At 30.7% G+C, this 121,896-nt stretch overlaps 4 protein-coding genes across 17 annotated transcripts; 2 read left to right on the top strand and 2 right to left on the bottom strand.

The window, feature by feature from the left end:
- Nucleotides 1-7,810: 7,810 nt before the first annotated feature.
- On the bottom strand, nt 7,811-50,114 carry LOC143076819 (leucine-rich repeat-containing protein 43-like). 11 transcript variants are annotated; one of them, XM_076252705.1, is made up of 20 exons: nt 50,082-50,114; nt 39,971-40,117; nt 38,883-38,961; nt 38,341-38,534; nt 37,840-37,950; nt 36,901-37,031; nt 35,895-36,015; nt 33,047-33,164; nt 31,686-31,762; nt 28,814-28,999; nt 27,954-28,001; nt 26,024-26,138; nt 23,359-23,627; nt 22,264-22,278; nt 20,855-20,959; nt 18,862-19,080; nt 18,517-18,580; nt 18,208-18,219; nt 12,773-12,817; nt 7,811-8,520 (listed from the first exon to the last, which is right to left on the bottom strand). In XM_076252705.1, the coding sequence occupies exons 2-20, from the start codon at nt 40,064-40,066 to the stop codon at nt 8,294-8,296; spliced, it is 2,232 nt and encodes a 743-aa protein (XP_076108820.1). In that variant the 5' UTR covers nt 40,067-40,117; nt 50,082-50,114; the 3' UTR covers nt 7,811-8,293. The 11 variants fall into 11 exon arrangements, with proteins under 11 accessions (XP_076108820.1, XP_076108818.1, XP_076108812.1 ...); XM_076252703.1 differs by lacking the exon at nt 18,208-18,219 and adding an exon at nt 14,832-14,870; XM_076252697.1 differs by lacking the exons at nt 12,773-12,817; nt 18,208-18,219 and adding exons at nt 11,634-11,744; nt 14,832-14,870.
- A 3,395-nt stretch (nt 50,115-53,509) lies between these two features.
- LOC143074872 (uncharacterized) lies at nt 53,510-60,606 on the top strand. The gene is made up of 5 exons (XM_076250097.1): nt 53,510-53,853; nt 55,021-55,199; nt 56,437-56,530; nt 59,620-59,689; nt 60,271-60,606. The coding sequence occupies exons 1-5, from the start codon at nt 53,615-53,617 to the stop codon at nt 60,328-60,330; spliced, it is 642 nt and encodes a 213-aa protein (XP_076106212.1). The 5' UTR covers nt 53,510-53,614; the 3' UTR covers nt 60,331-60,606.
- Nucleotides 60,607-67,756: 7,150 nt separating this feature from the next.
- Nucleotides 67,757-83,203, bottom strand: LOC143076817 (uncharacterized). Of its 3 annotated transcripts, none has more exons than XM_076252693.1 (8): nt 82,956-83,203; nt 82,579-82,708; nt 80,905-80,946; nt 78,974-79,085; nt 77,100-77,286; nt 76,593-76,667; nt 75,783-76,064; nt 67,757-73,438 (listed from the first exon to the last, which is right to left on the bottom strand). In XM_076252693.1, exons 1-8 carry the CDS (start codon nt 83,020-83,022, stop codon nt 72,591-72,593), a joined length of 1,743 nt encoding a protein of 580 aa, XP_076108808.1. In that variant the 5' UTR covers nt 83,023-83,203; the 3' UTR covers nt 67,757-72,590. The 3 variants fall into 3 exon arrangements, with proteins under 3 accessions (XP_076108808.1, XP_076108807.1, XP_076108809.1); XM_076252692.1 differs by having other exon boundaries at nt 75,783-76,067; nt 82,956-83,202; XM_076252694.1 differs by having other exon boundaries at nt 75,783-76,067; nt 82,591-82,708; nt 82,956-83,202.
- Nucleotides 83,204-83,513: 310 nt separating this feature from the next.
- LOC143076818 (transmembrane protein 248-like) lies at nt 83,514-99,731 on the top strand. 2 transcript variants are annotated; one of them, XM_076252695.1, is made up of 8 exons: nt 83,514-83,673; nt 86,318-86,484; nt 87,033-87,199; nt 87,746-87,861; nt 89,074-89,224; nt 92,671-92,839; nt 95,529-95,660; nt 98,174-99,731. In XM_076252695.1, exons 2-8 carry the CDS (start codon nt 86,335-86,337, stop codon nt 98,189-98,191), a joined length of 903 nt encoding a protein of 300 aa, XP_076108810.1. In that variant the 5' UTR covers nt 83,514-83,673; nt 86,318-86,334; the 3' UTR covers nt 98,192-99,731. The 2 variants fall into 2 exon arrangements, with proteins under 2 accessions (XP_076108810.1, XP_076108811.1); XM_076252696.1 differs by having other exon boundaries at nt 83,542-83,661.
- The last annotated feature ends 22,165 nt before the right edge of the window (nt 99,732-121,896 follow it).

The raw sequence follows: 121,896 nt of genomic DNA, 5'->3' as shown, positions 1-121,896 counted from the left end.
ATACACGAATGTTTGTCCATGTTCGGCATAATTATGAAAAGTGTTGTAAAATGTAATTTTAGGTAGTACTGACACAGATGTAATATTTTCAAGAATTGCAGCAATCGCAAAACTAGGTAGAACACATTGTGGATAGGTTATGGAAGGAATAAAGACTTTTGTTGGCTTCCTGTACGTGACATATCAAACGCGTTTGGTCCTTGTGTAGATGCTCTTCCTTTCGTCCATGATTTCAGTGGATGTACTACTTTGTCGAATTGTCGTGGGAAAGGGAAGAGGTCAGCTTGGCTAACAATGGAAGGTTTTTCATATATAAAGAACGTTTTGTTTGGCTTAAGTATGAAGCGAGGCACGATGTGAATTGTTTGCCAGGAAGCAGCGGTATCGTGATGCAATACAAGAGGTTCTTTTCCAGAGCACACCAAAAGAGAAGTAAATCAAGAAGGAGTTGTGTGGGCTCAGCCTGATTCATGTATTCGACAGGTACATGTACCAAGTCATGAACACTGCATGGGGTTGGATGAAAGAAAGAAACAATGACAGTTGGAAACCGAAATGGACTTCTGTGACTGCCGTTGCATCCTCGTGAAGGGACTTTTGAAGTTCGGAGGCAAAAATCCAGCTGTGTTGGTAACTGTAAATGATACTGTTCTGGCTTTCCTTGTACGGGTTGTTGTATAGACAACTGTCAGTTAATTTAAGATAAGCAACCTGTCTTTCTAACCAAAGTAGGCATTTAAACTTTACAAAGAGTCGTATCACTTGTTAAGTTGATGGAAATTATAAAAATATTTTCTACGTATTTGCCTCCATTTTGGAACCGGAAATCACTATTTTTCTTCATTTATGTGTTGTTTTGTCGTACTTAGGAATTGTTTTTCACGTTTTATCATTACTTACATTGGATTATAACTATAAAACCTCTTTCAAGGATTTACATTCCTTGTGAAATTGCTTGAAAGTATAAAAATTAAAATTTTTGACTTTTTTGTCGGCATTTTGAAACCGGAAGTCACCTTTAGTTTCATTAATGTATTGTCTAGTCGTAATTTAGTTACTGTCATTTACTTTTTATAAAATCTAACATTAGATTTTACATATAACACACCTTTTAAAGGATTAACGAATTGCTGCCAAAATGTAATGACGCCATTTCCAAAATGTGTGGTGGCCATCTTGAAAAATTGGGGTTTTTTTTCTGGCCAGCAGCGGAATTTTTATAAGTTTCATTTAGTTAACCTTTATACCAAATTTCATGCTTGTATCACGATTTGCACAATTATGTCCATAATATCTCCCACTATAAATGCACAATCTAAATTTTGAATTATGCATTCAATTTTATTATTAAGAACAAGGATTTGTATAGTAAAAAATCCTTGTTACGAAGAATTGTTAACAATATAAAAAAAATCCGTGTATATATACATTGTTTTAACTGTATTTGATAAATATATATGTATCCTCTTTTTGGTTCTTTTCGGTTCTTTTTGGTCCTTTTCGGTTCTTTTCTGTAAATCGTCGCTCTTTTCTGTAAATCGTTGACCGCTATAAGACGTGTCACGGTACTTTTCTATCCCAAATTCATGTATTTGGTTTTGATGTTATATTTGTTATTCACATCGGATTTTGTCTAATGCTTAGTTCGTTTCTGTGTGTGTTACATTTTAATGTTGTGTCGTTGTTTTCTTATATTTAATGCGTTTCCCTCAGTTTTGGTTTGTTACTCCGATTTTGTTTTTTGTCCATAAATTTACGAGTTTTGAACAGCGGTATACTACTGTTGCCTTTATTTTTTAATACTATTATGTTTGGTGTATGGAAATATTTTATGATCTAATCGTCAGTTGTGCAGGTTTTATTTCACCTTGACTAATTTTTACGATTCATTGCTGAGTGTTAAGTATTTGTGTTTTGGTCTGTTTTTCTTATATTATAAGCAATAGGTCAACTATACTTGTTGTATGGAAGAATTGTTAGCTGTACATGTCTGCCTGGAATGGTTCATCTGACCTTGAACTCATTTTCATGGTTCATTGTTCAATGTTTAGTTTTCTTGGTTAATGTTGAGTTTATGTGACAGTTGCAATAAAGCTTTATATTTAGGACTATCAGCATAATATCAATGATTATTAAAGAAGGTGAGACATTTCAGTGTGTGCAATCTTGTTTATTCTATACAGTTCACCAAAAGTTAAGTTCCACCGAAATATAACTGGCATATTTTTTTAACTATTGCGAAAAAAATTTAATCTTTGGTGCTATGAATTACCTTTAACCTACACTAAGAAAATTCATTACAACCAAAAAGATTTAACTCCGATAAATCAGTCAAGCAACCTCTTACCTAAGGTCATCAGGTGGTCATGTAAGTGTTCGTACATCCGTCCACTTCATAGAGGCAACCGAAGGGCAAGTCGTGGTGTATAGAGACCTGTACTTACAGGCAGGCACTCTACCGTCGGTTTCAATGGGATAATGACTATCTATGCTTGAACATAAAAAGCTGACAAAACACTCATTGGTCAGATGAGAGTCAGTTTCTTTTACTGCTAGTAGACGCCATAATACAAATTTCGTGGGGAAACAAAATGGCCCATGTCCAAAACAATGTTTGCACAAGGACTACGTTCAATGCTGGTGGTGTGCCAGTATGGGGTTGCTTCTTATACCGCTTTAAACTTGGTATTCATATTCTGCAGGGTAACATAAACGGACAGACATACAGAGATTTGGTGCCTTAAAACATTGTAGTCCCTTATTTTAATAATCCCCCACTTGCGTCAACATTGCCAAGACCCTTGTACATGGACGACAATGCTAGACTACACAGGGCAAGAATTTTAACCGAGACCAAAGAGCAACAAGCCATTTACACTATTTTTGGCCTTCAATATCGCCATACAAAAGTAGGCTATAGTTACTAACAATAAGAGTAGATTGATTTTAAACGAATTTTAAAAATCAGTTATTGATTGGTACAGGACATTTTTAAAGAAAAAATGGTGGGTTGAACTATAGACCAAAACTCAAAAACTTAACTTTGACCTCTGAACCATGAAAATGAAGTCAACTTCAGATGAGTACCCCTAACAATTTAACAATACAAAAATTTTTAACTTTTTATTCAAGTAGTCACTGAACCATGAAAATGAGGTGAAGGACACTGGACATGTGACTGACAAGAAGTTTGTAACATGAGGCATCTATATACAAAGTATGAAGCATCCAGGTCTTCCACTTTCTAAAATATAAAGCTTTTAAGAAGTAAGCTAACACCACCGCCGCTGCCTGGTCACTATCCCTATGGCGAGCTTTCTACAACAAAAGTTGCAGGCTCGACAAAAAATGGATGGCTATTATTAATCATTATATTCTTAATTAATTTCTTTCAAATTAGTGTTAATATCATGAAACATGCTCCTAATACAAAAAGTCCAGTATAGTTAGATGACAAAGGAAGCTTCTTTGCAAAGATCCATAAAGACAGTTAATTATAATCTTAAAACTGCCCTAAAATGTCAGTTTTAAAGTAATATTCTATTTTTAAAACTCTGAAACAACAATTTTAAACCCATTTTACAATTAAACCAGATGCTCCGCAGGGCGCAGCTATATACGACCGCAGAGGTTGAACCCTGAACAGTTGGGGCAAGTATGGACACAACATTTAAGCTGGATTCAGCTCTAAATTTGGATTGTGATTAAATAGTTGACACAGCATAGGTTTCTGACACAGAATGAATGTGGTCTAATGAACTTAAAATATTTTTTTTTGTCTTTGAGCAATTCACTATGCTGTTGAATATTAATCCTCTCAAAAAAATGTTTGAAGAAATTTTCTTTTTATTTATGAAATCTGAAATGAGAAAAATTTAACCCCCCCCCCCCTTTTTTTCACATCCCCCTTTCCCTTTTTCTAAAACTGATCTCAATTCAAATTCCTCATGGAGTTTGCAAAAATAACTACTCATTTAAATACATCATAAAATATTAAAATGTAAAATAAAGTGCTTGTTATCACTGAATGGTAAAGATTGTTTTAATTTATCAGTTGGTAGTAAAAGTGAATATACATTGTATATTGTATAAAACAATGATTTAAGTTGATTCAACTACTATTCTGGACAAAGAAAGATAACTCCAATTGAAAATATTTTGCTATTGCACAATATTGTGCAATTAGATATTTCTTGTTATTGCCCAATACTGTGCAACTGAAAATATTTGATATTGCACAATATTGTGCAATTGAAGATTTCTTGCTATTGCGCAATACTGTGCAATTAAAAATTGCTTGCTTTTGCACTTGAAGATTTCTTGCTATTGCTGAATACTTAATATAATAATTTTGGATCCTGATTTGAACCAACTTGAAAACTGGGCCCATAATCAAAAATCAAAGTATATGTTTAGATTCAGCATATCAAAAAAGCCCAAGAATTCAATTTTTGTTAAAATCAAACTTAGTTTAATTTTGGACCCTTTGGACTTTAATGTAGACCAATTTGAAAACGGGACCAAAATTTAAGAATCTACATACACAGTTAGATTTGGCATATCAAAGAACCCCAATTATTCAATTTTTGATGAAATCAAACAAAGTTTAATTTTTGACTGGATTTGGACCAACTTGAAAACTGGGCCAATAATCAAAAATCTAAGTACATTTTTAGATTCAGCATATCAAAGAACCCCAAGAATTCAATTTTTGTTAAAATCAAACTAAGTTTAATTTTGGACCCTTTGGACCTTAATGTAGACCAATTTGAAAACAGGACCAAAAATTAAGAATCTACATACACAGTTAGATTCGGCATATCAAAGAACCCCAATTATTCAATTTTTGATGAAATCAAACAAAGTTCAATTTTGGACCCTTTGGGCCCCTTATTCCTAAACTGTTGGGACCAAACCTCCCAAAATCAAACCCAACCTTCCTTTTATGGTCATTAACCTTGTGTTTAAATTTCATAGATTTCTATTTACTTATACTAAAGTTATGGTGCGAAAACCAAAAATAATGCTTATTTGGGCCCCTTTTTGGCCCCTAATTCCTAAACTGTTGGGACCAAAACTCCCAAAATCAATCCCAACCTTCCTTTTGTGTTCATAAACCTTGTGTTCAAATTTCATTGATTTCTATTTACTTATACTAAAGTTATTGTACGACAAGAGTGCACACGCTGAAATGTCTCGCCTTCTATACTAATCATTGATATTATGTTGATAGTCCTAAGTATAAAGCTAAGCTTTATTACAACTGTCACATAAACTTAACATTAACCAAGATAACTAAACAAAGACCAATGAACCTTGAAAAAGAGGTCCAGGTCAGATGAACCATGCCAGGCAGACAGGTACAGCTAACAATGCTTCTATACAACATATATAGTTGACACATTACTTATAGTTTAAGAAAAATAGACCAAAACACAAAAACTTTACACTGTGCAATGAACCTTGAAAATGAGGTCACGGTTAAATAAAACCTGCTCGACTGACATAAAGATCATAAAATATTTCCATACACCAAATATAGTTGACCTATGGCATATAGCATTAGATAAAAAGACCAAAACTCAAAAACTTAACTTTGACCACTGAACCATAATATGAGGTCAAGGTCACATGACATCTGCGCGCTAGACATGTACACTTAACAATCATTCCATACAACAAATATAGTAGACCTATTGCATATGGTATGAGAAAAACAGACCAAAACACAAAAACTTATCTATAACCACTGAACCATGAAAATGAGGTCAAGGTTAGATGACACCTGCCAGTTGGACATGTACACCTTACAGTCCTTCCATACACTGAATATACTAGCCCTATTGCTTATAGTATCTGAGATATGGACTTGACCACCAAAACTTAACCTTGTTCACTGATCCATGAAATGAGGTCAAGGTCAAGTGAAAACTGTTTGACATGCATGAGGACCTTGCAAGGTATGCACATACCAAATATAATTATCCTCTTACTTATCAGTCAGGGGCATTACTTAAACAAGTAACAATTAAAATTACCTATACAAGTAATGTTGAAAACGAGGCTAATTTAAATATAACTTATATAAGTTATTTTTCTTAAGGATGTTTGCTCCTCCATTTTTTGATTTTTTGCCAGATTTTCGGAATCCTCTGGGTTTATCCATGTATTGCCATTAAAAAACATTGCCCACTAACCCCTACTTTTCTTTTCATAATTTTATTACATAAAGTTTAAAAAGCCATATTTCAAAATTTTATAAAATTCTTGTTATTTTTTTCATAGTTTTGGAAACAAATAAGGTGCCATTGTTAAATAAATGAAAAATCTAGAGAGAATTATTTCCCGCCAAATTTTCAATGGCTTATATCTCGAAAATGAGCACACGGACCCTCCATTTTTTTCTTCTTTTTTTGTTTCCTTTTTAATGTACTATCAATTCATAATAGTCTTTTAAAACGCTTGTTATTTTTTAACAGAGTAGCGAACATCCTTAATATTATTTTTATAGGTGTCCAATAATACAGGTTTTACTAACTTTAAATAATTTTCACTGTCATCTGGTTATTTTTCCCTTGATACATAAAAACTAATTCTTCTGAAACACTAATTAACTTTCTGACGCACTTATCTTTCATACCGACGCTTCTGGGTCAAAGATTGGTCTCTTGTGACTATTAAATTAACATTTTCCTTTAAAATCTTAAAGGTAGACTGATATGAATAGATAGATACTTGAGAATTAATTAAGACCTGAAGTTATTTATAATTTGTAACCCAAATCAAGTACATATGTGCCTTAGATAAATGTAATTGCTAATTTTTTTCAAAAATGTATAAAATAACTTATTCAAGTAATATTTTTGTCATTATTTTTAAAGTAACCCTTTATCTCTATACTCCTCTCAAATCTGATACATTCTTTATTTTATGATATAAAATGTTGTTTAAAATCATGAAAACTACATTTAGTCTATGTTTCTATTGAAAATTAAAATAACTCTATTAAGTAATTTTATTATTTTTAAAAACAAAAATTACTTATATAAGTAACTAAAAAAAATAACTTGTTTAAGTAACGCCCCTTACTGCTTATAGTAAGAGAGATTTCAACATTACAAAAAATTTGAACTTTTTTTTCAAGTGGTCACTGAACCATGAAAATGAGGTCAAGGACATTGGACATGTGACTGACGGAAACTTCGTAACATAAGGCACCAGTATACAAAGTATGAAGCATCCAGGTCTTTCACCTTCTAAAATATAAAGCTTTTAAGATTAAGCTAACACCACTGCCGCCGCCGTAGCCACCACTGGATCACTATCCCTATGTCGAGCTTTCTGCAACAAAAGTTGCAGGCTCAACAAAAAACTAAGCGACATCTTTTGAAACATTTTTACACCGCAAGAAAAAAATTAGGCGGAAGAAAAAAAACTAATCAGAACAAATTCAATAGGTCTTTCCACACGGAAAGGTGGATAGACCTAATAAATGACACATTAAGCTCGTCTTTGTGAACATAAACTTCTATAAAAATCTTCAAAGACAGTTATCTTAACACAGCCCTGAAATGTCAAGTTTTAACGTTATATAACACTGGGATGACAAACCTATAAGTAAAACATTCTTTCTAAATTAAATGGAGTCTTCCCTCTTAATGTCCAAACTGAATTAAAATCCCAACATAAATTAAAGCAACTGTGCGTCAATGCAAAACGTTTGTCAAAAAATGGATGACAAGACTATCAGTCAGATACACAGACAAGCATTGTTGATCATTGTATAAAAAAGGAAATATATAAAAAATAATTAAAAATAATAACAAAACATTTATTTTGATTAAAATATATGTACAATAATCATTTAAGTAATAAAAAAGTTATAAAATATCACAGATAAAAGTTTTCTTAATAACACCAAGAGCAGTTGTGAAATGAGTGTCAGATATCAGACATATTTATGTCTGTTTTGTTAAGTGTTATTTTCTATTAAATTACATAACATATTGAAGAGTCGTCATATTTTAGAAAACTATATTTCTAAATTACATAGTATATCTCAGCCAAACGCTATATTGCGAAAGCCTTTCAAAGATTCACTGTTCACTTTCATTGCTATGTAAATATGTTTTAAAATCATTGTTTCTTTAAAATCCTGATGTACAAAATAATATAGGTTGAAATAATGAATGAATATTCTGTATGATTATCAACTACAATTTGTGATGAATTTGCATGTCTTAAAAAGCATGCATTGTGTCATTTTAGAACTACAATTCAGACTGTTCTTAAATTAAATTTGTTGTTCTTCAATGTTTTTGTTTTTTTCTTCTTCATCCTTTAACGAATCGATAGCTGTTTTCCAGTGATGTAACCTGACCTTGACCTCAACTTCAAGAGGAGGTGGGGGAGGTATTTCCTCAATGTCTTCTTCTACCAGAGCTCCTCCTTTACCTTTAGGACCACCCTTTGAATCTTTACCATCTTTTCCTTTTCCTGCTACACTAGCTCTTCGGCTGTCTGTAAACAACAAAACATATCATTTATTAAGATTTTATTAGATCACATTTACATAAACATAAACATGAGCTTTTTTCATAAGCAATAAATATAAGAAATATCATTGTGTAAAAAACACTCATAAAGATAATTCATGTATTAAATTTATTAAATTACAAAAAAATAAAACATATGTATTTATTTGTCATAGAGAGAATAGATAATAAAGATATAGCAATTAATTTCTATAAAACAAAGAGAGACATGCATTTATCTGTTTTTTTTAGTGTTTATGAAACTTCAAACATGTTTTAAATCAATTAAATATGCGTTAAATGTTCTAATACAAACAAATAGTCATTATATTCATTTCACCTTTGAATAGCTGAAAAAAATTATTTGTCATCATTAAATTTTAATCAAATCTATAGCATGCATTCTCAGAGTTTTGTTCTGCTCTAAACATGCTTTGGAAGTTTGAGACTATATTATACATACACTATCTTAGGTGTTGTTAAAAGGATTTTAATGTTCATATAACTGAAAGAAATATAATGTTTATCAAATTAATAAACTTCTTAAGTGTTACTTTTTCAATGCTTGAGCATCTCTAAAGGGCATAAATCAAACAGATTAATAATGCTGTTGTTGCCAATTTTACAGACCCTGTCTATATATGTTATCAACCTGTTTCGATTACAGTTTAGATATCAAATCATCTGTTTAAATGTATGATAATTTTAATATTTGTTCAACATATATTATATCAATATCAATTGTATCCTTTTTTCAGTGAAATTATGACCATCAAAGAATTTTTTTGTATAGATACAAAATTCTTTAAATACTGATTTATTAACAAGAAGTAAGTGTCACCTCCAAGTGAGAAAAAGGAAAAATAGAAAAACCAACAGATGGCCATTGAATGGGCCTTCCAATAACAAGACAGAAAATGAGGGTTAAACAAGTGAAACTGCGAGCTACTGCTCACTGATGATACCCCCGCCGCAAGTGGATAATATTAATAGTGTAAAAATATGCAAGTGTTCGGTAAACAGGAAGTTGTCGAGTGATGAATCTGAAAACGCATCACACGGTATAGCTGACTTATAAAAATCCTGAAACCAAATTTCAGAAATCCTTGTATAGTAGTTCCTAAGAAAAATGTGACGAAAATTTTTAACTTGGTTATCATGTGTAAAATCATACAAGTGTTCGGTAAACAGGAAGTTGTCGAGTGATGAATCTGAAAACGCATCACACGGTATAGCTGACTTATATAAATCCTGAAACCAAATTTCAGAAATCCTTGTATTGTAGTTCCTGAGAAAAATGTGACGAAAATTTTCAACTTGGCTATCATGTGTAAAATCAGACAAGTGTTCGGTAAACAGGAAGTTGTCGAGTGATGAATCTGAAAACGCATCACACGGTATAGCTGACTTATATAAATCCTGAAACCAAATTTCAGAAATCCTTGTATTGTAGTTCCTGAGAAAAATGTGACGAAAATTTTCAACTTGGCTATCATGTGTAAAATCATACAAGTGTTCGGTAAACAGGAAGTTGTCGAGTGATGAATCTGAAAACGCATCACACGGTATAGCTGACTTATATAAATCCTGAAACCAAATTTCAGAAATCCTTGTATTGTAGTTCCTGAGAAAAATGTGACGAAAATTTTCAACTTGGCTATCATGTGTAAAATCAGACAAGTGTTCGGTAAACAGGAAGTTGTCAAGTGATGAATCTGAAAACGCATCACACGGTATGGCTGACATATATAAATGTTGATACCAAATTACAGAAAGGGTGGATGTGTAGTTCCTGAGAAAAATGTGACGAAAGTTTCATGGGACGGACTGACTGACGGACAGACTGATGGACGGACGGACGGACTGACGGACGGACTGACAGACAGAGGTAAAACAGTATACCCCCCCTTTTTTAAAGCGGGGGTATAAAAACAAACAACAAATGTGTTAAACAATATGCTTGCACTTAGTTATTTTAATAATAATTTCATCAATATATGCATAAAACAAAATTGCTCAATTATAATTATAAGTAAGTCAGCGCGGTTAAAAAAAAATTGTTTCAAAACAAAACATGTTCAAGATCTTTTTGTTAAAATTCAAACCTTTATAATGAATTGCAAGAAAATTATTTCACTCATTTGTGGTTTTGATTCTAAGGTAAGGGTTTTCTAAAATGTATCTATTTTGACAGGTTAAAGTCAACACTTTATCCTAGTACAGAATTAAAGATTGGAAAGTTCAATCATGTGCTACCATATACTACAGGAATGATGTCTGACAAGAGTAATCTCCCTTCCTAAAGTCATCCAGAAGTGGTGCAAATGCTGTTGATACAAGTTCATGCTTAGCCTTTTTTAATTTTAGCAGTAGAAACAAAATTTATATATTTGAAGAAAATGAGTCTAGTAAATTTCAGGATATGAAATGGTAGTTTCTCCTAAATTTTACTTCAGAATAGAATTTCATCTGTATATATTGGAGATGAATTTATTTTTCAAAATGATAGATCAACTTTCATGTCTTATTACAAAAATAATCATCATAACTACAGGTTTCGACCCTACAAAGTGGACAATGAAAATTATTTGGAGACATGTGCTAACTCCAAAGTCTGACAATTAATTTATTACAAGCAGTTGAATTAAAGATAAAAATTGAAAATTGCATTATTGTAGTGATTTTTTTTTTATATTTTCCTTTCAAAGTTCAATTGACTCCCCCCCCCCCCCCCAAAAAAAAATATGAAATAACTGTTGTAGCCAAACTATATGACCAGTCTAATTCCAGTGGGTTTGCTTGGTAAAAATACTGGCTTTTTTCTATTCATTTTAGGATTCGAGGAATAATTTGTTCTTAAATTACTGAACAATTTTGAACTAAATTAGCTGGTTTTGATCATTGCTCCCTTATTGATTGACTCAATTATCAGAACAGTGGTTGAAATCAGCCAATTTAATTTTTTAATTATAGTGAAGACCAAAATGCTAAGTGATCAGTAATTCTCATATGTTATGAGCAAGTATCAAGTATCAACAGCATTATGTGCCACTACTAGAGATCCCTAAACCTAGAGTATTCACAGCATTCTATTATTGCCTTTATCAGAACTGTCTGATCTTTTTAGTTCCTTTCCCTTTACATCTTTCTTAAATGTAACACTCTTAGTAGAACTTTTAGCACTATCCTTTTTGTTGCTGTTAACACTAGCTGAAAATCAAATGTTTTATATATGATATATAATCATTTTAAGATACAACTGTTTCATTCTTGTAGAAATGATCATGTGTTATGATTGTTAATTTACCATTTTACATATTAAATAAAAATCCATCATGCTCTAATGTCAACTCCTGATATAACAGTAACTTACATTTTTGTATATAAAAAAATGGTTCTTTCAATGATATGCATAATAAACAAATTGTTTATACTAATACAACTGTCCCTTGGGTAGTCTATATATCACAGTATTACCCCTCCATTAGCAGATAAGTAACTAACATATAAATAAAACATTCACAACTACTGAAAACAAATTTCAATTTCAGCTTGAACCTAATTCATATTATCTAAATTCTGTTTAAAGAGGTTTTTGTTGTAGATGACATCTAGTTTTTGTACCTGAAACTTAAACTGGAAAATCAAATCACATGATGTTATTGACCACAAAACAAGGTGACAGAAAAGGGGAGGCGGTTCAATCAATGTTGTAAAGTTAAACTTTTTGTAAGCAATCTTTCATTTAAATTTTAACCTTTTATCTATTATGGTATTATTTTCCAATTTCAATTGTTAACTTATTTAAAAGATACAAATACAAATTTTCAACTCAAACAGGCAAACAAATGAGATTTCTTGTGTGCAATTTCTCTAGTGAAAAAGACATGAAAAAAAGAATGGTTCAAATACGGGTATCATTAGTATAAAATAATAGCAATGGTCCTCTGACTTCTTCCCTTTTATTATTTAAAAAAAAAAATTAAAGAAACAAGATTTATTTTGTTTGGCCTTTTAAAAAAAGCTTACACTATATAAAAAAAATCATAGTCAATTAATCAATAGCTTTTAAAAATGTGCATAAAAAAGGGGGGACTTGCATAATTATACATTAGGAAAGGACAAATGGATATTTAGGTATTTAGGTAAGAGTGATGTATATCTTTTACAAACAAAATGGATGCAGGCAAACAGTGATTTTTTTTTAATGGAAGGGAACACTTCAAACATTTTTTCACCTCTTCTACCCTGAATAGAACTTCCACGTCTACTCAATCGGCTTTCTGCAAAACGTACAATGAGTTGGTCAGTTTCCTTTGAATGGAAATCGGCCAAATCTGGCATTTCCAATAAGCAGCAGTCAAAGAAATAGTACATATAAGCTTACAGCCGATTTCATTGAATGTGAAGCCAAAGGTAATATATTTGGTAAGCTTGCTTGAAGTCATTGTTAGGTTAGGTAAACTACCCTTCTTTAAGAGTAGACTAGTCCAGCAGATAACCAATATATCTGTCTGTTTGAATAGGCTACTTCGAAAGGAGGGTAGTTTATCTGACCTAACAATGACTTCACGGTTCAGCGGACAAGCAAGCTAACAAAAGATATTACCTTTAACTGCACACTCAATCCAATCAGCTGTATATTTTCTACCTTTTTTAACCAGCAAAATATTAAAGCAATAAGATAATGTTTAACATCATGCCTTTATTTCTAAATGTAAATCTTTTAAGAATTTGGCATTGATGTGCCAGTTATTATCCTGTAAATATGGCAGATAAATATAACAAGCAAATCTAAAAGCAAGTTTTAATTACTGTGAATTCATTATCATTTATTGGGCACTCATTTTCATAGTTTATATGGTTACAAGTGACACAAGAATCATTAAATGAAATACAAGTTATCTCCATATAGACTTATATATTTTGACACATTCCCCATTTCCATTCTCAATTTTATTGCATATAAAATTTGTAAAATCCATGATTTTAACCCACAAAAATAGATGTTTTGTTCAATCTAGAGAAATGTGTACTCATAAAAAATAACTGAATCCACAGTATTGCAATATTCAGTATGACACATTATGTCTAATAACAAAAACTTTATAACAATTTCTATATAAACAAAACAAAAAAGTAAATCAATTCCATGATATTTAAAAATGTTAAATTCAATATTTTAATCTATTTAACTAGTAAATAAAATTCAATGCACCAGAGATGAAAGAAACCTAGCCAAGCCTAGATCTTCATCTTCCAAGGACAATATTAAACTCATAAATATCTTGCACTTTTTTATAAACTGAGTTGTTAGGGCACATTTAAATTCTAACTCACTGATAACTTTTCAATTAACTAATTGATCGACCTGCCATGTTTAGGATTCTAACTTACAACCTCAGTTTTGACAGGCTAGTGATACAGCAGTTCAACAACTTAGACCACACGGCCATGGAGGCCCAAATTTTCATTTAAATATTTGTCAATCCTCAGGACAATCCCAAATTTATTAAAGAATCCATTGATAAAGATAATAGCTTTACTTGTGTTTATATATCAGGAACAAGATGTAACAATATATGGACATGGTCAAAAATCACAAATTAAAAAATGCCTGGCAACCAAATCCTGTTTTTAAAAAAATGCTTACAAGGATCCAGTTTTAGAGTTTAATTTTGTACCTTGGAAGCTTTCATGAATTATAACAGTAATATAATTAGCTGCTAATTTTCATCCAGTTCCTACTGATAAAAGTGAAAAAGCTCATTTTTGTTTGCAGAAATTTGTAAATTGATAGTTCTAGGTTGTCAAATTGACTAAACTTCATATATCTTTGAAATAAATAAAATCAATGATACTTGTTCAAACAAATCCTTTATTACTGGATGTTTAAAAATGGTTCACTTTACACAGGTTAAATGACTAGGTAAAAATCATTGTATAGTCTAGTTCTGAATATGCATGAAGTATTAGACATTAAGCGATTAACAACCAATGAGTTATTTAATCATTTTATACAAGTTCATTGATTACAAAGAAAGATTTCATTGTATTTTGCACATGTGATTCTAAGATTTCATCATAAATTTTAGAAAAAATTTTCATTATAAAAAACCTGGTGGCAATTTTTCAAATATTTAAGCACCAAAATAATTACACATATCGAAACCTGAACCAGAATTTAAATTTTGAACCTTAAAAGACTACTAATACAGACCAAAAATGAGCTTTTATCAACCTAGAAAACTAAAAATAGAGTAGTGTTATAGACAGGTAACACAATTAACAGGTCACCTTTACTTCCTGCAGATGTGTTTCTACTTGATCGACCTGCTGTAAAGTTACAAGGTCACAAATTAGGAAAATAAAATATTCAATAAATAATTCAATACTGAAATAAAATTGGTTTTAAATAATATCATGCAATTTCACTACTTAAACCTGTAGTGAATTAGAACTCTGTGTAAAAAACCTGAAACACAAAATTTATAATAATATCAGAACAAAAATGTGCTGTAGTAGGGGAAAACAAAACCTGCAACTGATTTGATTGGATGCTGAAATTACCAAGTCATTATTTTGAACATAATTGATTGGTTTAGGAATCTTTGACAAGAAAGATGTAATTTAGTTCATGTTCCTGAATCAGTCGATCCTAAAGTATATAGGTATATATCAATTATCTTTTGGTATGTGTTTTTTTCCCCCTCAAAATTTTTATCTTTGGTTTGAGATAAATTTATTTTTAGAATGTAAACCTTGTTACTTTGAATATTTCAAATGCTAATTATGATGAACTGGAAGATTAAATTAAAAAATAAACCAAAATGTTCCTTACAATAAATATGTCTACCTTAATACAAAAATCCCCCAAAATTAAATAAAACTAAAATTCTAAAATCAAATCTGAACAAGTAACTAGAAAATTTCAACAAAATTGGATTTCATACCTTTGACCGTTTTACTCTGAGCTACGGATGATTTGGCTGATGGTGGTTTACTTGACATCTGGGAATTTCTAGAACTACTTTCTTTAAAAAAAAAATGAACTTTTTTTTCTAATTTTGGCCTTCAGAGTAGTGGGAATAGTACCAGTTGAGTGTTCTCATTATTTTTATTGCTACAAAAATGGGGGGATTAATAAGTATCACACTAGATATGATTAACCTTGATTAGAGTCTTTAAATACATTTGTTTTTATGAGAGTAGCAGACAGAATCATGAATTAATCAAATATATTTTCATATTTACTTGTAAGTGTTGTAACACTTCATTTGGGGCTGAAATGTATTCAATTTGGACAATTAAGAAAAGTTTTTGTCACACAACATGAAACTTGAATCTGATTTGTTTTCAGTTATTTCCCTTTAAAAGAAAGATTTCTCCACAATACAGAGCTATATTGAGATGCACATAAAAATACATCTTTTAACATAATATTAAACCTTTTTTAGCTTCAAACTGGTTTTAAGATCAATTAAATAATTGATATTAATAAAAATATATATAGCCATAAATGACTGTTTCTGATAATGTATTGCTGTCTTGCTGTCTTTTAAAATTGAGAATGGAAATGGGGAATGTGTCAAAGAGACAACAACCCGACCAAATAAAAAACAACAGCAGAGGGTCACCAACAGGTCTTCAATGTAGCGAGAAATTCATACACCCGGAGGCGTCCTTCAGCTGGCCCCTAATTTATTTTGGTCATTGGGTTGCTGTCTTAGTGACATTGTCACATATACCCCTCATTTCCTTTCATTAAGATACAATTTTACAAGGGAATCAACAAAGCTGGATAAACAAAATAGTAATCTCTTTACGAAAATGCACATATTGCGCTATATCAATGGAAGGGAAATAACTCATATTTACTTCTGCTTTTTAAGTCAATACATTGATTCAGGAAATTAAATATTCATCTACACAGATCTTTTAAATATTGCTAATTATATAATAAGAAGTATAAATACAAAGAATATTGTATGAAATTATACATAATGCATATGTGAGATCACTACAGTCTGAACAAAAAGTTCAATCTTATTTCTTTGGCAGCAAATATTAGTAAAGATTTGTAAATTAATCAATTGAAATATTTCACAAGGATTCCTGGCTGATTAAAACAGTGTAAAAATCTATATGCAACAGCAGGTCAACACCATATAGAATAGGAAAACGTGTTTCTCATATTTATATCAACATATGTACATGTACTGTATATTTTTGGTTTTAAATCATTTGAGGTTCACTTGGTTTTATCAATTTAAACATTTTTCTAACTAAAACTTCATTTATAGCAGATCAGTTTTTCATTTACTGTTTTGTACATTAATTCAGTTTACTACCTTGATTTGTTTGACATTTGTAATGTCAGAGTCATTTATAGCTTGTTAGGGTATGCAGTATGAGTTTTGCTCATTGTTGAAGGCTGTTAAGTGACATACAGTTGTTCAATATTTTTTTGACTTAAGTTTTTGCTAACTTCTACATCATAGTACATCAGTTGGTTTCTGGTGAAAAGTTGTCTCATTCGCAATCATACCACTTTTTCTTATTATCATATTACGGACTGATATTCTCAAGTTTTTACATATTTTTGTGAATTGTTTTTATATTCTGAAATGGTGAACTTTACATTACCGTGTGATCTTTGAATTAGATTCATATTTAAAATAAAAACAACCAGAGGATTAGAAAAATTCATTAGCCAATGAAATCAAACTCATTCAGGGTTAAACAAAGTTTACAAAACAGGTCAGAGGTTAGGTTTATATCATGTTGCATACAATGAGTATTGTTTCTTGTTAACACTGCAGAATAATCATCAAGAACAACAAACTTACTGGTACAATCTAGATACAAATAAAGTTGATTTACACATTACTGAACTTAACAGATAATTAAATGTATAAAATTGACCAGAAAAGTGCAATTATTTTATGAAAGTCTGAGAGATTTTAATTTTTCAAATGACCACCAAACTTAGACACAAGAATTATTCATCGACTCAATATCGAAATTCCAAAGTCAATATCTGAGCCAGAATTTTTTTTTTTCGCAAAATTTACTTTCTGTGTTTACATTTTTTTTATAAGTAGCATGAGAAAAAAGTATTAAAAAATGCAACAAAATATTGTTACAGCTACATTCATAAACTAGAAATTAGATGAAAGTCGTTCATTCAGAAAATGATGATTATCTCCCTTTCTATGTGACTTGTTAAGTTTTTCTCATAAAAATACATTGATACTGTTTATTATCAATAAATATTATTCAAAATTTTAATCTTATTTGTAAAAAGTACTACCAGATGAGTGTTTAACGATCTTGATAGGCTATAAAGCCCTTGCATGGTCACCTGTAAAAAGGGCCCCCCCCCCCCAAAAAAAAAAACCAAAGTACTATATATAGCCACTGGGTTGGTGATTTCTGATGATGACTTACAGTCCACCCGCAGATGTATGGACCCAGTGGCAGTGATAATATCAACGGAAACAACATTTTGTAGAGTGTATTAGATGCAATATAATGGAATAGAAAAGTTATATTCAATTAATTAACAGTGAGTCATTCAACTTGGACCAAAAAAATGTGTTATGTTTTAGATGATAATTCTGCAGTTTAGTTATATTAAGGGTATAGTGTTGTAACTTGTATGTGTTTATACCTGATCTATCATCTGTAAGAAAGTTCATTGAGAGAATTAAAATATTCTGTTTTTAAATTTGAGATAAATTGGCACACTGAACTTTTTTTTCAGTTCTTTATTACTACTTAAAAACATTGCAGTGAAAATAAAATCAGTATAAATATCAAATAAAGCAAAATTACATCTGATTGAAAAATGAGAAATGAATATAACATAGCTGCATTAAGCATCTATTATGTACAAAATAATAAAAGGTGCCTTATTAAATAGTACTGTCTTAAATATATTGATTGTACTAGATTCTATAGCAAATAATTTAAAAATTACCTTTTCCTTTGTCTTTCTTAGAAGATCCTGGTTTATTCTTTTTATCTTTATCTTTCTTTCCATCCTGAAAGTTTATTATTTTCATATTTTGGTTAAAAAAAAGAAATTATCTAAGCGAACTTGTTGACTGAATAATACTGTTAATTTAAACAATGACAAAACCAAAAGCTAGTATTTACTATTTCTTTCAAAGTAATGTTGCCCAGCCACTGCATATAATTTACCAATTATGGTGTTACCAGTTGGTAAGTATGATTTTATTGAATTGATGATTGTTGGAAATTGATATCAGTCCATAAGCTTAAGTCCAAATCCTAACTAGTCACAAAATAAAATGGAGCAAACCTTTTTATCAGTTTCTGTCCCTTTTGGTACACCAGACAATTCTGCTGCCAGTTCAGCCCCATCTTTCTTAAACACTGTTTTAAATTCGTATTCCCCTTCTAAAAACTCTTCCATAGGGATATGGAAGTTAGCTAGTGTTGTATATGATGGTGGTCCTCGTTTTAACTCCATCTCTGGTTCTTTCTTCTTCTTTCCCCCCTTGCCCTTGTCATCTTTTCCCTGTAGATAAGAGTAAGTATATGTAATAGAAAGTTATGATATAATTGTTCAATGACATATGATTAACAAATTTTCTTTTTTCTATACCCGATAACGCACATGCGAAAAACAACACTGTGCCCAATACTAATGGAAACACGGATCATACCGATAACGGAGTTGATTCCGGAAAAAATAAATACTATGAAAAAGAGAAAAAGAAGCAAAATGTAATGTATGTGTATAATCACAATAATTTATCGAATATATTTTGTGAAATATTTTATGTTATGAATACTAATATTATGAATAAATAATACCTTGCCAAATAGTGATTCCCTTAACTATTAGGTAAGCTAACATGAGGGATACTAAGTTAAAGCTGTAAACTTAGTAAATTGTTACAGCAAATATGCAATAAAGATATTGTTAAGTTGAAAAAAAAAAAAAAAAAAAATTCTTTTCTTAATTGAAACAACCAAAAGAGAAAGTTTAAAAGGAAATTTTAACTTAAAATATCATAGAATGCAATTCATTTGTTACAATGATTTTAATTCGTGGTCAACATATATATTTTGAGGGAGCAAATTCTAACTTTCAATATAATTTTGAAACGTAGATTTACACAAGTCAAAATTTCATAAAAATACTCAGGAATCACCAATATTATGAAAGACAATTTGATAGTACTCCTACAAATTTGTATCCCTTTTTTTGCTTGTGACAAAGTTGAACTATACAAAATGCGTAGACACATGTCTTTTTTTGAAGACTGATAAATTTGACATTTTGATGTTGTTTGTTTTTTTCATGTCATTGGGTTGCTGTCCCATAAATATTCCCTTTTCTACCTATATGTATCAGAGTAACAAAAGAACTAGTAGCTTTCAGCATGATAAAAATAGTTCATAGCTGTATAAAAAGAGGAACTCTTTAATATTAATAAAAAAAACTGAATTAAAGGTCAAGAATCAAAAGTAAGCGTTTTTCAACTGAACTGCAATATTTTTCAAATTAAAAAAATTCATGCTTTATTTCTTTTTAAAAAGATTGTTTCTATTTTAAAGATATTCATGTCAGATAATTAAAAAAAAAAAAAGCAATTAAATACACATAAAAAACACTGCCAACATACAAATTTGCCAAAACACTGCCAACATATAGATTTGCTAAAACTTTGCTAACATACAGATTTGCTAAAACACTTCCAACATACATATTTGCCACTGAAAACACAGTCAACACACAGACTTGCTAAAACACTAATTGCCATGATTATTAATTTAAATCTTGCTGAATTTCTATAAATTTGGTATAATTATACACTCACTGCATGCTATCTTATACACTACACTTTCCTAAATTACTAAAATAATGGCTACATTACCTGTCTAACTATTTTTGTTTTCATGTATTAAAAAGCAATACTCATCAACAACAGTTTCTACTTCTCTTGGAAGAAGTAAAGTTTAATCAGATTATCAAGGCAGGATTTAAAAAAAAATAGCTTTTTAATTTGACTAAAAATTGTCGAACAACTTTATTCAAATATCCTTATCAGTTGATTGGTGATTATAACTTGGGTCTGCCTCACAAATTTTGATATCAACAGTTACCAGTCTTTAATTCAATTTATTAAAATAGACCTGAACCACATACAAGAAAACATGTTCAAGTATTAGGGTTTCTTATCATAGACATGGAACACTTGAAAAAACTTGTAAACAGACTACTTATTCCCGCAATATAAGAGTCGTATATAAATGCAGGGACCTGGTCTGCCTTATATTCTTACTTTTAAGTCTTTTTTCTCCTCTTTCTTTTCATCTTTCTTTTTATCTTTTTTCTGTCCTGACGGAGATGTCAGATCAGGTGTCTCATCAGCAGGTGTACACAGAACCTGTAACAGCAATGGGTTATAATGCACACTGCAAGCAAAACTTCAGCACTAACATATAGCATAAAAAATACAATGAGAGCTAGCAGTTTATAGACATGTACTATACAGATTAACACATAAATGCTTGATAGGCATATATATATAATTTCTCCTTTAGTCCAGTTCCTGCATTTAAAAAAAAATAAAAAAATTATTTTACTTTTTATTTTACTTTATTTTTTGTACCATTTTTTTTCCGTGCAGATGTATGGGGAAGATTTATATAGTAAGTTATCTAAAAAAAAAGTTATTTCCTGATTCAAAAGATGTTCAAAACAGTTATATCCATATGGAATCCAACAAACAAGACAAAAACTGCATTCTTTTATACAGACAAAAATTCTGTTTAACACAGCAAGTGAAATTAAAGGTGGCATGCAAAAAGCATTTTTCAGGATTCTGAAAGAAGTAATTCAAGAAAAAAAAATGTTGTAATGTGAAAAAGTCATATGAATATACAAAATAAGACAAACGTTTAAATAGATATTAAAAATATTATATCAATCTTATTTCTAGCAGCCAGCAAAATTTTGTTACTTTTTTATTAATATTTGCAGCCATTGACATTGTACAATACAAAAATGACCTTTTTATCTTTGGCTGATGCTGACTTAGATACAGCAGATCCAACAGCAGAATCAGGTGTGCAGTGAACCTAGTTTAGAAAGGCAGTGGAAACTATCATAACATGGAAATGTTCATATCAATTAAATGATTGTGGCTTTGAAAAATTGTGCATTGTGAAATATAAATTACATTGGTGTACCCACTGAAGGTGAAAGGTTCACATCAACGTATCAATCTGTGATTCCCCATCAGAACTTTACGGATCATAAAAATTACTAAAATGAACCATTCATACTTAAAAAAGTCAATTTGTGACAAGGATAGAAAGATAACAATAGTCAATGCCAAAAAATAATTAAACCCATATTTCTTTATATCCCAAATGAATCAAAATATTTTTGAATAAAATCATCATAGATATCAGGACAAAATTTTGTGTAAAGACACTTTATCATATAAACTGACTTTAACAAGAATTTTTCCTATTAGAACTTATAATGTTATTTGTGAGGATTTTGTTATTAGTAAAAATTTGGATTTTCTGAAATTTTCAAAAAGTATATAAAAAAAGGGAGATAAAACATTGATGTTAAAATTTAACAACATAAACACAATATTGCTTTCAATTTTCAGCACATGTTAACAAGTTTATATCAAATTGGAAGGTTGGAAAGGATTTTTTTGTGTGAAATTATTACCATTTGACATAAACACTGAAAGCAAAAAAATAGTTTATGTTTTTAGCTCTCTAAAAATAAACAATTCAAATAATATAATTACAGCAATTATTCATAACCTCCTTGTGATCAACTCTACCCCTAACAAGGGCCAGATTACTTGATAAGATAAAAATGCGTCACAAATCAATGATCCTGAAAGCCACTCCCTGGATGGGAGAGACAATCAACTGATAATTTTATATTATCATTATAATTAGTAAATTCTGAATAATAATGTGTTTTTTTTATTTACAAGGCTATGAGGACTATTTATATCCACCGGTTTACCGTAGAGCTGCAGAATTTTGTTGCTAAACAAAAATTAACATTGTTTAATTGTCTTATTTTCATCCCCCTTTTTCCAATTCCAATTTACACATTTCAAAAATATACTATGTACTTTAATGATTTTCAACTAGCTTTTGCACAAACTATCTAGCATTTTGCAGTGTCCTACTTTTTAACCTTTGAACTTTTTGATGATGCAGATGTCAATCTTTCATCAATACTTGGTGCGGGTGGTGTGTGAAGAGGGAGGTAAAGTATCTATTGATAGCAAAACAATATTATATTTCTCTTTAATTCTAACTTTAAAACATAAATATAGACTACTGTAAACTCAGAAATTATTGCTAGGTTTTTAGTAATATGAATAATTTAACTGGATTGATGAATACTGAAATAATAAGAACTTGCATTCTGATATTCTATATTTAATTAATTGCAATAATTAATTTCCATTATTGTTCTCTCTTCAAAAGCGCAATAATATATATATGCATGCATATTTTCTGATTTTACAATAAACCTAAACATTTAAAGTGTGTAATTTTTGTATTTTGTTTCATGTTTGTATGAGTGTTGTTCATCTGGTTGTCTTTATTTCTGTGTGCTGTGTGATAGTGTCTGATTTGCTGTCATTGCCAAAGCAACAGTACTAAAATTGAAATAACTTTCATTTCCTTGTGTAGAAAGATTGTAAAATTGAGACATCTTTTTTTATTTCTTCATCCCTAGTTTAATACATGAGGATTTTTGTTCATCATTAATTTCAATTTCTTTATAAAAACGTACCATTTCTTCCATGACCATGATATTCATTCCTTGTTTGAAAAAGTTTCTGAGTCCCAAAAGGTCATCCCTTATTACCACTTGGGACCAGTTTAATTGGATGTCTTCAGACCATGGTCCCATTCCTGAGTTCAATGGACTTTCCTTTATGACATCATCTGCTTCTTCTTTATATTGCTCCTTGTCAGGAGAACCACCTCCTTCACGCTGCCCAGGAACTGGAGTTGACTGGCATACAGATTGGTCTTGTTCTTCTAATTTTTCTAACTCAGCTATGAGAAAAGATGCAACAAAATTATGGTTTACAGACTGAAGTCAAAATTGATTGATAATTGCTTGCAGTGACAAGTATTTCATCCATGTTAAAAAAAAAAAAGACAGAGGGAAATAACACTGTTCCTAAGTCTGGTGTTCTATGAGAAAAGATGTAATAGAGACTTAAGTAAAAATTGATTGATTGTTGTTTGCTGAATGTCCAGTGACAAATATTTCATCCATGTTGGGGAAAAAAACACTAAAGTAAATACCACTTATCCTTAGAGTGTGGTATTAAAAATATTGTCAAGGATTTAAGACTAATAATATGCTCCCTTGATATTGTTAATCTATTGTTATTGAATTGTTGATAATCTGACAAAATTCAAGATCTAATAATGGAATTGCAAGGAAAGCTGAATACAAATAATTTTAATTAGAGTATATTTCTTTGAAAGCTGTCCTGTATTCAGAATTCCCAGAACTGCCTTAATAAATTTTACAAAACATTTTGCTTATGGACACATGAGTTTTTTTTTTTTAATTTTCATAATTAAACCATACTTTAACTTACTGTAAAAATAACTTAATTTTTGTATTGTTGAATTGCTGTCTCTTTAAAATATACCAACATCTCCTTTTATTCGTACCAGGGATGGGGTTGATTACTTTAAAATGTAATCAATTTACTTTAAAATGTAATCGATTAAATTACAATTACTTTGTTAATAAAATGTAATTGATTACATTACAATTACACCCTTTTTCATATGTAATTGATTACATTAGATTACTTTTCTTTAAAGTAATCATGATTACTTTAGATAACTTATGATTACATTGTATATTGCAATATCAAAGTTTTTTTATAACTTTTTATCCTCACAAAAAAGCTAACTTTGGTGATTTCTTTAAAAGCCTTAATTTATTCAAAAATTATTTTTAAAAAAGAATTAATAGACAAGTACAGTGTAACATGTGTAATTTGATAAAAATAGCTAAAGACAACTGTACAATCATGTCCTTTTTCTATGTAAAAGATACAACTTTATTTTTTTCTTCAAATTTTTAACCAATTGCCTTATTAACAAAAAGCTGAACAAATAAGGAAAAATTATTTAAGTATTGTTTGTAATATTATGCCATATGTTTACACTGTACATGTACTTGTTTATACTGATGATTGTCAATAAATGAAATCTGGTTTTAACTTCCATTTTGAATAAAGTGGGCTCATATATTTACGTCGACAATCAAAGTCAAATTGGAACTAAATGTTTTCTGCATTTCAATTTTAATGTAGTTATGTAAAGTATTGTGTAAACTTATATGAAATTGGAGTTAATATCAGAATTTTTAAATAAGGGAAAAAAATGCTTTCAAGGCATATTCTTGTATCATAAGAGCTCAATCTCACAATGAAATATTGGAAAGGCAATCTCCTTAAATAGTAAACTGTTAACAAAATAAAACACTTGGTTATTTTTTATATAGATAATGCAATTTATCACATGAAACAAGGTCCCATCATTGTGAATACTAGTTTCATGATTTTTTATTCAAGCTTTGCATTTTCTTATTTTCATCTCGTCTATCAAAAACTATTTTTATATATATATACAAGATTTGTAATCAGCAAGTAATCATATGAATGTAATCTTAAAGTAATCTAAAAGTAATCATGATTACACCTGTTTTTTGCAATGTAATCGATTACATTATGATTACTTGTAATCAGAAATGGCATGATACTGATTACATATGATTACACTGCAAAATGTAATCGATTACAGCTGATTATGATTACTGATTATGATTACCCCATGCCTGATTCATACGGAAGTAATTTTCATTTGTGTGTGAGAACAGTTTTTCTGTGCATTCATTAGTATTATAAGGTCAAACATTAAGAGTTGACTGTATTAGGGATGCTTAACTAAAAAGTCTAAACAACCAATAAATAAAGATTGGCAAACATGTTTATAAGCAAACAATCAGCATTCCTATGGGCACAAACAGTGCTCTTATTCTTGCTGTCTTGTTACTTTATTCAATTGAGGCAGACTTTGTATAAACAATAAAAACAAGAATGTGCCCATAATACTCAGATGCCCCATCCGCACTATCATTTTCTATGTTCAATGCACCATGAAAAACTCTAATTTGGCTTTAAAATCAGAAACATCATATCATAGGAAATATGTGTACTAAGTTTCAATTTGTTCAGACTTCAACTTAATCAAAAACTACCTTAACCAAAAAACATTAATCTGAAGCAGGACAGATTACGAACCGACAGACAAACAGATGCACAGACCAGAATACATAATGCCCTTCTTCTATCGTAGGTGGATATAAGCATGTCATTTCAACAAAAAGTCATCACGCCAAATATTTGTAAGGTTATAATTACTTGTAGGTTCCCTGGCTATAACAACCTCAGGTTCTGCGGTAAAATTGACATTTTTAGCAGTCTCCATAAAACTCATGTCAGTTCCTTCATCCTCTTCTTGAATGGCGGGACTTGTCTGAAATTCAATTTAAAATGTTAAAATAAAACAAATTATAGCGTTTTTCTAAACAACTTTTAGTGAAGGTCTATATTGCCAATATTGTATTTGTCTACTCTAATTATTCATTCTCACAAATTGAATTTGTTATTTCTCAAAAATTGAATTTGTTATTTTTCTTTATGAATTTTTCCAAATTTTTAACAAATATTTTGGAAATCTCAGAATAAGAAAATTTCATACAATAATATGAAAATGCATATAATAAAATAATTGTAAATATCCTTCAAAACACGATTCCAAAAGAGTCCTCATTTGAATAGTACACATGTGTAAATAAATTAAAATATAAATGTATATGTAACATTTAACTCTCAATTGCTCACTACAGGAAACATCAACATTAATTTTACTTTACAGTACAGCCATGATTTTAATTTTTGTCATATGAAAAAAATAAACATATGTTGTGCACAGTTGATTTTCAAAACTGCTTAAAACCCTGATAAAACACTGCTTAAAACCCTGTTAAAACACTGCTTAACTGTGATAAATCACTTCTTAAAACCCAGATAAAATGTACAATGAGTGTCATTAAACATGCAAATAGTGATAGATAAAAATTTACCATAAATGCTGATAGCATTTTTTTATAACGTATAGTAAAAACAGCCAACATTAAAATGCATTTATATCTGTCTTTTTATTTTAAGTGTGTACCATACCATTTAGGCTATATACGCATATTTAATAAAGTTATCTAAAAATATTTGACATATAATTTCTTCAATGTGATGACCGTCATTAAAAATTTTAGACATAGAAAAAAAACAAGAAATCTTTTAAAACTGCTTTCTATAAATACATTATCAAATGAATTTATTTTTAAAAAGCCAGAAAAATCCTTAAGATTTTTTTTTTCAAAAGCTACAATCTCATTTCATCAATTAGCCAAAGAAACTATGTGAAATGTAGTTACAATATATTATGCAGATAATGTTGACTGTTAAGTATTATGTAACTGTGCCATTTTTCTCAAGTACAAATAATGTGCAAAGTTAATAAAAACTAGTGACTTTAATATTAATAATAATTTATGCTAAGGATAAAACCATTCCAAGATTCCCACTACCATATCTTCTACTCATAATTCTATCCAAAATTACTCCCAGACAAAAATTGATTTGTGAAATTTTTCTAACATATCCATAATTTTTACTTCATGCCATCACCCAGTTCCCTCTTTTACCCCAAGTTCCCACCTCCTGACTTCTGCTTCCCTGCCTGACTCCTTTTTCCTGCCTCTTATTCTCAGGTTCCCTTATCACTGCCCAACCCCTCAAGAATATATGTACACCAGACCCTTGTTTAGCTTTAATTATCTTTTTGCTTGTCCAGAGAACACTTGAAGTACTCATGTACACATCATAATGAACATGTGTACTATTTTTCAAAATTGGAACGACAACCGTAACCAAAGGATTTACCTATAGAATGTACTGATTTCAAATTACCATGTTCAGTGAACTGTTAAATCAGAGGTTAAACCAACAAGCTAGCATATAGAATTAAAAGATACCATCTAAATATACACTCAATGAAACAAGTTTCAAGTGTGACTGTAACAACTGTATGGTAAACTATTTTAGTCAAAACTTAAACCTGTGCAGGGACGATTTTCAAACAAATGGACGCAGATAACAAAACAAAATGCCCATCTACTACCATAGGTTGAGCATAAATTAAATTTTTACTTTCTACCATTAGCTTGCATGCATGAATAAAATTGATATAAATATGTACTTCTCAACACCATGCTAACTTAAAATTCACCTTCTTTCCATTTTTTGTTTTAGACTTAGATTTCAATATTGTACCATTCTGGACAAAGAAATAAAACATAAACTATTCTGAATTTATATTTCTTACACAAGTTTTATCAACGATACTAATTCTTTGTATGCGGTTTGATACAAGATGCCAAGTTTTCTTTTCTTTTGGTAAGTTTGTAGGCAAAGGATTTATTGTTAATTTTAAGCTTTATGGTCTTGTATTTTTTGTAACGTTTTGGCTGTCTATATATATGTATATTGTTTTTTGATTGTTTATATTTAGTTTTTTTTCTTTAATGTGTATGGAGCTTTTGACTGTTTACATGTATGTATCTTTTTGACTGTTTATTTTGCTGTTGTTTTTTTTTTACTTTTTATATGTATGTAGCTTTTGACTGATTTTATGTATGTTGCTTTGTGACTGTTTATAGTATGGAGCTTTGTGACTGTTTATAGTATGGAGCCTTTTGACTGTTTATTTGTTTGTAGTTTTTTGGCTGTTTTGTAGATTGTTATTAACTTGAATTCAAAATTCATAAAAAAGAATATTCAAAATATAAAATGGCAAAAAAATTAATCATGAAAATATCTGCCATTCTTTGGATTCATTTATTATTGTGGGTACCAGTTTTTGTGGCATAGATTTAATAAACATCTTATTTTCTTGAATATTTGATTTACAGGTTTTTGTAAAAATTTGCATATATGACTATAAAGAGAATGTTCTTCCTTGTTTATATTCACAAATAACCACAAAATCCACAAAAGTTGGTATTCCTCAATAAAAATGAATGCACTGTAAAGGGAAACAACTGTTATAAAACATCAAATATTTGATATAATTATGCTTTGATAACTTACAGGCATTCCAGAATAAGTAGACTGGTCCCCACTTGGCATGGGAGACTCTCCACCTAAACCTGGCATTTCTAAATCATCATGGGGTATGTGCATCACTTCAGGTTTACTGACAGTTTCAGCCAAGAACATAAACTGTACAAGATATTTTCTTTCTACGATTGGATATTCTGGTTGATCATCAGGATTCTAAAATAAAAGAAGTTAATCATGGTAAAAGATAGTTGTTTGAAAAAAAGAGAGAAACCACAGATACCAGAGGGACATTAAAACTCATTAGTTGAAAATAAACTGACAACCCTATGCCTTAGTAAAACAAAATAACAACATACAAACAATAGAACACAAAACACAACATAGAAAACTAAAGACTGATTACAAAAATGTGTTTTTTTCATGTAAAGTACCCAATAGAGCTAATTGTATGACTTGAGAGTATGCCCCCTTAAAAATTGTTTTGGCATTGAATTTAAACATGAGAGCATTTTTGGTTTTGTTTTTTAAGTTGGGTAAGTAAGTACCTAAATCACAGACCTTTCGGCCATCTGATAATAATAGGTGGTCACACCACCTTTAAAAGAAAAATTGCAATTTATACTTGGCAAAAAGACTATACAGATATGTCATGATAATTCAAAAGTTAAAGATCTCTGATTGACAATATAGTAAGAATTTAGTGGTAAATTACCATTGGTATATCACTTTGGCTGAATATAAAAATTGTTGTAAAATCAGAAATATTTAATATTGAAACTATAATTGAAGAAAAGACCAAAAACTTGGTAAATTTGGATAGTTGGATAGAAAGTAAATATATCAAATCGATATATTCAATATTACACAAGCCATTATCAAGTTGGAATGCGATAGGTAAATTTTGGTTAAAAAAATATGATAAAAAATTTGCAGATAAACTTTTTCTGTGTAGATGTTCAGACCTTTCAGGTCTTGAGATAAAAAAACTACCACATTATTACAAAAACGCTTTACAATCGTGGTCAAAATTGACAAGGATCACACAGGGTATAATAACTAATAAAATGGAAGTAAAAAAACAGCCTTTATTTTGAAACTCAAATATTTTATTTCAAAGAAAATCTATATTTTATTCTTCTTTTTCAAAAAGTCTAATAAAAACCATTGGTGATATATGGGATGATAATACCAATGAGTTTAAATCGTGCAATGAAATATATCAACAACTTATAGATAGACGCAATTGTATTTCGGAATATTCACGAATTAAAAGTGCCGTACCGCAAACTTTTATACAGGTTTTAAGAAATAACGATGTACAACGCACTTTAAAAAACTACAAAATCAAATTTTCTGAAAACTTTGAATTTATAAATCCAGATAACAAAATCATTAAAATCAAAGATTTGACATTAAAATATCTTCAGTTAAACTTAAACATAACTGAGACCCCTAAATGTCAAACAAAATGGGAAAATTTGTATAGCGAGTACATAAATTGGGAAAAAATTTGGCTAAATCTCAGTAAACTGGATATTAATAGAAAAGTTAAAGAGTTTCAATGGAAATGTATACACAGGATTATATATACAGAAAACAGACTGCAAAAAATGCGTATGTCAAATGGAAAATGTCACTTATGTGATGAAAACAATAACATTGAAACTCTTGAGCATTTATTTTACCAATGTAACAATGTTAAACCATTGATAGAAACAGTTATCAGAAATTTACAACTGTGTAACTTAATAAATAACGATGCACTCGTTGAAAAAGATATTCTATTAGGAATCTGTTTAGATAATTCGAATAATATAATTGTTAACGCAATAATACTTTATTTTAAATGGGCTATTTGGAAAATACGTAATAAATGCAAATTCGAAAAAAATAAACTGAGTATGCAGTCTATACAGGCTTTGTTAAAATTGCATATGAAAAACGAATTAAAATTACTTTTACTACGGTCAGATATAAAATATATATGTAGATTAAAAATTGAACTCTTTATCGGAAATATGTAGGTAAATATTTTTAGTTCAACTGCTCTAAACTAAAGGTGTGTTTGATTCCATATGTAATAATAATACTATATCTTAGGAAGAACGTAGGGAACACTATGTTTGTTTGGTATTGGGTTTTTTTACAGAAAGAAAGATTTGTACTGTAATTGATATTTGAATCTATGTCTGTCCATATTAATATGTTTATTTGTAAATTACACATATCACGTTTCTTATACATCAGTACTCACCACATGTGCTTTATACTTTTATAATCCATACGTCAGTCACAGAATCATTTCAACTTTTGTTCATTCACATTAATTCAATAATTTCTAATTCTAACTATAACTATTATTATTTTTTCAATCAAAAATATAGTTTTCAAGTTTAAATCAACACATGTATAATGTAAGTCAGTAAACCGGATATACGTTAATTATTATGAATTACAGTGCCAGTGATGCGTAGCAGGTAAAATCAATTGTATTGGTTATTTTTAAATGTATACTTATGTAAACTATGGGAAGTTTAAACTCATTTGATATTTTCCCTGGTCAAGTGAGGCTGTTAAAAAGCAGGGGTCCCTAAGTATGCGACCTGGGCTACTTAGGTATTTATATAGCAGGAAATAATTGAATAAAAATATTTGTTATCGTTAAAAAAAAAAATAAAAAAAAAAAAAAAAATATTGAAACTATAATTGAAGAAAAGACCAAAAACTTGTTTTTTCATTTTTTCCATTTCAATAAAAATACTGTAAATGTAATAATGCTATCAAAATATTAAATTAGACTTTAAATTTTTGCCATAACATTTCGCATTTTGTACAATATTAAAAATATCACAAATCATTCTGAATAATTATACAGTATTTCATTCAATGTTAGTCTAACCTTTATTTCATCTGGCATAGGAACACCTTTGATATATCCTACTTCTAATGTGACTTTGGCTTCATCAAGTATATATTCTACAAAAGAAAAAAATATCAGTAAGAAAGAGAATTCTTATATACAAAATCAAAATACAGGGAGATAACTCAGTTTTTACATATTTTTTTATATTTATTTACAAAGAATAGAAATAAAATTGTAACTGTGCACTGCAGATCAATTGAATCACTTAAACATGAAAAACACTGAACAGGCTATTATTTGAATTTATGGAATTTGCATAATTTCTTGTGTTTAAAATTTTTAATAAATTCCATGTTTATTTGGTATTATGATCTTTTGAGCGGTTAATAACATTTTCCATACAATGTATTTTGGTTAGATAGTGTTGTGCGCGACACAGTACATTCTATTGAAAATATACTATTTTCCTTGTAATAGAAAGTGTTGTGCGCAGCAAGAATAAACATGGAATTTATTAAAATTTTCAATAACAAGAAATCAAGCAAATTCCATAATTAAAAATAATTCCAAGTTCAAATAATAGCCTGTTACTGATAGATTTTATAAATGCAGGATCTGTTTTGCATGATATCGACAAAATTGACAGAAAGTTTTGAATACATAGTTTTTAAGTAATTATAACACTACTTATTTCATAACTTTTAACATTAAATGAAAATCAATCTAATCTTTTTATTCTATTTATTCTAAATACTGTAGAAGCACTAATTTTTGTGGGGTTCAAATTTCGTGGTTTTGTCTCTATATTAGATTTCATGGCAACTTAATTTTGTGGTTTCCAATAAATGGAAACAATATTGTATAAAGATTTAATTTTCGTGGCAGTTTTAATTTCGTGGATATATTCTTTCCACGAAATAAACGAAATAAAATCCTCAACGAAAATTTCTGCTTTTACAGTATTTATATGTTTGAACATTTTCCTTGTAATTATTCTGCTCATTCTAGGTGGAGTGATTGGTTTTTTTTCTTAAGTTGGGTAAGTAGGTACCTAAATCAAAGACCTTTTTGGCCATCTGATAATAATAACGATTGAAATGTTATATTTTATTCTATATCTTTAAAATAGTTATGCATTCAATTGTGTTAAGGTTATAATTTAATGATTTGTAAGAATACATATTGGCTGTACAATGACCTATAGTTGTTAAATTTTTGTATCATTTGGTCTCTCTTTATCAGAAGATTTGTTTGTCTCATTGTCAATCACACCACATCTTCTTTTTTTAGAGAGACTTAGATCTAAAGAATTGTCTCATTGGCACTCATACCACATCTTCTTATTTATATTAGAAACTGAATTATTGTGTCCCTGCACATGTAATTCACAAAATCACCTCTTCGTCTTGCCAGTCCTTTGTAGTGATGCTTTTCATCTGCAGAAATCATTATATCATCTAAAATATTCAGCTTTCTTAAACTATCTATTGTATATCCTCGATAACCAGCTATCAACTGAAATAAAAAGAAAATAAAAAGTTCATATATACCATACATTTGTAACTGAAGTAAAACTATTTTCCAAATGATCCCATATTATATTATATGTTATATGTGTATAGCTGCAGAAAATTAATACATCTCAGAAAATGCAATTAAGATCAGGGATGGGGTCGATTACTTTAAAATGTAATTGATTAAATTACAATTACTTTGCATATTAAAAATGTAATCGATTACATTACAATTACACCTTATTTCAAATGTAATTGATTACATTAGATTACTTTTCTTTAAAGTAATCATGATTACTTGTGATTACTTATGATTACATTGTATATTGCAATATTAAAGAATTTCTAAAAACTTTTTATCCTCACGAAGAAGCTAATTTTGGTGATTTTTTTGAAGTCATAATTTATTAATCTTATTTAAAAGAATTTAGACAAGTACAGTGTAACATGTGTAATTTGATAACATAGCTATAGACAAGTGTCCTTTCTCTATGTAAAAGATATAACTTTGTTGTTTCTACAAATTTTAATCAACTACCCAATTCACAAAAAACCTTGACAAATAATGAATAAACAGCTGCGCCATGAGCGCATGATACGCCCGTCGTCTTGTGTGAAACTTTTATGCAATAATCATAAATAGTTTCTGAGAAAGTTTTAAGCAATAATCATATATATTGTTTTTGAGATACAGAGGGACATATGAACCCCCCCCCCCTCTTTTTTTTCTTCAAAAAAACTAAATATCACTAAAATAAAAATTTGAATCAAACCAAAAAGTATATAGATCTTAAGATTAATATAACAAAGGAGTGTGTAAAGTTTTAAGCAATAATCATAAATCATTTTTGAGATACGGCACGACATGTAAAAAACCCCTCCCCCTTTTTTACAAAATACTCAATAACTCAAAAAAGAAATTTTGAATCATCACCAAAAAGTATACAGATCTTAAGATTAATATAACTAAGAATTGTGTAGAGTTTTAAGCAATAATCATAAATCGTTTTTGATATAAGGTGCGACATGTGAAAAAAACACCCCCCTGTTTTAGTTACAAAGTGCCGTAACTCAAAATGTTTTAATCTTATTTTCACCAAAAAGTATACAGATCATTTGACCATCATAAGAAACAACTATAATAAGTTTCATGATATTTGGATAAGTCGTTCTCAAGTTATGGTGCGAAATGTTTACGCCGGACGGACGGACACCGGACATTTGTATAACATAATACGTCCCGTCAAAAATTTTGACGGGCGTATAAAAATCAATTAAGTAAAGTTTTATTGTCTGTGAGGACATAATTGACACATCCATAAATGGTTTACAGGTGTTTTCACTACTTCCATTTATTTTAACAAACAATAGGTGAGCTTGGGTATTAAAATTTTATTGTCTGAATTGCAATATCAATAAAGTTATAAGTAGTTAATTGAAAATTTTGAATACATATATATCATAATATTTATGGAAAACAAAATTTATTAAAATTGTCAAAAAATGAAATATGATTTAAAATTCCATTTTCAATTAAAAGGGCTCGTGCATTTATGTATGTCGACCCTCAAAGTCAAATTGGAACTAAATGTTTTCTGCTTTTGAATTTTATTGTAGTTTTATAAAAATATTGGGCATACTTATATAAATATGAAATTGGAGTTAATATCAGAAGTGTCCAATCAATGAACAAAAATCCTTCAAGACATACTCTTATATCATAAGAGCTCAATCTCACAAATACTGGAAAGCAAATTCCTTTAGTAAACTGTTAACAAAATAAAACACTTGGTTATACAAAACTTGTTATATAGATGATACTATTTATCACATTAAACAAAGTCCCATCATAGTGAATACTAGTTTCATGATTTTTTTATTCATGATTTACATTTTCATATTGTCTATCAAATACTATTTTCCTATATAGATATAGGAAGATGTGGCGTGAGTGCCAAATGAGACAACTCTCCATCCAAATAACAGTTTATAAAAGTAAACCATTATATACCAGTATACAAGATTTGTAATCAGCAAGTAATCATATGAATGTAATCTTAAAGTCATCTAAAAGTAATCATAATTACACCTGTTTTTGGCAATGTAATCGATTACATTACGATTACTTGTAATCAGAAATGGCATGACTACTGATTACAAAGGATTACATTGCAAAATGTAATCAATTACAGCTGATTATGATTACTGATTACCCCATGCCTGATTAAGATTATGTTGGAAAGGTTTTTAAACTGATGCACAAATGTGAAGTCAATTTTAGGGGGAGGATTACAGTTTAAGGAAGACAAAATCCTTAAAATGAGCACTGTGTTCTTATATAATCAGTATAAGACAATACCCACCAAAGACCAAATGATATTATTTCTCCTGTTTTCTTATATATGTTCTTGTGATCCAGAATTCAAATATTTTGTATTATTTGGTAGCTAAGAATGTATTTATAAAAGTGATTGTAACCAAAGCTCCTCAAGCATTTTTTGTAAACCAGATCTACAATAATCTGTGTAATTTGATAGCTTAGAATGTATTTGTAAAATGGGTTGATACAAACTTTACAGTGAATTTAAAGAGTTATGTCCCTTTATAAACTCTATTTCTCCTCAATTTCATAAAAGACAAGTCATAATCATTTAAAAGAAATATTTGGAACCCTTAAAATTCCAATTGTACTTATAATACATTGAAACTTGGAAAAATAATCTATACTTACTGCTAATGGATTGCCTTGCAATATCAAATTCCGTAACTTTGGTAATGTCCCAAGCTTTCTTACAACATCTAGCAAATCACTTAAATTATTATGACTGAGATCCAAAGACAACAGATTTGGCCTGAAATATAGAGATTTATTAAAGATTAGTTTTCTGCTTAACAACTATTTCTTTTCTGTTTATTTTAAACTGCCATCATGTTTCAGAAATTCTAGTGCTAAATTATAGTGTAATCCTTTACAGTATGCTTATATGTTCATAGAAAATTTAAAAAAAAACAATGGGTGTATTTTTTTTGTGTTTTTGTCTGCACATGTACTGATTTTAAGTCATGGATGTATATCCCATATCTTTTGTCTATCTACTTTATTCTAAAATAGATCAATATTAAGTTTTCTTATTTTGGTAACAAATAAATGAAAACTGTTTTGGTTACCATGACAATACTTGTAATAAAGGAATTAGAAATATGGATATTTTGGACTGACGTATCAAATGTAAAGACACTTATATTATTAGATGGACTACATAAGCCAAAAATGAACAACAAACTTCTAATCAGTTGAATAATAAATTTGTTCCATATGATAAAAGATTTGAAGCATAACAAACCTTCTATGCCCATCGGGCCATTAGTTTCTCGTTGGAATTGTTTTACATTTTTCACTTTGGTGCCTTTTATAGTTGTCTACATGTTATGGGTTTTAATCATTGTTGCAGGCTGACCTATGGTTGTTAATTTCTGTGTGTTTTGGTCTCTTGTGAAGAAATGTCTCATTGACAATCGTACCACATCTTCTTATTTTTATTTGATGTATATATGAGTATTGCTGATGCACTATAACATATAAAAGATGGTAAACTTCTTTTGGTGGTAAACATGGTAAATACAAAAGAGAAATGATTTTTCAAAAGTACTTTTATTAATAAAAGATATTTTTTCTAACTACAAAATATGTGTATTTGTAAATACAGACCTGGTAAGCATAAGACAGGATAACTTACCAATAATCACCGGTCAGATAATCTCCCATAAAGGATATTTTGTTCATTCCAAGTCCCAGATGAATTAGTAATGGTGGTCTGACACACAGGGCTGACAAGTCGCTGATCTGATTTGCACATAATTCTAGCACCTAAGAGAAATGAAAAAATAAAAATAAAGCAATAATTAGGGTGTCAAGTTAAGGCTAAAAATAGTATTAAGTTTTACATTAAAACAAATCCTATCTAATGATTGACAATGTTTATAAAATCACAATTTAATATTTCTAAATTTCACCTTAGGTTTAGAGATTCTTTTAAAAAAAACTGATTGCATTGCTACTTTTTAACAGAAGTAAACCATAAACAGATCGGCTGATATTTGCAGTGCATTATTACAGTTACCCTTTTTAAGATGACAAATAGTAAACAATGCAAGGTGATTTCCATGGGAGATAACTCAATGTTTTCCCTTTATATTATATAAGAATCAAGACCATATTTAATAAGACCAAATTGTTCTCTCAAAGCATAATTTTGAAAAAAAAACTAAAATCTTTGAAAAATTGGGGGTATGAACTAAAATTCTAATAATGTCTGAGATACAACTTAAAAAATGTATTGCACATTTACATATATTTCAGATTAATAATATAATCATTATTTTAATGTTGTTTTTTTAAACATGTTCTGCCAACTAAACTATTCAAGATTTCAGCTAATACCGGTAGTTAGATCTTCATTTCAAAACAGCTAACCTGCTTTAACCTAAAAAAAGACTTGCACCGTTTTGGTGGTTATAAGACAAGTAATTTTACAGTACAAAGCATGGTAAATATTCATAATACATAAAACATGTTCTCATCCAGAATGTTAAGCAGCCATCCATCAATGCCATCATCGACTCATTTTAGATGAGACTTTTAAGTGTTTTAAATTGTGATGAGTTTGCATACTTACCCTTAAAGAAAGAGGAAGATTTTTGGTATTTACTGTTACAAGCTTGTTGGCACTTAAGGTCAGTTCTTCTAAATTTCTAAACTTTAATAGTGCTTTGTCTACTTCTGCTACCTAGAAAATAGATAAACAAAAAAGCAGTTTTTAATTAGCGACACAAAACTGCTACCCTATCAACCTCATGAGAGTATCAGAAAATAGAAATTTAATCCAGTTCCTCAAACTGCTGGTTTAATAGTTGTGTGGCACTTGATATTCTAACTTTTTTATTTTTATGTTTCATTTTAATAGTTAAATAAAAAAATCTATAAAAGAATGAAATATATTTTGAGTATTCTAACTTGTGTGAAGTTTCATGAATAATCTACAAGCATTTACATGTATACATGTAGAATTTATGATTACAACTAAATCCAGTTACATTACAATTTAACAGGGAAAAACAGTTAAAAAATTAATAATTTAATTGAATGCATTATAGAACACTTGGTTTTTTAAACTTACTTGTTTATCTACAATTCTTAAAGTCTTAAAATGACTAAGTATAAAATTATCATCTATAAGCCATGGTGACTTGACAGCGATTTCTCTCAATTGTTTTGCTTCCTCACTCCAGCTGTAGTCCAAATTCCATGGGGATAATTTTGATCCAACATATTCTTGTAAAGTTTCAGTCTTTTCATGTTCAGCTCCAAAATCTATAATATAAAATAAAATAAAATATGTTTAATATGCACACAAATCCTATGTATTACTATTGATTTTAATTTAATAATGTCGACACACATAGAATGTAAAACTTGTCAACATTGAAATTATAAATGTAACAATATGCATGTCCACATAAGTGTAAAACAGGATCAAACTCTGAGAATACATGTTAGTTTCCAGATACATGTATCAATAATATGCCAAAAAAAACAAAACAAGAATCCTGATAAAACAGAAATGTTAATTTTGTAATAGTTGGAGCGGGAAATAGGCATTTTAATTGTTTTTTATTTTGCCTCAGAGGCTGAGTTATCAATATAAGATCATGTATATACCTTTTAGTGTTATGGAATATTTGCTTTCAACATCATCTTTTGTTTTTAGTTTTTTAAGATTCTTTGTCTTTGTTTCTCTCTGAAAAAGAACACAAATAGCATTAATATTAGAACATCAATATTAAACATCATGATATATTTGTAAAATTCAAAGGAAAAGTTATGGCGGATGAATAAAATATATGGGTTTAAAAATAACAACAATATTGAAAAGTGTTGTGTAAATAAATACTTTGTTACATACTCACTGTTTAATATTGTTTTCCTTGCGACTTGTCATTGAACATGTTGAATTTAGCCAGTTTGGAATACATGTACACATATTTTGACCTAGGGGTAAACATTTTCAAAGTTGATGTTTTCTCTATGACTTTTATCCTTTTATTACTTGAAAATCAGAGGAATATTTTTTTCACTGTCAAATTCAGAAGTCATGATCTGCGTTGACTCTGTAGCATCAACAACAAGAAGTTTTGTGCAATAATGTCTTGTAAGTTAAATGCTGAAGAAAGATTTGTAGGCAAACATTTCCAATGTAAAAGGTTTCAATGACTTTAAATTGCAAACTTTATTGTAAAAATACTATGAAATCTTTTGATGTATAAAACAGATGTATCAATTTGAATGTTAACTATAAAATGAATTTTGAGTTAAGATATGAAATTTCTTTAGATCATCAAGTAGCAGTTAATAATCATGTAAAGTGTTTCAATATTATCAATAATTGCTGACTCTTGCTATTTTGCATGAAGTTATGTTCTGTTTTAAATGTGTCTTATTTTGTACTGTTTAAAAAGGGGGTGGTGATTGTGTAGGCCAATATGCATGATATACAAGCAAGAAAATTGTTCAACTTGTTTAACTTTTTGTATATAACGAGATTTAAATGTCTGTTGATTTCCATGTACATTTTGTACATGTACAAATGATTAGTGATATTTAGCCAAATATTCGTCAGGGCTTTAAAACTGTAACCAAGAAGACCATTTGGATTAAATGGTAACTATACATCTCTCTCTTTTTGGAACCAGAAAAGGGCATACTATTTACATTTTTATTTTAAATGTATTTAAAAACAGTGTTCCTACCCAAGATCCACCTCCACATGGAAATTCTTTCAAACACAACGTTTTTAGTTGTGTTTCAAATGCAAAAAATGCGCGGTTTGGCTCTACAGTCGTCATTTTAACATATATAAAATCTCAAAATGTGGAAAACTTTTGGATGGCAACCAGCAACTTCCAAGCAAGGACTGAAGCTCATAAACTCAACAATCAATCCTTGCCGTCACCGGTTTTCACCAGTTCTCATTCACTGCTGTATTGTAACGGTTACTGGTATAAGGTAGATAACTCTGACTCCTTTTACTAAAGATTCCCCGGGAAATAAGCCGGGACTATTTTTTTGAAGGAAGTGACGTAACGAGATCATTAGATGGAACGCTGGATCAGCTGATTGGGATGGATGACGAAAATGAACCTTAAAAGAAATGCAGAACATACACAAAGATTCTTAATTATCCAATGTACATGTTTATTTCAAAACAAAACTGATACCTTATTAAATGCATACAAAGAAGACAACATTAAGTCTTAATGCAGGTTACACTTACTTCTCCTAAAAAAAGCTGTTGTGATGACGAAGTAAAGACCTGCCAATATTGGCAATAAGTTATATATCACAATCAAATTAATAAAAAAAATCAATAAAACAGGTCTAGAAATGTAAATTAAATTCTGCCATGGAACATCAAGGTTTATTATCAATAGGCACTTTAATACCGTGTTAGTCTAGTTCACAAGCAGCAATGACCATTGCCCTTTTTGTTAATTAGAGTGCCACAATTTAGTCAATTAACAAAATCCTATTTTTTTCTATCACCAAAAAATATATGAATATGACAAATATGTGTTATTACTGCCAGAGATATATATATTGCCAATGAGGAACCAGACCTTACAAGAGATAAAATGACACAGAAACCAGTAACTATAGGTCACCATACTGCCTTAGAAAAATAGCTATTCCCATACTGCATTCATCTACGTCTACATTATGCATTATGTGCATACTCAACTGTAAAAGGCCCCAAAAGTGACAAATGTAAAACAATTCAAACAAGAAAAATAATGGCCTATAAATTCATGAAAATATAAAACAAATATGTAGCACATAGAATGTATGGTGCTTAACATGCTAGTCGGATTCCCAACACTTATACTAACTATGAAGTTTATCTTAAAAAAAATAAATATTTTTTTTATCTATTTCAGGTTTTTTTTAGATTAGATTTCCTTCCAACAGAATCAAGTTCCCTTTTTATTATTGATTATTATATGTATTCATTCATTTACATGTAAGTTTAAAATATAATGAAATTATTTGCAATATATTATTTTTGATTGCGAGATAGTTCCTTTATTTACTTCAGAAGTAACTAGCCTCAACAATGTGTAATAGTACATTCTAATGCAACAACGTTTGTAACGTTCATTTTGATTGGATAACGTCACTTTCTTACATGGCATCAATTGACAATTGATGCTATGGGACGTACGCGCAAGCGCAGACGACATATGACAGATTTTAAATACATGTTTTAACGTTGTTTTCTGTTAGTTTCATTAGAATGGAGATAACAATATTGTATTTTAAGCTCCGACGGCATCAATTTGGGATTTGATGGTCGCAAATACCCGTTTACTGTCTCCGCTAACGTGTCGCCAGTAAACTTAATTTGCGACCATCAAATCCCCAATTGATGCAGTCGGAGCTTAAAATACAATACAGTTATCTCATAATTAGTAAGCACATACTATTATTCTTATATTTAAACACAGTGAACCAACACCTGAAGTAAGGTGTATATTAAAAAGTATTCAAATTAGTCCTTCACTAGATAAGGTGTTTTTGTCTTTATTATTGTTTTATTATAATTCTAGTAATATTGACTATAAGGCGTCTGAATTATTGTATTTAAATTATAATGCATTTCATTAATCAATACCATCCTTGGCTAACAAATATAATCTAGAAATGAAATGCAAGTACTTGTAATATATTAGACAAATGTTACAAAATCAACTTGAGTTGACTGTGAATATAAAAAGTTCAAAATGTTATCCACAATGCTTAATTTAATTTTTCCTTTCTATCCTGTTTGATATACAATTTTATTTCATTAATTAATTAATCAATCAATCTTTTGACTTTATTTCTTGCTAATACAACAATATGCATAAGAATACATGTACATGTAATTCACAGATTGCTATGAGTATGAATGAGAAAAAGACATGCAGCTTTTGCAATACGCAACAGGCAACAACATTTGCACTAGACAGTATGAAGTGTGAAGGTTAAATATTTAATAACTACTTAAAAACCTTTGTATGTTTAAGTGCCAGTCTGCCTAAGAATCAGGCAGTGGTGAAAACGTGACCAAAAAAACCCACCCAATTTGACATTGATTTCAGTTCATAAAATGTAGTTATGCACAAAAATAACAATCATTTCTGTTTTTTGTTCTGGTAATAGAAGATACAATTTGGTTGAAATGCACTAGAAATTAACGAATAAGGGGAGATAACTCTGTAATTTGCTATCATTCTAACCAAGTTATTTAATATTACCAGACACACACAAACGAAAGACCAATTATTTTTAACTCAGGATGATGATTAGTATTAAATAGCATGATTAGCTCGGTGGTTTTTTTTCTGATCATGTTTTGATTTTTACCTAAATTGCCTGATTCTTAAAAAGACTTGCAGTTAAATATATATTGATGGAGGTGAAAGAAAAGTGAATATTTAGCGAATTTAACTGTTTACTAGATTATAGTATTATTGTACTGGTGGAGAATTATTTTATGTTGTACATAAATGAAGTAAATCAGTAAATCATTCATGCTTAATTTTTAAGTCCATCATCAATTTTTATAGACTGCAAAAATTGTTTTGGGATAGTCGTCGGCCAAAGACAAATTGGCTTCTGAACAATAACTTTAGTTTAAATGAATTGATCTCCATGAAATGTTTTAAGGTTCAATACCATAAACGAAGGTTGAGTTGATTTTGTGGATGATGCTTCCATAACGGATAAGGAAATGTAAGAATTTTTCTAGTTTGAGGATAACAACTTGTGTGTAAATATTTCAATTGCTCTAAAATTATAACACAATGTTTAATACCACAAGCAACAGGTTTGGGGGTTATTGTGTCAACAGTTTAGGAATTAAGGTTAAAAAACAAGTATTTTTTCCTATTTTCCAGACAATAAGTTAACTTGTGTGCAAGTGTATAGATCTCTCTGACATTGTACCACAAGGTTCCATATAAGAAAGGAAAGGCTGGGATTTAATTTGGGAATATTTGCCAAAGGGTAAAGGGCCAAAAAATATTTTCAACAGTTTCAAGAAGAATTGAACTGTATTACACCATAGGTTTGTAAGTTCTTGGTCCACATTTATTTTGTGTCAGAAACCTAAGTTATGTCAAAAATTTCATCACAATCATAATCCACAGTATGAAGCTTGAATATTGTATTCAAATTTGTTCAGGGTTAGGTCAGTCTTATCAGGCTGTGCTCAGTGAAGCATTTTAAAAAAATAAAATTATTTGGATTCTATTGGCTTTCAGGGTAGAATTTTACAAGTTCTAAAGCAATTCTAATTTCAATGCCATTGGACTTGTTGTTAAGCATGTAGACTGTCAGTAATAGCAGTAACCAAAAAATTTAAAACAACAAGTTTATTAATAATTTCTTTTTCCGAATCACTTTTCTGGATTTACCCTCATCAGGAATGCTCAAAGCCAAAAATTTGAAATCCGAAGGTGTATAAGTACAAAAACCTTTGAAGAGCTATATGTCAGAAATACTTTAAATTATTAATACAAACATAACTTTAAAGAAGCAGGAATGATTTTACACTTGTCTTTTTGTCTGTCTGTACACAGTTTTACTTCAGCTTTATATAACATTCCTTGACTTGAAATCACTTAACATGTCCAGGAGTCGAATCCACAATGCTCTTAAAAACATTTTCAGGCAATAGTCTTATTAAAATGGAGATACCACTATTAATCATCTCAAAAATGTATTACATTAAAATTTTTAACTTGTTTTAAAATTATAATACATATGTACATTCTCTTCATGTTTCTATTTCAGATGAATGTTTAAAGGAAAAAATTTCAGAAGCAATGGGAAAAGAGCATGGCAGTTTTGTTGCTGACATACTAATCAAATCAAATTTGTTTATCATCTGCAGGAGTTGCATTAGTGTGATAAAAAAAATATGTGACACTAAAACCATGTTTAGCAAAAATCTTGGAATGGCACTTCCACAAACTACTTGCATCTCTATCCCCAATTGCAGTGGGGACGCATCAGCTGATCATTCCTACTCAATTGAAAGGTTCAATAATAAATCTACACGTACATTAAACATGATTTCAAATTGTATCATATCCTGCATCTGTTTGTTAAATCAAGTAAAAAAGAATATTTTTATAAATATATTTGGTGATATGGTATTACAATGTATTGTCAACATTTGAGAAAAATATCAAATAAAGGAAATACAGGAAACCTTAAAACCACTTAATTACCAGCTCCTGACTAAGGACACACACATAACTAATGTGGCAAGGATAAACATGTTTGACAGTGTTGACCATCTTCTAACTATTGCTCTTCACAAACACATACTATATAAAATAATGTTTGAACGTTACCCAGATGTTATTCTAATATCATTGCCATAATATGTACTTTGGATGTGTGATATCTCCTCTGTAAAGTTGGTATAGATACATGTAAGGCTACTTAATTGAAAACAGTGTTTCTCTTGATGATATCATAAGTCAATATATCAATAAGAAAAGTATAGGCATAATTGTATAATACATTTCTGATATAATTGTTTTTAACTCAAAAGGGGCAAAATATACCAGTGGGACAGTCAAACTCACTAATCCAAAATGAACTGACAATGCCATGGCATAAAATGATTAACGAAAAATATTGGGGTTATCACATGTCACACCATGTTTCAGAAACTATTTATGATTGTTGCATAAAACTTCACACACAAGACGCAGGGTATATCATGGTGCAGCTGTTTATTTAAATTTATTTCTTTATTTTTGTTAAAAATATTTTCAGTGAATCTATACATAGCGCAACACCAACTGTTCAGGTTGCCAACACAATAATAGACCATTCATATATTATCAACAACACATTGGTAAACCAGTTGAAATATAGAAAAGAAAACCTTGACAGGATACTAAAAGATACAAGTAACACTACAAGGAAATTAACTGGTATAATATTTTAATTCAAATCAATGTTTCATTTTACAGTGCTTATTTGTAATCAAAACAAGAATGTTTTGCTATAGTAGTGGCAAATTGTTCATTATTTACTTCTTAACAAAAAGGATAATTTTATATTAACTTATGTTTACATTATAAAGTTCAGAGGATTTCACAAATTTGCTCAAATACATGTTCCTACAAAGCAAAAATATGTTTATAATATATATAGTTCCTTTTTAGCATAAATACATGTACACTTAATTTATACATTGTAGTAATCATATGTTTTTTTTTCTTTAGATGATGAATTATTGGAAATACAAAAAATATCACATGAAGTAAAAACTGTTGAAGACATCATGAAGTTATTCAAGGTCTGAAATATCTATCATAAATATATGAGTTAACATATTAGATATATTATACTAATGTAGATATTACAAACATTTTTATTTGTGCTTTCAGCAAAAATTTTCTATGGCATTAATCATCAAGATATCGATACACTTTAAAGGCATGCTATAAAACAATATAAAAATAGTATTATGTCGTCTAATTCAAGTCTTTATAGACTACTGTTTTAAATAATATAAGGACGTTTAAAATAACAATACATCTAATTGTGACTATAAGTAAGTGCTTAAATGTCACATAGAATGTTTCTGATTCCTAACATGTTTGTGAGGTATGTTTGAAAGTTAAATTTGATATATTTTTCATGATTTTTATTTTGAATGTAACACTTTTTCTGATTGGCTAATAGAGTTTTGTCAATCTGCTTACAGACATTATTTTGTCATGTGACAGTTTAATCCAGCTGAAAAAGAGTTGAACACTTTAGAATAACCTGCTACATGGTTTATTCAAAGTGTCCCATATTTATTTATGTCATTTCTTCATCGACACAAAATAGTTACAGTCAATCATTAAATTGTCTTAAAATTGATATGTTCATCATATCTTTAGTGTAATGTTTAAAATAATTAAATGAATTTTTCCTTCCACTAATCTTAATTTTCACTAATAAATTTGTCGGTGCCTTGAAAAATATTTTGGTAGTGCACTTATCCGTTGATAATTAAGTATTTGTATGATTAGATTCCATCAATAAATGCAAGTGTGAAAGCTGAAATAATAAGAGAACTGAAGATGACTTGTGCAGATTTAGCGACCAAAAAAATAGAGAGAAGTAGTGTTCTTCTTCAGAAGAAAGGAATAAAAAACATGGTGAAGCAGGAAGATGTTATCAATGAAATATTCCAAGAAGTGAAAGATAGGTTTGTTAACCTACTATACAATAAGTATAATAAGTTTAAATATGAAATTTTGTTAATGGTTACAATAGTCAGCCTGGAGCCAAAATACTCTCGGTGTTTACCTTTGATGCAGGAAGCATACTTATGACATCATCTACTTTAGGGACCAAATAAGATAAATTCTTTTCATAGAATTTTTTTAAGTGAAATTTTAAACTGAAATAATGATTGAAATTTAAATGATTACAGATTTACCTTCTGCAAAATTTTTACAGAGCTAGCTACTTTCATATGCATATCATTATTATTAATATATATGTTCTCATGATTACAGATTTCCGTTCCTTTTAGACATTCTATCAAGTGTAGCACATAAAAATGATAATGTTCCCATTAAATATGGACACATTAGTGCTGCATATGCCATACTAATGTCAGCAAGAGAACCTGAGCTCTCATTATTTCAAAGATTAACATCAGTAATATGCATTAGAGGACATATGGAAGATATGGTATGTATTTATAAATAACATATAACTAAGAGGGGGACAGAACAGATTGTTAATCCAAGAAATTATTTGTCAACCAAAGCGAGACCAATGTAGGACATTAGAGGATTTGCCCTGAGTAGGCTTAATTACCTACCCTGTATTACCCAATCACAATCTGGCATTTTGAAATTTGACATGAAGTATAATCAAAAATTTTATATCCTTTGATTGCACTGTTTTAAAAACATTGTCTAGCAGATTTATTTTTCTAAGTGATGTCCGTTCAGTTTTTTTGCCTGCCTTTCCCCTTTCACCCATGATATTTAAAGAAAACATTGTACTACATTTATCTAAATAGCATTTATCGAAAATCTGTATTTATTTCTTGCATATCTATTTCAGATTTTTACTTGGGAGGTGTCATACACAGACATGAGTTCAAATCCAACTGAACCTTGTATGTTTTCTCTTGCAAATACATATGCTTTTAACAAACCTTGCATGCTTTCCCTTTGGATGATGGCTGTAGCTTAGAAATGCTTATTTTAATTTTTGCCTGCTTATAGCTTATAACAAATATATTTACTTAAAATGCTTTCTTTATACTAACATGTTGTTGTAGATTCAAGTCTCCATAGTACAATTGCAGTACACCTCTTTGGTGATGTTGGTTCAAATCCAACTGGTGACCACAAATACATATGCTTTTAACAAATCCTTGCATGCTTTCCCTTTGGTGATGGCTGTAGCTTAGAAATGCTTATTTTAATGTTTGCCTGCTTCCAGCTTATAACAAATATATTTACTTAAAATGCTTTCTTTATACTAACATGTCGTTGTAGATTCAAGTCTCCATAGTACAATTGCAGTACACCTATTTGGTGATGTTGGTTCAAATCCAACTGGTGACCACAAATACATATGCTTTTAACAAATCCTTGCATGCTTTCCCTTTGGTGATGGCTGTAGCTTAGAAATGCTTATTTTAATGTTTGCCTGCTTCCAGCTTATAACAAATATATTTACTTAAAATGCTTTCTTTATACTAACATGTTGTTGTAGATTCAAGTCTCCATAGTACAATTGCAGTACATCTCTTTGGTGATGTTGGTTCAAATCCAACTGGTGACCACAAATACATATGCTTTTAACAAATCCTTGCATGCTTTCCCTTTGGTGATGGCTGTAGCTTAGAAATGCTTATTTTAATGTTTGCCTGCTTCCAGCTTATAACAAATATATTTACTTAAAATGCTTTCTTTATACTAACATGTCGTTGTAGATTCAAGTCTCCATAGTACAATTGCAGTACACCTATTTGGTGATGTTGGTTCAAATCCAACTGGTGACCACAAATACATATGTTTTTAACAAATCCTTGCATGCTTTCCCTTTGGTGATGGCTGTAGCTTAGAAATGCTTATTTTAATGTTTGCCTGCTTCCAGCTTATAACAAATATATTTACTTAAAATGCTTTCTTTATACTAACATGTCGTTGTAGATTCAAGTCTCCATAGTACAATTGCAGTACACCTATTTGGTGATGTTGGTTCAAATCCAACTGGTGACCACAAATACATATGCTTTTAACAAATCCTTGCATGCTTTCCCTTTGGTGATGGCTGTAGCTTAGAAATGCTTATTTTAATGTTTGCCTGCTTCCAGCTTATAACAAATATATTTACTTAAAATGCTTTCTTTATACTAACATGTTGTTGTAGATTCAAGTCTCCATAGTACAATTGCAGTACACCTCTTTGGTGATGTTGGTTCAAATCCAACTGGTGACCACAAATACATATGCTTTTAACAAATCCTTGCATGCTTTCCCTTTGGTGATGGCTGTAGCTTAGAAATGCTTATTTTAATGTTTGCCTGCTTCCAGCTTATAACAAATATATTTACTTAAAATGCTTTCTTTATACTAACATGTCGTTGTAGATTCAAGTCTCCATAGTACAATTGCAGTACACCTATTTGGTGATGTTGGTTCAAATCCAACTGGTGACCACAAATACATATGCTTTTAACAAATCCTTGCATGCTTTCCCTTTGGTGATGGCTGTAGCTTAGAAATGCTTATTTTAATGTTTGCCTGCTTCCAGCTTATAACAAATATATTTACTTAAAATGCTTTCTTTATACTAACATGTTGTTGTAGATTCAAGTCTCCATAGTACAATTGCAGTACACCTCTTTGGTGATGTTGGTTCAAATCCAACTGGTGACCACAAATACATATGCTTTTAACAAATCCTTGCATGCTTTTAATTCACTATTCTTGCTGGCTATAGATTGTACTAGTTTTTTTTAAATTTTTGCTTGCTGTCAGTATTTATTCAAGACTGTCAATTTAGTGACAAAATGCAGATGATTACAAAATTTTTTTTTAGATTTAGATATTTCATTACAGAACCAGAGAGCAACTGTTAAATGACAGTGATGCACATTGCCAGATTATTGGGGTGTTTGCTTTAAAACTTGACCACACTTGTACCTTTATAAAATAGTGGTTTTTTTCATTTTTGGATGATAAATGTTTGATCGTTAGATTTATATGTTGTTGTATTTAGGGGTTTGCCAGACTTAACAAGCTTGGATTGACCATGTCCACATCCACAAAACTAAGGCTTTTAGACGAGTGTGGTGACCTAAACTCACAAGGTTTGAAAGAATACCTGCAGCAGTCACCGCTGCTGAAAATAACTGGAGACAACCTTGATGTATACATCAAGACAGGGAATTTAACCACAGTCAACAGGAATACTGACCTGCATTTGTTTGCCTCAAATGCAATCACCTGCAGAATTGCTACACCAGATATGTCAACAAAATTCCCCAAAATAGATGAACTGCAGCTACAGGCCTCTGATGTTCTGTTAAATGATGATAGACTTCATGTTTTGAAAGAAGCATTCACAATTTTGATATAAAGAAATTGACACAAGTTACTGTTTCATTATCATTGATTAGTTGTATTTCTGCTTTTTATAATTATTAGTTCTTCAGAAAATATGATTGATTCTTTATTTGCTTGTTGTGTTATTCTATATGAACTATATGTTAAACGCAGGACTTCGGGAATGTTCGGAGAGCCGACAACCTTGCTTCGGAAGTTGGGCAACCAGAACGTCCATTTTGACGCCAAGTGCTTCTTCCGCGGGTTACACTAATGACTGGACCGAATGACAGGACCGAATGACAGGACCAAATGAAAAATGCTAATAACTTTTTCATTTCGCAAAGGATTGATCTCAAATTTGAAATATAATAAGATTTCATCATTTGATAAATAGATTTAAAAAAAAAAATTAAAAAATTTTGTAAGAAACTTTAGAAAACGTGACATGACCAACTCTGATAATGACAGGACCAACATCGAGAATGACAGGACCAAATCAAATTGCTAATAACTTTTTTGTTTTTCAAAGGAATTATTTCAGATTTGAAATATAAAATGGTATGTCATATTTTGAAACCAAAATGTTATAAAAATTATAGATTTATTTTCAAAAACTTTCGAAAACGTGACATGACCATCGCTGATTGACAGGACCAACCTCGACAATGACCGGACCAGATGAAATTGCTAATTTCTCTTTTATTTCTCAAAATATTTTTCTAAAATTTTAAATATAATAAGATTTCATCATTTATCAAATAAATTTAAAAAAAAATACACAAAAAATATATAAGAAACTTTAGAAAACGTGACATGACCAACTCTGATAATGACAGGACCAACTTCGACAATAACAGGACCAAATAAAAATGCTAATAACTTTTTTAATTTTCAAAAGAATTATCTCAGATTTGAAACATAAAATGATATGTCACATTTTGAAACATTTATGTTATAAAAAATAATAATTTATTTTCAAAAACTTTCAAAATCGTGACATGATCCCATCGCTGACTGACATGACCAACCTCGACAAAGACCTGAACAAATGAAATTGCTAATTATTCTTTTATTTCGCAGAATATTTCTCTGAAAATTAAAATATGTGAAGATTATACCATTTTATACATAAATATAAGAAAAGGTATAAAAAGCTTGCTGAAATGTGACCTGGTTAACGTTGTCAATAACAGGACAATCCTCGACAATTAATGACAGGACCAAATAAAAATGCTAATTATGCATAACATTTGTCAGAATATTCCTCTCAAATTTGAAATAATGACAATTAAGATCATTTTGCACATCAAATAAGAAAAATATAGAAAAAAAAACGTATTGAAAGCTTGCGGTTGTGTGACCTGACCAGCATCGGCTATGATCTGGCCAATGATTTTACTGAAATTGTTCAATTCTGATCCATAATTAGTAAGATATATCTTATAAATTCAGGAAAATATATTCTATGGTGGTTAAAATTCTTGACCTAGCTACTAAACATGCTAAACGTATGTTGGCAGAGAGTCACAGGACATGCAGAGTCACAGGACAAAAAGACACGAATGATCACTATATTTAAGAAAGAGATCTTGAAATATTTATATGTAATTACATATAATCATTTTATAGTTTAAGAGATTGTTCATTAAACTATAGATAAATTCAGATTTATTGAATTGTCATCATAATATTTCTTGACATCATGAAGCCCAATTTAAGCCACTTTGAAAAGGTATCAAACCTTTTAAAGTAGTCCGTGAAAATGTTTGATTGAGTATATTTTATGAAAACATTTGAAACTACCAAGAAATCATGCATGCAAGGGTCGGGCATACTTCAAGAAATGTTTATTTGTTTATTTATTATGAGGGGGGAAACTATCAAGATATACCCTGCATATACTCAAGCATACATGGAAATAATTATTTAATGTTCTGAAAATATTGAATAAAACAACGACTTGAACTATTATGTGATTTTAATTACTGTCATCACAATCTTTATTGGATTTATCAACTTATTTATGGCTTATGTCACACCTTTTGTTTGTTACCTTATAATTGTTTTCAGACGTGTCAGATTATGTCCATTAATTAATATACAAAATAATCTGAATGAATGAATGAATGAATGAATGAATGAATGATCTTTATTCTCAACCCAAATACATAGTTAAATTTAAGATATAGCATGTGTGAAATATCAATTAATATGATAAATATTTACACCAAAGATAAATAAAGTTAGCTTTTTCCCTTATTTTCTAAAAGCTTATAAATCATTCAATCTTAATGTGTGTGTTTTAATTATTATTATTAATTTCAACCAGGATTTCTATAGTAGGGACTATGGTCATTTCACGTTTTCGCAATAAAAAAAATCTAGATTTTTTTTTCTTTAATTGATATTTTAAAAGATGAGATCACATTTTATTTTAAATCTGACATAATTCCTTTTCAAAATTAAAAAGTGAATAGCATTTTTATTTGGTCCTGTCCTTGTCAAGGTTTGTCCTGTCATTGTTAGTGTTGGTCAGGTCACATTACAGCAAGCTTTTAGTATTTTTTTTCCTATATCATTCCTATTTTTATGTATAAAATGGTTAAATCTGACTATATCTCAAATTTCAGAAAAATATTTTTTAGAAATAAAAAGTAATTAGCAATTTCATCTGGTCCTGTCATTGTCGAGGTTGGTCCTGTCAGTCAGCGATGGTTATGTCACGTTTAAACTTTCTATATTTTTTATAACATTTATTTTTCAAAATATGACATATTATTTTATATTTCAAATCTGTGAGAATTCCTTTGAAAAATAAAAAAAGTTATTAGCATTTTACTTTGGTCCTGTCATTGTCGATGTTGGTCATGTCATTATCAGAGTTGGTCATGTCACGTTTTCTAAAGTTTCTTACAATTTTTTTAATTTTTTTTTCTTAAATCTATTTATCAAATGATGAAATCTTATTATATATCAAATTTCAGAAAAATATTTTGAGAAATAAAAGAGAAATTAGCAATTTTATCTGGTCCAGTCATTGTCGAGGTTGGTCCTGTCAATCAGCGATGGTCATGTCACGTTTTCGAAAGTTTTTGAAAATAAATCTATATTTTTTACAACATTTTGGTTTCAAAATATGACATACCATTTTATATTTCAAATCTGAAATAATTCCTTTGAAAAACAAAAAAGTTATTAGCATTTTTATTTGGTCCTGTCATTCTCGATGTTGGTCCTGTCATTGTCAAAGTTGGTCATGTCACATTTTCTAAAGTTTCTTACAAAACTTTTTAATTTTTTTCTTAAATCTATTTATCAAATGATGAAATCTTATTATATTTCAAATTTGAGATCAATCCTTTGAGAAATGAAAAAGTTATTAGCATTTTTCATTTGGTCCTGTCATTCGGTCCTGTCATTCGGTCCAGTCATTGGTGTAACCCTTCTTCCGCTGCTAGGGAAATATAAATAACAGAATCGTTAAAAAAACGAATTTAGTTACAGTTAAACAATATATTTGTATTTGTTTTTATTATATATCATTTATATATAATATCATCAAAACAAATATAACTAAACTAATAAATATAATTTGCTACATATTACTTGTAATAAATGAAGTTGTGTTTTGTAAGTTTTTTGTTTTAATCCGAAATATATAAAAACAAAATGTCTGCGCCCATAAGATTTGTAAATTTTCACTATTCTCGACTGTTTTGCACATTTTGAGCTTTTTATTGATCAAATGAAATAAATTTAATGGGAAAATCCAGAAATAGATCACGGTCAAGGTCACCATTACCTTCAAAGAAAAGAAAATCAAGATCGAAGTCCAGCAGCAAAAAGAAACATAGTCGTAGGCATAGTTCATCAAGTTCTGATTCATCCAGTTCATCAAGCTCAAGTTCTAGTTCCCAAAGTTCTAATCCCTCAAGAAGAAGATCATCAAAAGATTCTAAAAAACATAAAAGAAAGAAGAAACATAAATCTAAGCATAGGTGAAAATCTAGCATTATCGTTTCATTTACCAGCACTTGCAAATGACTGGTAACACTAACAAGTTGAAGACATTTCGGCACGCAAGTCAGAAGACATTTTGGCATCATTGTGGACATTTCTCAAGTGCTAGGTGCAGATTTGTCTTGGTGCCGAAGTGTCTTCCTCTGGTGCAGATTTTTGGAATGACAATTTGTCTACAACACTTATCTTGTTTGTATCTAATCCAAATAATAATAACCTCTTGAAAGGCTATTTTATTTTTTGCTTTGACTACTTACAGCGACTCAAAGCAAAAAAATAAAATAGCCATTCCAGACTTTATAATTATATGGGGGGGGGGGGGTTCTCATTGGGCGCTTCTGATGCCGAATCCTGCTTTCTGTTATGTCACATTCCTGTATCCCGCATACACTATGTACATAACAAATTTCATTTTTTTGTAATTTCCTGTGTCCCGCTAGACTTCATTTCCTGTTTTCACGGCGCAATAATTCGACTTTCACGTGTCATGCTTAGACCCACTATTTGGCCTAGTTGGTATCATGTCGTTCCAGATTATTTCATTTTGTTCAGGCTCAAGTCTATACTCCCCATGTTGGTTGGATTGGTAAGGGAATTGAACTTCACCCATATGATGTTGGCCACTAAGGTAAAAGGAAATGGCTGTAAATCACTCCAACCAACTTGGACAGGATATAAATACTTGTGTCTAAATGACATGAGAACATCTGATCATGGTGTGTTTTCGTTTATCAAATTAGGGTTAAATTCTAGCTGACATAACTCAATTGGGTTTTATAAGTCCAATTGAGCTTATATTACATGTAGCTGGCCTAACCTTTTTGGTTATTAGATATGTTAATTATCGAAGAATTGTATGTGTTGAAACCAAGAAGCTACTGTCAAGACAACAGATATTGAGCAAGAGCAATTTTTTTTAATTGTTTACATTTATAACTGAAAATACTGATGATGTAAAATAACGTATATCTGCATATGCAAACTCCACAACAGCAGATTTTATTTTTTGTTATAAAGCTCACTTGGTCACCCTTCAGAACATTTAATTACTCAATTATGTCTTTTTTTCTTTTTCATATAAAATTTGTTGCTCCTTGTCATGCATTTAACTTAATATTATGACAACAAAAATTTTATTTTTTAAGGTCATCTTCAAGCAGTTCTTCAAGTGCCTCTAGGGAAAGAAAAAAATCTAAAAAGAAAAAGAAGAAACGAAAAAAGAAAAAGTCTTCCAAAGATAAAGTAGAGCCAAAACGAGAATTAGAAAAACTTATTAAAAATGAAGACGCGAAGCTTAAAAGCAAGGAAAAAGAAACAAAAAATGGTATAAAATAGACATAAAAATTAGATAGACCAAATTAAGTACATGACCAATATCAGTGAAAATAAATATATTCATGATGTTGAGAATCACATATCATCCACTCATCGAATTGGATGTTCTATTTGATAAGTCAATTTAGAATAAGATATATATATTTATCCAACTATAACAGCATTTAAGTGATTAAACTACGGTGCTGCCAAGTCATAGGCAATTATAAACATTAATCATACTGTGACCTATAGTTGTAAAACATCTATGTCATTTGATCTCTGGTGGAGTGTTGTCTTATTTGGAATTATACAAGCCGGCATAGTTTTATATGACAACAGATGTTAAGGCCTTTTATAGTTTGAAATTTGGTAAGGCCCATAGGGGTTTTGCTCATTTTGGAGGTAGCACTAAGTGGTGACATATAGTTTCTTCCTTTCACATCACTAAGTCTTCTTTTTTATGCCCCGCCTACGATAGTAGAGGGGCATTATGTTTTCTGGTCTGTACGTCTGTCTGTTAGTCCGTTTGTCTCTGCGTCCGTTCGTCCCGCTTCAGGTTAAAGTTTTTGGTCAAGGTAGTTTCTGATGAAGCTGAAGTCCAATCAACTTGAAACTTAGTACACATATTCCTTAGGATATGATCTTTCTAATTTTAGATCAAAATTAGACTTTTGACCCCAATTTCAAGGTCCACTGAACATAAAAAATGAAAGTGCGAGTTTCAGGTTAAAGTTTTTGGTCAAGGTAGTTTTTGATGAAGTTGAAGTCCAATCAACTTGAAACTTAGTACACATGTTCCCTATGGTATGATCTTATTTTAGAAAATTAGATTATTTACCCAATTTTACGGTCCATTGAACATGGAAAATGATAGTGTGAGTAGGGCATCCGTGTACTTTGGACACATTCTTGTTTGTATTATTTTTCAAGTTATTCAATGTTTTCTCTCCTTGTTAATACTAATAAATCAAGTCACTCACGAAAGGGACATTTACACAACACCTGATAATACATGCTAATCAAAGAAAATTTTCTTAAACTTCTATTGAGATTAATAGGGGTAAAATTTTAAGGGCTAGCATTTTTGAAAACAGAAATACTTAGAGATTAAGAAAACAAAGAAATAAAAGACAAATTGATATTGATTTTATTTTTTAAGTCAGAAGTTGTGTCACTTAACTTTTTAAGCAGTATATTTACAAAATATAATTGTATTTGAAATATTTCATCGTTTCTTCTTTTAGCTGTTAGATCCATGAAGCCGATGACAAAAGAAGAATGGGAAAAACAACAGAGTGTAATTAAAAGGGTGTATGATCCGGAAACGGGCAGGAACAGGTAACGAACAAACAATTATATTGTATTGTGACTATTGTAAATTCATTTATAATTTCTTCAGTACTAATTTTCCTGAAAAACTTTTATTTTTGTAATTTTTTTTATATTTAAGCCATGGATTGGCAAAAGTATTCCAGATCATTTGTATTTAGTTGAATATTTAAATTTGTCATTCACCCATACCCTTGAAACCAAGAAAGTAATAACAAATTCAAAGTAGTCAAACTTGATTTTATATTTTATTAAACAAAAGCAAATTTTGTCAAAAAATCTTTTTCAATCCAGAATTTGCTTCATTATTTATGAAAATCACACAAATATTTCAGTTGTTTGAAAATACACTACCCTTTGACAATGTTTGATGTTGGTAATTATAAAAATAGAAACAAAATAAAACTTTGAGAAATACAACATTGATTTATTTTGTAAGCATTGTCTACTCAAGTTGAGGGAGACTATTAATTATTATGTTAACAGTCATATGTTAATAGTTATTTCCTAATAAAGAGTATTTTACAGTTTTATTTATATTTTTCTCTAATTTTCATGCTATTTTCACATTTCCTGACCGGCATGAGAAAAATATTTCTAATCACTATTGAAAAATTTGTTCTCAGCAAATGATTGGTTGGAATTTAATTGTGACGTTAAATTTTCTTGTTTTCTTCTGAATTTTCTTATTGTGACGTCATGAAAAAAGGCAACCATGCCTGATGACGTCACATCAAAAGTACACAACTTTCCTTAAATCTTTGAAAAGGAAGGATAAAAATCATTAGAGAAACAGATTACACAAGTGTAACTCATGTAACTCAACAGTTAAATTTTAATTATTTAAAAAGCTCGGCAAGCCTCACACTTTAAATATTGAAATTTAACGGTCTCAAGTGGAGAAATATCGTAATACACTTGTTGCAGTTGTGGAATCTATATCTATATTATTTGCTATTTTTCTGCCATTTTTTGTTCCATGGTCTATTGCACTTGGAATTATTGTTCTATTGTACATGTGTGCAGTCTTTTGCACTGACCTGTTATGACCTCTTATTCTGAAATCTAATTAGTTGGAAGGTACACAATGTATTCATGTTGTCCAATCAAATTGGGTCTTTTAAACGTTCTTGGGTATGTATTAGGTAATTAAAAAGTTATTGAATGTGTAACAGTGCAATAGTATACAGTTATTTAATATGTAACCATGCAATAGATCAAAATATATTTCCCAAGGTATTCTATTGCACTGTTACACATTTAATAACTGTTTTATTACGTAATAAATACAATTTGATTGGACAACATGAATACCTTTCATCTAATCAGATTTCAGAATAAAACGTCATAACAGGTCAGTGCAATAGACTGCACACAGGTGCAATAGAACGATAATTTCCAGTGCAATAGACCATGGAACAAATAAAAATGGCAGAAAATAGCAAATAATATAGAAATATAAATAAAACAGTAAAATACTCTTTATAAGTTAATAAATCAAAATATATTTCCCTCAGTATGAAGATCAGCTGATTGTTCTATTGCCCAAAGCCAGCGGCTTGGGACAATAGAACAATCAGCTGATCTTCATACCTCGGGAAAAATATTTTGATCTATTGCATAGTTACATATTAAATACTGTATACTGATGCATCTTAAAAAGTCCAATATTCAGGTACACATTTACTTCAAACATAGGAAACAACTTTCATAACATTGTATCTCATCAAAATGTCGGTTTTCATTGATAAAAATATCTCCCTCTACTGTAGATTTATTTATTTTTCTTTAAAAAAAAATCTATGACAAATCAACATTCCTGGCAATTTTCTCAGAGGATGATATCTTTCTTTAGAAATGGCTTATACAATTTAAATTGATTGAAATATCACTAGTACAGATTAAAATTAAAAAGTTAAAAATCTACATCAAACTTAAAACCAAAGTATACTAAGGAAATATTTAAGGTGGTACCTAACACTACAGGGAGATAACTCTGTAAAATCAGCTAAACGTTTAAATTACGTTGTGTTGTTAAGGGGGCTCGCGGGTCTAAATCAATTTTTTTATTTAATATAGGATTTCTCTATATTTTTCTATAAATGAACTTTATCTTATACTTAATAGAAAAATGAAATAAAAAAAATGGGGTCACCGTTCATTTACACTCACAATCTGCCTTCGAAAGAAGCATACATTTTTGTTAATGTCCTTTTTTTCTGTTGAACTAATAGGAGAAATAGCGGTAATATCGAAATAAAAAAAGAACTAAATTACAGAAATCGCTTAAATTTTACAATTATTTAGTTTATGTACAGCTTATTCGAAAACAATAATAAAAAGTATAGGTCACCGATGAGTTAAAAAAGATGTTTCAATTTTAATGCCAAAAAATGGCATTTTTGCACCAAAGGGAGATAAATTGGAGCCTTTTCAATGATATCTACATTTTAAAAGTCACCTGGGGCCAACACGAATTGATTTTTTGGAATGATTGTTGTACCATATGATAAAGTAACAACTACTAAAGGTAATAAATAAAATTTGTAATAAAAAATTAATGTTTAATTTTTTTCTGAAAATCTTAGATCCGCGAGCCTCCTTAAGGGAATATTAAGCTTCTCAATGATCAAAATTAATGTTTGTCAAACTGCTATATAACCAGTGTAATTTTTCTGATAAATTGGTTGGTTCAATTTTTTTGAAATTTTTATATTTTTGTCAAAGGGTCAAAGTAAATATTTTGTCAACATTTTATGAAAATTAAACCAGCCAAATAAATGTTAGTCAAGGTGTTGGGTACCACCTTAAGACTCATGTTTAACATCTTTTCCAAATCTTCTAACAGAAATTATTATTTTAAATTGATTGATTTATGGCGCCAGGACATTGGTGTCTTATAGAATGAAGCTGTTCACCCTGTGTTTGTTATCTTTATTTATATGACTAAGTCGGTTTTTATATTATTGGGAAAAAATTATCTGTAAAAATCAGTTGGAAACGGCTTAATTCAACAGATAAGTATGTGGCAGAAAAAACATTCTCCAACATAAAAACAAAAGACAAGCATTTTTTTAAATATAGAATTGACATTCTAGGTTGGTCAAAGGAGATGGTGAAATTCTAGAAGAAATTGTTAGCAAAGACAGACATAAAGAAATTAACAAGGTAACTCTTGTAGGATATTGCCTATAATTTTTGGTTCTAAAGAAAAGCAGAATATTCAGTTATTATTCAACTTAATGTGAATCAATTCATTATTTTTCGTGCTCTAACGATTTGTGTAGATGGGTAAATGTGAACCAAGAATTGAAATGTTCAATGAAGTATATATCTTTTATATGCCTGTATGCAGACTCATAAGATTAAATATCCAAATATTATAAATTTCCATCAATCCATAAAAACTATGAGGATGTAGATACGACATTCAACAATGAACAAAACTCATATTTCGAAACAAGCTTAGAAATAAAAATAGTAAAACAATTCAAACGAGAAAATGATATTGCCTATATAAAAAAAAGGTATGATACACAACAATTAACTAACCACAGTTTAACAGGCTCCTGACTTGGAACTGGCACATACAGAATGTGGAATGGTTGAATATAATAGATTCTTTTATGAATGATAAAATGTGTTTTTTTTTCTCCAGAGGAGGCGCAACAGTCTGCACATATATTATCATCTGTTGCAGTGATGTTATGTCATTAATTTTATATCTATTTGTTTTTTATCTTTTGTAGCAATCTACACTTGGTGATGGAGTTTTCTTCCAGGCTAAGATGGGGTTGAATAAAAAATGAGAGATCAGCGTTTTCTTTTTGACTCATTTTACAATAACAGTGTCAAATGTTCAGTGTTGCATGCATAAAGAACCAATTATGAAACTATGATTTAATTCTAGAAACACAATGTGTTCAGAGAATTTATATATGCAAATAAGTAAAAACATGCTTAACTCTTATTGTTAACTTATGTTAATTTATGCATATAGGCTTTAAGCCTTTGTTAAGATATTTTAAATTATTTGTGAGTGTCTTTCTGTGAGTAGATCAGCAAATAAACAAACTACATGTATATTTAATGTTTTAATCGTTTTTTTGTTTTTCATTATCTTGAGTTTTGTATAAAATAAGGAAACGAGACATATTTCAAAAAGAGTCAAGATGAATAGAACTTTATCAATTATAGGTAAGAATTAAAGACCTTCATCAATGAGCAAACCATAGTATATAATGTGCCAAAAAAAGGTAAAATGACAAAATTACTGAACTCCCAGGAAATTCAAAAATGGAAATTTCTTTATAAAATGGTCAAAATAAAAGCCCAAACACATGAAAAGAATGGAAAACAACTGTAATATTCCTGACTTGGTACAGACATTACCTTATGCAGGTCGATTGGTTTTAAAGCTAGTGAAACCTCTCACTTGTATGACAACTACGGATAGTTTCATGTACTTTTAAGTAGTAGATAATAAAGATGTTTCTTGTTAGAAGATCGTCATTACGACTCCAATCTTAATTGACAAGGATAGTCTTTTTTTTCTGTCAAAGGTCAATGGTTCTCTCCTGAATCCCCAGCTTCTTCCACCAATAGAAACTGATTGCCATAATATAGCTTATAGTTTTAAGTGGCATTAAACACCAACAATCTTTTAATCTAATGTTACTTTGACTATGTAAAGAGAGATAACTCTGTTTCATGTTTCTACAATTACTCACTTCCTGTAGGAGTGAGTCCTTTTTCTGTTAATGGTCGATTGTATAACATTGGGCTTATAGTTATTAAAGTATTAAAATTTATTGATGTCCTTCTGAGTAAAAAATGGTAGCAGTGCCTGGTTGAAAGGAAAAGACATCAGAGTGTATAATAATAGAGTGTAAAGTGGAGAGAAAATATAAAGGTGGACAATATTATACCCCACCCCAAGAACAATGCAAAACTGAAATCATTTGAACTTTACAAGCAAGAACTTTTGGCCTGGAATAACTGATTTAGATAGCAAAAAAGCAGGGTGTTGTAATTGCCCTATTCCTACATGAAGGTAATGAATAAAAAAAATAGAGAAAAACTGTTTGATCAGATTAGATGATTTAAAGGAAGACACTGGTTGGACCTCACTAATTACATTTGTGAACAAACATCTTGTAAATAAACTCATCATAGATACCAGGACTAAATTTTGTATATACACCAGACGCGCGTTTCGTCTACAAAAGACTCATCAGTGACGCTGGAATCCAAAATTTAAAAAAGCCAAATAAAGTAAGAAGTTGAAGAGCATTGAGGACCAAAATTCCTAAAAGTTTTGCTAAATCCAGCTAAAGTAATCTATGCCTGAGGTAGAAAAGCCTTAGTATTTCAAAAATTCAAAATTTTGTAAACAGATAATTTATAAATATAACCATATTAATGATAATTCATGTCAGCACAAAAAGTGCTGACTACTGGGCTGGTGATACGCAAAAGATGACTTAGACGACAGTCTTGCAATGAAGATTTTGAAGATTTTAAAAGGGGACAATCCATTCAAGATTATGTAGAAACATTTGATGCTAAGTATCGTAAAATTGAAAAGAAAATACAAATTTGCGCTCTGAAATATTGACTTTCAACTGTTGAGAAAAGCCAAGATTTCCAAAGAAGAAAAAATGATGGAGAACATTCAGGCAACAATAATCCCTAATCTAAAAGAAAATGACAAAATACAGTACAAACTGCCTAATTCACACACATGTAGTAAAGTAGAAAAAGTAAAAGGGAAAAATAAACATTGATATAATGTTCAAGATGAAGATGAGAAAAGTGTAGATTCAGATAAAGTTGACTTGGAAAGGGTCACAGGTGACAGTGGCGAGACTAAAATTGGTGTAAATACGACAAAATTGTTCCTTTTTGAATGACGCTGAAATTGCTAAACAAACTGAACTTTTAAAACTCCATAATTTTGACACTTATGAAGAATGTGATGACATAGTTCAGAATGCTCTTTCTACAAGATGGGTTATTACAAACCAAAGATAATCAAATAAAAGCAAGACTTGTTGTGCGAGGTTTTGAAGAAGAATTTACCATGCAGAGAGACAGTCCAACAGTAGGAAAAAGAATAATTAAAATATTCCTTTCAACGGTAACTGCAAGCATGAATCGGATCGTTAAAACTATAAAATCGGCTCTTTTTCAAGGGAAGATATAAGATAGAGATGGGTGTAATTTTTCTGAAGCCCCAACCAGAAAGCAAATTTTAAGAATGGAAAAAAATATGAAGATTAAAGGACTGCTTGTATAGACTTAAATATGGAGCAAAACCATTTTATTTCAGTGTTAGGGGAGAGTTTTTACGTTTGGGATGTAAACAATATAGTTTGGACCCTGCAGTGTTTGTCAAATGTTTATGGAATGAATTATTTTCGTGTAGGTGATTTTCTTCATTCTGGGGATGAAAAGTTTGAGGAAGTTATGAGAAAACTGCGGACAAGATTTATTGAAGAGAGAAATATTTTTCATATGTAGGATTTCAAATTTATTAGAACAATTATGACATTATTCTGGATGATTCTGCATATATCGAGAAAATAGATAACAACTATAGAATCATATTAAAGAGCAAGACACAAGATGTCCTTAGTACAAGGGAACAAACCTTGTGCAGGAAGTTAATTGGCCAAATAAAATTTAGCTGTTCAAGTTTCAAGACCTGATATATATGGGTTTTGAAATGAGTACTAAAAATTTGATAAATAATAGACTTAAGGAAATTAAATCCATAATTTCATTTCCAAAAATGAATAAATATATAAAAGAATGAAAAATTATCGTAACTAATGACATTTTCATAAAATTGAAGCGAGCTAAAACATTTTAATTGGCGCCAACCTCACCCTAATCTGTAACAGTAGTATTTTTTTAATTGAATTGAGAAAACAATTGTATGGTTGTGGATATATCACTTCTTGGTTTTCAAACAAGTTAGAACACAAGTCTATAAAACATTTGTATTTTATTGAACATTAGTTTATAAATTAGTGTTTGCCCATTAAAAAGACCAAAATGGTATCCCTCAGATAATATTGAATCCACAGTAATTCTTGACACAAAATACTTGTTTTTAACTCAAAGCAATAAATTATGCTTTTATTGTTGTTCTTTATCATTAGTTACATAAAAGATTAACCATTGAAGAATAACCAAAGACTAACTGCTTATGACAGCCCCATGTACTAGTTTAAGTGGAATTTTCTCGAAATAAGTTGTGCTACATTTTTGCTTTGAGAAAAATAACTATATACATGATATAGTTCTCCAAGGTACCAGGATTATAATTTAGTACGCCAGACGCGCGTTTCGTCTACACAAGACACGTCAGTGACGCTCATATAAAAATAATTATAAAGCCAAACAAGTACAAACTTGAAGAGCATTGAGGATCCAAAATTCCAAAAAGTTGTATATCAAGCTAAGAAATATAACAAAAACCTGGTTAATTTAAATAACTGATCTCTTTTAGCAGTCAATTTGCAATTTAAAATTGATACATTTCATGAAGACTCTTGTCTATTGTTGAGACCATGTGCTGACCTCTACATGCTTTAATTTTGTGCTTGTGTCTTATCGATGTAACCCCCACTATTTCTTTTTCTCTTGCTTTGTGAGTACCCAAGCAACAGACATAGTGATTGGTCACTGTTTTCAAGTTCCACGGACTATAAAATTCAATAATTTTCACATTATAAGCACTTTTACAATCAAGGATAATTCAAACTTGAAAAAAAAAAACTGGCTCTTAGTGGATTTCAATATGCAATCAAACATATATCAGTTTTATCCACACGTTCCTGTTAGTAGCATACTCATAATTAAGAGTACTGGTACTGGTTTCAATAGTTGCAGAGGCGAGACTGTAGTATAAGAGAAAAGCGAAAGATACAGATGTAAATTCAATCAAACAGACCGAAAATAAACTGACAATGACATTGCTAAAAATGAAAAAAGACAAATAATTAATAATACACAAGACACCACATAGAAAACTAAGGACTAAAACCATATGATAGTGGTGTCTGGGGTGTCAACAATTGATAATCTATGATAATTCAATTTAAGAGGAATCAGTAATGGTCAGGCTATCATATTTGGAAGGCAGATGTAGTTTCATTTGTGCATCTCATGGAGGTCACTTTGCTCATTTCCTTAAACAAGCCAGGAATATAACAATTGTGTTTAATAGTGTTGTTGTCCATTGATGTGTTTTATCGTTTGATTTTGCCATTTGGTTAGGGCTATCTGTTTAGTTTAGTATTTTTGATTTATTATTTGTGATTTTACTTTTTTCCTTTCTTTTCATACACTTGTGCTTTCAATTTTGCCATTTGATAAAAGACTAACTATTTTCAGAATTGTTCTAGTTATTCAATTTTTTTCATTTTTTCAATCACCCATAGACCATACAAACTTAGAAAACTTTGCCGTTATACATATATGTAAAAACCAGTTGGTTGACCGTTTCACAAATGATATCAGATATGTTCCTTACGTCGTAACTACAATCCCCATCCATTTCATGAATGTGACCTACCGAATTAACATTATTTATCGGATTTGTTATCACATAAGGGACACGACGGGTGCCACATGTGGAGCAGGATCTTCTTACCATTCCAGAGCACATGAGATCACCCCTAGTTTCTTGTGGGGTTCGTGTTGCGTATTCTTTAGTTTTCTATGGTGTGTCATGTGTACTTTTGTTTGTCTATTTGTCTTTTTTTCATTTTTAGCCATGGCGGTGTCATTTTTTCTTCTTTCGATTCATGAGTTTGACTATCCATCTGGTATTTTTCGTCCCTCTTCTATTACATATAGGCAAACGGTTTTGTCAAAAGTTTATTCTTTTCTTTTCTTAAAGTTGTTCAGTAAAATAGGTTATAAACCAACATCCAGGAGATTAACTTAAATGATCCAGATTATAGATAGACAACTCCTATTTCATATGCGACATCTGTTGTATTGGTCACAATTCGTACTTTATTTGGCCTTTTTAACTTTTTTGGATTCGAGCGTCACTGATGAGTCTTTTGTAGACGAAACGCGTGTCTGGCGGATATACAAAATTTAGTCATGGTATCTATGATGAGTTTATTTTAAACCAAGATAATGTGTTCATAAAACACCAAGTCTTGCATGTGCTTTCACATCACTACTAATTAGTTATTTGTGAAATCTGCTTCAAAACCTTTATATGGCATATATTTCATAATGAATAGGTGAGCTAGGGGTTTCAAGTTGTTGTGAACACATCTAAGTAATTCAATTGCACAAATGGACGGATTGGAAAACATAATGCCAAACTACTCTTCTACCTACCAAAAAAATCTGTTCTTTTTTAAGAGAACTTTCAACTTGATGTGGACGTTGGAAAGATACTTTTATTGTTTCAAAGTTTCAGTATGTCTTCAGTCAGCACTTCGGTGTTGACATGAATATCAATTATATGGTCATTTTTATAAATTTTCTGTTTACAAAACTTTTGAATTTTTCGAAAAACCAAGGATTTTCTTACCCCAGGAGTAGATTACCTTAGCCGTATTTGGCACAACTTTTGGGAATCTTGGGTCCTCAATGCTCTTCAACTTTGTATTTGTTTGGCTTTTTAACTATTTTGATCTGAGCGTCACTGATGAGTCTTATGTAGACGAAACGAGAGTCTGGCGTATAAAATTATAATCCTGGTACTTTTGATAACTATATTCAGTGTCTTAGATGTTTCATCATACATTGCTAAGTAGGTTAATGTTTATGCTCATCCTGTGCAATTATTGAAGTCATAAACATATCTTTTGGACTTTTATCTCCATTAGACCAGAATTGTCCATCTGCTAAAACTAAAACGATGTGGTTCACTCCTTTGCTCAGACCACAAGAAAACTTCTGTAGCAAAGAGTACTGAAAACCAGCAATGAATCAGTCAATTAAATCACTGGCATCTGTTTTTAAACAAGCCTACTATGAGTATTGCCTGGCTATACATAGCCCCCTACCAGTTAAAAAAAATTCATTGTAATGGAACAAATTTCTAATTTGATCTATAACTTGTCATGGTGTCAACTATATAACAAATATCAAGTCAATATCTTCAACAAATGAAATACGACCAGCATATCGCTGTTCAAGGAAATATTTTACTAATTTCTAAGGTGTCAACGCATGAAAATTCTGATTCAACTTTTGTCAGGACATCATTTTTACGTCACACTATGAATTTTGAGCAGAATAGCTTAAAACGGAGATAACCATCATTAACATAGAATCAACACATAAAGAGCAAAAACGAAAAAAATCATTCCAGATTTTGCAGATCAAAATCATCAATTTTTTTACGTCTAAATCACGTGATCAAAAACATCTTCAGGAACTCTCTGCGTCAGTGGCTTCCCGGCAGCAAGCATGACCAAAAGAAAATGTGAAAAATTGATTAATTATTAGAGTGAATTTCCAAGTCGAAGGAACATACCTTTGCACAAAATCATTTGACAGGGCAAAATTTTGAATTTGATCTGTAACTTGTCATGGTCAAACTATATTACACCAATCATAAAATCAATATCTTAAAGCAAGACAAGAAACATGGTGGAAAACTAATTATTTGAAAGAATTTTCAAAGTTCAATGATCATACACATAATCTTCAGACCGGAACAAAACTTGAACTTAATCTGTAACTTGTCATGATAAAACAATAAACCAGAAATCAAATCAATATCTTCAAGGACAAAGTAGAAAGTGTGGGAAACTGATTTGCCTGACTGATAGATGGACAGGCAGATGGATTGCAAACATAAATTCCCCTTTGACTTCGTCGGTAAGGGACTAAAAAGACAGCAAAAATAATAACACTAGTTGGATGCTATCAATAAAAAACAAATTATTGAAATACAAATGTAGATATAGAACTCTGATAAAACCCCGATGTTCAGTGGACCGTAAAATTAGGGTAAAACCTCTAATTTGGCATTAAAATTAGAAAGATCACATCATAGGTAACATGTTTACTAAGTTTCAAGTTGATGGGACTTCAACTTCATCAAAAACTACCTTGACCAAAAACTTTAACCTGAAGCGGGACAAATATACGGAACCACAGACCAGAAAACATAATGCCCCTCTACTATAGTAGGTGGGGCATAAAAAATCAGCAAACAGTTAGATTTTTGCAATAAACTAGAATAGTATGTGTTCTACATATTCTTTATTTACATGTTTACAAAATGATCAACAAATTATCATAACAACAACAACTATAGTATAATTTGCTCCACAAAATATTAAATAAATATGTGTAAGTCTGTTCAAATATGACTTGCTGAAACAGCCTGTTATCTGCCCCTGGCAGGAGAATGGGTTTGATGATAGGTGTGTATGAAAAGCTTTATTATGAATATTGGAACCTATCCATGGTCTAGTATAACAATATTTAGGTCAGGTTAATTAAGCTATCTCCCTTTTTTTTAATTATCTAAATATCTGATTCTAGTTCAATATAACTTCTATCTTTTAATATATAAACAAACATACTAATTTCAGAGAGAATTTTATAAAAGATATAAACAAACTATGCTAACAGAATATCTACATGATTGCTTTCTTTCCTAGTAGAGTTTTAGTCAAGTTTAACTATATAGGGGACATTTCAATATTATACTATAATTTTAAGTTTGATTACTAAATAAATACAAGTCAAAGAATTCCAAATGAACTAACTTCATTAAATGAGTATTTTGTAGAGCAAATTGTACCATGACAAAAAGCACTTTTAATGGTTTGATTCGAATGAGATTATATAATTAATATCAAGGTTTAAAAATCACAGGTATGCAGGATAACTAACTACCCACAATGCATCTACAAATATGGTTTCATTTGTACTCTGGGATACCTTTAAAGGACTGCTCCATTTAAATTAATATAAAATTCAGGAGCAGACAATAATTATTCCCTAGTTTAAAACTTCACTCATACATACAATTTCAAAGTGCCTTCTCAGGCGCCAAAATATATATTGATGGCTCCTCCTATTAATGCAAATACTGTGGATTCATTAATATTCGTTGGATACTAAATTTTGTGGACTTTGTGGGTACAAGAGAACCATGAATTTAAATGTTCAACTAATTACAAATTTTCTAAAGGAATGTATACAGGACTTGGCCAAAACCACTTATTTAAATATCAACGAATATGCAAGTTTTTCTCAATCCACGAAAATTAGTAAGCACGAAAATAAATAAATCCACAATACAACTGAAAACTGCCATTAGACATTACAAAAGGAAGTGCATTGAATTTATTACAGCTATTCTAATAGTGTATGATAAACAAAAGTATGGCAAGTGTCTTTACTAGGTTTGATCATTGCTACAATTATATGAATCATGAATTAAATCCTTTATCCAATAAAAATCTAAGTATTTTTAAAAAAACATTTTCATACTGAAAATATTTCAGTTTTATGTGTCAATGCAAACTGTTTCATCGAGTAAGCTTCTTTGATCATTTTGCAAGTAAACCAACCAAACATTAAATGAACCTGCTATTTTAGAAAAGCTCTAGTTTTAAAACAATTCTTTTTAACTATTAGTGCTATGAAATGTCTTAAAAGCCAACTTTTTTCTCTATTCTCTATTTATATTTTCCATTATTCTCAATTCTCCTTAGTTTTGCCTGTTTTTCTCCTATTTTTTTTCTATTTCTGTTCATTATTTCTATTCTGTAAACCCCAAATGAATAGTTCAACCGCTTGTATATTATGAAAACAAAATAATATGTGATGTAGTGGTTAAGAATCCATAGGATTTATTAAATAACTAGTAAGTAAACTTATGTTACCATGAAACATGTGAATTAAAACGACATTGAATCACACTGAAGTGTTAATACAAAAACATTTGTAGATGTGCTTATTTTGAAATATTCTTTGTCTTTATAATTTCAAAGTACTATATGAATATGAGTAATGAAAATGATTTCTGTCACTGCTCATATCAGTGTACTTCTCAAATTATCACATATATATTTATATAACATACCTAAGAGGATGCTGAAATGACTGTATTTATGTTAATTTTTCCATGATTATAATAAAAGGTACCAGTAAATGACTGTATACTGTTGTTGTTTTTTTTTAAATCAAATACCCTAAAAATCCATGATCTGACATGAGACAATTGTGTTAAAACTGCAATCTGCAATCTTGAAAGCATTTCTTTGAACTGTCGAATTTACTATGTATTAATTATCAGTCAAAGGATACCAAATTCTTCTCTAGACTATATACAAGTAAAAAAAAATGGTGGACGAATCATATGTTATCCATTTTGCAATTTTGTCCGCTAGAACTTTTCTTGTGAAAATGTACTCTCAATTTTTAATATTTGCCACCTTTGTATACAACTTATTCAAAGTTGATAAATAAGTTGATATTTTCACTTAAAACACCCAATACCACAATAGGTTCATAGTTATATTTTATTATGGAACAAAACTTGCAAAACATTTTTCATACCAGATTCAACTTGAAAGCTTCTTATTTTTAGAGGGAAATTTGAGTAATGTATACAACAGTAAAACAACTTTTCATAACCTGAATAATATTTAACAGGTTCCCATTTCAAATTATGTAAATGAATCACACTGGACATGGTTGAATATTTGTTTATGGCACATAATAGTGATGGCTTTCACAACATTTAAATAATGAATTCAGATAACAAATAAAATGGTAGTTTTAACAAAAATGTAGCACAAAGATGGCATTGCCAACATGATATACAATTCAAACAAAAAGTCGTTAAATTTACTACATATTTTCTTCAAACAAAATTGTTCTATTAAAACCATTGTATTTTTTTTATATATAATTTTTAAAGTGACAACATCAGAACAGTTTTTGCAATCATTTATAACTAAAAAAAGTTATACTGAAACTTCCTTTAGAATAAAGAAACCATTTATAAGTAAAAGATGAAAATAAAACATGCTAGAATTTAACTTTAGTTAGAAGTCATATTACAAATATTTAAAGATGCTTAGAACTTAAATAGCGGACAAATAGATTTGACTAGATTATACTCTGCCAGTTTTGTTTGGAAATAATAGTGTTGAAATGAAACAAAGGTTTTACAATTTTACATTAAGATATATAATGGAAGATAACTCTATCCCACAAGAAATTCTGTCATTACGGGAGATATTAACACACACTAAATTACACTGTTTATAGTTCAATTACAGCTAATTTCCTAATGCTTGTAGAATAAAACTTTGGTAGGCTTGCTTGTTCTGTTTTTATAAACGATAATTCAAGCTTTGAAATTAACATTGACATCTTCAAACAATTATACATATACGCATATTTTAACCTGTATATAGTATATCTAAATTTGATTGAACGTTATCCCTATTACAATTGTACAACATACAAACAAAGTAAGCAAGCTAACCAGGGTCTTGCTTGACATACATGAGGAAATTAGCTGTAATATGGGAGGTAACTATCACACAATTATTACACTTGTATATTTCTATCAATATTAGAGATAAATCTATCACACACTAATTACACTGTTATAGTTCGATTAATATGGGAGATAACTCTATCACACAATTAATACACTTGTATAATTCTATCAGTATGGGAGATAACTCTATCACACAATAATTACACTCTTTAAATTCTAGACTCCATCACACGCTAATTCGCATCATTATTGGAGATAACTCTATCACACAATAATTACACTGGTATCATTCTATCATAATGGTAGATTACTCATCACACAAGAAGTCCTATCAATATGGAAGATATCTCTATCACACTTGTATCATTCTATCGTGATGTGAGTTAACTCATCTCACAATAATTACACTGGTATCATTCTATCATAATGGGAGACAACTCTATCACACAATAATTACTGAGTATCATTCAATAAATATATATGAACATACACACACACACACATATATGCTCTGTCAGATAGATATTTAAACTCTATTAAAATAAGCACTTACATACACAATATGATCTTTTACAACAGTTTAAAAATGCAATTTATATAAATTATTGATGAAAACAAAATGTCGTAATTTTTGTTCTGGCATTCATTTTATCACAAACAATTAATAATATGATAACATATGACAAGAATTCCACAATGATGTATGAATATTTCACTCAACGATTCTGAATCGGAAGGATCTATCTATAACTAGTTACAATGTCAAACTTCAAATATTCGTGACTTACATCATTGAAATGTTCAAAGCATTTTACTTTTGGAAAATTCTAAACAATTTGAAAAATCTTGCAACAAGCAGGACGGTCAATAATGAATAATGGTAAAAACTTTTTTAATTGCAAATTAAGAAATTAAACAAATACAATAAATAGAAAGGCACATCAAGTCAGGTGAAAAATAAATAATAGTCTGATAATTTCCAATAGTACATTTTGTGTAACACTAATAATTAGCAGGGAAAACCAATGCACATACAAAGTTAACATTATCATGCTTGGCTTTACAACAATAATGAATGGATTTCTATTCAAACTAAGTTTCATAATATAAAACAAACTAATTTCTTTTTTCTACAACTATATAGCTACTGTTTATTTTTTTATAAATTTAACTTTTATTGAAACTTTAGAGCCAATGAACTATGATGACTGGTACTTTTTTTATTTCAATTTTTAAATGCACTTTTTCATGCATTCTTTACAAGCATCCGTATCAAAGAAATTTTGTTTTCCATTTTAAATACCATTTAATAATCAGCGATTCAGTTACTGCGAAGTAAAATAATTCAATTTTGTTATATCTTGTATGAATGAGAATTACTACACTATTATACTGCACTGTGTATAATACTAAATATTAAATAATAACAATTTGTCAGTGAAGAAAGTAATTTTTTTTATCAGTTGTAGGTAAGAAATGGATCAAGTTAAAAGAAACAAAATACAGACAATACTTCACAGTTAAAAAACAAACATATATATCATATGACTGCTATGAACCAGATGAAGGTTTTGTAATTGCAGTTGTAGTATTTATATTTGTTGTCGTAACAACATTTGGTACTGAAACAACAACAAGCGGTTTAACAACTGATGGTATCATTGATTGAACTTGTCCAGCTTGTAACAACCCAGGCGTGAAGATTGGGATCTGTTTCAGTAACATCTGACTCAACTGGGCCTGCGTCAGTCCTGCTGCTCCCAGCTGTAGAGCTGGGGACATGGGAGACAACAGCTGGGTACCAGGTGTCATCTGAGCCAGAGACATAAGCTGGAGTGATGAAGAGCCTTGATTGGGTGTTGAAGTAAATACGGGAGATGGAGAACTAACGGTCGATAAACCTGATGGTAATGATGTCCGTGGAATTGTCTGTGCCAATAATGCATTTAATGGTATATGTCCTGCCATTAGGTGAGGTGCAAACATTGGTCTCACATTAGCCATTTGTGTTACATTTTTAGCATGCTGACTGGCCTGTACACTTGTAACAGCGGCTGTTGGTACAACAGTTGTTCTCATAGGTGTTGCCACCCCTGTTGAATAAGTCACCGGATTAGTTTGAACAGTTGGTGTAAAACTAGTTACCACTGCATGGGACTGGTGCATACTGGTAACAGCTGGATTGGGTGTCACTAAGAGATGTTGTGTGTTTGGTAATCCTTTGCCTACAGGCTGTACCTGGAATGTTGTCATGGGTAACGACAGGCCAGCGTTAGCCATTTTACTGATTGCCTGTAATTGTGCACTTGGATTGGACATATGTGTATTCAGAGGGGTAAAGGTGAATGTCGGCCTGGCATTTGTCACTGGTCTGGTGATGCTTGAAGTCACAGAAGTGGCTGAAAAACAAAATAATACAATAACTGACTGATGATCATTTCTTAAAAACAAAAAATGGTTTACTTTTTTAAATTGTTATTTGGATGGAGAGTTGTCTCATTGGCACTCACACCACATCTTCCTTTATCTATATATAGTACTTTGAAAATGAATTTACTGTACATAAATTAAGCTTTTAGTTTTCTTGTTTGAATTGTTTACATTTGTCATGTCGAGGCCTTTTATAGCTAATTATGGGCTTTGCTCATTGTTTAAGTCAGTAGTGTCATCTATAATTGTTAATTTCTGTGTCATTGGTCTCTTGCCGAAATTTGTCTCATTTCAATCATACCACATTTTTTTTATTATATTTTCAATTCATAGTTAAGACTTTGAAGTGCCTTTATTTGGTTAATGTACTTTTTTAAAAGCCTGGTGACCCCCGTTTTATTTTACCATAAAATGTTCGAAAAGCTCGTAACTTTTTTTTCATTGTTGCTGGTGGTGGTGGAGTGGATGGCTTAACACATCAAAAGAAAAGCACATTCTGATATAAACCTAGTCAAACATCAAATGATAATAGTTAATTACATCTTAAATTTTGTCACAGAGACCCAAGAAAGTTGATTTAAAAACTTTAGACTTATTGTTTTAAGTTTTGTTCCTATTGACATTAAAGATTTTTTATTGTAAAACATAACGAATTTCTTACTAAAAACTAAAAAAAAAATTTGAAAATCTTTCTCGTTCAAAATGGTAATTTTTTTTACAAAATTATACACACAGCTACTTGGCAAAGCTCTGCTCAAAATATTAAATTCAGGAATACATATATATGCCACCTGTGCCATTATATTTTCAAATTAAAGAACCTTAGTGAGCACGCTCACATACCCCACGTCCCCACATTGTCATTGGAGAAATTAATTAAGTATAAGAAAAAAAATTGTATAAGAAAAAATATTGAATAATAATTTCCTGTCAATATACATAGTATGTCCTTATTATCTACAAAGTTTCATGAAATTCTGTTGTGTGGTTTGAGAGGAGTTGCGATGACAAACTGTTGCAGTAGTACATTAAAGTAAATAAGTTCAAAGGGGCGTAACTCCTAGAAAAAAAATTGAATCGCAATTTCCCGTCGATATGCACAACTACATAGTATGTCCTTATTATCTGAAAAGGTTTCGTGAAATTCTGTTGTGTGGTTTGAGAGGAGTTGCGATGACAAACTGTTGCAGTAGTACATTAAAGTAAATAAGTTCAAAGGGGCGTAACTCCTAGAAAAAAAATTGAATCGCAATTTCCCGTCGATATGCACAACTACATAGTATGTCCTTATTATCTGAAAAGGTTTCGTGAAATTCTGTTGTGTGGTTTGAGAGGAGTTGCGATGACAAACTGTTGCAGTAGTACATTAAAGTAAATAAGTTCAAAGGGGCGCAACTCCTAGAAAAAAAATTGAATCGCAATTTCCCGTCGATATGCACAACTACATAGTATGTCCTTATTATCTGAAAAGGTTTCGTGAAATTCTGTTGTGTGGTTTGAGAGGAGTTGCGATGACAAACTGTTGCAGTAGTACATTAAAGTAAATAAGTTCAAAGGGGCGCAACTCCTAGAAAAAAAATTGAATCGCAATTTCCCGTCGATATGCACAACTACATAGTATGTCCTTATTATCTGAAAAGGTTTCGTGAAATTCTGTTGTGTGGTTTGAGAGGAGTTGCGATGACAAACTGTTGCAGTAGTACATTAAAGTAAATAAGTTCAAAGGGGCGTAACTCCTAGAAAAAAAATTGAATCGCAATTTCCCGTCGATATGCACAACTACATAGTATGTCCTTATTATCTGAAAAGGTTTCGTGAAATTCTGTTGTGTGGTTTGAGAGGAGTTGCGATGACAAACTGTTGCAGTAGTACATTAAAGTAAATAAGTTCAAAGGGGCGTAACTCCTAGAAAAAAAATTGAATCGCAATTTCCCGTCGATATGCACAACTACATAGTATGTCAATATTATCTGAAAAGGTTTCGTGAAATTCTGTTGTGGGGTTTGAGAAAAGTTGCGATGACAAGAAACAGGACTGACGGACTGATGGACGGACGGACGGGTCAAAAACATTATACCCTGCGCAACTTCGTTGCGTGGGGTATAATTATAATGTACATGTGGATTTATTATTATTGGTCAGATACCAATCTAAGTAGATTTTTTGTGCTGGTGAACCAGTAATCTAAATGTTAAAATTTTCTTTTAGATTTGTATGCAGACCTTTGTTCATTTCACGAAATCAAATATCTTCACAAAAAAAGCTTCCACAATCCATGAAAATAAATGAATCCCCAGAATATATTTTTATTACCTAATTGTGCTTTTTGTTGTCTCTGAAGCATCTGTCTTTGGTTCAGTGTGTGGGCCAATAATTGTGTCACTGGTGTACGAGCTGGAAAATGACTTAACGGTATATAAGGATTTGGGCTGATTGTTGTTGATACTTTGTTACAGTTGACAAAGGATGGTGTTGCCACTTTGGGATGAGCTGGGACTATTGTGTTGGTTACCCTGACAACATCACTGGAAATAGTTGTTGATGCTGGCTGGGTTAAATGAATTGTTCCTTTGGTTGGCGATCGCTTCAATTGACCTGCTAAAATAAACAAAGCCATGATAAATGAGTGAAACAAGTACCAGAAAAAAGGTATCAACCTTCGAGACATCACAAGGTATAGGTAACTTTAAAGTATTGTACAATATATAGGTAAACTAGATGTCTATTGTGGGAACAAGTATTGTTGAATATTTTGAATTTGTTTTTATTCTCTGGATACTAATTTTGTATATTTAAGTTGGTAAAATTTTAACAAATATACTCAAGGGTTTAATGCACAAAATTCAGCATCCAGAAAAACACAATTTTTCCTTCATCCAAAAAAAGTTGGTATCCACAGTAATTGGATTTTGGTCTATTTTAAATAATTGTTCAAGGTATTTCTCACATCTTGTGCCTATGCAGTATGGATTTTGCTCATTGTTGAAGGCCATACACTACAGTAATACAAAGCCTCTTGCTTCTCTGTCATTTTGTTCTCTGGTAGAGAGTTGTCTCATTTGCAATCAAACTCTTTTCATTTTTAAAAAGAATAAATCTATTTATTGTCATTACAATACTTACTTGTATAAAGTTTGTAGGGGCCCCTTCCAGGGAGTTCTTCATTATCTTCCTCACTACATATTGGACTGCCTTGTTCTGAATAAACATTTCAAACATTATTCATTTGTATAAAGATAACAAATTCAATATACCAACTACATTGACACTTGCCATGTGAGAAGAATTTCAATGCAGTTAAGTCCATTGAAAGTTAGGGAAAATGCTGTCATTATTTTTTGAATTGTTATTCTAATGAATATATGTTGTTGGTAAATCTTAAAGTCTAGTGTGCAGCTGCATATTTGACTACAAATGCATAATGACATTTAAAGATCTTTCTGATTCAAAATGTCTAACAATTCAGTTTCTCTGATTATTCACTGAATAATAATTCAATATGGTTATCATCCAATTAAATGGTTTTTTTTTTAATTCAATCATACATTTTACCAGATGAATTCATCTGTACCAAGTTTGGAACTCATGTGTCACATGATTTTTGAACCGGATTTATTCAAACTGTCTTACCTGTAGCAGTTGAAGTAGAATTAGAGTCTTGCTCCTCTGCATCTACTTTCCAATGGTCAAGGTCAACTTCTATGTTCAGACGTGACAATTCTCCTTTTAACGAAGCCAATCTTTCCTGAAGAAATATCTTTTCTTTTGCCAGTCGTTGCATTTCAAATTCATATTCCTTCTCTTTTCTCCTCAAAGCCTAAAACAGAAAGATTCAGCTCTTTTATTACAATTATCAAATGAACAGCTGCACTAACAAGACAAAGAGCCCTGATTAAGCATATTGACAAATAGACCTGATTAAGCATATTGACAAAGAGACTTGATTAAGCATATTGACAAATAGACCTATTTAAGCATACTGCAATTGTTGCAAGAATAAATGAAATATTGCAATGGCATTAAATAGTCATAAGCAAATAAAATAGCTCTGCAAATAACAATGTCAGAGAATAACACCATAATATATCCTGATTTTACATGCAAATAAAATTCATTACATCAATCTGACCCATCAAAAGACGTCATGGTTTCTTCTAAAAATTATTAAGATTTAGATACTAAATTATGAGTGATTTTCTAAAAAAAATATATTTTACAGAAAACTACTTTTCAACACAAACAAAAATTCACTGTTTTATGAGAAATGTATATTAGATGTGTAACCCTCTTAAAACACAGGGTTCTTGTTAAGGATTTTTGAAGGCGAGTCCAGGGACTCGTCATTTTTAGCCATGATCATGATGATGAGTCCAACAGCAAGAAGAAAATATTTTATTGCAATATAATGTAATATTTTAGTCTCCATTTCCTAACAAAGCAATGCAATGACATTAAATTCAGATAACTTTTAAACTTTTGCTATAAAATGATGATATTTGTGTTTAACTGTGTTTAGTTTATACTAAATATTTCAATCTTGATGCATCTGGTTTTGAAAATGGTGAGTCCAGACAGATTTTGAAGAGTCCAGCAGTCATGGACTCGCCTTAATGAGAACCCTGAGTTATTTTAAACATTAGGATTTGTTGTTGTTTTCTTTGCTTATTAATTATAACCTTGACCTACTGTTGTGCTGTTTTCTTTGCTAATTAATTATAACCTTGACCTACTGTTGTTAAATTAGTAGGGTTTTATCATTTCTAAACAGGTCATACACAGGATTAAAAATATATTAGAGGAGGAGTTAATACCATTTGACCATTAGTAGGGGAATTTTAACTACAGGTATTTCTTTTTTTTAATAGAAGTATATTGAGGTCCTACAGACATGACAGAGATCTGAATATTGGATATCTCTTCTTCACCTTAAAGGTAGTGTCAACTGAATCATTTATTTTGTAAGCTACAGTACACATGTACCAGTCATTTGTTGTTGTATGATTATAGTGAGACATTGCATGGATTTTTCAAGCATTCCACTGAGTCCTGTATTCGGATCCATTCCCAATGGCAAAACCCCTATATTTTTCCCAATTTCAGGTGTAAAAATTCCCAAACGTAGTCAAAAAGTCCAGATTGAAATCCGCAATTTAACCTTTCCAAAACTACGCTCTTCACTTTAAAGGTAAATAAAGCGGGAAATCCTTATCACATGTGCGCTTTAGAAGCCCCGAATTTTGATAATAAAATAAAATATTTATTAACTTATTTCCCTTGGCAATGCCCATGTGAAATATGATTTATCTTGGGTAAACAAATCTTTATATTTCCCTCTGGCATGGGAAATAAATATATATTATTTTTCTCTTTGTCTCTGATTTCGGTCTCTCTTGAACATGTAAAATATGATTAAAAATCAAAGTCGCACTTAGACATTACTTTTTCTAAACTATGAAGTTATGAGAGAGAGAAAATATGTTTGTCTGAATATCTGACGTTTATACCTGGATATAACGAAGGGAGCCTCTCAAAATACCAAGATTGGATGTTCGCTTGTCTTCTAACGTTGGAATCTGCTTCTTTAAGTAATCAAAACATTCTTTCAAGTGAGCTCTCCTGTAAAAGTATAATTAATCAAACAATGTTTTTCTAAACCAGTAATTATTTTAAATTCATAAAATATTTTTTGTTTATAATTGTTAAGTGTTGGTCACATATATACAACAGGAATAAAAATGAAGTCTGTACATGTACATGTTTAATTGCAAATATGGCTTTATGTATAAACTGTGAGGTGGTCTTATCTAACTTATAATACAGCAGGTTGGCGAGATATTTTTCTTTCAACTTATCTTTACAATTATTGTTGCTGCTTCTCCACCTATAGTTCATCAGCAACTAAGAGTAATAGCAAATATAACAGAATAATTATATTGTTTCTAGATAGATATAAGAAGATGTGGGAAAAAGTGCCAACTCTCCATCCAATTACATACCTGTCAACTCACCCGTTTTTTGCGGGTGACACCCGTTATTTTCACCTCTCACCCGGGAGTTTTTCTTTACCCGGCGGGTCCCGGGAATTTCTAACATTACCCGTTTCACCCGGATTTCTGACCGGAATTGTTTCCGGTATTTAGAAGTAATACGACCTTCGGTTTTATCGGTCTTTTTCAATGTAACCAAAAGTCCAAATGTAGGACTGTTTACCTGAGCTACGTAACGATATGAAGAGACAACACAGCTACAAGATGAGTTCAGTGACTATCAGTTGACCCCATTAGATGAACTTTCACTTTGCACTTCCCCTGAAACTGACATTGGTACATTTTGGGGAGAAATGTCCAAGTTGCATGACATTTTTCTTAACAAGCCAAGATTTTTTGTTTTGTCAAAACTTGCTAAAACATTACTGGTTTTGCCAAACGGCAATGCAGACAGTGAGAGGGCATTTTCTTTAGTAAAGAAAATAGCTACAGAGTTTAGGGCTGATCTTAATAAGGATACACTGTGTGCTCTTCTTTCTTGTAAAATGAATACACATTTGCATTGCTATGAACTGAAACCAAGTGCAGTTCTTTTAAAGAATGCCAAGTCTGCTACTATGGAATATAACAATAGTCTGAAATAAACTTGTATACATGTTCTAACTGTTTCATATACATATTGACTAGATATAAATTATATGTAAACATATTTTTGTTCTTCAATTGAGCCCGCAAAATGTCGTACGCCTTATGACCTGAGATTTTTTTTCTCAATGCAGGTCATGACCTGACTTTTCATTTTCAGAGGTTGACAGGTATGCAATTATGTTCTATTACTTTTTGTGTTTTTTTTCTGTGCATGTTCATGATGTTCTAACTTTAAGTGTCATGGATAGATAGTCCTTGCTTCTCTATTTTGAATTGTGTACACGTTTCATAACATTGAGATGAGGCAAACAAAAGTAAGTTAAGAAAACAAAATTTCAGAAGTTTTCCATTTGTAAATGGGTGCACAGCTCTAGAACAGTAAAAGTGACGTCACCAAAATTCAAACTTTATTGGTGTTTTGCGGTAATTAGCATTGTGTACAAAATTTGTAACATTTACTTGTTTAACTAAAGTTAGCAGTTAGAGAACAGAAACATGTTATGCCCCCTCAGCACCTGCTGTCTTGGGAAGGGTTTGAACAACCAAAATATTTTAAAGTGTGGCCAAAATTATTTCACAGAAGTTACACAGATCATGTAGGTAGAATATGAAGATCAGTGTCAAAATGATACTAAGAACATATGTAGCAGTTATAAACCAAGAAAAGATTCGACATCAACCTTCGAATTCTTATGTTTAAAACAGCATTTGGTCAAGAAATTGGAGCAAAAAAATTCAACAGTATCCATGAACATGATAAACTTTGATAATTAAGTGTTTATATAGCATTACAAGTTTACCTGTTTTTCTCCAATTTATTGTGAACTTCTCTTGTTCCAGCCCTAAAATAATAAAATGATGAGTTAAAATATATATGCAACAGGAGTTTGAAAGGAGTGCTAATTATTAGAAACCAGATATCATAAATGTGTTTTCCATTTGTCAATGCTTTTGTGTGCATTCAACTCATGTTTAAAAATATTTATAATTCTACTAATGACATCATACATTGTATGTCATGTACATGGATGTAACATTTGTATCATGTTTTTCATAACGGATTTAAACAAACATAACATGGTATAGTATGCTCACATGAAGGTTCATTCTAAATTTTAGAAAGCCTTCATTTGCAGTTCCAGAGAAAAATGTGACGAAATTTTACACAATTTTGTACATACAAGTGTTCTTTAATCAATGAATTGGAAAGTTATGATGTCACACAGTATTAAGCATGTTCACATACAATATGCATTAATTTAATGAAATTCTCAAGAAAAGTTCAACCAAAAATACATGGGACAGAAGTGAAAAGGACATAATCAGTCAGTAATATACAAAAAAAAGACAGAAAGTCACAAATAATAGTGTTCATAATTGTTTTAAGATCTTGAAATAAGTTCTTTTTTATTCAGTTGCTGAAATTTATCACAAGTATTGATCATGTTGATGGATAGTCCAAATAATTATGACGTCTGGATTTTTGTTTTGTTTCAAAAAGATTTCCCACAATTATCAATGAAACGACACTTCTGGTGAATATAAAATATTAAAACCGGGACATTTTGAAAGACCTGAATTTCCAGATAATGTAAATCGAACGTTCCGGAAATTCGGGTCCATTGAATCTTAACGATTTTAAAATTTAATATTCACCGGAAGTGACGTTTCATTGATTATTGTGGGAAATCTTTTTGAAACAAAATACAATATTTGCCCGACTCAAATGGAATCGTATTTTATTTTACCGTTTCTTCTGGAAATATTTTACATCAATAAAGCACAAAAAAGGTAGGACTTTGTAACTACGTAAAAATTTTAAAACTGCAAGGAAAATTTTATGTCAAAATTAGGTCTCAAAGTTCCCCCTCAAACTCCAGACGTAAAAAATGGCTTCAGCGTTATGACTTCGTAGGAAGGCGTCCCAGAAAAGAATTTAAATAGCCTTGCCAGACGTCATAATTATTTGGACTAGTTGATTGATGAAGATTTTCGCAAATTGTATAAATCATGCAAACGGATACATTTTTAGAAACCATGAAGCCATTTAATTACAAATGTACTAAGCCATTATTACTGTTTTTTTAACAATATTTGTTCATAATTGAATTTTTTAATTAAATTTTGTTTTCAAAGGTGTTGATATAAAAAAAAGTTCAAGAAAAACAATAATTATTCTTAAATGATAAGCTCTTCTTCAAATTGTTGAAAGAAAAACATCAAAAACTGATTTTTTTTTTTTTTTTCTGAAAAAGTTCAAGGATTGGACATCTAGTCTAGAGAATAATTTGTAAAAGTTCTCTCATTTTTCATTTATTATTATTATATGAAAAATTTATTGCACTGAATAAACGTCTATTATTTTGTTTGTAAACAATGACACGCGGCAAATAGCACGTGTGTTCAAGGTCGATCAGATCGACAATATTATTAGTGTGCAAATACACATGTCAAAATATGTCACGTGAACAGACCCTCCGGCTCGCCTTTTTTCTCTTTCATCTCCATCTGCATACTTTCCAGAGTTGCTGGATTCAGGAGAGTCGTCAGAATCATTCCCAACTCGTGATGAATATCCGTGTGGGTCCTCTGATGTACTATCACCTTCAAAAATAAAAAAAAATCCAAGCGTCGAGTGATCATGCTCATAAATATATGCAAATTAGGTAGCGACCAGGAACCGTCAAAAATTCAAGATGGATATCTTCCTTATAACACAAAAATTGAAGCGTAGATTATCTATTGCATGACTGAATATTGTGCATACTTTAATAAAATTGTAAGTTCAAACGACAAAATGTAGTTTTCGTGTTCATATAAGGCAATTTCTGCAGCCATGTGCTTTGCTTACCACGTGTTTTTGGCTTGTTACGCCATTCTAGATATTCCGCAGCTTCCAACAAAGTTTCCAAACTCATCGCCAGAACCGAAGCTCTTTTCTATAGATGTCATTAATTGTTTATCATCCGAAATACTCATATATCCATGAGGACACACTATGTGTCCTCAAATATTTGATTGAATTCTTACAAATATTAAAAGAACATGGCGGGCGGCGGTACCAAAACACTTGCTGCCGTGCAAAATATTACAACACCACGTGGATTTTGATTGGCATCTGTCATCCTTGTCCAATGAAATTTAAGCATTTTGACGTCATACACAAACTTCAGAATCACATGTTTTGTTTTGGCTGTTCCATTTATTTAGTTCAACAAGTAGATCACCTATTCTAGACTTATCTATTATTTTTTATTGCCGAATTACTTTTGAAGATATTCCATTAATGTATTTTTATTGATATTATAGCATTATGTTGAAAATTAATGCCAAGTTTTTACAAACTTCGATGGCATTTCCACGTTTACTTTAGAAGTGGGCGGTTCCCCTTGGTGATTATAGAAGCCATGTGGAATAGAAATCACGTGATATATTACCTTTCAAAATGGGTTCCGGAAGTTGTGACGTTTGATGCTCCAGATTTGACAACATTTTGACAAGTTGTTGCTGCTGAAACTGGAGATATGATGTCGTGAATTTACAGTTGATCATAAACTGTAATATATTTGGTAAATTTTTAATGAGTTTTTATTGACTCTTGTCTTTGCAGATTATTTTGTCAGTGGAAGAACTACTCATCACATGGAGTCATGCATGCTAAATAATTTAATTTTGAAGCACTATAATCTCTGATTTGGCATGTCAGAACTACGGACCAAGAAGTTAGCAAATAACAATTCGAAATTTAAGCTGCAAAATATATTGCACACGTACAATTGAAAAGCCTTGATAAACAGGAACATATATATATTAACATAGATATACTGTTCCCAGGGTATACTTTCTAAAAGTAAAAAGCTTATACAAATCTTTTTTTACCTCAGGATTTTGTGAATTAATAAAGAAAAATTTTAAAAAATCATGCCTGGCAAAGAACATTTACTGGTAGGAGTGATGCTAATGAAACTTGTACTAATCACAGGCTAGATGTTTGCATATATTTTATTACTATTGACAGATATTCTCAATTCTAGTGCCTGTTGTCAGGTTGTACCATGTCTGATTAAATTATTCATAATTGTTCCTTTGACTCTGTTTTAAAGATGAAATAAATGCGAAAAGTGTGCAATACTTCAGATGATCAGTTCCAATGTATAGTCTCTTTTACTGTGTCTGATTTTAATCTACTCACTAAAGTAATGTGATAACGTCAGAAATATAAACATGGAGATATAGGAAGATGTGGTAAGAGTGCCAATGAGTTAACTCTCTGATTATCCAAGTCACAATTTATAAAAGTAAACCATTACATATTTCACCAACCGTTGGTAATCATGAGTCAAAAGGGTTCAAACTAGAACAGTAAAACTGTATGGTTATCTTTTTAAATCATTTCACTTGCTTATTTCACCCTTAGGAAAACAAGCAAAATTATTCATGATATTACTTATTAAATCTCCACATTCAAATAAGGATTCCAGATATTGTTTTATGAATTGTATTGAAACCGAACTGTTGATTAGAAGAAATTGACTAATATGACCATGGTTACAGTATAAAAAAAATACAATCAAAAACATTTAAAAAGAACAACTGTGTAAATCAGCATCCTTTAAACATGGTAAAGTAAATTACCTATTCAAAACACATTTAATGTGATACCTCCAACATACTCAATATTTATTTCAGCACCCATGGTGCCCAAACATCAGTGAAGCATTAAAAGTTTATGTCATCTTAGGACTTCACCAACCCTTTTATCAAATGTTAAATTTATGCAATCAAACAGCTTCCGGAATGTTAGTTAATTAAAATGTTTATTATAACTGTAGAAATAATACACATAATCCATTTAATGAAGGTGTGAAAATTAAATCACATGATTAAATCAACTGATTAATCTGTTTATTACACAATGTTATATCGAGGAATTTGTTATTCTAAGATTAATTACATATAATTAAATCAATTTGTTAATCTTTTTATTACTACAAGAAATTGTTGCTAATTCAGTATATATAATTGACAAACAAAACACAAGCTATGTACCTTGCAATTTAATTTATAAAAAAAATCCTTAGAAATACACATTTAAAAATTTCTTTCCCCACACATATTTATAGTTTCATTATATATTTTTTTTTGGCAAATTTAGAAAAAGCTAAATACAAGTATCAAGAACAGTCAATATATATGTTCCTGCAGATATGTAGCACTGACAGATATCAAATTTGAAGATCTTATTATTGCCATACTAGAGAGTGACATTATTCACATTAGGCCATGGAAAAGTAATTGATGATTTCCCCTAACCCAACCGGGTCATTTTTTTACCGCCGGGTCATTTAATTTTTCTTTAAAAAAAAATATATAATAATATAATAATAAAAAAAAATTTTTTTTTTTTTTGCAGAGACAACTAAAAGTGTTGGAAATATGCAAGATTATAGTTCCGTTATTATAACAAAACATATAGATATAAAATTACACATGGTTACATAAAAAAAAAAAAGAAAAAAAAAAGCCTGCCTTTAAAATTTTCCCATGTTAGGGGAAACCAACAATTAATTTTCCATGGCCTTAAATAGTGATACAAACACAAATGCAGGTAAAACACATTTCCTGCTTGTAAAAATTGGTAGATCATTGTGTTAATTGATAAAAAGTGTCATAATTCAGGGAAACATATAGCCTTTAATTCTTATCAAATTACATTTCCCCATCAAGCATGTCAAGGATGATAAACAAGAGTATTTGAAGGATATTTAACTCTTCAGGTGCTGAAGATGTGTATGATTTTAAACTGTAACACAAACAAGATTGACTGTCTTATACTTAAGGTAATTAATGACAACTGGTTACTGGCATATTATCCCAATGTTTAGAATGAAAAGCATGATAAGTACCGGTAGCCAGTATTGTAAATTGTACAAAGGTAAATGCCAGTGGGTAGATTTATTTTCCAAAAAATATATATTGTTGTGATTATAGGTGGAGTTATTTCCCTTTGTCCTTATGTTGGAGGGAAACTGGTAATTTTCTTATTTGACTTTCGCAATTTAAACATCAACATATGATCCATACTGAATCATTTTGATAAAAATGCACATTAAACAGGTGATAAACATTTACGTGAGTGACATCGTAGAGTCTGACCAAGATTTTCATGATTTTCTTACTGGATATTTAAATAATTATTCCTATTATTTTCAGGAGATTTGGCTGACAAAATGACATTATGGGAGAATCTGAAAGGATTTACCAGCAGCCGTCCTCCACTGGTGATGTTCATGGTCTGTCTCGGAGCGTTTGCCATAGCTTTGATTTCACTGTCTTATTATTTTAAATCTAATGACCTCTACAATCCAGATTTAACTGAGGTAAGTACATTCATCATGAACAAGTGGACAGTTTTTAGGGAGGATCACAAACATGGAGTACAATGAATGATAATCTTTCTACAAATATAAATATATGTTTTCTGTTCAATAGTTGTCTCATTGGCAATAACACTCCATCTCTTCCATTTATTAGTCCCCTACTGACTTTGTTCAAAATTTTTTAAGGTTTGTTGTAAAGCATAAAAAAAGGACGTTGAATTAATTCTAACATGTCTACGATTTCAATTCAAATGGATTATTTTTTTGTTGTTGTCATGAAATTTAAAGAGTCTCTTAAGTATAAACTGTTATTGAACCATGAAAATTAAATTATGAATATAATGGCATTTTAGAAAACAAAAATACAAGGCAGGGTTTTAAGAGACAGGACAGGCCTGCCTTTCATTTAAGCTACATTATAGATGTTATATCTAGAACATGTTAATCATGCTATTTGAAACAATTATTTTCCTTGAAATAAAAAGCTATACTGTACTACATACTTGAGTTGTTAACAGTGTTGATTTTGATGATTTATTATTTTTCAGGAATGGCAGGCATTTTTAGAGAACTTTGCTGAAGTTGACTTTTGTATTACTAATAATGATTCTGACATACAGATAGGAGATTTTGAACCTCCATTGAGATTACACCATATATACTCAAAGTTAAGACCAACGTCACATTTCTCTAGACCCACAAATGATGAAGTTGTGTAAGTTAACATGGTTAAGATTTGTGCTTATCCTCGGATAAACTGATAAAATGTGAAGCCTGCATTAAAAGTCAAGGTCTGTCTGGAAACCCTTAAAATATTTTAAACTTTATTCATGTTACATATTTCTTTATTTGAAACAAAGATGAATTATGCACAATTTTTTTGAAAAGTGCAAATTTAACAAAGACTAATGGGGGAAAAATCAATGGTGGTATTACACCTTATAAAGTCGCCCAAGGTTAGATGAAACAAAACAACAGTTAGGAATGCACTGAGCAACTGACAAATTCCTTGACTCATCTTTGTTACAACTCAACCCAGTTCGACACAATGAATTTGTATTTACTGTATAATCATCAAGTATAAAAAAGAAGATGTGGTATGATAGCCAATGAGACAACTCTCCACAACAGACCGAATGACACAGAAGGGTTATTGAAATTACACGAAATATACATATACACTTAAACATTGTTTTTCTTCAATACACATTATTCAATTTAAGGCATTTATATATAGATGATAATTAATTTATGGTTACAGGAACACATCTATATCAATGTGGGTAGAGATAACTCCTACAAGAGAATTAATCCACATGCCAAACAATATAACATTCCTTTACGCAACACTCAATGGTAGTATGGTTGGATTGAGAGGTAAGTTACACAGAGATTGAAAATAACATTGAAAGATTGGTATGTAACATGTTTCAACAGGGGCCTCAGTGTCCTAGTGGTCTAAGTAGTTACTACTGTAATCACTAGCCGGTCAACACTGAGGTTGTGAGTTCAAACGCCGCTTGTGGGTGTGCACTCAACTCCAATCTTAATTGACAAGGATTTTCAGTTTTCCTATTGAATGTTGGTGGTTTTCTCTGGGCACTCTGGCTTCTTCCGCCAATAAATTTTTGCCGCCATGAAATAGCCTAAATGTGGTGCTTAAAAGTGGTGTTAAAACATCAAAACTCAAAATCAAATCAAGTTTCACCACTCATTCCAAAAGTTTGATAAAATGTGAAATTGAATGTCATTTTCTAACCTTACACATCCATTTGAAATGCTTTGGATTTATTTATTTTTCGTGAGTACCTATTTTTGTGAATTGAGGAAAACTTGTGGATATTTGATTTTGTGTTTTAGTCAATCTCTGTATACAAAGTCTATATATAATTTGTTATTTGTTAAACATTTGTATATTTGATGTTAATTTATACTTACAAAACCCATGAAAATTAAATGAATAGTCCAGCAAATGCATTTTGGTTCTAAGTTACTGTTACTTTTGAGACAAGAAACCACACTAAAACCCATAACACCTTAAAACTGTGTTTATTTACATTCATTTGTGACAATGTAATCATAGTTGCCCTTGTTTCTTTATTTTTTCCTAAATATTTGATGCCATTGCTGTTAGAAATGGTACGGGGAGCAGGACATTAAGTGTAACCCTTTTACGTCCTTATGTCTATCTGTTCTTATGTACTTCCAAAAATTGGAATTTGGGTGGCATCACTTTTACAGTTAGTGTAAATTCAGAAATTATTGCGATGTTTTAATTATTGAGAAAAATGTGACATGTGCGACAGGGTCATAATTGCAAAAATTTAAACACACATTTTGAAATTTTTTTTTGAAATAACAGTATTTTTCTCAAATGCTCAATATCGCAAAAAAATAAAATCGCATTTTAGTCTCAAATGACAAGATAGCAATATTTAATGCTCACAAAAATTTCTGAATATACCGTATCTAGTTTTTTCCCTTTATAAAATAACATGCAAGTGATGGTATCATCTGTGTCTCATGGACACATTCTCCATTTATTGTACAATGAAAATTTTAAATTATTTAAAATATTTTCTATTTCAGATCATAAGTTAGAAGACACAATGAATTTGACGTTATATCTACCTATTGCTTGGAATCAAATCCATTGTTTGAAGACAGGAAGGTGCTCAACTGTTAAAGTACTGGCTTGTGTCAACTTTCAGGCTCCTGCCTATTTCTTCCCAAGTGTCAGGTAATGAAGCAAAAAACTGTGCTGAAGTACACTTCACCTTAAAACTATGCCTCTCTGCACCTCACCTTAGGTGAAAAATGTACCTAGGCATGCTATGGAAAGGTATATGTTCAACAAGTTTGAAAAAGTAAAATAGCAAAAATACAGAACTCCAATAGGGAAAATACAGAACAGAAAGATCTTTATCAAAGACAAAATCAAAAACTATTAACACATCAAACAAATGGAATTCAACTGTCATAGGCATTTCCTTACGTAGAATATAGTGTTTTAAACCTGGTTCAAGCTATTCTAAACCTCTGATTTATGACAGTCAAATAGACTTCCATTATTATATTGACACAAATGTGTGAGCAAAACAAAACAGACATAATAGGTAAAATTGTTAAAAGTGGGGTTCATTGGGAAATGGGAAGTGTGTGCTAAAACTCCCGTTGTAGTCATTTTGTTTACAATCCTGCATTAGAACAAATCAAAAGTAAGAACATAATTGAAAATTGGGGAGAACTAGGTAAGTGTTGTTGATAGTCTGTTATAAAGACCTTCAGAAATGTACAATAAATCCCTTTTTTTTAGCTCACCCATTCATAGACCTGTATGAGTTACTGGAATCTCTTGTCCACCATTTATTAACAGATACATCTATATACTTGAAATCAAGAATATTTTCAAATTAAATGATTTTTGGAAAATGACGCAGTCATTGTTCCATTACTGGCGACCTGAACTTCATTATATTTCTCTGCCTACCGCGCTTGGTTTCGTATTTACTATTTTCTATACAAACTGGAATCTGCTTGTGTTATCATTATTTATGCATGAGAGGTCATTGTGTAGTAATCAGCCAGGAACCAGTTTACAAACTAACTGGTTTCTGCTTGTATTCCACTACACTCAGACAAAGTGTTGTAGTTTGACGGGAACCAGTTTAGAATTTGTAAACTACAAAACGTAATCGGTTATTGTTCATTCCGTTTTGGTGTTTCATACCGACTTTTATGGTTTGAATAAGCTTAAGACCCTTCAAACATTAATGTGACAGGTATATTAAAGACTGTTTTACAAAAGGATGGAACTGTTTTGCTTTCAAAGTCGTACTATAGTGATATCTGTTATGTACGGATTTCCACTCTCACCGGTTAATTTCTTTTTTTACACGTGCTTTTGAAACTTCCTGTTTAAACATCGCAAGTTTTAAAATTGTTTTTTGAGTGAATTTAACTTATTTTAACAATCATGAAGCGTTCCAGAATCATTTTCAAGCAGTTTCTTCTTCTCTTTGATGATGGAAAATAAGTTTTTCTCAAGAAAATACCGCAAACGATCGCAGAGGAATTGAAACGTACAAGTCAAGTCGGCACCTGGTTAAATTGGCATCTAGTCAAATCGGCACCTATTTGACGTCAATTCGGCATCCAATAATATTTGTTATAATATTTTCTATTCAATTAATTAATAACTGTTACCAAGTACATAGTGAATATGTTGTTGTGTATTTAGGTAAACAATGAAACCAAAGTGAAATTATGTTGTTGTGTATAAAGGTAAACAACGAAGCCCTTACCCAAGCTGTTGTTTTAACAATTAGACAATTATTAAAAAAAAAATGGAAAACTATGAGTCCCTTTCAATAAATCAAACTTTCATGCCAAATAATAAGCAAATTTAAGGTGGTTTTTTTTCAGTAAAGTTTAAAAAGCATTAAACAAACAATCCTGTAAAATGCTCAACTGGTTTAAATAATGCATAAAAATATCCAATATCTCATGTATTAGTCCAAATAATTATGACGTCTGGCAAGGCTATTTTATTTTTTTTCTGTGACGTCTTCCTACGAAGTTCGTAGGAAGGCGTCCCAGAAAAAAATTAACATAGCCTTGCGGTCATAGAAAGGTGTCCCAGAATAAAATTAAAAAAGCCTTGCCAGACGTAATAATTATTTTGACTACTCATATATATATCATTAAAAATACACCAAAAATGTCATTTAGTTGAGAAAAATAAATATATACAAAATGTACAATGAACACCCAAAAATGTGAAAGTTAGTATTTAACTCTTTTTGCTTAAATACTGAAAAAAATTCTGGCAGCCCCTTACTTATTTTTACTCTTTTTGCTTAAAATACTGTTAAAATATATATTTAACATGGGTGACGAATTGACTATATCAGGTGTCGATTTAACCAGGTGCTGATTTGTCCAGGTGCCAATTTAACCAGGTGCCGGTTTGACTAGAATTCTTTGACAAATGTTTGAAATTACCTGAGTTTCATTAGACCTTTGATAACAGTAACAAAAAGATTATTTACTTAATATTTTGTGGTATCAGGTCTGTTCGCGCCCAATACACTTTCGCACCTTGCAGGTTCGCACCTCGCACGTTCGCACCCAAGGTCCGTTCGCACTCTACTCATTCGCGCTCAATTTTAATTCAAATTCAAGTTGAATAATTGGAAAATCATGATTGTTGTTTTAAATTGCTTTGGTGTAAATACTGAATGTATTTATAGCTTGGTATGAGTAAAACATTGAAGATTTTAAAGGAAAAACACAAAAGATAATTGTTTTTAACAGCTTGGTCCCTTTGATCTGAAACAACGAAACAATAAAATATAGGAACCAAAATATAGCAATCCACTATTATAACCAAAACATGATAAAATCTATTCAACACACAGAAAAAAACATAGTCAGAATCTCAATTCATTTTGAAAGAAGTCAATGAAACAAAGTTATAGCAATACACTAACAAAACATGATTAAGAGTTATTCAACACAAAACATTTCAAAATAAAACGTTGACAAAATACCACTTTAATTAGAAAGGATTATTATTATTTTTAACAATACGCTATCCAAAACATGATTAAGATTTATTCAACACAAATAAAAATGCTGTCTCACTTTATTTTGAGACAATGACAACAATTATACTTATAAGAAAACACTTGCTTACAGAGTTATTAAACACAAAACCAATTAAGATTGGGTGCGAACATTTAGGGTGTGAAAGTGAAAGGGGGCGAACATGAGTGGGCGCGAACGGACCCGGATTCAGACTATGTACCAGTGAGAAATATACAAGCCTTTCTACGGTATTTATTTGTACAATTCAGGTAGTCTTGACCTATTCATTTGTCTTAAAAAAACAGCCAGTTGTCACCTTCACTTCACACACACACATATATACGAATATCAATTATATGCTTACGAGACATGTTGCATTGTTAAACTAATTACGGTATGTGAAAATCAAGACGCATAAAAACTATCCCAATATTAGAGACAGTGGCGTCATTTTTCTTCAGAGCTTTCAGCTCTTTGATTTTTGTGTAGTAGTCAACGTTTTGAGTGGTAATAAGGAAGGAGAAGTGATGTACTCATGATGTGGCTGTTTATTATTAATTTAAAATGTTAATTCATTTCAAAACATTTTCCATGCAGACAACCTGGAGTTTGTTATGGTATGAATGAATCAGGAGCAGAATACCATAGTAAGATGGTGGCCATTCATAAAAGTAGTCAAGCAGGTGGAAAAAAGGCGTGTCCAGGTAGTCCACACCTACTTATCAAACATTCCAGAGATCCAAACATCAACATGATGTTGACTCTTGTAAGTAAATTGATTTATATCAAAGGGAGTAAACTTTCTGTCTAATGAGTTCTGGGAGGTGATTGGGGCATGTTAGTCTTAATTATTACAATACTTTTTGTTACTCAAAGATACAGATTAGCAGGAAATTGTTTGTCTCTGGTACAGTTTGTGGGAATGGTTTTCTTCTTTATAAAAATCCTGATCAGGAAACGAAAAAACTGGAAAGGGTTTCATCTTTGTTAGGTGGTTGAACAGAAGGTATAAGAGTATGTTGGTGCTATAACCTAAATAGACCCTCATACCATTTATTTTATCTGTAGGCGCCTTATCAAACTGCAAGGGGTCCAAAAATCAATATGATGTTAACTTTTCCAGGATTTATTGATTTGATTTACTATCAAAAACCTTTTATCTTCATGACATTGGGAACCAGTTTCCTTGGATTGTATGTAACATTGGTGGTACTTCCTCCTTTTCTGTTGATTTTATGTTGATACAGGGCTCTTATGTTTTTAGCTCACCTGGCCCGAAGGGCCAAGTGAGCTTTTCTCACCACTTGGCGTCCGTCGTCCGTCGTCGTCGTCCGTCGTCGTCGTCGTTAACAATTTACATTTTGAACTTCTTCTAGAGAACCACTGAATGGAATGGAACCAAACATGGCATGAATGTTCCTTATGAGGTGCTGACCAAGTGTTGTTACTTTGTAGCCGATCCATCATCCAAGATGGCCGCCAGCGGGGGACTTAGTTTAACATAGGACGCTATGGGAAATGCATACAAATGACTTCTTTTAGAGAACCACTGAATGGAATGAAACCAAACATGGCATGAATGTTCCTTATGAGGTGCTGACCAAGTGTTGTTACTTTGTTGCCGATCCATCATCCAAGATGGCCGCCAGCCGGGGACTTAGTTTAACATAGGACCCTATGGGAAATGCATACAAATGACTTCTTTTAGAGAACCACTGAATGGAATAAAACCAAACATAGCATGAATGTTCCTTATGGGGTGCTGACCAAGTGTTGTTACTTTGTAGCTGATCCATCATCCAAGATGGCCGCCAGCGGGGGACTTAGTTTAACATAGGACCCTATGGGAAATGCATACAAATGACTTCTTCTAGAGAACCACTAAATGGAATTAAACCAAACATAGCATGAATGTTCCTTATGGAGTGCTGACCAAGTGTTGTTACTTTGTAGCTGATCCATTATCCAAGATGGCCGCCAGCGGGGGACTTAGTTTAACATAGGACCCTATTGGAAATGCATACAAATGACTTCTTCTAGTGAACCACTGAATGGAATGAAACCAAACATGGCATGAATGTTCCTTATGTGGTGCTGACCAAGTGTTGTTACTTTGTAGCCGATCCATCATCCAAGATGGCCGCCAGCGTGGGACTTAGTTTAACATAGGACCCTATGGGAAATGCATACAAATGACTTCTTCTAGAGAACCACTGAATGGAATAAAAACAAACATTGCATGAATGTTCCTTGTGAGGTGCTGACCAAGTGTTGTTACTTTGTAGCCGATCCATCATCCAAGATGGCTGCCAGCAGGGGACTTAGTTTAACATAGGACCCTATGGGAAATGCATACAAATGACTTCTTTTAGAGAACCACTGAATGGAATAAAACCAAACATGGCATGAATGTTCCTTATGAGGTGCTGACCAAGTGTTGTTACTTTGTAGCCGATCCGTCATCCAAGATGGCCGCCAGTGGGGGACTTTTGAATGAAATTAAACATGTTCCTTTCCTTATAAATGAGGTTGTGTTGTCACTTTTAGCCAAATTTTATATTTTTTTATATGATTTCAAAAACCCAAGTAGAATCAGGTGAGCGATACAGGCTCTTGAGAGCCTCTAGTTTGTTAGTAAAACAAATGTTCACACATCATCCACATATAAGTGTTAGTTTTAATGACAAAGATACACTACAATATTTTGCACAAAAAATAGAATCCTGAAAATAAAAATGACATCATAAAAATTTTGCATTTGATATTGCATATGACATGTATTGAGGAGGGTTGGTAAAGGGGGGTGCTTGCACGAAAAAAACGTGAAATAAGACATAATTGAACGTGAAATAATTTTTGTAATGAACGTTGCACGAAAAATAAATACTTTTATTTTAACCTTTTGTGACTGAGTCACTGACTTCTTGTATATATTAACTTTTTGTTTTACTTGATATTCCCGATTTAGTATACACATTTATGATATAATTGGTTTACGGCTTTTAAAAAAGTATTTCTTGACGATCCCTGCCAAGTGTTTGAATTTTATTTGAAAAATACCGAGCACGCAAAATAAGACTTTGAAAATCATGATGCACGTAAAATTAAATAAGCAGAACACGTTGAACGAGGCACCCGTCTTGCACGACTGAACGTCAAATAAAAAAGTAAAAACACGTTGAATGTGAAATAAAAAAACGGTGATCACGTTGCACGAAAATAACCCTTTACAACCCTCATTGAGTGTCAATTTATTTGCATTGTATGTGGTATTTCAGAAAACTTTTAAGTGTGGAAACTGTTTGATTTTTTTAATACGGTAGATCAAATTTCATCAGTTTTTATCAATTTCTTTAAAATCCATTGCAGAAAACAATTGATATGATATTGGTAATACTTGAAAATATATTGAATTTTATATGATGTTCTCTATTATATCCTATTTTATATTACAGGAGGACCGATCTGTAATTAACCTACATCTGATGCACACTAGTTACTTCCTGGTTGTGATGTTCATTACATTATTTTGTTACGCTTTAATCCGAGGGAAACCTGCAAAACCAAAATCACATCCGTACACAGAGGTATGTACCTGTTTTTGATGCTATATGAAAGGTAACTTCTGATTGGTTGGTATCTGTCTTATGCTGCATGAATGGTAACTTCTGATTGGTTGGTATCTGTCTTATGCTGCATGAATGGTAACTTCTGATTGGTTGGTATCTGTCTTATGCTACATGAATGGTAACTTCTGAATGGTTGGTATCTGTCTTATGCTGCATGAATGGTAACTTCTGATTGGTTGGTATCTGTCTTATGCTGTATGAAGGGTAACTTCTGATTGGTTGGTATCTGTCTTATGCTGTATGAAGGGTAACTTCTGATTGGTTGATATTTGTCGTCAGTTCCATGGAAACTTATTGACTCTTACTGTGACATAATAACATAAAGCATTGTGACATTGAAAATAGATATAGATAACTGCACAAATTCAAAGTGGTCTATGCACTTAGTTAAAAAAAAACAATAAGGAAAAAAGTAGCAGAGAAGTAAATCAATAGTGTTTGAATAAACCACTTTTGAGTTATATGTCCTTCACCACAAAGGTTCCTCAATTATGCACTTATTTATGAGATATAGAGGATCACTTTTATCTCTGATTATTAAAGTTCATCAAGGATCATTGTGATCATCATAATGCAGGATTAACTAGAAATAAGTTTGTTTCATAATACTTAATTACAACTCCCCCAATGACAGCATTGCTGATTATCAATTAGGCCAGACTTTTTTTATTATCTGTTTAACGAGATCCGCCGACTCCACCTTTCCCGATTTTAGAATAAAAATAAAAGTAGTGCTTCTTACTTTTATTATTATTTTTCCCGCCGACTGTTACGAAATCCTCAGAAAAAAATTAAATTAATGTGTTGTTCACGATACTCGCTTTCAGTCGATTTCGTTATCGGTAAAATTTAATTTTTACCAAGTCAATGAAACAGCAATTTTCATTTAAAAGTAAAGAAATTCAAGGCATAAACGATATATATTTTCTTGTAAAAGATTTTTAAGCTGGTGGCATGCTTTTCATACTTGTTACACGAGAGCGTATCAAATCATTCTAACTATTTGCAAAATCAGTTATTACTTCATCAGAACTTGATGAAATTAACCTCAAGTAAACTTGTCATCCATGTATTGCATTAGAAACGTCATATTCCTTTTCAAATAGCGCATCAAACATCGTTTATTTTTGTAAATTTTTCTTCGTCCGACATTTAAATTTGTAGAACTACGGATCGAAATCGGGATTTCATCGGAAACGGACACGCTATGACCGAAATCCGGATTCTTGCGATAATGACTACAGACGCATGAATGGCACTGCTGACAGACAAAAATTGATCCCAAAAGGGAAAATTACGCATTCCACACGCATTAACATACTTTTGGTTAGATCTTCTTGATTAATGTATATATTTCCATGTATAAGCATTGTTTCAATTTATATGTTAAAGTTGCTTAACTCTGGGACTAATACACCAGAGACATATATACACATGTGTATATGTCTCTGCATACACTAAGGGCTGTTCCAGAAAATACTATGTCCCCCCCAGGGAAGGCAATTTTTTTAAATATTATGTGGGTGGTTGTATTTGAAATACCAAAATGCAAAGGGAGTGCTGTTCTAATTAAATTTTATTTCTGTGGGTGGTGGGGGTTAAAAAAAAGTGCCGTCCCTGGGGGGGACATAGTATTTTCTGGAACAGCCCTAAGAGGTTCCTGACTGGGTGACTGGTATATACATATATAGTGTATGTGTAGCGAGGTTGATATATTTGAGTGGTGCCATGGATCTATATTAGTGGAAATACAGAATCAAAACATAGTTTTTATGTTTATATTAATAGAATGGTTAACCAGAGACATATATAAACTATATGTATTTATATTTCTCTGGGTTAATATACTGGTCTCTTCTCATTTCATTGTTCTTGTATTTTAATAAATTCTAAAAAAAAAAAAAAAAAAAAAAGTCACTTATAATGGTTTTATTTTTATGTTTAGTGTCGACTGGACCAATTTTGCACTTTTATTTTTTTTTTATTTCGCCCCCTCGACCCTAATTTTTTACAAATTTTCTCGTTAAACAGATAAAATAAAAAGTCTGGCCTTATAAGAATTTAATTTGCCAAATAATTGGTGCAATACAACATTCTATTTTTTCAATCCACTCGCTCAACATGGGAAAGATATGATGATGCCACTTAACACACGAATGATGTTCACTAAAACCAAAGTTTTTGACAGAAATGCTACAAACTTGAAAGTGGTCTTTTGATACATATGTGAACTAATTAGCGAATACTTTAATGAAACCTCTGGTGAGTTTGATTTAGTATTTATAGATTCCTATTCTGAAAAGGAATTTTGAATTAACTATGCTAACATTTAAGGGTGTTTCTTTCAAGCTAGGTAATTGGACCAAACTGGGCACGTTTTTTAGTGTTCGCAGAATTCCAAGTTTTTAAAGCAGAGAATAATTGCTCTTCTTCATTGATGCCAATGAAATGAATATTACTTTTTTTTTCAGGTTCAGACATCAGTATAGTGTACAGTATACCAAAGGATTACAAGTGTACTCTTCTATGACAGTAATAGGATCAGCTGTTGAAGATAATAAACAAAAATGCTCATCAAAAAGAAATCCAAGTTAAAGCAGTAGTTCATGTAAAACTATAAACTGTTGAAGTTGTATTTTTAAATGCTTTGTAACAAATTTGATAATTCGCAATTGATTTATTTTTTCATGAAGTATTCATTATCTTTTCAAGAATCTTTGACTGACTGGGAAAATAACCAAGCTGCATGGCTTAATATATAGAAGAAGTAAATTAATATAGTTGGTTTTTAATGAATTTAGTAGGTGAAAGTTGAACCTTAAATTTTGGAATTTTGTTTGTTTTTTATTATGAATCACAAATTTAGAAATGAAAATCAAACTCAACACATAAAAAAATCCAGGGTTTTAAAATTTAGAAAATAAGTATTGTTTCTGTATTTTTCTGTGCATAGGTACTCTGAAATAGTGTTTTCATCAATTTATGTTCATGTAAAATTTAATACAAACAAATGAACACAAAATGCACAGCTTACAGATATAATAAGAATGCTACCTATGTAATTGGGAAGGTTACAAACTGTCTTCTACCTAAAATCATACAAAATGGAAAAAAAAGGAACTTCTTTAAAACTTGAAGATAAATTGCCAAATTTAATCTGATAGACTAAAGGTTCTAGAATTTAATTGCAATTTATGTTTTATTCAGAAAATGGTTCAAATAGAAAGAATATATTTGAAATAATGATAAATATATGTATGGTTCATATATATATAGAATTTTACCAAAGTTTCTCGTACTACATGTATTTTCGTTATTTATTGTTTTGATTTACACAAGATATATACATATTTTCATCTTTAAACATATTTGGTTGTGTACATATTTCATTATATCATTGCATATATATATATACCGGTATGTCAGTAATGTGGTATTTGACAAAAAAATTGTTTAATTTTTAGTCATCATAGCAATTTAGGAGGGTTCTGTAATCTTTAACTACAATCAATACATATTATTTTGTAATCATTTAATTAATGAGAGTTTGTAAAATACACGTTAAATATAAATGTACATTTTTGTCATCAGAAAAAGTCAATCTACACATTAATTCAATGTGACTAAAATACAGATGCTGTCTATGCTTTTTTACAAATATCTGACAAAAGTGTTTAGTTTCTGATTTGGTGATTATAACTCCAGCCAATGAAATTTCAGCTTCTGAATTTTGTTTGGGTGATCATTATGACAAATCTAGAGGATCATAAAAGGTGTTTTAAAACTGAAAGTAGAACAGAGCTTTTTTATATCAATGTAAGCGAAGCATGGGTGCAAAATACACTTATTTAATTATTTACACCAGACCCACTAAAGACTTGCATGTCTTGTTGGAGAAGGGATTACTGAGTTAAAATTTCAGTAAATGATCTTCTTGACAATCGTATATTAAGATATATTTTATGATAGAGTGTGATATTATTTATATCCTATTACATGACTGCCTTTTTACTTCTGATATTTTCAAGTTTGACTCAGGGGCGGATCCAGCCATTTTAAAAAAGGGGGGGGGTTCCCAACCCAGAGTAAAAGGGGGGGGGGTTTCCAGCTATATGTTCCCATTCAAATACATTGATCGGACAAAAAAAAGGGGGGGGTTCTAACCCCTGGAACCCCCCTCTGTATTCAAAAAGTCTGTATCAATGATGTTCAAAAAAGGCTTTATTTTCATGGACTTGTTAAATCATTGTTTTCATATGTAAAATACTTTGTTTTATTATATGCACTAAAGAATGAAGAAAAAATACTTGTTTTATTATATGCACTAAAGAATGAAGAAAAAATACTCAATGTATATGGTGTTCATATTTAGTTGGTTACTTTTCAACAGAAATAATACTGGGAGTTTGATTGATATCTATATAATACTTAAGGTGGTACCTAACACTACAGGGAGATAACTCTGTAAAATCAGCAGAACGTTTTAATGACGTTGTGTTCATGAGGGAATATTAAGCTTCTCAATGATCAAAATAAGTGTTTGTCAAACTGCTATATAACCAGTGTAATTTTTCTGATAAAACGGTTGGTTCAAAATTTTTGATTTTTTGATATTTTTGTAAAAGGGTCAAAGTAAATCATTTGTCAAAATTTTATGAAAATTTAACGAGCCAAATTAATTTTAGTCAAAGTGCTGGGTACCACCTTAACACGACGGACAGGTATTATCTATAGTAAGAAATTGTGAGTGAAAGGGGTTAATTTATAATGTCTTGTCACGTTCATTAAACCATCAGAATCATATTTTAAATGCTCATAGTTATAATTGGTTTAGATTTTATCTTCATTTATATGTATGTTAACAAACAGTTTTGTGCATAATTTAATGAAATCGTATCATAAGACAATTTATATGGTAGAAAAGGGCATTTCTTTTGTCATTGTTCATATAGATGCTTTGTTAACATATTTATTAAATGTTCTGATATTTTTAGCATACCATACTAGTAAATTCATTGTCATTGCATGTGTGGTCTATAGAATATTCAAATGGCCATGATTTACTTTAAATTGAAATAAGCCTCTATATGAAAAATCTAACTTGTGTGTAGAGTTTTAGTATGGGTACTTAACCATGGACCAATAAAGTAAATTTTCTATTGACACAAATAGTGCTATAATGAAAACAAAAGGATAGCAAAATATACAGGACCAGTTTTACATGGAAACAAACCGCCCCTTTTAGGCTTAACAATATTTGCTTGAAGGACTCATTTCTGTCCTTGTTGGTTGTTTTTTTGTCAAAATAATCCTAAGAAATTTATGAATACATTTAATATATCAAAGGAATATATACTATATGTTTTTCATTTTGAAACTATAGATTCAAGTGAGGCTGTATATTTGACTTAATAAATTTTCTCAAGTTGTGCATTTAAAAATTATCCCAAACAACCATAATTTGTTAAATTATAAAAAAAAACATACATTTCTTAATGATTTCAAAATTTTGTCATTTCTTATATATAACTTTTGTACTGTTTAAATATTTATTTGTTCTCAAATATTTTGTAGAAGAAATATATATATATATATAAAGACAATCAGCATAAAAATTATAATATTAAATACGGAATATCTAGACAGATGGTTGTACCTTGAAAACATTGCACTTTCATATTTTTTCTAAAACTTTGATTTATTTTGAATTTCTAAAGCAAAATATTTTTTTTCTGTGAAAAATAAACTTTGTTTGAAGCTTTTTCAGTTATGGAAATATGAACTTTACATTTATTCTTTGATCTTGATATCCTTCATAACTGGTCACAGAATTTGTATTTGCTGTAAGTGTTGTTTTATTGTAGCCTTATGTCCCACTGGGGATGAAGAGGATAAGTAAGTAAGTAAGTTGTTTTATTGCAAGAGGTTTATTTTTGATAATTTAACAACAGATGCTTGTTTCGTGCACTTTGCACTTAATTTTTCTATAAATTTGATGAATAATGCATTTTAAATTTTGTGGAAGAAAATGTAATTTCGGAAAATGTTTTCATATGGAATTTCAAAAGCAAATGTTTTTTTTTCTATGAAAAATAAACTTTAATTTGTTGGAAGCTTATTTCTGTTGTTAATGGAAATATGAACAACATATTTATACTTTGATCTTGATATCCTTCATATCACAGACTATGTTTGTGTTGTAAATGCTGTACTATTGCGAGAGGTTTATTCTAGATAATTTAACAACAGATGCTTGTATCTTACACTTATTTTGTCTATAAATTTGATGAATGGCACATTTAAACTTTTGGGGGAAATTTTATTTCTGAAAATGTTTTCATATTGAATTTCAAAAGCAAGTTTTTTTTTTCTATGAAAAATAAACTTTAATTTGTTTGAAGCTTTTCAGCTATGAAATTTGAACATAACATTTATTCATTGATCTTAATATCCTTTGAACTGGACACAGACTATGTACATGTTTGTGCTGTAAGTGTTGTTTTATTGCAAAAGGTTTATTTTTGATAATTTGTTAGATAAATTAGTTTATTTTATTTTTATATTTGTTATTGTTTATTGTGTATAGGTTATTTTGCAAGAGGGAAAAATATATTGTATTTACTTATAAAATTAAGAATGGTTCTTATATATCTGTTAAAATAATTTTTGTTAAGAAAAACACTTATTATTAAAACAAATGACAGTAACTTTCTTTAAATGGAAGCATATTCAAATACAATGATAGACAAGTATGGATAGTTGAGTTGCAGTTACTTCCCTTAGATGTCATGTTGGAGGACAAACTGGATATAATGTTATTTGACTTTAAATACTGTGGATTCATTATTATTCTTTGGATACCAATTTTCGTGGATTTCGTGGGTACCGGGAAACCACGAATTTAAATATTCAACGAATTGCAAATTTTCTAAAGGAATATATGCATACTTTGTCAAAACCACGAAATTAAATATCCACGAATATGCAAGTTTTCCTCAAACCACGAAAATTGGTACCCACGAAAATAAATGAATCCACAGTATGTGATACAGTCAAGTGTGATAAAGGATTCATTGAAGAGATGAATTAAACAAAGTCTAAATCAAATAAGAACTATTCAAAATTACACTTTTCTAAAGTTTTAGAGGACAGTCTAACAAGATTAAACTTTTGTTTATCTTTTTGAGTTGTAAAGAAACATTTCAGATCTGAACAAAATAAGTAATATTGTAATTTTCTGGTACTGAGTACTGTGTCGTAGTTATTAAAGTAATATTATAATTTAACCATTCCATATATACGTCATATTTGTTTTTAGAAATGAATTAAGTTATGACATTTTTACTAGTAAAGTCATGATATTCATATTGTTCCATTGATACTAAATAAATCATGTCTTGAGTTTGATAGAAGACTGCATCATTCCTTAATTAGAAAAAGAAGAATGAATTTGTCTGTTGATATGATATAAAATTGTGACTGCCATTTCAGTTGTGTGTTTGTTAAATATCATTTTCAATCATATTTGTATAATGTTAAATGTTTTTTGTTCGTGATTTTTGTTTTTTATGTTAAAATAAAGTGCTCCAATACCTTATCTCACACTTTTTATATGTTAGCCCAATGATTTTATCTGGATTTAAATGTAACTCGAAAAACAAAGTATGTGAATATTATGGGATTAGTTAGCTCCCTATAAAGCATGAAAATCAAATTAAAATCAAATTCAGCACTGTGGTTTCATTATTATTCATTTGATACCAATTTTCGTGGTTTTCGTTTTGTACAAGTAAAACAAAATTTCAAATGTTCAATGAATTATACAATTTCTATAGGCTCTGTAGGCAGAGATTGGCAACACCAGGATATCAAATGCCCACCAAAATGCAAGTTTTCATCAATCCACGGAAATTGATTCTACATGTTCTACTAAAATAAATGGATCCACAGTATATGACTTTAACTAATGAGCTACAATTGAAATTGTCATACATCACTGAAGAGTCTTTTGATGTTGAAACATGCTTCTGACTAACCCAATTTTAACAACAGTATCTATGATTTGTTAATATTATTAGTTTATAAGTTCAAAAGACAGCAATAGTAAAATAAGAAAACTGAAATCCAATGAAAATTTTAAATGGAAAGTTCTCAATCCCCAAATAGAAAATTAATCAAGAGCTGAAACATATTAGACGAATGGGAAAACAATTGTCATATTCGTTACATGGTACAGGCATTTCCTCGTGTAGAAAATGGTAGATTAAAGCTGTTTTTTAGTTAGTTAAACATCTCACTTGTACCAGTTGCATAGACTTCCATTATATTGACAACACTGTGAACAAAACAAACAGACATAATATGTTTAAATGGGATACAACAGTCAACATTGTGATACATCTTAATAACTATAAATACAAAAAATACTATTTATGATTTTTAATTTTAGTTTCTTGTGCATAATTCGGAGTTTAGTATGACGTCCATTATCCCTGTACTAGTATACATATTTTTAGAGGCCAACTGAAGGACACCTACGGGTGCGGGAATTCTCGCTACATTGAAGACTCATTGGTGGCCTTCGGCTGTTGTCTGTTCTATGGTCGGGTTGTTGTGGCTTTGACAAATTCCCCATTTCCTTTCTCAATTTTATTTCAACAAAAACAAATTGGCATATAGACACTCTAGTATATAGGCAAGAATGAAAGAAATAAATACAAAATTGACCATAGCACAATAACAAAATGGTGGGATTTATAATTACTAAGCCACGTCAAAAGTAAACAGTAAAGATTAAAATATAAGGACAAATAAAAACACCACTATTTTCTAAATATAGAATATTGGCAAGTTCACTATTATCTGTATTGGTAAATAGTCATGTGAGATTTACCCTGTTGCAAATGTGGCAGAATTAACTTGGTTTTTTTTGTTTTTTTGTTTTTTTTTTGGGGGGGGGGTTATGAATAATTTACGGTTATAGTGCGTTCCTACATTACCTTAAATAATACACACAGTAAATCAACAACGATTTTACATTATGTGCATGTTGTCTGCTCTATGGTCGAGTTGTCGCTTTGACACATTCCCCAATTGACCCATTACAATATGACCAAAAAGTACATTGAGATCCATCACTTCTTTTGTCATTGTTTCGTAACACTGAATTTTAATACTGGTGTTACTGATTGTCATCATATGATATCTACTTTTACAAAAGGTAATACACTTAATTGTGTAAACAACAAGACACAATATAGAAGTTTTAAATATTAAGTATTTTAATGATCTTGATAATATTAATTTTTTACATGAAACAGATGAACGTATTGATGATATAACTTAGTATATAATGATTTTGAAACTAAAATATCATGCACCAATGAAATACATATACCCGCGAAAAACTCAGTACAATATACGAACAGAGAACTAAGAAAATCTAAACCAAACAAACACACCTTGGGAATCATATTTTGTAGCTCACAATTCACCAAACCAGTTCCTATAGTTAAACACCTTATTACCACGACATGATGTACCAAATTTGTATTCTCCCTTTTTCGTGGACATATATACGACTGGCTCTACCATCTGCTTAAATAGCATGTCAAGAGCATTGACTTCCATGTAAATAAACTTTTTTTTGCGCATCGTTTTAGATTAGAACATCTACATGTATAACACAAATACAAAAGTATATCAATTAATAGTAGGAATTACTAAAACGAGATACAGTCAATTATTTCAATAAAAAATCATTTTGAGATTATTTCTTGATAACATATTATGAAATTTTCAGTTTGATTTGAATTGGCCTTGGTTATTCCTGGAATTTGTTGTTGAATAACTTTTTCTGGTTATACTCGACCAAAAATATATAAAAAACCAATTATTATATTAAAAACAAGAATGTGTCCTCAGTACACGAATGCCCCACTCGCACTATCATTTTCCATGTTCAGTGGACCGTGAAATTGGGGTAAAAACTCTAATTTGGCATTAAAATTAGAAAGATCTTATCATAGGGAACATGTGTACTAAGTTTGAAGTCGATTGGACTTCAACTTCATCAAAAACTACCTTGACCAAAAACTTTAACCTGAAGCGGGACAGACGGACGAACAGACAGACAGACGGACGGACGGACGAACGGACGCACAGACCAGAAAACATAATGCCCCTCTTCTATCGTAGGTGGGGCATAAACATTGGATTTTTAATGTTTTTACAATATTTTGGTTAAAAAGCGATATAGGTGAATTACAGGTAAATATCAAGATGCCTGTCCTTAAGATTACCCTTGAATCCCTAATGTTGTTTTAGACGTAATGCACGGTATTGCGTCGTCGTAACATGTTTAATTGACAATTGAGACGCCATATACGTTGCCGTTTCCTCAATAAAAGCGAATTTGCGCATGAAAAATTTAATTTTTTATAAAAACATTGCAGAGTACCTACTCGACCGATCTTTATCAAATAAATACCATAAGAAGACGAAATGTTTCAATTTATTGCTCTTGGGATATTAATTTCGTGAGGATCGTTCTTATTTTCTGATGAAGTGAAAACAAAGCAAAAATTTTATAATTTCATTTTCGTAAGAATGTATAGCAAACAATTCTTTGCTTTACCCTCATCAGAAAATAAAAATAAGCCTGAATAACATTTTGACAAAATACGCATGAAGAATTTATACATTTTGACAAAATACGCATGAACAATTTAAACATTTTGACAAAATACGCATGAACAATTTAAACATTTTGACAAAATACGCATGAACAATTTAAACATTTTGACAAAATACGCATGAACAATTTATACATTTTGTACATCTTATGGTATTGTCCATTTGACTTCTATATATTTGCAAAAAAAAATTCTTAATAATTCATTTTTATAAATTAATATTTTGTTCCTCGATGTATGTTAATATATGATGTATACGAACTCTGACTATTAATTTCATAATTTTGGGTCAATAATTAAAAAAGTTTCCCATTTAATAGGTCTCTATGTTAATTTTATTTTTTGAAGTGTTGATTACCTGATGGAGTAAGTAAAGGTAGTGTAACGGCCTTCCAACCAAAACAAAAACAACATACATGTGCTTTTAATGAAAACTTTTTTAATTATCGACCAAAAATTATGAAATTAATAGTCAGAGTTCGTGTATATCATATATTAACATACATCGAGGAAAATAATATTAATCTATAAAAATGAATTTTTGAGAATTTTTTTCTGCAAATATATAGGAGTCAAATGGACAATATCCATTTTATAAAAATCATTCATATAATAACTTTTTTTAATAACGATTTTAGTTGAAATGATATTTTGAGATTGAACTCACTTTTGTCCAATATCTGTTTACGTGTGCATTTTCAGACTACTTGCAAGGTTCTTTCTCTGTCTTCTTAGTGCTTATGGTTTCATTTAGAACTTGAAAATCAGTTTTTATATAATTTTTCCTTCAATGTTATCTACAAGTTCATGTAGTTACTAATTGAGTAATACATAATTCAACTGCAGACGAAAATGTTTCCGAAATTTATGTAAATTAACATCTTGGAAGATGTACCTTGGAAAGCAACCCTTACATGGAAGACTTTTGTAACTAGGATTCAAATCTATAAAGGTGTTTTTTTGATTTGGGTGCAAACTTTTGTGCTGAAGGAATTATCACAAGCCCCTCCCACTTTTCGTCCGTGTCTTTTAATGATCTATTCCTGATGAGTGTGTGTTTTTTTTTATTCATATCTAAGCGTTGGTTTGATTCAGCAGACCTTTTTGGAATGAAAATTTCCTATCATCATTTTAACTGGCTAGACGAAATAATGTGTTTTCATATAAAAGACGCCACTTTGCAAAAACGTCTTAATGAGTGACGCCCTTGAACATAATGACTAGACAAAGGGAATTGTAAGGTCATGATGTTTGAGAAACATTCGACTCATTTAGCCTTTGTTATGAACTTATAGTACGTATCTTTTAGATGTTAATTTTGTATTATAATTTACATTTTGATTAAATATCCTTATAACACTTAAAGACGGGTTCCGCAACTGAATATCTCCACGAGCACTTGCTACAAATTTCAACCAACACACAAAAAAAAAAAAAAAACGTGTATGACGTCAGAATAAAAATCTGATAGGAATTTAATTTGATGAACCAAATTTCGCGGATTTATGTGCAAAATTACAATGGAACATAGGAAACTGCATTTTATTCAATCTGAAAATGTTACGTCAGATAAGCGATTATTAACGTAAAACTCAAATTTGTATGATCAATGTAATAAATTTAAGGTGCAAAAATTTATAAAATTAAATCAAAATGGCAAGCCCTTTCTGTAGATATATGCATGTTCATGGATTTATTTTCTATAGGCGAATGATTGCTGTTCTCGTGTCACTTTATAACTTTATAACGCAATTTAAGACCGAACACACTACGGTAACCATGCGTAACGTCCAAATGTTGGAGGAACGTGACTTAACTGTTTACACGATTGAGTTGTATTGAAAGATTATAAATATAATTTTAGGTATTCTAATATTGTAGATAAACCTAGTGTTCGAACATCAACCTATGGTAAGAACTCTTTTATATAAACAGCTGCTGTTTTATGGAATGATCTACCTGACGATTTATGAAAACATTGCTAATTTTAGTGAGCTAAAAAAATTAAAGTCCTGGAATGGAAATGACTGTAAGTGCACAGATTGTGATTATCAATTAATATATTAATTTTAAGTCTTATCATTTATATCATACCATTTTTGTCGAGCCTTCGACTTTTGTCGAAAAAGCAAGCATAGCGATCCTACATTCCGTCGTCGGCGTCGTAGCCGTCGTCCACAAATATTCACTCTGTGGTTAAAGTTTTTGAAATTTGAATAACTTTCTTATATTATCCTGGTTTTTTACCACACTTGGACAGAAGCTTGTTCATGATCATGAGATAGTAATCAGATGTAAATTTTGTTAAAAAAAAATCCGTTTTTTTGTATTTTATTTATAAATGGAGTTAGTGTTGCTGCCAGGAAACATTACATTCACTCTGTGGTTAAAGATTTTAAAATTTTAATAACTTTCGAAACCTATAAAGGATTTTTGCCAAACTTGGACAGAAGCTTGTTTATGATTAAAAGTTAGTATCTAGAAGGTAATTTTATTAAAAGTTTGTTCTTGTTTTTCCGTATTTTACTTATAAAAGGACTTATGTTTTCTTCCAGTTAACATTACATACAGCCTGCAGTAAAAGTTTTTTAAACGTTTATTAGATTCATAAACTATCCTGGATTTTGACCAAACTTTGACAGAAGCTTCCTACAATCAAAAGTTAGTATAGAGAGGAATATATTTATTATTTTTTTCTCTCTAATTTTTGTTGAGCCTGCGATTGAGAGCAAAAGTAGACGAGACACTGGGTTCGGCGGAACCCTTACGAATTTTTTACTCTTTTATGCTTTGCAGTATACCAGCTTTCTAATCATACTTAGTTTACACTATATATGCTTTTAGCTTTGATACCTAGCTTATCCTGCTTATATTCTGCTTATTACCACCATGCCTTTAGGGCTTCATTTTGCGCTGTGTAAATAATTGCATGTGTATTATGTGTTGTATTGTTATAAATGCCGTGTATGTCTGTTACAAGCTCATTTAAGTTTATGTTATGTCCCTGTATGTATACTCTTCCGACTCAGTAAACCTTATGAAGTGTCGATTACAGCAATTCACCCTCATGTCTCTGCTAGAGTAATGTTTGTATAAGGAGCACACCCCTGTTAATATAAATATAAAGCATACATTAAAAGAAATCGCTATGTTCGATTTTTTTTCTTTTTGGAGGAGTCGAGTGTTGGTTGTTGATGCGGTCTGTTACACTGTGTGGTATTTGTGTTAGCTTCCCGTTACTCATGTTTATGTATTACTCTTCTCTTATTACAATAAACCTAATTGATAATTTCTAGAACGCAGTTCATAGCCCTTTGCCTTACTTTAGAACACATGAATCAGCAAGTACTTGCACATGTTACACTGCAGTTGTTTAACTTTTTAATCTAAAAAGAACTTTTTGTTTGTTTTTACATTAGCAATATATATATATATATAATTAGTAATAGATATGAAAAAGAGTTACCAAGAATAATTGATATGCAGAATATTCAACTATTAGACATTTTATAAGAAAAAGTATATGCAAATAAACCAGGATGCAATTTTGTGTTTACGTCAGACACGCGTTGCGTCTACAAAAGACTCATCAGTGACGCTGGAATCCTAAAAAGTTAAAAAGGCCAAATAAAGTACGAAGTTGGAGAGCATTGAGGACCACAATTCTTAAAAGTTTTGCCAAATACAGCTAAAGTAATCTTATATTGAGGAAGAAAAGCCTTAGTGTTAGGCAACCCTTCTTTCAAAGGACCGAAGTTCACGATTTCTAATATATGTGTAGGACTCAAATCTATGGAGAGTTACACATTTATTGCAGATTAACAGTCTATGGCAATGTGACGCCATGCCATCCCAAATCTATGGCATATTTTTACAATCCAAATCTATGGCATATGTTTATAACCCTAATCTATGGCAAGTTTTGTAATTTCCTAATCTATGGAGAATGTTTTTTTTGTTTTCAAATCTGTGGCAAGTGTTGTGCAATGGAAAAAAATGCAGTACACAATATACGACCTATGACTTGTCTTGAACAAGTGGACATGTACGACAACGGTAACATGTCTATAAACATTTGTGAATTAAACATTTCATAATAGTCAACCAAATCGTGATGACAGGCCCCAAAAGAAATCGTAAATGATAAATTCACATATCTTAATACAGACTTCAAGATTGAAATGACCCCCCCCCTTAAAAATAAACATTTTCTAAGTTATGAATGTTACTTTTTTAACCCATTCATTAAACCAAGTAGTATTCCTTAGTAAACAAAAAGCTATTTTTTTATAAATAAAGATGAACAGTTTGAATTTTCAAATAAAGTTCATTTTATCGTTTATTAATACATCTTTTTTAGTTGATGATTTTAAACCAAATTGTTATCCGGTAATTTTATCTTTCACTTTATAAACTTTCCAGCTCTAGACAGTACAATATTTACTAGCTCCTTTTCTAAATATCCGATACTGAAAACAGCAATACCCTTACTCGTCTTGGGTTTCGGCCGGTACAAGACACGCCACTGGATCGATTGTACTGCTGGTGGACGTTTCGTCCCCGAGGGTATCACCAGCCCAGTAGTCAGAACTTAGGTGTTGACATTAATATTAATTATATGGTCATTTTTATAAATTTCTTTTTAGAAAACTTTGAATTTTTCGAAAAACTGAGGATTTTCTTATCCCAGGAATAGATTACCTTAGCCGTATTTGGCACAACTTATTGGAATTTTGGGTCCTCAATGCTCTTCAACTTTGTATTTATTTGGCTTTTTAACTATTTTGATCTGAGCGTCACTGATGAGTCTTATGTAGACGAAACGCGCGTCTGGCGTATAAAATTATAATCCTGGTACTTTTGATAACTATTGGCACAACCTTTTTGGAATTTTAGGTGCTCAATGCTCTTCAACTTTTAACTAGTTTGGCTTTATAACTATTTTGATCTGACCGTCACTGATGAGTCTTATGTAGACCAAACGCGCGTCTGGCGTATTAAATTATAATCATTGTACCTTTGGTAATTATTGTCTCTCTTCTGGAAAATAGTTCACATCTTTCTTTAAACCATCCGAAAATTGTTGTCGAGGGAAATCTCTCTATCTGGAATGGTGTACAAATCTAAGGGTTCCGCCATCGTTTTTGGCAGCGACGATGTAACATAACGTTATTTAATCGTGACGTTATATGTTTTTCCTTCACCCGGACAATTCCGCAATTTAAAGATTTGATTTGTTTCACGTTTGAAAAGTCACATTTGCCATACATAGATTAGGAACCAAAGAGTGCAATATTGTTATCATTTTTGAAATTTTCATTAACCAGATACCTCAAAATGATAGTATATATTATTCGTATAATTCATACTGTTTTATTGTTATTTTCTTTTGTACTTTACTGTTATTGTACTTTTTAAAACCATTTCACTTTCTTTGTCCAGGCTTTTTCTAAGACATGGGATGGATTAAGACAACATTTTTCTTTTTAGTCATTTTATTAGTATTGGTATCATTGAATATAATAAAATATATGTATATGTATATGTATGCATATAAATATATGTGAAATAGAAATATAAAGTAGGTGTACAAAAAGTTTATAATAGTCATTACTATTCTACTTTACTATATTGTTTCTAGCACTAACAAATTGGTCGTCCTATTATGCATGCATAATTCTTCTCCTTGGCTGTGGTCTGATTTTCATAAATCCACTTCATTTCTTCACCCATTATATTGATGACGAGAGTATGACTTCCCTCGCCAATAACGCTCCTCAAATAGTCTACCTTTGCATCAACAAATATTTCGATGACACAATTTCTCGATCTGTCTCCTAATAAAGCAATTACTTCAGTTCTCAGATCTTCCAATATTTTTATTGCATCATGTATCTTTTGATCTTTCATTTTGACAAAGTACCCTTGAACTGCTTCAGCAGGATCTGGATAATGTGATTCTTCGTGGCCCTACAAATATATGAATATAAGTTTTATAACCGATATATATATATATATATATATAGACAAATGGGATATAAAGTCCGTAGTATATACAACATTAAATCTGGAGTAGAGGTAAGGATTCTTTAAAGTATTAAGGAGTTTAAGCGTTTTTTTACTTGAATATGATTGGTTAAAAAAAGTCCGCATGGAGACTGTGTATATTCCATTTAAGTTAGTAGGGAAGCCAGGCTTATTTGAGTACACAGTTAGTAGTGGTGTTACGTCCCTTTATAAAAACAAAAAAGTGCTGAGAAAAAATCTTACAAGTTTCAACAGATAAAGAAATTGATGACGAAGTTTGAGACAATTTCATAAAAAAAAATTTAAAATGGTATTGAAGACTTGCTCATTTTGATAGATCATTGGACTATGTCTAAATATCACACGTTAAGAAAGTCGATATAATAGATATGTTACACAGTGTGCTAGTAATGTAATACGGTATATATGGGGTTAGTTGACCTTTAATGACATTGACCTTTAATGGGTTTACTTTTATAAATTGTTATTTGGATGGAGAGTTGTCTCATTGGCACTCAAACCACATCTTCCTATATTTATTACCCCCATTTGTAATGTACTGCTCCCATATATACCGTATTAGGTCACTAGCACACAAGAAACTAATATTTCATCAACTGCTTGATTAAGGACTTAGATATTGATTATTTACTTTGAAACTCAACACATACCCAACTACATGTAACCAAAGAGGAAATTCAGAATAGTAAAAGGTCTGTTTAAGGTAGATAGGGTGTCTTTTTCCATCTTGGATTTGTACATACCAGAAAACAAGGTCTAGATCTTTAATAAAATGTGCAAATATTTAGAGTAGTATGTAACTCATGTGTAAGAACTTCCACTTCGATATAGAAAATTACATGTTTTATCATATTTATGGTTGTATTTTACAAAAAAAAACAGAAAACTTTTGTTTGATATTTTTTTTTACAACTTAAATGCAAGGGCAGATTATTCAGATAATGTACTTTTACACTGGATTGTGTTAGGAATTTAGCTATTTTGAAATGTAGCAAGAAAACGGGTCCAGTGACCACATTGTTTCTTTTTCTTAACTGAAAGCATGCTATTAAAGCCATCTTCTCATATGTTATCTCATAATTCTATGGTGTAGATCATGCTTTATTGCAGAAAATTGGGTTTTCCATGCATAATAAATACAAAATTTGTCAATTTTATAATACATTTACTGTTATAAGAAGATTATATATTATGATTAAACATGTAAACATTAAACGGATTTCGTTACTAGTATATAGGAGGTAGTCATGAGCTTACTGTGAAATATGCAGTAGCTGGTTCCCTATGCTAACGGGCAAGATGGAGTTATTGATCCCGGATACATAGATCCGAAATAATGAATAGACACAAAACAAACAGACATAATAAAGACCCGTTACATTTGCTACAAAATCTTCTTTTTCCATAAAGTATTACCGTACGGAATGATAAATATTTTTTATGTACAAAACACTTCCTTTCAGCAGATAATTTTGTTTAAATGGAACTACATGGAACCAGATGATTCCGAAAATCTGTCAAAAATTCAAAAACAAGATGAGCAAACATTCTTTAGTCTTTAGAAATTAGAAAACCTATTCATATTATTTCTGACGTGTATTTAAGAATCTATTCTTCTGACGTTTCAGTCTTGTTGAAATCTCGTTCTGGAATTATTTCAAGAACATGTGATACAAGTGGAAAATATCAATGAATTTAAAAAATGTTATCATCAAACTTAACTCTGTGATAAAATTGTGTCTTTATAATGAGTAGTTTTTCATGAGTATTCATTTTTTTCAAATATTTTTACCAATCAAGTCAGTCTTTTTAGCCAAAATTTTGAAAAAATGTGTGAGAGGTACAAAAAAGGATTTTACCAGAAACATGTACATCCCACATCACTTTCTTCTTTTCAAATTTCTTAGATATGTTTCTTTTTTAATCATTTATAACAAAGAAGTTGAAATAATATGCATTTTGTTCTTAAAACAGAGAAAAATCACAAATTTACAAAATTGACAGCATGGTAAATTTGACACGAAAAAGCATCAAAATATGATAAAACTTTCTTATATAAACACCTACCTATACTTTTTTTTAAAGATATATTTATTTAGATTGGTCCACCTCATCTTTAGTAAAAGTATAAATAAAAGTTTAATTGTGAAACTGCGATTTTTTTTCCACGTTTATACCCTAAAAATTGGTAAAAATTGATGAAAAACGGGAAAATCATCAAAAACAGGTACTTTCAAAGGGCTGTAGCAAAAAAAAAGTGTATCAACATATAATTTTTTCTTCACCATTTATTTTTATAGAGTCGTATAAACCCCAAAACCAGGTTAAGAAGAAAAGTTTAATACTAGATATTTTAACTCCTCAGAGGTGAACATTCTTAAAAGGCACGCTTTGTACACACTGGAATTAGTAGGAAATAGTTTAAGTAATAAAGAAATAATTTTATGCAATGTGAAATAATATGTATTTATTTTTAAATAACTACTAAAATGTACATACTACAATATTCAAGAGGAACTTTCTTCATAAAAATTGTCTGTTGAAATTTATTTAAACATTTTTACTGTTATAATTTTCTTATTTTTTCTCTCTCAAATTTAAAGGAATGCTTTCTACGAAACAGATAAAAGATTTATAAAAGCGTAACATATGGAAATGTTATTTCGCTATCAGCAGTCAGTTTGAATAATTTTCGTCAAAATATGCTTTAAAAAATACCTGATGTATTATTGAACGGAGGGAGAAATTCAGATACCAGTAACATATTAACTGCGACGCCACTGCGTCTGCGACTGCGTTGAGAGGTGAATACAATAAGGAAAAGTTAGTAGATCTAGTTTACACCACGCTTCAGTAAGATTACCACAAAGAGGAACACTGAGGGGGAAATGAAATATGTGTAATTTTAGAGAAAATATTCAATTAGTCGATTCATTTAGGGAAAGGATTTTTTCAGTAAGTTAATATTAGTATTTACAAAAACCGTCCAAAATAGAGACGTTCATGACATTTGTTAGCCACCTTCTTCGATTATATATAGACAGTCGACCTCTCCATAGATAGAAATAAGTGCAGGTAGAAACAGGAGTGGGAGTATTAAATGTACTGTAAAAGAAAAGTTATAGTACACGCAGTGATTTCTTGTAGATAATGATTCTGATAAACAAGAGTTGTTAAGAGAAATGTTTTTTTAAAAGATTTTTCATATTGATTAAATGTTAGTATAAAATGCACTTTGCAAATACAGACTGTTTCACAAACCACGCCTGTTTTGAAAAGATATTGAATAGTCAAATATATTTTGTTTTGTTCACGTAATGATTCCGAGATATGATTTCTATGTTTTATCTCATAGAGACACAACTTGGGAACTTTACCAGTATAAATACAGATGGATAGCGACCAAACTGTATTCTGAGGAAGACACAAGGTGAAGGGAAACAAGTAAAATAACTAAAAATATCGAACCCCAACTATAATTCAAATCGGAAAGTTCATTATCAAATGGCAAATTTAAACTCAAACACATCATACGAATGGAAAACTGTGATATCATTTTAAAATACGTTTAAACTCTTTGAAGTTGGAACCTTTTGAATACTAACATGGTGGTGCATAAGAACGTCTCATTCCATGGTATATTTTATAACGAATTTTCACAGTAAAAGTGACACAATTTTAGTCGTAAAATGATTTCCTAGGGGAAATTTACTTGTCTTTATTTACAGCAGTGTTACCATTAAAGTTGGCAAAATATGCTTGTGTTATGTTCTCTTTCTATCTGTACAGATGTTTTAATTTTTATATGATTTTATAAAGTTTTGGTTCAGTATGTTTTTGTTTGTAATCATGCAAATACTTTGTCAGAAGCTAAGTAAAAGTAAAATAACAAAAATACTGAACTCCATAGAAAATTCTAATCAGAAATCTCTTATCAAATGCCAAAATCAGAAGCTCACAACGCTCTAAATGTAGTAGCACGAATGGGGAACAAAGGATTAAACAAACTGATAATTGCATATTCCTAATAATCTGTTGCACATATTTTGTTTTGTTTTCTTTATGTAGAATCCGTGTTTTATCCTTCATGAATAAATATTTTTACATATGATTTGAAGGGTTTCTTAAATTTCCCGAGTCAGGATAACATCTTAAGATATGACCTGCTCTTGAAATGCTTTATATAAAATGTCTATCAATTTTTTTCAAAAAGGTCATTTTCAATACCACTTATTTCTTGGTAACACAATAGTACTTTGGTGGAATCTGTTTCTCTGATGATTTTTACCACTCCTTTTCAAAGATGTGCATAAAGTTGTGTTCTGTATATGTGACGTCATCAGGAAAGGTCGCCATTTTTCATGACGTCACTATGGGAAATTGAAAAGATATCAAGATTAATTTAACGTCATTATCGAATTTCGACCAATCATAAGCTGAGAACAGATATTTCACTAGTGATGACAAATATTTTTCTCACACCGCTCAAGAAATGTGAAAATAGCACAAACATTAGAGAAAACCCTCTACAGGCATATCTTATATGTTACCTTTCACCATTTTACGAAAAAATTGTAAGTTGGTATTCTGTAACATTGAAATTTTTTTTTTGGTTCATTTAAAGACAATAGATTCTAATCTTTCAAATTTCGGTAAGCATTCCTTTTAGAAAAAGATATTACCGTCTTCCTATTGAATAAAACACTTTTATTAGTTATTTTCGTTCGTTTGTCTATATGAAGCTTAAAATATTAAGCAAACGTCTCCTATCTCATCGAAGTTCGGCATTTAGTGTTTAATCACTTATGACTTGTCAAATGTAAAAAAACATGGTTGCCATTCTCCATAAAAACTCTTGCAATTATTATGTTTTGAAGAAAAAATACCACATGTTCATATTTGTATCATTATACCCGTACATTCAATTAAAAAGTTTAAAAGTTGAATATCAATTAGTTTTACATGTACAGTGTACAGTTTGTTATGACTGCTTAAAAATTTGCATAACGCGTGGTTTATAAACTTTTTAAAAGTATAATGATCAAGTAGGCCATGTGTAAAATCTATTAAGACAGATTAAAAAACCAATACATGATATATGACTCTTAGTGAAAGTTGATTGTGGAATTTAAATGTTACATTCAAACCAAAAAAATTTGTAAACACCATCTTATTAAAATTGCTATGTTCTGTAAAGGAGTAGGTCCGGTAAAGGCCGATTTTGGCTTCAAATTTCAGGTTCATCTAAAGAAAGTGTTTGGACACTTTTTAAACACTTAAGTGTCTATTTCAATTGATTCGATGAGTTTGTGTGAAAGATTTTAGCTGAAGTAGTCATTAAAAACTTTCTGATTCAAGCTTAAATATGAAAAATCTATCAAATATGCCAAAAAACGTCACTTTTCAGATGGTTTTTGATAAAAATGAAAGTGGCCGTGTTCATCCTGAACCTTTATATATGTTTTGTATTATCATCAAATACAACTTACATTTCAATATTATGAATGAACAAGAATGCGGCCACTTTCATTTTAGACGGAAACCGTCTAGAAATTAACCAAAATGCTAAAATTTTTAAGATTTCAGTAATTTAGCATGACTTAATGATGCTAGAACGCGATATTTGTGCATTGTATTGTCAAAAACAGCTCATATTTATGTAGCTGAAGCATTTTACTTTCCAAAAAATATCTTAAAGATTACATTTTCACAATTTTGTAAAACTGCTATATATTGGGGGCAAAAAGGGGTCTTACTGAACCTACTCCTTTAATAATTTCATGTTAATATGATTTTAGCAAATCATAAGTCCTTCATGGCTTCAATAAACATTACATTAAACACCAAATCGGAGGACTTACCTTGTTTGTATTGGATACCAAAGCTTCATAAAATTCCGTACAAACAACGTTATATTGCTGGCTCATCTTCATGTTCCACAACGTTTCACAAATGATATCGGATATGTTCCTTACGTCGTAACTACAATCCCCTTCCCTTTCATGAATGTGACCTACCGAATTAGACCATTTACCGGATTTGTTATCACATAAGCAACACGACGGGTGCCGCATGTGGAGAAGGATCTGCTTACCCTTCCGGAGCACCTGAGATCACCCCTAGTTTTTTGGTGGGGTTCGTGTTGTTTATTCTTTGGTTTTCTGTGTTGTGTCGTGTGTGCTGTTGTTTGTTTGTCTTTTTCATTTTTTAGCCATGGCGTTGTCGGTTTGTTTTAGATTTGTGAGTTTGACTGTCCCTTTGGTATCTTTTGTCCCTCTTTTCTATCAAAACTTTTGATTTTTCAACCCTGTATACCACCATTCCCCATGTGAAATTGAAAAATCGCCTAAAAGTGATAATCCACAGTGCCTTTCAACATAAAAATGGTATCATACGCTATAAATTTATTACTTTAGGATTTCATAAGGCATATTTCGTTAATAGTGACAAACAAAAAGGTAAAACATGCTACACAGAAGAACAAGTGGTTAGTATGCTGGAGTTTCTTATTGACAACATATTTGTTGAGTTTGGAGGTAGACTTTTCCAACAAATTGTCGGCATTCCGATGGGAACAAACTGTGCGCCTCTTCTTGTCGAACTCTTCTTATTTTCATATGAATCGGAGTTCCTCCACACACTTGTCAAAACAAGAAGATCAAAGAAGCCAGATTATTTAATTTCACTTTCAGATATATCGATGATGTTCTTTCTATAAACAATCCGAACTTTTCTGATTGGGTTCCATTAATATATCCCACAGAACTAGAGATTAAAGAAACAACAGACACGGCTTCCTCCGCCTCATTTTTAGACTTACATCTCGAATTTGACTTACACAGTCATCTCAGTACCAGAATCTATGACAAACGAGACGATTTTAATTTTGAAATTATAAATTTCCCCCACCTTAGTAGCAATATACCAACTTCATCTGCATATGGAATATATATTTCCCAACTTATTCGATATTCAAGAACTTGCAGCTCCTTCTCAGACTTTGTAAAACGTCATCAGTGTCTGAGTAGAAAGTTGATGAACCAGGGGTATGTCAAAGAACGTCTCGTCCTTTTTCTCAAAAAGTTCATCGGAAGGTACCAAGACCTTGTTGATAAATATTCTGTATCAACTTCACACATAATACACGATGGTCTTGGTGTATAGATTCTGCGTACTGATGTTGTCTATCATCTTAACTACGTGTTTTATAATTCTTTCATTTGTTCTTGTTCTATTCTTTTATTTGCCTTTATTAATATTACTTTTACTGTTAAGTCTGTTTTTTGTTATATCCTTTTGACGTAACTCTGTGGTTATGTATCCCATCATACTTTGAACGACAAATTTATGATGTGACTCTGTACCTATGTATCTTGTCATACTTTGAATGACAAAATTATTTTATTTATTAATATTACTTTTACTGTTATGTCTGTTGTGATACACATTTGACGTGACTCTATACTTATGTATCTCATCATACTTTGAACCACACTATTATTTTATTTATAATTACGACATGTACTTTCACTGTTAAGTCTGTTTTTGTTATATATATTTTACGTGACTGTATTTATGTATCCCGTCATACTTTGAACGACAAAATTATTTCATGTCTACCTGTGCAAATTTCAAACGGGCAATTTTACACCAGTACTTAAACCTTCCATCCTTTATGGGTGCATTTTACATAGAATAATTAAATCGTATAATATAAACAAAATGAGGATGTAAATTTGATGTATGCCTTTTTGTGCTTCTTCGTTATATTTCTTGTTTTTATAGTGATCTAGATGATAACACAATGTTGACTGCTGTACCCCTATTTTTTGACATGTTTGCCTATTGTGTCTGTTTGTTTTGTTCACGCATCGGTGACAATATAATGGAATTTGATGCGACTGTCATACAAGTGAGAAGTTTAGCTAGCTATAAAACCAGGTTCAATCCACCATTTTCTATATTTGAAAATGCCTGTACCAAGTCAGGAATATGACAGTTCTTGTCCATTCGTTTTTGAAGCGTTTTGTTATTTGATTTTGCCATGTGATTATAGACTTTCCGAATTGATTTTCCTCTGAGTTCAGTATTTTTGTGATTTTACTTTTTATGTTACGATTACAAAATTACTTAAACTGATCAAATCTTTGCTAATAATATGAAGATGCATGACATTGCTTTACAGTGACATCTGCACTACCGGCAAAACATATTTTGAATCGATGGTAAATAATATCCGTCACGGTGAAGGAACATTAATAGACAAAGAAAAGGTAGGTTTCTGTTTACTTATTTGTTAGTTTCATGATATCGAAGAATATATATACATATAGGACTATTTTCCATTGCGAGATGTCACATTTTCAAAATAGATTTTATCACAATCATTCAAGCAGTCCTTACATGTCAGCACTTACACTCTTGTATAAATAATATGTAGTATTTCTTTTTGTTGAACAAACGCAAGTCAAGTTGTTTTACAATAACATATATGTTGAATTTCTTACGATGGACAATGTGTAAATCCATGTAAGCGTTGCTTTTCATAAATTTGTGGTTTCAAAACAAAACAAAACCGATTGATTGTGTAGTAAACAACATTGAAAAAAACGGTTACTTTCATTTTGACATGACTCATTTCTTTCGTTCCATACACAGAAATATGTGGCTAGTTTTGCAATCTCCATGTCAATATCTTTCTTTTCGTACCATTCTTTCCGTACAATGAGAATAATTTAACGAGATATTAAACAAATTAGAGACAAATTCGTCATTTTGACATGCATTTTTACTGATTTCTCCGTTAATCTAAAACGGTTGTAGAAAATATTACATCTCTCAACAGAAAATAGTTATATATTATGTATATATATTCTTCGATATCATAAAAATAACAAATAGATAAACAGAAACCTACATTTTCCCTGTCTACTAAAGTTCCGTCACCGTGCCGGATATTAGATAACATTTTTTGCCTGTTTAGTTTAGACACGGTAATCTGTTTACTAGATGAACAAATATACACATCGAACGATTTCAAATTTTGAAGTGTTCAAAGTGGTGTAAAAATGTTAATACTATTATGAACATTTTTTTCTCTCTGTATTCTGTCTAGCAATGTGAATGTTCTTCGTGGTGTTTTTGTCTTGATGTGTTAACGATGAAATCAAAACTCTAATACAATTATTGTCCGATACTTTTGATCTCAAAAAAATTGCAACAGAATTTGTTTTGGTATTTTTCAATTCTAAAAGGATTTCTTAGTAACATACTAAAAGTCTATCAAGATATCTGAGTGGAAAAATTGATTTTTTTGGGTGAAAAATATCAAAATTTGTCAAAAAATAGTGGAAAACTGGGGAAAGCTTGTTAAACATGTATTTTGGAAGATAATCCTTTCAAACCAATTGATTTTGGGTGAAAAAAGCTAAATTTGGCAAAAATCGTCAAAA

Source organism: Mytilus galloprovincialis, chromosome 5 (genome assembly GCF_965363235.1).
Source record: "Mytilus galloprovincialis chromosome 5, xbMytGall1.hap1.1, whole genome shotgun sequence".
Taxonomy (NCBI): Eukaryota; Metazoa; Mollusca; class Bivalvia; order Mytilida; family Mytilidae; genus Mytilus; species Mytilus galloprovincialis.
Note: the sequence above shows the minus strand (reverse complement) of the source record. Positions and strands in the feature narration are given on the sequence as shown.

Bases quoted from the DNA above. Each gene is read 5' to 3' on its own strand.
- LOC143076819 (XM_076252697.1), bottom strand. From the start codon at position 40,066: ATGACGACTGTAGAGCCAAACCGCGCATTTTTTGCATTTGAAACACAA. The intron at 36,016-36,900 runs GTAAGTTATCCT...TCTATATTTCAG, and splicing joins TATCTGACCGGTGATTATTG to GCCAAATCTGTTGTCTTTGG. The intron at 19,081-20,854 runs GTAAGAATATAA...TCTTATCTACAG, and splicing joins AGGAGAAAAAAGACTTAAAA to GGAAAAGATGACAAGGGCAA.
- LOC143074872 (XM_076250097.1), top strand. From the start codon at position 53,615: ATGGGAAAATCCAGAAATAGATCACGGTCAAGGTCACCATTACCTTCA. The intron at 55,200-56,436 runs GTATAAAATAGA...TTCTTCTTTTAG, and splicing joins GGAAAAAGAAACAAAAAATG to CTGTTAGATCCATGAAGCCG. The intron at 56,531-59,619 runs GTAACGAACAAA...TTGACATTCTAG, and splicing joins CCGGAAACGGGCAGGAACAG to GTTGGTCAAAGGAGATGGTG.
- LOC143076817 (XM_076252692.1), bottom strand. From the start codon at position 83,022: ATGAGTTTGGAAACTTTGTTGGAAGCTGCGGAATATCTAGAATGGCGT. The intron at 80,947-82,578 runs GTCTGTTCACGT...TTATTATTTTAG, and splicing joins GAAAAAAGGCGAGCCGGAGG to GGCTGGAACAAGAGAAGTTC. The intron at 76,068-76,592 runs GTAAGTATTGTA...TGTTTATTTTAG, and splicing joins CCCCTACAAACTTTATACAA to CAGGTCAATTGAAGCGATCG.
- LOC143076818 (XM_076252695.1), top strand. From the start codon at position 86,335: ATGACATTATGGGAGAATCTGAAAGGATTTACCAGCAGCCGTCCTCCA. The intron at 86,485-87,032 runs GTAAGTACATTC...ATTATTTTTCAG, and splicing joins ACAATCCAGATTTAACTGAG to GAATGGCAGGCATTTTTAGA. The intron at 87,862-89,073 runs GTAAGTTACACA...TTTCTATTTCAG, and splicing joins TAGTATGGTTGGATTGAGAG to ATCATAAGTTAGAAGACACA.